This window comes from Beta vulgaris, chromosome 7, assembly GCF_026745355.1.
Source record: "Beta vulgaris subsp. vulgaris cultivar EL10 chromosome 7, EL10.2, whole genome shotgun sequence".
Classification (NCBI taxonomy): domain Eukaryota; kingdom Viridiplantae; phylum Streptophyta; class Magnoliopsida; order Caryophyllales; family Amaranthaceae; genus Beta; species Beta vulgaris.
The window spans coordinates 57,598,420-57,740,265 of record NC_079208.1 but is presented as its reverse complement, the minus strand read 5'-3'; the positions used below and the strand labels follow the sequence as shown (position 1 = coordinate 57,740,265).

The 141,846-nt window shown below is 36.6% G+C and overlaps 15 protein-coding genes, 1 long non-coding RNA gene and 1 other non-coding gene across 27 annotated transcripts in view; 11 read left to right on the top strand and 6 right to left on the bottom strand.

The window, feature by feature from the left end:
* LOC104900074 (pumilio homolog 2) overlaps positions 1–6,723 on the top strand; it is a 7,662-nt gene extending 939 nt beyond the window's left edge. The window contains exons 1-10 of one of the 2 annotated variants that reach the window (XM_019251009.3): positions 1–361; positions 990–2,455; positions 2,532–2,673; positions 2,793–2,900; positions 3,251–3,463; positions 3,564–3,674; positions 4,846–5,040; positions 5,329–5,503; positions 5,827–5,887; positions 6,198–6,723. The exon at positions 1–361 is cut by the window's left edge and continues 939 nt beyond it. In XM_019251009.3, the coding sequence (XP_019106554.2) occupies positions 1–361; positions 990–2,455; positions 2,532–2,673; positions 2,793–2,900; positions 3,251–3,463; positions 3,564–3,674; positions 4,846–5,040; positions 5,329–5,503; positions 5,827–5,858 (2,803 nt within the window). In that variant the 3' untranslated portion in view covers positions 5,859–5,887; positions 6,198–6,723. The remainder of the gene's footprint in view (positions 362–989; positions 2,456–2,531; positions 2,674–2,792; positions 2,901–3,250; positions 3,464–3,563; positions 3,675–4,845; positions 5,041–5,328; positions 5,504–5,826; positions 5,888–6,197) is intronic. The other variant, XM_010687410.4, reaches the window with a different exon arrangement.
* A 19,566-nt stretch (positions 6,724–26,289) lies between these two features.
* On the bottom strand, positions 26,290–27,884 carry LOC104900073 (hypothetical protein). Its single transcript, XM_010687409.4, has 2 exons — positions 27,372–27,884; positions 26,290–26,594 (listed from the first exon to the last, which is right to left on the bottom strand). The coding sequence occupies exons 1-2, from the start codon at positions 27,756–27,758 to the stop codon at positions 26,430–26,432; spliced, it is 552 nt and encodes a 183-aa protein (XP_010685711.2). The 5' UTR covers positions 27,759–27,884; the 3' UTR covers positions 26,290–26,429.
* A 3,607-nt stretch (positions 27,885–31,491) lies between these two features.
* On the top strand, positions 31,492–34,666 carry LOC104900072 (transcription factor BOA). Its single transcript, XM_010687408.4, has 2 exons — positions 31,492–32,542; positions 33,294–34,666. The coding sequence occupies exon 1, from the start codon at positions 31,581–31,583 to the stop codon at positions 32,493–32,495; it is 915 nt and encodes a 304-aa protein (XP_010685710.2). The 5' UTR covers positions 31,492–31,580; the 3' UTR covers positions 32,496–32,542; positions 33,294–34,666.
* Positions 34,667–38,217: 3,551 nt separating this feature from the next.
* On the bottom strand, positions 38,218–40,636 carry LOC104900071 (pentatricopeptide repeat-containing protein At5g59600). Its single transcript, XM_010687407.4, has one exon. It carries the CDS (start codon positions 40,223–40,225, stop codon positions 38,576–38,578), a length of 1,650 nt encoding a protein of 549 aa, XP_010685709.1. The 5' UTR covers positions 40,226–40,636; the 3' UTR covers positions 38,218–38,575.
* Positions 40,637–47,950: 7,314 nt separating this feature from the next.
* Positions 47,951–51,713, top strand: LOC104900070 (uncharacterized). 3 transcript variants are annotated; one of them, XM_048648665.2, is made up of 6 exons: positions 48,394–48,529; positions 49,622–49,719; positions 49,921–50,086; positions 50,828–50,860; positions 51,033–51,127; positions 51,363–51,713. In XM_048648665.2, exons 2-6 carry the CDS (start codon positions 49,708–49,710, stop codon positions 51,573–51,575), a joined length of 519 nt encoding a protein of 172 aa, XP_048504622.1. In that variant the 5' UTR covers positions 48,394–48,529; positions 49,622–49,707; the 3' UTR covers positions 51,576–51,713. The 3 variants fall into 3 exon arrangements, with proteins under 3 accessions (XP_010685706.1, XP_010685707.1, XP_048504622.1); XM_010687404.4 differs by lacking the exon at positions 49,622–49,719 and having other exon boundaries at positions 47,951–48,529; XM_010687405.4 differs by lacking the exons at positions 49,622–49,719; positions 50,828–50,860 and having other exon boundaries at positions 47,954–48,529.
* A 252-nt stretch (positions 51,714–51,965) lies between these two features.
* On the bottom strand, positions 51,966–58,495 carry LOC104900069 (protein TOC75-3, chloroplastic). Its single transcript, XM_010687403.3, has 8 exons — positions 57,670–58,495; positions 56,729–57,155; positions 55,915–56,136; positions 55,712–55,819; positions 55,231–55,422; positions 54,889–55,137; positions 52,913–53,167; positions 51,966–52,565 (listed from the first exon to the last, which is right to left on the bottom strand). The coding sequence occupies exons 1-8, from the start codon at positions 58,374–58,376 to the stop codon at positions 52,326–52,328; spliced, it is 2,400 nt and encodes a 799-aa protein (XP_010685705.1). The 5' UTR covers positions 58,377–58,495; the 3' UTR covers positions 51,966–52,325.
* Positions 58,496–65,558: 7,063 nt separating this feature from the next.
* Positions 65,559–69,604, top strand: LOC104900068 (uncharacterized). The gene is made up of 7 exons (XR_008970325.1): positions 65,559–65,888; positions 66,024–66,091; positions 67,549–67,776; positions 67,862–68,120; positions 68,666–68,845; positions 68,943–69,098; positions 69,187–69,604. It is a non-coding gene; the product is annotated as an uncharacterized LOC104900068 (transcript).
* Positions 69,605–70,082: 478 nt separating this feature from the next.
* On the top strand, positions 70,083–73,336 carry LOC104900067 (uncharacterized). Its single transcript, XM_048648226.1, has 4 exons — positions 70,083–70,138; positions 70,843–71,093; positions 71,940–72,893; positions 73,062–73,336. The coding sequence occupies exons 1-4, from the start codon at positions 70,083–70,085 to the stop codon at positions 73,100–73,102; spliced, it is 1,302 nt and encodes a 433-aa protein (XP_048504183.1). The 3' UTR covers positions 73,103–73,336.
* Positions 73,337–73,883: 547 nt separating this feature from the next.
* LOC125499519 (uncharacterized) lies at positions 73,884–77,100 on the bottom strand. 2 transcript variants are annotated; one of them, XR_007276392.2, is made up of 3 exons: positions 76,840–77,089; positions 74,327–74,807; positions 73,884–74,167 (listed from the first exon to the last, which is right to left on the bottom strand). It is a non-coding gene; the product is annotated as an uncharacterized LOC125499519 (long non-coding RNA). The 2 variants fall into 2 exon arrangements; XR_008970326.1 differs by having other exon boundaries at positions 73,884–74,807; positions 76,840–77,100.
* Positions 77,101–82,715: 5,615 nt separating this feature from the next.
* On the top strand, positions 82,716–85,485 carry LOC104900066 (L-type lectin-domain containing receptor kinase SIT2). Its single transcript, XM_010687399.3, has one exon. The coding sequence runs from the start codon at positions 83,101–83,103 to the stop codon at positions 85,114–85,116; it is 2,016 nt and encodes a 671-aa protein (XP_010685701.1). The 5' UTR covers positions 82,716–83,100; the 3' UTR covers positions 85,117–85,485.
* Positions 85,486–91,280: 5,795 nt separating this feature from the next.
* LOC104900065 (L-type lectin-domain containing receptor kinase SIT2-like) lies at positions 91,281–93,581 on the top strand. The gene has a single exon (XM_010687398.4). It carries the CDS (start codon positions 91,390–91,392, stop codon positions 93,400–93,402), a length of 2,013 nt encoding a protein of 670 aa, XP_010685700.2. The 5' UTR covers positions 91,281–91,389; the 3' UTR covers positions 93,403–93,581.
* A 2,077-nt stretch (positions 93,582–95,658) lies between these two features.
* On the top strand, positions 95,659–98,245 carry LOC104900064 (L-type lectin-domain containing receptor kinase IV.2). 2 transcript variants are annotated; one of them, XM_048648519.2, is made up of 2 exons: positions 96,232–96,391; positions 96,718–98,245. In XM_048648519.2, exons 1-2 carry the CDS (start codon positions 96,380–96,382, stop codon positions 98,047–98,049), a joined length of 1,344 nt encoding a protein of 447 aa, XP_048504476.1. In that variant the 5' UTR covers positions 96,232–96,379; the 3' UTR covers positions 98,050–98,245. The 2 variants fall into 2 exon arrangements, with proteins under 2 accessions (XP_010685698.2, XP_048504476.1); XM_010687396.4 differs by having other exon boundaries at positions 95,659–98,245.
* A 1,656-nt stretch (positions 98,246–99,901) lies between these two features.
* On the top strand, positions 99,902–102,145 carry LOC104900063 (L-type lectin-domain containing receptor kinase IV.2). Its single transcript, XM_010687395.4, has one exon. It carries the CDS (start codon positions 100,073–100,075, stop codon positions 102,029–102,031), a length of 1,959 nt encoding a protein of 652 aa, XP_010685697.2. The 5' UTR covers positions 99,902–100,072; the 3' UTR covers positions 102,032–102,145.
* A 242-nt stretch (positions 102,146–102,387) lies between these two features.
* LOC104900061 (D-xylose-proton symporter-like 3, chloroplastic) lies at positions 102,388–120,725 on the bottom strand. Of its 5 annotated transcripts, XR_007268407.2 has the most exons (15): positions 119,998–120,725; positions 119,153–119,231; positions 119,019–119,078; positions 118,865–118,931; positions 118,645–118,769; positions 118,457–118,558; positions 117,987–118,361; positions 117,232–117,279; positions 117,079–117,141; positions 116,905–116,985; positions 116,442–116,540; positions 115,737–115,874; positions 115,467–115,627; positions 115,231–115,264; positions 102,388–102,738 (listed from the first exon to the last, which is right to left on the bottom strand). XR_007268407.2 is itself a non-coding variant. In XM_048633735.2 (14 exons), exons 1-13 carry the CDS (start codon positions 120,321–120,323, stop codon positions 115,493–115,495), a joined length of 1,698 nt encoding a protein of 565 aa, XP_048489692.1. In that variant the 5' UTR covers positions 120,324–120,725; the 3' UTR covers positions 115,151–115,382; positions 115,467–115,492. The 5 variants fall into 5 exon arrangements, 4 of the variants coding, with proteins under 4 accessions (XP_048489692.1, XP_048489691.1, XP_048489693.1 ...); XM_048633735.2 differs by lacking the exon at positions 102,388–102,738 and having other exon boundaries at positions 115,151–115,382; XM_048633734.2 differs by lacking the exon at positions 102,388–102,738 and having other exon boundaries at positions 115,151–115,368.
* On the top strand, positions 107,500–110,061 carry LOC104900059 (L-type lectin-domain containing receptor kinase SIT2). Its single transcript, XM_010687392.4, has one exon. It carries the CDS (start codon positions 107,976–107,978, stop codon positions 109,971–109,973), a length of 1,998 nt encoding a protein of 665 aa, XP_010685694.2. The 5' UTR covers positions 107,500–107,975; the 3' UTR covers positions 109,974–110,061.
* LOC104900060 (L-type lectin-domain containing receptor kinase SIT2) lies at positions 111,572–114,276 on the top strand. Its single transcript, XM_010687393.4, has one exon. It carries the CDS (start codon positions 111,855–111,857, stop codon positions 113,898–113,900), a length of 2,046 nt encoding a protein of 681 aa, XP_010685695.2. The 5' UTR covers positions 111,572–111,854; the 3' UTR covers positions 113,901–114,276.
* A 1,643-nt stretch (positions 120,726–122,368) lies between the features above and the next one.
* On the bottom strand, positions 122,369–132,285 carry LOC104900058 (transcription initiation factor IIA large subunit). Of its 2 annotated transcripts, none has more exons than XM_048648050.2 (11): positions 131,815–132,285; positions 131,445–131,615; positions 129,508–129,672; positions 129,041–129,098; positions 128,869–128,924; positions 128,508–128,651; positions 125,791–125,928; positions 123,253–123,313; positions 123,000–123,163; positions 122,832–122,915; positions 122,369–122,702 (listed from the first exon to the last, which is right to left on the bottom strand). In XM_048648050.2, the coding sequence occupies exons 1-11, from the start codon at positions 131,935–131,937 to the stop codon at positions 122,679–122,681; spliced, it is 1,188 nt and encodes a 395-aa protein (XP_048504007.1). In that variant the 5' UTR covers positions 131,938–132,285; the 3' UTR covers positions 122,369–122,678. The 2 variants fall into 2 exon arrangements, with proteins under 2 accessions (XP_048504007.1, XP_010685693.2); XM_010687391.4 differs by having other exon boundaries at positions 128,526–128,651; positions 131,815–132,280.
* Positions 132,286–141,846: the final 9,561 nt, after the last annotated feature.

The following is a 141,846-nucleotide window of genomic DNA, read 5'->3' as shown; positions in this document are numbered from 1 at the left end:
GGAGCTTAGGTCTGATCCTGCGTATTTATCGTATTATTATTCGAATGTTAACTTAAATCCTAGGTTGCCCCCGCCCCTTTTGTCGAAGGAAGATTGGAGGTTTGCACAAAGATTGCAAGGTGGGAGCTCGGTGTTGGGCGGAATTGGGGATAAGAGGAAAGTGAATAAGACCGAGAATGGGCCGGCTAGGTCGCCCTATTTGATGCCCCCTGGATTTAGTTCGAAGAAAGAGGAAAGGGAGGCTGATCCGGAGAAAGTCCAGGGCTCAGCTGATTGGGGTAAGGACGGACTACCAGGATTGCCGGGTATCGGGGGTATCGGGCTTGGCGCTAAGCAGAAGAGTCTGGCGGAGATATTTCAGGTAATAATATGGTTCAGTTTATGCCTTGTGCTTGGCTCTTTTTTCTGGTTTACTGTGGCACTAACCTAATGATTGGTTTGTCTTCTATTTTCTCCTGGCAGTTGGTTTAACATTTTTGTTATTATGTATATTCGAGGAATGTTTGTATAATTACTAGATGGATTGCAGTCTTATTATTTCAAGTAAATCAACATATTTGGATCCACCTTTGTGCATGTCTTGTGAACCATAGCAGACTACCTTTTATGTGTTGGTTGAAACTGACAGTCGTTCTTGAACAAAGTTTCACTGTAAATGTATGTGACATTATTTAGTTACTTTTCTTTTCGCTAGTTCTGTGGTGCAAATTTAGGGAGTTATCTTTTGATCTATTTCCTTAAAGCTTTTATAGGTGTTAAGTTCGTAGTTTGCTTTCTAGGTGTTAAATTTGCTCAAAGTGCTAGGTGTGCAGGGGTTTTATGCTTTTCATCCCTGTTGTGTAGAAGTTTTCTGTCTGCTTCCGTAGCAACTATATCTATGGTCTTTCTGTCGTCTTTTGCTGTCATGTTTTTATTTTCTGTTTTTCTTCAAGAGTTCACTTTCTTTTTTTTACAGTTCTCTGATTCATTTTGCAAATTTATATTGACAGAATGATTTGGGACGTTCTAATCCTCCCTCAAGGCACCCCTCTCGTCCTGCTAGCCGCAATGCTTTTGATGAAAATGTTGAGACATTAGGATCAGCTGAAGCTGAGCTGGCCCTTTTGAGACGTGAAGGTTCAAATGTTCAGGGTTCTTCTGCCTCCCAGAATCTTACTTCACCTGCTTCCTATTCCTATGCTGCTGCATTGGGCTCATCCTTGTCAAGAAGCACTACACCTGATCCTCAACATATAGCTCGAGCTCCAAGTCCTTGCCCTACACCTATTGGTGAGGGCAGAGCTGGAGCATCAAAGAAGAGTGCAGCTGGTCCAAACTCATTCAACGGCATGTCATCAGGAATGAGTGACCCTTCTGATCTGGTAGCTGCTTTCTCTGGCATGAATCTCAAGACAAACGGTAATCTTGACAATGGAATTCATTTGCCATCACAGATTGAACAAGACGGTTCTGATAGTCAAAACTATATGTTCAATATGCCAAGTGGTCATGAGCATGTTAAGCAACATTCATCATATATGAATAAGTCTGATTCGAGTCATTTGCATATGCCATCTGCTACTCACCCAGCTGCTAGAGGTAATATGGGTGGCTCTGATCTGAGGAGCCCCCAGGCTGAGCGTCCAAAGCCTGGTTTTAGTTCTGGTGTCCCATATTCTAAGGGATCATCTCCATCCTATCTAAACGGAGGCGGCTTGTCTCCTCATTATACTCATATGGATGGAAATAGCTCATCATATGCAAATTATGGCTTGAGTGGGTTTTCCTTGAACTCACCTGTCCCATCTATGATGGGAAACCAACTTGGCAACTTCAATCTCCCCCCATTACTGGAGAATGTTGCTGCAGCTTCGGCTATGGGAGTCCATGGGCTTGATTCAAGAGTTATGGCTGGTGGTATGCCTTCTGGACAGAATTTGACAGCTTCTGCAGAATCTGGTCGGTTAGGAAATCCTATGTCCGGAAATGCTCTGCAGGCCTCTCTTGCAGATGCTATGTATCTTCAGTACCTTAGATCAGCTGAATATGCTGCACAGGCTGCTGCTATGAATGACCAGTCTCCTGATAAGTATTATATGGAGTTACTTCAAAAGGCATATCTTGGATCTGTAATGTCTCCTCAGAAATCACAGTTTGGGGCTCCTATGGGAAACAAATCTGGTGGTTCTAATCATGGTTACTATGGGAATCATGCATATGGGGTGGGCATGGGATATCCTGGAAGTCCACTGACCAGTCCTGTTATTCCAAATTCGCCCGGTGGAGCAGGTAGTCCTATTAGGCACAATGATTATAGTATGCGATATCCTTCTGCAATGAGAAATCTAGGGAGTGGTGCCATGGCACCTTGGCACTTGGATGGCACTTTTGGATCCTCGCTTTTGGAGGAGTTTAAGAGTAATAAGACAAAGTGCTTTGAGCTTTCAGAAATTGCTGGCCATGTTGTTGAGTTCAGGTATGTGATGTTCATATCATCTTTTGGGGGTAACCTGCCATATTAGCTTTTTTAATCGATCATCCTATATGAACAGTGCCGATCAGTATGGAAGTCGTTTCATCCAGCAAAAACTTGAAACTGCTTCAACTGAAGAGAAAAATATGGTGTTTGAAGAAATTATTCCCCAAGCTCTTTCCTTAATGACTGATGTGTTCGGAAATTATGTGATTCAGAAGGTAATAGCACTTCTTTTTACGCAGTTGCATTGTCTAGGATATTGAAGTTGATTTGCGTGTTAGTATCTTTAACTATTCATTGTTATGTCCTAATGTACAACATATGGTGCTAAACCCAGTTTTTTGAGCACGGGATGGATACTCAAAGAAGAGATCTTGCCGGCAAGCTTGATGGTCATGTGTTGACCCTTAGCCTGCAAATGTATGGATGTCGTGTTATTCAGAAGGTATTATTAACTTGCGTATCATCCCCCCCCCCCCCCCCCCCCACTTCATGTTATGGTGTGGACGCTATACGTACATATATCTCTTATTCTAACTGCTATTCCTTGATTGTTTTGAGACATAGTGTGTGGTCCTGCTACCGAACTGTCTTATATCTTTTCTATTTACTGTTTTTTTTAGTGTTACCATAAAGAATTTGTATCTTGTACAAGTCATTCTTGCTGTCTTTTTAATTGTTAATATTTTTAACTCCTCTACTAACCTTATTAAATCATTAGCTCTCAACATATTTTTCCAACCCCTCCCGGCCTCATTATGTTGCCGACTAACTTGTATCTTTTTTGGTTGACAGGCTATTGAAGTTGTTGATCTGGATCAAAAGATCAAAATGGTTCTAGAGCTTGATGGTCATATAATGCGATGCGTGCGTGATCAAAATGGGAATCATGTTATCCAGAAGTGCATTGAATGTGTCCCTGAAGAGCATATTCAGTTTATTGTTGAATCATTTTTTGATCAAGTTGTTACTCTTTCAACTCATCCTTATGGGTGCCGTGTGATTCAGGTTAACTAGCTGATTGCTATAGTGAATCACACTTAATAGATTCAGTGACTTGAAGCCTCTTTCAGTTTACTAAGTTAAATGATTTTTTATGTGCTTATAGAGAGTTCTGGAGCACTGCAAAGAGCCACTGACACAGAGCAAAGTTATGGATGAGATTCTGGGTTCAGTTAGCATGTTGGCGCAAGATCAGTATGGAAATTATGTTGTTCAGGTGTGTATCATCACATATTTTTTTTGGACTTAGATCAAGGACCTAGAATTGATGAGCACATCAAGAATTTGACTATTATTGGGTCTTTAATTTTTAGAATCAAGTTACTAATAGTGAAAAGCTCTCTTTGAAATACATTCATTATTAGCCTATTCTATGTACAAACTTGAATGTTGTAGTAGCAGTCTTGTGATGGTAGCAATCTCATGATGGTTCTTAAAATGAATTAAATATGAAGCATTCTATTCTCCACAGAAGTACATGAAAAGTTTTTGGAAACACAAGGTTTATTACGAAAAGTGAATTTTGTGTTGGAGCTTATGCAAAATTTGTGCTGGTTGCCTTCTGTGGATGGCAAAATCTTAATTTCTACCATATGTACTAGTTAAAGTTTAAACTGCCTGTCATAAACCATTTTGAAGGCCTTGCTGAAAATGAGGGTTATCATCTGTGGAAATTTTAATACCCATGTTTTATGTGTTTTTAGCTGTTTGTAATCGTTGCCGTTTGTAACATAGCCTTGCCCTTGGCCAGTGAATATATAGGACGGGATGGCTACTAGATGATATTTTATGCTAGATAAATGTTTTTTTCAGACCATCTATTATTTTTAAGGAGAAATCAAGTATGATGTTTTGAGAGATGATGGGAGAAAATGCTTACACTGGGAGATATGTACATGACATTATTTTTAAGGAATCAAGCAAAGCTGGTCAGAACTTAATACCTAAATGATGTGGCGTCCTGCCCTATTTCGATTCTTCAGTGTCCTCCTGAGGTTTGCTTCCCATGGTTGGTCTCCTTGAGCTTCAATGACCTCTTTGCAGCTTCATGTAACCTTTTTTTCCTCTGTTCTTTAAGCATAAATAGTCAGTTCCAAATATTCTAGCTCAAGTGAAATACAAAAATGTAAAGTTTTTGTCTGAATTCTGAGATACAAGTATAATTGGTCATAAGTGCCGAGGATGAGAGAAGAAGAGGGATAGTGGAGGATGAGAAAAAAGGGACAGTTTTTGGGTCTGTTATATGCTCATTGCTTGTGTTCTTGATGGTCTTTCTAATTTGCTTATCTATTCTTTATTAAAGTTTGATTAGTGAAGTATTCAACATCTAATGAATCTGCATGTGTTGAGTTGCCTGTTTCTTAATGGCTTTGCCTACTTTTGAGCAGCATGTGCTGGAACATGGAAAGCCACATGAACGGACGGCTATAATCAGGGAGTTAGCTGGGAAGATAGTTCAAATGAGCCAACAGAAGTTTGCGTCCAATGTTGTTGAAAAATGTCTGTGTTTTGGTAATGCAGAAGAACGAGAAATTCTGGTAAATGAGATGCTTGGCACTACTGATGAAAATGAGCCACTTCAGGTTTGTCAAATTAAAAAGTTATATTTCTCAAACCTTGTTTCCATGTTTTGCTCAATGCCTTCTTTTCCCATTTCATTGAGCATTGAATATACGTGAAGATGACATGAGTTTCCCTTTTAACTAAGTTGTTTTTTTTTTTTTTCTTTGATGAAGAGATTCTAGTAGTCAACATCTACTTTCCTTGCTACTTAATGGCATCTTCCTCCGTGAAGGAGGATGCTTTTACTTCTAACACAGCCTACCTATAATCATGCATATTTTTGATTTCTTATTAAAAAAATTCCCCAGGCGATGATGAAAGACCAATTTGCGAACTATGTTGTACAGAAGGTATTGGAAACCTGCAGTGATCAGCAGAGGGAGCATATCCTATCTCGAATTAAGGTTCATTTGAATGCACTCAAGAAATACACTTATGGAAAGCATATTGTTGCACGTGTAGAAAAGCTTGTTGCTGCGGGAGGTACGGATTATTCTAAAGCTCTTTGCATATTTTGATCTTGAAATTAGTCCGCTTTTGCTACACATTTCATGTCCCCTATTATCTTCTAGTCTGTGTTAATCTGTTGAGAAGTCCGTCTTTTTTGTTTTGCTGAATTCACTGAAGAAGTGACAATTCAGGTATAAATGGGACAAGTTCATGTTAGCCTTGGGTTAGATTAAAAATTATGTAAAATAGTAAAAACACAAAATAATTGGTATTTGCTTGTTTGGTTGACATCAAACATGGGAAGTCAGTGTTCCCGGCAATGGGGATTACTAAAGTTGTTTGATTGACATAATCAGAGATGCTGCTACTTCTTGGGAAGTTCGATTAAGGAATTACCTTACCTATCCTCCCTCCAAGGTAAGTAGAACTTCCTGTGGGTTTACTACTTTCTATAGTCTCCCAAACAATTTTTTATGCTTCCCATGGAAAGTTAATTTCATTGGCATCGGAACCTCCTATATGTAACCAAACGACTATTAAATACGATAAATGGATCGGAACTGGGTTTGTGTTAGGTGGGATTTTGGGTTCTTGTAATGACTTGTGGGTCAGGTGACCATGTTGGGTTAGGGATTGCTGGCTGTTGCATGTCTGCCTGTGTTTAGTTCTTTTTTTTGTTGAAATTATGTGTTTTGAGTTTAGAATCTTGCTTTCCTATCCTGTGCAGAAAGGAGAATCGCGGGGCAGTGTCCACAGCCTGCATAAGGTGGTGGGATAGGAAATCAGAGAGTATGTACAGCTGACTGAAGCTACTTACACTATGCTTCATCTTTTTCCAGCCTTTTTTTTTTTGTTTTTTCTTTTGCGTAAGATCTAGAGCCATTGCTCCACCAGTCCTTTGAGAGGAGTTGGTTAGGGAGCCCAGGAATAAAGGTTGTTGCTTTTGTACTTGGGGAAATTGTACATTTTGTAGTTTTAAGGCTATACATAGAATCGAGCGAGCTGTGCTGCAGATGTGATATATGCTTGTGCTCCTGCAAAGATTTTTAAAAAATATGAGCATACAGGGGTGTAAAAATGAATCATTAAAATGGTGAAGGGTAGGTTTTTTTTCTAGTGATCGATCCGATTCGTGACTGTACAAATGTGGCTATGTCAAGAGAGCTGTTGGTGTCCTAGGAAGCTCAAAAAATTTTCTTGTATGGTATCGATGTTCTTTCTATTTCCCAGAAGAAAAAAGTTATTATGGAGAAGTACAATCTTGTTCAGCTACACTTTTCTTTTGGTCTTAGTTTTTCCATTCATTTCTTGCAACATTTTTACTTCTTACCACTGATTACCCAAATTTATTTGTTTAATCAGTTTTGATGATTCTCTTCACCTAAACCACTTGATTGGTTACGAGCAGTGATTACTCAGTCAAAAAAGTTGGCTTTTCAAGGGGTAAAGTGATTGTCAATCACTATTATACATACTTATTTTGTTTATAAGTGTTTCTCTGAAAATTGCTGTATTTTCCACATTATTGAGGTTTTAAAAGATGTTTTCTGACAAAAGAAACATACACTAAGGCTATGTTCAGTTCACCTTATTTTTGCTTATTTCAGATCTAATCAGATCAGATCAGATCAGAAAAAATAAGTTTAGATCAGATCAGATCTGTCAGTTTTTAAACTCATTTTTACTATAAAATATCTTTCATTACATATTAGTAAAAATTATAATAATTGAATATTAATAAAGTACTCATTGAGATGAATCAAACAAGACCCCACATGACTATGTTTTTTCTTTTATATTGAGAGAAATCTAAAAGATAAGATCTTGTAATCAGATCAGTTCAGAAAAAATAAGTTCAGATCAGATCAGAAAAAATAAGTTCAGATCAGATCAGATCAGATCAGATAAGTTCAGATCAGAAAATTTCAGGTGAACTAAACATAGCCTAATATTTACCTTATATATTGGGGTTTTGACCCTATTTGACAACTAGTGATTAGTTGTTAACTGATTGTATTAGTTGATAGTTGATTGTATTTGTTGTATAAAGGTATTTGGTAAGTAATTCATAGTTGATTGCTACATAATTATGTAAATGACCAATAAGGATATGTGCATAATCTATTATTGTGGCTTTAATTATTTATTAATGCAAATTTCAACAATTTCAAGATAGATGTAATTGATCCACATATTCTGAAACTTCTAATGTTAAAAAGTTTCTCATTCTCACTTTTTCGAAAACAGTTTTTTGGGTCCATTAATTAATTGAAGTCTCTTTTTACCAAACATTTAAATTAGAGGATTGACTAGTCAAATTCTCTAATATGAGTTTCAACTTTTAATTTTATACCAAATTTCTCATATTACCAAACACGTCCTAAGTCTTTTGGATAATGATGGTTGACCTAACATGTAAATATGTAATGGTTAAATGCTTCCCAAAGCAAACAAAGAAGAGGAAACAAAATTAATGAGAATTCACGACAATAATTTTAACTTGTTAATTTCTCACCGTGAAATAATTTGTCATGATTATGGTATTGAATGAGTAAAGGAATTGATTTATACGTGTCTTTATGACATTGGTTATTGTTCATTTTTTTTTTTTGAGGAGACATTGGTTATTGTTCATTTATACAACAAAATTAAAGAAATTAATGGTATGAATTGGTATTCTTGATCATCATTATTAGTTAAAGATAAAAGAAAAAATTAATGGTGTAATATTGTTAAAATTATTATTAATAGAGGATAAACAATAAAACTCCGAATTAATGCATGTTTTGAATATTGAAAGGTGAGTGACAATTCTTGGCGCTAGCATATGGCTTTTGTAAGGGCGGAACGATCGACATGTTCTTTTTTTTACTCAGCATCTTGCCATTAGTTTTATCGCTTATTGTCACCGCTAATACCACGTTTTTTTTTTTACATTTGGTATAGATCAATATATTTGTTCATTGCTTACTCTAAATTATATTAATTAATTGTTTTCAGTGGCTTATGTAGTTATATGTTAAGTCCAAATTTTACACTTGATTTGACGCATTTTGAGAAGAGTGAAATGAACATTGAGTTTGAGAGTGATGTAGTTCAAGAAGAGCCTTTGAACAACATATTGGAGCTTGAAAACTTTGATGTATGGGCCCTTGACTTCATGGGCCCTTTCCCCTCCTCATGTGGAAACAATTATATCTTGATTGCAGTTGACTAGTGTCAAAGTGGGTGGAAGCATCACCCATACATGACTCTAAGGTAGTCATTAAGTCATTAAGTTGGTCAAGAAGGTTATTTTCCCTCGTTTTGGTGTGTCTCAAGCGGCGATTATTGATGGAGGCTCTCACATTGCAAAGAATAAAAAATGCAGTATTACTCTCTCATTTATTCTTGTCATAGTTGTTAAACTGTTGATATGTCAATCTATTTTTTCGGTCCTGACCAAAAAATCGACCAAAAAATCAAAAATTCAAAAAAAATAGAGCTATTAATTATCGACAATGGTAATTAGATACAATGCTGTTTTATAATTGCAAATAATATATTATTTTCAGCACATAATAGAATGATCTATTATTTTAGATACATATAGTCTCACAAATGTCGGATTCAAGAGAAGTGCAAAGATGTGCCTTGAACCAAAAAACAAGCCAAAGTTGAGATTTAATAATAATTATCACTTTGACTAGTGTTTTATTTTGAGTACCCAAGTACAGTGGCGGATCTTGAAATATTTGCTACAGGGGCCAGATTTTTCCATAATAATATATTAACACATATATAAAACTATAAGAACATATGAGTAATTAAATTGATATTAGTAAATCAACTAGTTATATATACTTATATTTTATATACTTCTTCCGTTTCGTTTTAAATGTAACAAAGGGATATTTTTTGTGAAATATAAAATATTTCATTGTTGCATTTAAAACAAAATGGAGGAAGTAGTATGATTTAATAATTACATAATACAATAACAAAATGATATTACTTGAATCTACAATAATTTATAAAGCAAACAAAAACACACATCTTACATGATAACAATGAATAACTTTTCAAAAATTATTAAAAAAGACGGTTTAATTTTAATATAAAAGTAGACTTAGTCACTAAATGGATTAAACTAGTAACCGAAAGAAATTAACCTAGTTACTATTGGGCTTATTCTATTTTTAATATTAGGCTTATCATTGCCTAATTTTAATTTAAAAGTAGGCGGTCTCTTATAAGACAAACTCATAACTTTTCAATTGAAAAAAAAAATAAATCAAAATTGAAATAAAAAAATCAAGATGGTGAATGAGTGGCGTGTGAATTGTGATAGCAATTCACAAGATTCATAAAAGGTAAAAAAAGTTACAGCGTGCAATACTGCAGTATATAAGTACTTTACATTTTACCGTTCCAATTCGGCAATTCAAGAAAACTACAACATAATGAATAACAAAAAATTACCAAAATTCAGAGTTTTTGCAGCTTTAACATAATTGCAGATTTTCTTTTTGGTTTTCACTTCCCAGATATCCTGTTTTGCAATGAGCAAGGGTTACTTTTAGGTTGCTTTAGCAGTTTAGCCGTGTAACTTCTGTTTTTATACTGGGCTTTTGGGCTGTAATATACAAGCTTCACATGTTTTTTTTTAAACCTAGGGAGCCAGACCCAGGCCTGCCCCTATTAAGATCCGCCATTGCCCAAGTAGTTATTCAAAGCTATATAAACTTGTCTACCAAGATGAAAACAATCAGTGGTGGAAATTTCCAGATAGTAAGACAAACATTCATCGGGTAATTCGTATTAGTGTCTCATCTAGCTGTATACCAATGAGATATTTTACCACTAGGATTAACTATTGGACGCTTGTTTTTCTATCTGTTGTTAAACTCTTAAATAAACAAAAGATAAAGTGACATAGATGAAATATTTAGAAACATTAATTATTTATACATGGGCCGAAAAGTGTGTGACTCAAAAATGTTTCTTGTTACGTAGATAAGATGTTCTTTAATCGCCATATATTCGACTCAAAAAGTGGGGATAAGTTGTGTGGATACTGGGCTAGTGGTGAATCTTTCTTGAGCGAAAATCATAACATTGAACGATAAGAAGAAATTAAAGGTCTCAAGGATTTCAGCTCAAATTATGTCTCAACTCGATTAAGGAGAACAATATAGAAGAAAAATGATTCATCTTGTACTAGCTGTACAACATCTTGTATTCTTTCCCAAGTTGTAGAAATGTATGAAACGAGGTTGCCAAAAAAATTAAATTGTTTTTTCTTAAATACTTCATTAATTTCTTAAGTAGACCTAGCAATCGGACAAATCGAATCAGATTCGTACTGGACACATTCAAAACTAATCGTTTTCGTATCATGTTATTTCCGAATCGAATTCGGATTGGACCGAACGATTTAGGATTTGGACATCGTACAAACCAGTGTACTTCCGAGATCGAATTTCGGAGTATGATATTTTATCATCATCGGATGAGTATGCTTTTCGGACCCGACGATTGCGGATCGGGGCAAACCACTCCCAATAATATTTAGAGTTCCTTTTTACCGGGGGTTTCATATGCAAATAAATTTATTATATTTGCAGTTTGTAATCACATTGAAGAAATTAATTGTCATTGCACAGATATAATATATATATATATATATATATATATATATATATATAGGGTTGGGTTCTAATGAGAACCCTCTTATGGTGAGAACCACTTAAAATGAGCAAAAACTTGTTAAAATGAACAAAAAAAAGTAACCAATGAGCAGAAACATAAACTGAGTAGAAAACATTAAGTTATCAAAAACGTAAAATAAACAAAAATGTAAAAGAAGAAAAGCGTAATATGAGCATAAAAAAGTTCAATGAGAAAAAAAGTAAAATCAGCAAAAAGTAGAATGAGCAAAAACGTTGATAAATGAACATAAAATTGTTAAATCAGCAAAACCATGAAATAAGTGAAACAAAAAATGAGCAAAAATGTTATGAAATGATCAAAATCTTCGTAAAATGAGGAAAAATGAGTGGTTATCACGGTTCTCACCATAAAGGTGGTTCTCATATGAACTTACACACACACACACACACACATATATATATATATATATATATATATATATATATATATATATATATATATATATATATATATATATATATATATATATATATATATATATATATATATATATATATATATATAGGGGTAGGATCCGCTGAAAACAACTCTTAGTCTGAAAACTGAAAACAAGGGTAACTATTACCACTTTTAGGGTAACTTTATATACTTTAGGGGTAACTTTTGCCTGTTTTAGGGTAACTTCACTATATTAAGGATAACTTTATATATTATAAGGGTAACTTTGTATATTATAAGGGTAACTTTTAGTACGTTTAGGATAACTTTAGTATATCATAATTAATTCTTATCTGTGTAGAGTAACTTTGAGTATTATAAGGGTAACTTTGAGTATTATGAGGGTAACTTTTAAGTCTTCAACAAATCTACACCAAAATCCACCAAAAATTCACAAGTCAAAAATCAAATCACCGACAACTTTTAATTTTCCCCACTTTCTTCTTCCACTTTCATCTTCTTCAGCCTTCTCTTTCTTTCTCAACTCTCAAAATAAAAAATCTGGTGAAATAATAATATCAATTGAGATAACTATAGCGAATTCAAAAGCTAAAAATTTGAAACACAAGCGAATTCTCAAACTACTAGACCAGAATTGAATACGAATCAAAAAAAAAAAGACCAGAATTTAATATCAATTGAGCTGAAAATAGCGAATTCAAGAAATTCAACCTTAAAATGCGAAAACACAAACAATTTGTCAAACAACTAAAGCAAATTTGAGCAAAAATAAGCTAAAAGTAGCAAATCACAAGTTTAAAGAATGAGTAATGTAAGAAAAGAAAAAACTAATCCAAATCATACAATTTGGACATTTGCTCTGCCACCAGATCAATCAAACCAACCACTGCATCATACACAAGAAGATGCATACAGAGAAGACTTAACGTCACCTTCATATCTTCCAGAGCATGGTTTTCACTTCAGGAAGGTGAGCAACCCTCTCGCCGGCGATTTTCTCTCTCCTATATTCTCTGAAACACGATTATCTTCTTTTCATGATTCGAAAATTAAAGGATTTTCTAACTGATGTTGTTATTGATTTGATTAATTATCGCAATTTAGGGATGAATGAAGAGAGCTCTAATGAAATGTGAACATTTGAATAATAGATTTGTTTCTAGGTTTTCTTTTAGGGAAGATGAATAGTGAGAGCAAGAAAGATTAGAAGAAATTCAGAAGAACAGAAGAAAGAGAAACAGAAGGTGAGTAAGAGTTCAGAAGAATAGAAGAGAGAGAAACAGATAGGTGAGTTGTGTGAAAGGAAATACAGCGAGATTGCGTGTGAGTGTTGATGTGCAATCGTCAATCTTATATTCAACGGCTCAGATTTTTAGTTTTCAGTTTTCAGCTTTATGGGTGTTTTCACAAGATCCTATTCCTATTCCTATATATATATATATATATATATATATATATATATAGGAATAGGATCTTGTGAAAACCACTCTTAGGCTGAAAACTGAAAACAAGATATCTGAACCATTGATTTTGATCGTACGGTGTATATCTCAATTCCCTCTCTCCCACTCTAACACTCCCTCTCACTCATCAAACTCCACCCCACTCTCTCTCCTCTAAAGATCAACCCAGATTTTGTGCCGCTTAACCCTTCCATTTTTTTTTTCTCTCTCCTTCATCAATGGCAGAAAAGATTTCCATCTCTACTTCTCTCTTTACTCCTCTGCTCTGATGCAGCCTTCAATGGTCAAAATGCCCTCCAAATGCGAGGTTTGCCCAGCCTCCTCCGCCTGTAATTCACTAGACTCCTCCCTCTAAAAACATCCTCAACTTAGAGATTTCAATGGCCATGTAATCTGTATTTTTTCCCGACCGATTCCCTTCATGGACATCAATCACGCTGAAGTGCTTGCCATCCATCGAGCCATCTCAATCTCGCTCAGCTGCGATCGTATTAAAGGATCCGAATTCATCATTGAATCAGATTCTTTGAATGCTGTTACTTGGAGCAAGGAAAGGAATGTTGGGCCGTGGAATTTGACCTTTATTCTCAACTATATCAGGAATGTTTCCTTGGGTGCAAGGAAATTCAGTATTCATCATAAAAAAAGGGACTCAAACTCTTTTGCGGATGCCTTAGCAAAGCAGGGTCTCATGAGATTGAATGAATTTATTGCATGGTGCTAATCTCTTTTTCAGTAGTTGAGAATGTAAACCAATCATAAGTTGGTGCTTATAGCCTGTAAATCATTTTGTAAACGCTCAGTTGGAGCTGTTTGTATGGCTTTGCCCACATTAATGAAATGGCTCAAATTATCGAAAAAAAAGAAGTATTGTTATTAGTTGCCAAAGTATTGTGATTAGTTGCTGTTTTAAAACTATTTGTTACCCCCCTCTCACTAACATATATTTCAAGGTAAAAAGTTACCTTAAAAGTGATAATAGTTACTCTTATAATAAATAAAGTTACCGTTGAAATATATAGAACTATCCTTAATATAATAAAGTTACCCCAAAACTGACAAAAGTTACCCTAAAAGTGTTAAAAGTTACCCTAAAGGGGTTAAAAGTTACTTTGTTTTCAGTTTTCAGCCTAAGAGTGGTTTTCAGCGGATCCTTCCCCTATATATATATATATATATATATATATATAGGAAAAATGGATTAGAATACCCCCAACTTTGGGCGGTCCGCTTTTAATACCCCCAACTTTGGATTATTTTTAAATACCCCCAACTTTGGGGGTGGTCCGCCAAAAATACTCCTTTTACCTGCTTTCACCGGAAGAACTGGTAAATTCTTGCACGTGCTTTACTTGTGATCCATTTTTGCATCGTTAATTCACAACCTTCTCATCTCTCTCCTCATCTCTTTCTTCGTTCTTCAATGGCTTCCAAAGTTCCAACACCACTACTTGGGGAATCATCATTTCTGAAGGAGAATAAAAAACACAGTTTCAACATGATAAATTTGCTACTCATTACTGCTTTGTTGAGAGCGGGAATCATCAGAAATAAAAAGGGTATCTTCAGATTCAAGTTGGGTTTTCTCTTTCTTCAATTTCTCCTCTTCATACTTCTTCAATCTTTCATCCCATTTCGCCTAAAATTCAAATGACCCAGATAAAATTAATAGAAATTTAACAAAATAAATCTCACCCAAAAAAGATTATTGAACAAAAAAGAGAAAAATGAAAGAAAAATATGAACCATGTAAAAAATTTCAGTACGATAGATGACGTAAAACCCTAAAATACCCCAGCAATGGGGCCGGTGATAATACGAATATAACCCCATCTTTGCGAAGGAAGTGTGCTATTTTTTTTTCGAGTTTTGTTTGGTTTTGCTGCGGAAATTAGCAATGGTGCGTTGCTGGCAGCGAGTGAGGTGAGGACGATGGTGGAGTTGGTGTTGCTCGGTGGTTGCGAAGTTGAAAATCTGGTGATGATGGCTGAAGGTGCACAAGGCTGCGTGGTGAACTGGTGATGGTGGAGGTGAGAAGGTGAGGTTAAAATTGGTGGGAGGAGGGTTGGGTGTGGGAAGGGTACGGTGGTAGGGGGCTACTGGGGTAAGGGTGGGGTGTGGGAAGGGTGGTAGGGGGCTGCCGGGGGTAAGGAATGGGGTGTGGGAAGGGCGGTAGTGGCCAGTGGGAAGGTGGCAGTGGGTGGTAGTGGGGGTGAGGGAAGGGTGGGAGTAGAAATTGAAAATAAAATAAAAGAGATAAAAAATAAAAAAATTACCTTGCTAACAGGTTACAAGTCATCTGGGTGTATTTTTGGTGGACCACCCCAAAGTTGGGGGTATTGAAAAATAATTCAGAGTTGGGGGTATTAAAAGCGGACCCCCCAAAGTTGGGGGTATTCTGATCCATTTTTCCATATATATATATATATATATATATATAGAAAAGTAGGCATGTAATGAATTTACAAGCTAAGTCTAGCGACTAGCAATAAAATTATGGAACTTTATCTAAGCAATAATGGGTAATATTTTTTAGAAGTTTACATTATACGGTGATAAAATTATTAAGTCTTTGATGATAATTCTTTTTGAAAAAAAGGTTCCGATTCCGGCTACTTTGAATCAAGCATAATTATTAAGTTTTTGGTGCTATATTTTTTGAACAAAAAGGTCAAATTCGGGTACTTTAAATCAGGCATTATCAAAGCCAATAATTTTGAACTGCTTTCAGGTCGGATTACGGATGGGATCGTCCGAACTTCAGTCTTTCAGGATTGTTTTGGATAGAATTCAGATCAAAATCATGAGTGCAATGCAATGTTTTGGATAGGATAGGAATAGAAGAATATTATGTATTTTTTTCTTCTTTTTTTTTCATTAGTTTTATCAATTTTGATTAGTTCTTCTTGTACTTAATTCTAAACTTTGGCTGTGATTTTAAGTAATTTTCTATGTTTGATGACTTAAACTTTAGTATTTGTAAGATTTGGAATAGCATCTTTTAATAAAATTTGTTTTTTTCGATTCAATTTGGTTTTGCTTTTGTAATTTCGGTTTGGTTTGGATTTTGGACTTGAAATATGAAAATCGAATTTATTTCGGTTTTACCCCAAAATCGAACCGAAAACGAAGCTTACACATAGACGATTCAATGAAAATACTATTGCTCTCTCTATTGATATATTAGATATATAAAATATCTTAAATGTTTTTTTGTATTACTATAAAATTAAAAAAAATATTCACACATTAAATCATCGAGGTAAAGTAAAAGATACACTTTGAATGAGTTGTTTCTTTAGTTTTGTACTCTATTGACAAGAGTTTATATGATGAATATCCATGTGTTACAATCTTGTTTCATTTTATCTATTTTAATAGTTGATATACTCAAGGTTTTACCATTAACTTTAAGGAGGAGTTATGTTCATCCTATGACTTCTTTTATTTTTATTAATTTAAGTCTTCTAATCTTATTCGAGAGCAGAATCCAATGCCTATAACTCTTCCGTGTCAATTCTCTCAAGTGTTTAATTTAACAATTCAAATTCACATTGATAAATGATCTAAGGCATTGCCCGGGTCAACAACTAGTTTCTTTCTGTAAACCAATCTATAAAAGTTAAATGAAGATAGAGATGGTATACAACTAAAAATAAATTTATTAAAATATATATACGTTTCATCCATTATCGCCAAATCTCTTTCAACCGAGTTTCCTCCAAATGACTCAATTGGTAATCCCATTGCATCTTAACAAAATCAAAATTGTATAATTAAAGAAGCATTTAATCTAGATAGATGGTTAATAAAAGTATCGACACCACATCAGTACAATTGGCATGAACATGAAACCTATTGAAAGCAACAAATTAAAATATAGAAGAATGTAGGAATTGCGATGTCGTCATGCTTCTCGCGTGTCACAATTCTTTCGCCATATCGTTCAAATAAAGAATTGGGAAAAGTTGTGTGAATATTGGGTTAATGGTAGTGTGAATATTGGGTTAATGGTAAATTTATATTTGGAGAAGACTTCTCAATGGTAGCAGAAGGAGAAATCAACGGTCTCGAGTATTATACGCGCCTTATTAGATGAGGGTAAGAAAATACTCAAAAAAAAAATGATTTATCGCTGTAAAACAACTTGTATTTCTTTTCAAATAAGCATACAGATTTAGGTTGCCAAAAAATTCAACTGCTTTTTTTTTTTTAAAGAGAAATTTCATTAATTGAAGGCCAAACGCATCTACAATAAGAAATAAAGAAAAACAGGATACAATTAAACAAGATCAGATCAATTTTGTATTCGATGAAACTACAATGAACCAGATCGAATATTGTAAGTTCCTTGTATTTGTTGTCCCAAACAACTGTTAAAAGGACCGTCTATCATTTTGACATAGTTTGGAGAAGAACATTCTTGATCTATCCATATTGACCGCGTCCGAGCTTCTAATACCTTCATGTTGATAGTTTTGAACTTCAACCAATGAGAACAATTTCTCATACATACAAATGAAAAAAACTAGACTCACAACTCCCATAAGGGAGAAGGAGACCTCCACAACGGAGAAGACTAGTCTTCCCATATCAGGGCACAAAAAACTCTCATAAAGAAGGAAAAGGGGCTTACCATAGATGAGATCATCCATGGTATGAAAGGAAAGGGGAAAAAGGAAGGCGGCTAGAGAGAAAAACTAGGTTTAGGGTTGGAGAGAAACTAGGCTATCCAACTGCTTTTTCTTAACTACTTTATTAATTGTAAACTAAAACTAATCTAGTTTAGTAATAATATGAAATAATTTAATATATTTATTTTCAGCATCAATATTTAGAAAAAACTGATAGTTATGTGTGTTTTTTCAATACAGATAATTATGTGTTTTTTTAATAGGGATAATTATGTGTTTTTTTAATAGAAATAATTATGTTTTTTTAAATAGTGATAATTATGTGTTTTTAAATAAGAAAACTAAATCTAAAGGAATAAAGTTATTAGGGTAAATTCTTAACCATATTCTTTAAGAGATGAGAGGGAAGGTAATTTGAAAAGAAGAAAGATAGAAAAGAAGAAGTTTCTAAACACTAAATTTCAATCCGTAAAATTTGTGCACTCTCTTGCTCCCTTGCACCAGGCAGGTAATTTACTATGATATAGAACATTTGTTTACTTAGTTCTAGGTACCAAGTTCACGCTTCCCATTTGAATCAGGGAAGCCTACACTTACAGCATTCTCCAAATTCTTCAAATCTCGAAACACTTTGATGTTTCCAGCCATGTGGTCAGAAGCCTGTGAATCAACAGTCCATGATGCATGATCAAAAGTTTCATTAAAATGTCCTACAATGGACACATTGGTTTTACGTGCAAAGTTGCTCAACCTAGCAGATGCTCCTTGCTCCTTGACTATAGAGATTACTCCGACACCTTTCTTTACCTAAAAAACGGGGTCTCGTGTCGACACGACACTTTACTTGGATAATTCATTTTAAACTAAAAATTTGGCTTTTTTTCTACAAAATAGCCGAGTTGGACACTTAGACACTCGTATCCGAATAGACACTCAAGCCGTGTCTGAGTAACATAGCCTTCATTACCTCCTTTACAACTGTGGAGATTAATTTGGCATCTGGTTTGCTGTTGCTACCACTTCCAGCTCCATAGAACTCTTCATCATCAAGAGGATTCTCACTCCTTGCGTTCTCTCCTTGGATTTCCACATTTCTAGCTAATTTGTTCCCTTCTTTTGCTTTCTAGAGATCATTGAACTATTGAAGAGCTCTATAAATATTGAAACATTCGGCTTTCTCAAGCCACAATGTTCACACTTCTTACTCATCTTTTCCTTCTTATAATCTCTCCTTTGGCATTCCTTTCCATCTTGCTTTCTTACTTGGAAAGCACTCAATTCTGTCATTTCATTGCTCATACCAGCCAGCAATAACTTCCTTCTGCTTCTATACTTGCTGCAACATGTGGAATGCTTTGTTATCAATAGGCAAGGGATCCATTCCCATGAAGTTACTTCTCATAGTCTGGATTTTATCCCATCAAGAAATCAATCAGCTTGTTCTCTCCACAAATCCATCAGCTTCTTGTGTATATTGCAATGAATCTCCCACATTCACATGTAGGAATGCTGTAACTGCTTGTATATCATCCCAGTAGGTTCTAAGTTTGCAATAATATTCAGCTATCTTACTCAGACGGATTGAGTGTCTACTCGGATACGGGTGTCTAAGTGTCCGACTCGGCTATTTTGTAGAAAAATGTCAAGTTTTTAATTTAAAATGAAGTATACAAGTAAAGTGTTGTGTCGGACATGACACGACACCCCGTTTTTGAGGTAACTGAAGGTCTCGGAGTAAAACTGATATTCAGAGTCACTCAACTTCTCCTGCCCAAGCTTAACAACATTTCTTTTCAACTGTCATGCACCCTCCTAAATCACCTGCTGTGCTCTTTACTTACTCAAGGCGCAAGAAGAAGGGTAATATGGGTAATAACCCTATTACTTGAAGAGGAAGATTAGAGGAATGAGCTGGACAAATCAAGAGGAAGGAAAAAGAAGAATGACCTAGTACTATAAATAGGGGTAATGATTAGATATCTGGCATTCAGAAAAGAAGTGAGAATTTAGTATTGTATTGTAATAGTAGGCGGCAGTTAGTGGTGTACTATTCAGTCACAATCAATACAATCTCCATCCTTCCCTATTTCCGGGAGTTTCTCTTTTATTACCGTTATTTAATTATCCAACTGAGTTGCCATTGTTAAGCTATAACAACTTGGTATCAGAGCCACCGTCGCCGGAGCGACCATGCCACCACGCAGGGACAACGTATGGATACTCTGGAGATAGAGATGGGGGAGCTGAGAGAGGCTCTCCAGACTGAGTCGGAGAAGTTTGAACGCTTCAGGGATAATATGGAAGAATCCAGCAAACAGATCCGAGAAGATTTTTTGAAAGTGGCAACACACATCACCGGAGAACAGACAAAACTGAGGGAGGAACTCCGGTCGATGTTCGCAACCTACAACCGAAGCTCTGAAGGTCCCCCACCAGGATTTGGGCGATTCTCTAACCTGGGAGGCGATTCCGACAACCCAGGTGGCGGTGGTGGAGGGCATTCAAACTGGAAGTATAGGAAGTTAGATCTTCCCATCTTTGACGGGCAAAACCCAGATGGTTGGATCCTCCGAGCTGAGCGATATTTTGGGTTTTACCGATTGTCGGAGGAGGAGAAGCTGGAAGCTGCGGTAGTGGCGTTTGACGGGGAGGCGCTGTCATGGTATCAATGGGAGAATAGAAGGAGACCTATAAGGCGATGGGAAGAAATGAGGTCCCTTCTGTTACGGCAGTTTCGCACCTCCAATGTCGGGTCATTACACGAGCAATGGCTAGCTTTAGAACAGACGTCAAGTGTGGCGGAGTACCGGAGGAATTTCATTGAACTAATAGCACCTTTGGAAAATGTTCCAGAACCCATAGCACTGGGCCAATTCCTGAATGGGCTTAAAAAAGAGATTCGAGCTGAAGTAAGAGTCCTTGGGCCTAGGTTCCTGGAACAGGCCATGGATTTAGCCCTTAAGGTGGAGGAAAAATCCAAATATTTCCCAAGCCACAGAGGAAATACAGGGAGTTACAAGAGTCAAGGCCCATTTCAAAATATGGTCAACCGGCCCAGCCCTAGCACCCAACTCACCCACTAGCCCAAAACCGAAACTTTAACCTCCCACCTACCCAAAAGAACCCATCTCTTCCTTCCACTTCTCACAACCCACATACCCAGACACGTACCTTTAATCGGCCACGACGGTTGACAGAGACAGAACTACAATACCGTCGGGAGAACAACCTTTGCTTCCGGTGTGACGGAAAATGGGAAGCAGGACACAGGTGCCAGAACAAAGAGTTAAGCGTGATTTTGATAGGCGATTCGGTGGAGGAAATAGCTGAAGAGAATGAGGAGGAAGAATCGGAGAAGGAAGAGGTGGAAGTTAACGCGGCGGAGGTGTCGCTGTGCTCAGTGGTGGGTCTCACGGGCCCAAAAACCATGAAATTACTGGGAAAAATTGGAGGAGACGAAGTGCAAATAATGATTGACTCGGGAGCTACACACAACTTCATCTCCCTCCTCGTGGTGGAGCGACTAAAAATTCCGGTAGAGCAGGGAGGTGCGTTCCGTGTTTCTTTAGGTACTGGAACAGTAGCAAAGGGCAAGGGGTACTGCCGGGGAGTGCGTATAGAGGTACAAGGGGTATCAATCACTGAGGATTATCTTCCTCTGGAGTTAGGTAATTCTGATGTAATCCTTGGGGTTCAATGGTTGGAAAAATTGGGGGAAATTACCACAAACTGGAAATCACTTCTTATGAAGTTCCGGCACGAAGGACGAATAGTGGAGTTACGGGGTGAGGCCGCGATGGGGAAGACCCAGATCTCGGTCAAAGCTATGGTGAGAACGCTACAAAGGGAAAAAGGGGGAATCCTGTTGGAAGCTTATCAGGTGGAAGAAGAGACGGGGGAACCAGAAAGTATGAGCCTTCCACCATTTTTACAGGAAGTGGTGGCTCGATACCGTGAAGTGTTCGCGGCAACCACAGACTTGCCCCCAAGAAGGGGTAGGGAGCATGCAATCATCTTGAAGCAAGGGAGTAACCCGGTGAGCGTCCGACCCTATCGATACCCCCAAGTCCAGAAGGACGAAATTGAGAAGTTAATCAGAGAGATGCTTGCAGCGGGTATAATTCAGCCATCTACTAGCCCGTTTTCGAGCCCGGTGCTGCTAGTAAGAAAAAAAGATGGAGGTTGGCGCTTTTGTGTGGATTACCGAGCTCTGAACCGTGAAACCGTGGCTGACAAATACCCGATTCCGGTAATTGAGGAACTATTGGATGAACTACAAGGTGCAGCTGTTTATAGCAAGCTAGACCTGAAATCAGGCTACCACCAAATCCGGGTCCGAACAGAGGATGTGCCCAAAACAGCCTTCCGAACTCATGAAGGTCATTACGAATTCCTCGTAATGCCATTTGGCCTCACAAATGCTCCGGCAACCTTCCAATCTTTGATGAATGACATCTTCCGCCCTTATCTCCGTAAGTTTGTCCTTGTGTTTTTCGATGACATTTTAATTTACAGTCAAGATGAAATCTCTCATGTGCAGCATCTATCCACGGTGTTGGGTATCCTTGCTCACCACCAATTGTATGCCAATCACAAAAAGTGCGAATTTGGTAAACGGAGGGTGGCTTATCTTGGCCACGTCATCTCGGCAGAGGGGGTGGCGGTGGACCAGGAGAAAAATTCGGGCCATGGTTGAGTGGCCGGTGCCCAAAAATATTCGAGAATTAAGGGGATTTCGGGATTGACCGGATATTACCGGAAGTTTGTAGCTGGATATGGTAAGCTTGCTGCCCCCTTGACTGAGCAGTTGCGCAAAGACAAATTCTCTTGGGGGGAGGCAGCCATGGCGGCGTTTGAGGAATTGAAGAGAGCCATGACCACTGTTCCGGTGCTGGCTCTACCGGATTTCACCAAGGAATTCTGCATTGAGGCTGATGCCTCCGGATTTGGTCTGGGTGCGGTTCTAATGCAGGAAAATCGCCCCATTGCCTTCTACAGCCACACCTTGGGCCCCCGAAGTCGCCTCAAGTCCATATACGAGAAGGAGCTCATGGCCATTGTTCTCGCGGTGCTCCGGTGGAGGCCGTACTTGTTAGGCCGGCGGTTTGTAGTACGCACCGACCAACAGAGTCTCAAACATCTCCTGGAGCAAAGGGAAGTGGGAGCCGAATATCAGCGGTGGGTGTCGAAACTAATGGGCTTTGATTTGTGATACAATATAAACCCGGGACTTCAAATAGGGTCGCGGATGCCCTGTCCCGGAGGACCCCCCTGAGGTGGAGTTGCAGGTGCTGGTAACCCATGAGGGTGTGGAATTGGGCGCGCATCCAAGGCGAGGTACAAAATGATCCTTACAATCAAAGAATTAACACAAGACTGTTTTGGAAGGGTTGAAACCCAATGTGGGATTTACAGTGGAGGAGGGGGGGCGCCTCTTCTATAAGGGTCGGATAGTGTTGCCCCCTGCTAGCCCCTTTATCCAGGATATACTGCGCGCCTATCATGATGGTCCAGTGGGTGGACATTCCGGGGAGCTTAAGACTTACTTACGGGTAGCTCAAGAATTCTATTGGCAAGGAATGAGGAAAGCCATTACTTATTATGTCAAGGCATGTGCTGTGTGCCAACAGAGCAGTCGTCGGCTCAAAGCCCAGCGGGTCTCTTACAGCCGCTTCCGATCCCAACTCAGGTATGGGATGACATTTCCATGGACTTCATAGAGGGTTTGCCGAAATCGGAGTAATGTGGATACAATTTTGGTAGTCATTGATCGAATGAACAAAATATGGCACTTTGTGGGATTAAAACACCCCTTCACTGCCGTTTCTGTTGCGGGTGCCTTTGTTAAGGAGATTGTCCGTCTTCATGGATTTCCGGCCTCAATTGTTGTCGGATCGGGACAAGTGTTTATGAGCCGGTTTTGGAAAGAGCTTTTTCGCCTCCAAGGTACCACACTTGCTAGAAGCACAGCTTACCATCCACAAACGGATGGACAAACCGAAATTGTCAATAAGGCCCTCGAGACATATCTACGGTGCTTCTCTAGTGGGCAACCCAAACAGTGGGCTCAGTGGCTGCCATGGCGGAGTTTTGGTACAACACCTCAACCCACACTTCTACTCAACTTACCCCATTCAAAGCCTTGTATGGGCGTGACCCACCTCCCCTCATTCGCACCAATCATGGCCTCACAAGTTGGGTCCCTTGAGGCCCATCTCCAAGAACGTGATGCAATATTGGATGATCTAAGAGTCCAACTGTCCCGAGCCCAGCATCGCATGAAGCACTATGCTGACATTAAGAGGCGAGAATTGCAGCTCGAAGAAGGCTCTTTGGCTTACCTTAAACTGCAGCCATACCGACAGCGCTCTTTGGCTCAGCGTCCCTTTGAGAAACTGGCTCCTCGCTTCTATGGACCCTACAAAGTCCTGCAGCGCATTGGGTCCGTGGCCTACAAGCTTGATCTTCCCCCCACTAGCAAGGTACACCCGCGTTTTCACATATCTCAACTAAAGCCTGCTATTGGGCCTATTACTATATCAACTGAGATACCCCCACAACTTACTGCTGAACTGGAGTTGGTGGCTTCTCCGGAAGGATTACTCGACATTCGAGCCATTTCCCACCCTCAAGGAGTGACTCATGAGGTGCTCATCAAGTGGACAGGCCTGCCAGAATATGAAGCAACATGGGAAGACGCTTCCATGATCATGGCTCGATTCCCAGCTTTCCATCTTGAGGACAAGATGGCTGTTTGGGGGGAGTATTGTCATGCACCCTCCTAAATCACCTGCTGTGCTCTTTACTTACTCAAGGCGCAAGAAGAAGGGTAATATGGGTAATAACCCTATTACTTGAAGAGGAAGATTAGAGGAATGAGCTGGACAAATCAAGAGGAAGGAAAAAGAAGAATGACCTAGTACTATAAATAGGGGTAATGATTAGATATCGGCATTCAGAAAAGAAGTGAGAATTTAGTATTGTATTGTAATAGTAGGCGGCAGTTAGTGGTGTACTATTCAGTCACAATCAATACAATCTCCATCCTTCCCTATTTCCGGGAGTTTCTCTTTTATTACCGTTATTTAATTATCCAACTGAGTTGCCATTGTTAAGCTATAACAACAACCGATAGAGTTGAGGAGCATTGCTCTCTTCATATCTTTCTACCAACTGATTCCATAGCGCCTTAGCAGATTCTACAAGCATTGAACTCTGAGCCAATCTAACACTCAGAGACTTAACCATATAATCATTCCTTACCCTTGACTAAATTCTTTCGACCCTACTGCAGGTTTTCACAAGATCCATCAATGAATCTTATCTTGCTCTTAGCACTCAAAGCCATTTTTAACTTGCCTACTCCAATTGAGAAATTACCTCCATTAAACAACATTGTTGTGTAATGGATCAACCTGGAGACTAAATCACACAATAAAGGCAGAAACTTTTAGAGAGAAAGGTTTTGATATATTACTGAAATCAAGGTTACAATCTCACAGCTTTCGATAGCTATGATGTATACTGTACTAAGTAGAATGTAATGCAAGGCTATTCATGAAATAACTTGCTGTAATTTCTTCAGTTATCTATCTATTACTTTTTGCTTACATACATATGGTGAGTTGGTGATTAGTAACTACATACTAACTTGTCTGGTTGCTTTGGGAACATAACTTGAATTGTATCATATTCTTTGCAGTTTCAATAATTACTGATCACACACCAATACAAATATTGAATGCTTTGTTATTTCAGGATATGGACCAGGAACTTTGTGACTACGGTTTCCCTGGTGTTCCCCGAACATCTATGCTTGAGGTGTTCTCTGTGAGTTTCACCAAGACCGCCAATGATGATAGGCGTTCTGAACTTTATGGCACGATTCATGTCACTCAAGGAAAGGAACTGGGTGATCATTTTGTATATATATGACCGCGAGCCTCAAATTTCTGAATCAAAGAAATCAAATGAGACTATAACTCTAACAGGCCCTCCCCGTGTTATTCCAGCCGTGACAGACTTCTCTATATGTCTATATCTCAAAGACAGGTATCGTCGAGACCTTAACAACAGCAGTGGGAAAGATGAAGATCTTGAGATCAGCAATGGGAAGATCTGTTGGAATTGGAATAATAGTAACATGGACTACTATTGTGACAAGCTCCTATCAATTAATGTTCCATGTCGAGATGGGTTTGCAACAGTGCATTTTGCAGTATTCAATGTTGTTGCTATACAGGCTGAAGTGCAGGTTTTGCTTGAAGGAAATAATGAGTAGGATAATATTAATTCAGAATTCTATGGAACAATATTTGCTTATTATGGGAGATCAGTTGATTACTCCAGCAGCTATCAAAAGGAATATTTTCGAACTACACTCCTTAACAAGTCTGCTGGTAACTGTGCAATTGTGAAACTACAAATATGCTTGATGCAATGTATTTGATCCCATGACCTCACGTACATAAACTAAAGTCTTAACCATTGGACTAAATTATATTTAAGGTTATTACCATAAAGTATTATATTAATAAATGAAATTCTTTCTTATCCAGGGCGTAGCCCATGCCTCATAACTAGTTTATGAATAAAATCATGTCATATGATGTGATTGTGAGTGATTATAATTGTTTGAATCATTTTGGGAGATTAATAATGCCCAAATAAAATTATCCCGCTAATCACTAAATGTTTAGTGTACAATTGACCAGAAATCAACAAGACTCAAAAATTTCCCAAAAATTGATTCTAATCATCTTCTTCTTCCTCAACCTTCTGACCAAAACCTCTAGGACCTGTTCTAGCTCTCACTTTAGTCTTCTTCCCACCCTTCTTTTTTTTGGCTTCTTCTTCTTTCTCAAACTTATCTTTCTCTCTCTTCAGCAAGAAATCTGTCACTGCAATGTATATAACCTGCTCAACAATAATCAAAACAAACATAAAAATTCAATCGTTAGATACAATTGACAAAAAATTTACAATATTAACAAATCTGCAACGTATACCCCAATTATCAAAACAAACATAGAAATTCAATCTTAACATGAAATTGACAAAAAAAATTACAAAATTAAGCAAAAAATTTATAAATTGCTCCTCAATTATCAAAACAAATATAAAAATTCAATCTTTAGATAAAATTGGCAACAAAATTTTACAATATTAAGCAAGAAATCTGTCACTGCAATGTATATAATCTGCTCCCCAATTATCAAAACAAATATAAAAATTCAATCTTTAGATAAAATTGACAAATTATTTACAATATTAAGCAAGAAATCTGTAACTGCAATGTATATAATCTGCTCCCCGATTATCAAAACAAATATAAAAATTCAATCTTTAGATAAAATTGACAAAAAAAAAAATTACAATATTAAGCAAGAAATCTGTCACTGCAATGTATATAATCTGCTCCCCAATTATCAAAACAAATATAAAAATTCAATCTTTAGAAAAAATTGACAACAAAATTTACAATATTAAGCAAGAATCTGTGTATATAATCTGCTCCCCAATTATCAGAACAAATATAAAAATTCAATCTTTAGATTAAATTTCAATATTAAGCAAACTGCAAACTGCAAACTGCAAATTGCAATGTATATAATCTGCTCCCCAATTATCAAAACCAACATAAAAATTCAATCTTTAGATAAAATTGACAAAATTAAGCAAGAAATTGATTACCCCAATAGTGAGGATAGAGAGGGCAATAAAAGCAATGAACAAAAGAGTTGAAATGACAGTGGAAACAGTTTCATCTCCAGAAGTTGCAGACACTATTTGTTGTGTAGTTTCAGTTGGAATAACAGCAGCATCTTCAGAAGAAGTAGCAGATGAAACTATCAAATTTCTGGGTTTTTTAGTAATTGGGTTTTGAAAATGGAAGGTTTTGTGTTTGGATAAGGTGACAAGTGAAATGTGTGGTTGGTATGAAGATTTGTTGCTGGAAGAAGTAGGGAAATTATGATAATTTATGAGGTTTGATTTGAAGGTGGAAAAGAAATTGTTTTTGTTGTTATGAATTGGTGTTGAGAGAGGAAATAGAGGTGATATAGTAGTGGCAGTAGCCATGATTCATTTGATACTTTTCACCTCCTTTGGCTACTCATCAAACAATCGTCTTTCTGTTTGGTTGAGGTAAGATGAGGAGGAAATTATTTTGTGACTAACTTGCCCGAACCCAAAACCGAACTTGCAACCCGACAATGAGCATATCAATTAAGAATCTTTTGGATCAAAAACATATACCAAGTACCACCTATGGCTGCTTATCGATTGAGCCGAGCCCGAACTGTGCTTTGCTTGGCTTGGCTTGTATTCGTTTAAGCTTATTCAAGCTCGAGCCGAACTTTGTTTGAGCTGGGGTTTGCCAAATGTTAAGCGAGTCGAGCTCAAAGCCTCAAACTGTTCACGAACAATCTTGACTCTTTATTACCCCCTAATTTTTACATGTTTTCTTTATTTTTCTTTTTTAATATTTGAGATTTATAGGTTTTCTTTTAGACAATGGAACTATTAACTTATTATTGTGTGATATCTAGGTTAATATGTTTTTGTATATATATGATTTTTTTTTCATTATAAAAGTATAATCGAGCTTCTTCACGAGCTTTTCAGCCGGGATTTGCCTATCTCACCTCAGCTTGTTAAAGTTTCGAGCGAGTCCGAATTCGAGTCTGGCCACCGCGAGCTGAGATTTGACCGAGTCAATCCTGAACTATTCACAAACAGGCTAGACTCATTATCACCCATAATAGCAACCAATTTAGCATTCTTAGAATGTGTTCTAATCCGAAAGTAACCCGACCCTATAGGTCCGATAATGCAACCTAAACCCAAAATGAGCAAACCCATAATAATTTGTTACCCAATATGAGTCGACCCAAAGTCAATCCGCAATCACACTAATCTGCTTTAACTTGCTTACAACCTACACCAAGTTGACTCAAACAGAATGCGATCCTACCCAAGCAAGGCCCAACCCGACAAGACAGGTTGACTCGATTAAGACCCAATAATTTTTCAACTTGAACTAACCCAACCCAGTAACCAAAGTAATCAATTTCAACCCTACTCATTTCAGCCCAAACCAATAAGTACCAACTCAAAACCAATCCTTTTGGTATTTATCCTTATAACAATTCTGCTTTACCTTCCATTCTTGTAAACGATGTTCCACTCATGAGAGGAGGGTCTCCTAATAGTTTTTCTCCTTACATTTTTTTAAAAAAAACAATAAGAAAAAATTAGCATTTTCTAAAGACAAAAAACAAAAGACGTATATCTAAATTTGTTGCTACAAGTGTCTACATTTTTTGCCCAATTTCGTTTTCGACTTAGGCAATAAGCACTTGGTATAGACTAGTCCACCTAGCAAGTGGGTTAAGGCCTTATGACTTATGAATCAAGCTCCTAATCCATCAATCCACTATAAAACCAACCTTATTGAGTGTTCTCTAGCCAATATTTTACCAATAAAAAATACTAATGTTTTAACTTCTCACCCATGTGAATCTTATGTCGGGCTTTTCTATCATAGCCCAGCCCAGTCCAGCCCAGCCCATGAGCCCACTTGTGTTGCAGCACATGCAAAAACCCTACAATCCACGTGAAAATCAGCAATTTCTACTGTTTCTAATTATCCCACGTCATTTATTTCGTCACTTCCCTAAACCAAAATTGCGGCATTCCTTCACTCACTTACGAATCCCTTCCTCCACCGTCCGATCTCTTTCTTTGTTTCTCTCTCTTCCATCCAACGATCCATCTTCTTTCACTATCCACCATGACAGCTGTACACCAATATTCTCTCTCCTTATTGGTCTGTCACTTACTAAAAGTCACACCATTATGGTCGGTGTATTGCCAAAAACACCCCTTTTTACAAAAATCCTACGTGGCATAAAAAGTGCATAAAAATTCCACGTTTCATTTATTGATTTGTTAGCCGGTAAATGCTCTACTGTTGTCCTAGAAGATTATGCGTCAGCTTAAGGCTATGTTTAGTTCACCTGAAATTTTCTGATCTGAACTTATCTGATCTGATCTGAACTTATTTTTTCTAATCTGATCTGAACTTATTTTTTCTGAACTGATCTGATTACAAGATCTTATCTTTTAGATTTCTCTCAATATATAAGAAAAAATATAGTCATGTGGGGTCTTATTTGATTCGTCTCAATGAATACTTTATTAATATTCAATTATTATAATTTTTACTAATATGTAATGAAACATATTTAATAGTAAAAATAAGTTTAAAAACTGACAAATCTGATCTGGACTTATTTTTTCTGATCTGATCTGATCTGATTATATCTGAAATAAGCAAAAATAAGGCGAACTGAACATAGCCTAAACCATGGTAAATCATTTAGGATTTTATTATTATTATGACCTCCATTAAAACCGTCCAATCTAATCATCTATTGATCACTTATTTAATTTTTAATTATTTTTGTATTATTTTTTTTGTTGCAAGAGGGTGTAGAGGAAAAAAAAAGTCATTGAACATATTTCCACTTAATCTTTTAAAGAAAAAGCTCCTATTTCATTTTGAGAGTTTTTTTTTTTTCAAAACTATCTCTAAAACTCTCTTTTACCAAACGTCTAAAGTTTTTGACTAGTTAAAACTCTAAAAATGGTCTAAAACTCTCTTTGTACTCCAAAACTCTAATTGCCAAACACCCCTCTTAATTCTATTAGTCGTTCACAAATACCTAGCTACTCCCTCTGTTTTTTTTATCATTATTCCTACTTTTCTGTGCGCATCTTCCATTATATATTAGTAAAAATTATAACGATTGAATATTAATAAAGTACTAATTGAGACGAATCAAACAAGACCCCACATGACTATGTTTTTTCTTATAAATTGAGAATATTTGAGAAGATTCTCTCTATGCATGAATAGTGTCAAGATTCCAAGTGAGAAAGGTAAAAAAAAAACAGAAGGAGTACCTCTTAACCCTTTGTCTCTATTCCTATCTACTCCCTCTGTTTTTTTTTATCTTTCTCACTTGGAATCTTGACACTATTCATGCATAGAGAGAATCTTCTCAAATGTTCTCAATTTATAAGAAAAAACATAGTCATGTAGGGTCTTGTTTGATTCGTCTCAATTAGTACTTTATTAATATTCAATCGTTATAATTTTTACTAATATATAATGAAAGATATTTAAGTTTTAAAACGTGCATTGGAAGACACGCACAGAAAAGTAGGAATGATAAAAAAAAACAGAGGGAGTATCAAATAATACTATATGCTCAAGTAACTAGTAACCTAATCTAATCTATCAGTGTTAACACGTTTTATTAGAACTAAGATCTCAAGCAACTTATTCAAAAAAATTCTTAATCCCTACTACTCAAACAATATTTACTATTTTTACCAGCGCATCTTTAATTCGACATAATAACACTTTTCGATATAGTATTTTAAATAGAGTATAATAAAGTGAATAAAGATTTTTCCAATACATAAAAATTGATAATAACAAAAAAAAAATCTATTTTTGTCAACCCAAAAAATATAATAAAAAAATACACACTTTTATGCAAAGTAATAAAAAACATATTAATCAAATAAGAGTAAAGAACATCCTTTGACCAAATAATACTAATTGTAGTACTTTTACTTTAGATATTTACAGATATTGATTTTCAATGAATTTAAGACAGTAGGATTTTAGATATAAGGCAATCATACAAATTACAAAGAGTATCAAAAATATCTAGCAAAACCGTCCACGTAGGCAACCAATTAAAGATTTAATACATGCACTTTTTTCCACCCTTTCCTTTAACTAAAGTTTTTCCAATCATCCAAACACCCCCTTATTATTTTCTCTCTCTAAAAACCAAAAAAAACACCAACCTTTCCTTCTTTCTAATGGGAGAAGTAAACGGAGACTATAACGGCAAACTTAACGGCGTAGAAGAAGACGACGAGAGAGTATACGAATGGGAATCAGGTTTACCTAACGCCGATGACATAACTCCGTTAAGTCAAGGTTTAATTCCGTTAGGACTTTTAACGGCGTTTAATATTAGGCCGGAACCCTACCGTACTTCCATTGAAGTATCACAAGCTTCCAAGGAAACAGTCTCGCTCATCCGTGGCTCGAATTACAAGTCTTACGACGACGACGAAGACGGAGAAGAAGATGAACAAAACGACGACGAATCGGAGAATAACAAGAAGCAGCGGCGAAACGAATCGCCGGAAGACGCCGACTCTGCGGCGGCGGAGGCGGCGGAAGATGGCGGCGGTGGTGGTGGTTCCGGCGGAGATAAGGCGGTGAAGAGAGCAAGATTAGTGTGGACGCCACAATTGCATAAGAGGTTTGTTGATGTAGTTGGACATTTAGGCATTAAAAACGCGGTTCCGAAAACAATTATGCAGCTGATGAATGTGGAAGGATTGACTAGAGAGAATGTAGCTAGTCATTTACAGAAATATCGGCTTTATTTGAAGCGGATGCAAGGAGGTTCGAGCTCGAATTCGTCGTCGGAAAATGGAAATGGGAATGGGAATGGAAATGGAGGGATGTCGGTGACGGTACGGGTGATGCCGGTACCGGTACCAATGATGGGGATGATGGGGAATTATAGTAGGAATGGGTTTGAATCACATAGTTATAGTCATAATCAGCCGCATACTAGTAATCATTATAATCACAATCAACACCAACAGTATAGTAATGGGAATGGGAATGGGAATGGGATGATGATGCAATCAGGGAATAGGTATGGTTCAGTTATGTCTTATCATCATCCTACTCATGTTTCTCCTGGTGATAATTGAAGATTAAAGGACAGAATTTTGGATCTTTGAGATATTTTTTCAGAAAGGTAATTAACTTTTTTTGTTTCACTTGGTTTAATTGGATTTGAGATTGTTATTCTTTGTGTTTCAGATGATCATGATTTGGTGATTGATTGATCAGTGTGTTTACTGATATGTTTTTTGTGTAATTATTTGTGTATCTTTCTGATGAATTTGTGTGTATTCTGAAAATTTTGATTTGGTGATGTTAGATTATTGGGTTGATTTGTCAGATTTGATTGGTGGATTCATTGAATTAGAGAGGTGTTTGGGTAATTGGAATTTTATGCTAGATTAGTTTCGAAATTTTGAACTTGTTTAGCTTAGTGAGATGTGTTGGAAAGGAAGAAAAAAGAGCTACCCTGAATCCTGATAAGTGCTTATGTTATAGCCTCTTTTGAAGTTCAGAGAAATTACCAACTTAAATTATTGGTTTTACCATGATTTTGGAGGTTAAACTGATGTATGTTACCCGTTCTTTCGTAGATAATTGTTAGTGCTAGATCCTGTTCGCTTCACCTGATCTTTGCTCATTGAAAATGATGTTTTAGCTATTAAACTGAGTACTGATTAAGACGAACAATGTTATGATTAAACGAGGATGGAGGTGTTTGTTTTGCTGCTGATGAAGTGGCAAGACTTTGTTTCTATATCGAATCAAATTTTCTTTTGTCGAACGTTGTGCTTGATCTTGTAGGTTATATAGCATGCTGCAAAATTTTCCATCTTATTTCCTTATCAAATTCTTTAAAATAGATTATTCTTTGTTGATTTCAGATTAAGTGGTTGAACACTTGGAAATGCACTTCAGAACATGGCAATGCTTCACACAAGCGACACGGGATCAATTGAGGGAGATGTCTGTAATGTATAAATGCCTTATGATCAAGTCTGAAGGAGTCAGGACTCCTTGTCTGGTGTATATCTTTCCGCTGTCACATTTGTGTAGAGGAAAGAATTCTAGAATGGTTCATTTAGGCTACATATACCACACGGACTCAAGAATATGTTTCTGACGTGTTCCTGAGATCGATGTACAATTGATTCAAGCATAACATTGTATCTTCCTTTTCAGCTTTCAAGCTGAAGCAACACAAGAAAGATGAACAGATTATCTAACAACTCTGCTATCCTCCTCTGCCTGTTCGGTATACATGTACATTGAGTTTATTTTCTCTCACAATTTTGTTTGCTCCCATTGCAGATAGGCCTTCTTTTTCATATATATTTTTTTATCTTCCTTTTGCTTTACTTCTCTCAAAGGGAACGAGATCAACAGTTGGGGATGCATCAAAGGAAACAATAGGGCGGTGTTTTGGGTTTTATGTTTAAATAGGAGTAGGACTAAAGAGCAAACGGTTTGTTAGCAAACAAGAGAGAGGAAATGGGGTGGAGCCTGTGCAATCGGAAAACCTAAATGCTCTCTCTTGCTCGTAACAAACAGTTTGTCATTTACCGAATTACCATTTTCGTTGGTACTTGGTAGCTTATGTGTCATGATCTTGAAATAGAAATTAGGGCAGCAGGATATTGATTTAGACTATGGTACTACACAGGTTCTCTGAAGATGTGGGTTGGATTTAAAGTTTTATATTTCCTTGTTTCTAGGGGGGAGTGGTATGATGCTCTTGTAGTTCAGGGTAGTATGAATCTAGTACTGTGTGATCGGGAGAAACGAACGTTCACAAGTTAGTTTCAGTGGTGTTTGTGGACAAAATATCAGCTGGTATAAGGTATTTGTGCAGTGAATTTGATGCTTGCACCTGATATTTGATTGAGTAGAACCTAGTTAGTAAGAAAGAAGATCTATGTTCCATGGACCATAATACTGAAATTGCAAAGGGGGAAGATGCCACTTATCTTTCTATGCACCTTTACATGAGATTCTCGTAAGCTCAACTTCTGATCATAAATTTAGGGTTTACCAAGGGACCCGGCTTTTTTTGGAAAGTGCAAGTGGTCCTTGTAGATAAACTTCAAGAATCAAGTGGCTTTGTGGTCCATTTCTTTCAAGCTTCAAGTGTTTGAATGATTCAATCACTGTTTTAGACTGTTGGTGACTGAAACCAACCCCCCGCCCCCCTCTAAAGAAATGAAAAACAAAAAGGAAGAAGAATAACGTTCCACTTCGTAGGCGTTTTCATAACGAAGGATAGTTTGTGATCGCTAATCAAACTTCAATCCTTGTGAATTTGTTATCTTTGTTTTTGCCATCTACAAGAAGTGGGAAAAAGGTTCAAGGAATCTTACTCACAAAGTTCATCGAATTTATTTTCAGTTAAGTTCAGTTGCAATCAGTTCAGTTGCAACCAGTTCGGTTGCAATCAGTTCAATTCTTAATTTATTTATTAGCATTACTATTAGTTATAATTTACTTAAGTTCAATTGCAATCAGTTTAGTTCAATTCAGTTGTTTTATGCGGAATAAAACAGTCCCTTACTTGATAGGTTTCAAACCCCTGGTGTTAACTATAGAAGGTAGATACTTACCAAGTGAACCAAACTTTATTGATATCAAGGATCATCTCTGTAATTTGTCAAAACCCAAAAGACATTGGGTGAATTGGAATCACTCAGCAGGTTGCTAATTTTGATGTAAAGTTTTTTTTTTTTTTGGTGAAATTGATGTAAAGTTTTGCTAACATTAGATCTCCCGTAAATTTGTCTTTCTAATTATTGTACGATATCATGTGAATCAAACTGTGAGTATCAAGTATCAGCTAATGTCTATCAAGTATAAGTTGTGAACATCTTACGCCTTTAGTTCTTTTCCACATAAAGATCTTTGTGCATTTTAGTTGCTCGTTTGGATAAGCTAAGATGGTTGGTTGGTTTACATATGAAACAAGTGACTAATCACCTAACTAGTTTAGGAACTAAGGGCTTGTTCTCTTCGGCATAAAACAGCTGAACTGAATTGAACCGAACTGAACTGAACTGAACTGAACTGAAATGAATAGTGATATTTGAGAGTAAAAGTATTGTCAAGAGCTGAACTGAACTGAACTGAACGGAGCTGAACTGAACTGATCTGAACTGAATTGAACTGATCTGAACTGAAAATAAGCTGGGGAAAACAGGCCTTAACATGGCAAAATATCATAATAATGAGCAAGTGGCAAGGTTATACTTTGCACAACAGACATATTTCGTTGGTTTGGTATGGGACTTGATGAACTTTCTCCGGCAATCCAGCATGTTAATCTAACTAGCTGAGGTTACATTTAACATACCAAAAGGTGGTCTCCAATAAATTTGGGATCCTATGTCGGATATTAAACATGGGCTCTATGGGAATACATAAAAAGGATCTACAATTCCATATTCTTGATAACTAAATTAATTTTTAGAATAAAAATTGAAAAAATTATTAACTTTTCAAATCTTTATTTTTAATAACGAGACACCTTAGATATTACAAAATAGTAAGATATATCAAAATAAGTTATGATATATGAAAACAAAAAGTACATAGCATAGGGGTAAAATTTTGGAACAATATATGTAGAAACTTTTTCCCATCTAATAAACTCATAGAAATAAAATATATAGGTGGGACCCCAAAAAAATGGGCTTTGAGCGATCTGCTCACTTTGCTCATGTGTATGAGATCCCTCTGCTTTAGCTGCCTAGCTGTTAGATTATCATATGGACTCTTTTGAATTCCGATACGTGAATGTTGATTAGTTTATTTTGAGTACATACAAAATATATACTTCATCCAATCTTTATTAATGACTATATAGTGTATGTCTTAGATACACATTGAAGCAATGGAAATATAAATGTATGTGAAAGACAAGGGATCATCGATATGATGTGAAAAAATAGATAGGTGAGAAAATATATTACGAAAAGTGGTTGTGTAAAAATTAATAGTAGTAGACTCTCATAGAAAGAAAAATTAGAGATCAATAAAGAACAAAAAAAATATAAACTTTCACCCTATATTTAAAATGATCCAGACTTTGAATTTATTTTAATAGTCTCAACTTTAAAGGGATCTTTTCAAACTAAGCAGAACTGTTAGTTTTCTTATATATAAATAACTATAAAATATAGACAATGAATTATTGATAAGAAAAATAAAAGTTTAGATTATTAAAAAGATATTGCCGAAAACTTAATATTACCGCTAGAGATAAGTGATTCGTAATAACCAAGTAGTACGTTCTAGTGGTTTGGTTTGTATCTCACAATCTTGAGGTTGTGGGATCAAACCCCACTAGAGGCACTTTGGGAGTGGAGATTTGCTCTTACCATTCCACCTACTCCCAAGGGACCTTGCATGCAAACCCGGACCGGGTTAACTTATGCGAAGTTCCAATCTGATTAAGACGCCTTCTTCTTACATTAGAAAAAAGGAAAAATTGACAATAGAGGTCTGAACTTTGGGCGATAATTTTTAAAAGGTTTGAACTATTGATTAACCTGTGTAGGTCTCAACTTTATTGGGTCTCAACTTTTAGCAGGCCTCGGTGACTTAAAACTGACGATTTTTTTAAAAATCTCACCTACTTCCTACTTCCTACTTCCCTCCCTCAATTAACCCTTCTGGTGTTACCCAAGTTTTACAAGTTATGACATATTAAGCCAATTTCAAGTCACTAAGGCTCGCTAAAAGTTAATACCCCTAAAGTTGAGACCTATACAGGTTAATCAATAGTTCAGACCTTTTAAAAATTATCATCCAAAGTTGAAACCTCTATCGTCAATTTTTCCTAGAAAAAAAGTAGTTCGTAATTGGGATCATTTTAAAATACAAGTGAAAGTTAGGATGAGCCATATTTGTGAAATGCCATTTGCATAAAGAAAAGTATTTGATGAGGGGTCACTATAAAACCCACGGAATCTGACCCTGTGAAGAACCTAAATCGACATCCCCATTTGCCAACTGATTGATCGAGAAGGGACCACCATATCTTATTACATCTAGTAATGTACAGCCATATCCAAATAATTTATGCCTCCAAGGCTCCAACTATTTAAATAATAAACAGCACAATTAGTACCATTAAATTGCAAAATCTGGAACAACCACAATTTACCAAATACTTGCATTTCTAATCACAAATTGGGGTGCAAAGATGAGATAAGAATTCAACTCCAAAGTAGAAATAAATTAAATTTGTAAAAGTGACATAATAGCCAAAAAAAATGACACAATTCCAAAAAGTGTTGCTTTCGTATTAAGAAATTTGCATAAGAAAAGTTTGGTCATCACACTTTACTTCACACCTCATATTATTTTTTCTTAGTGGATAAAGTGGCCTTTTGATTTGTTAAAGGGGACGGTTCTAAGTGCTGATGTAAAAGACTAAAAGTCTAAAAGCATTGTCTTTAAAATATTCTTTCTCTCTTCTAATTTGTTCTTGAATGGAATGTCTACAATAATTGTGACCTTAAATTTTCATTAATATATATATTATAAATTTATAATACTATTTCTGTTTTTAAATAAGTGTCATGTAATTAAATTGAGACTGTTCATCAATTAAGTTTGACTCTATTTTCTCGTTAAATCGTTATTATAATATAAAGAAAAACATAGTTATATGTTCTTGTTAAATTTGGATCAATGTATGCTTTCAAAATATAACTTTTTTATCTTTACTTTGTGCAATAAAATATATTAATGATCAAAAGGGAATGTTGCGTGAAAGAGTAGATGTAACACTTATTTAGGAACGAAGGTAATATATGTTATGACATAAGATCTTATATAATATATTTTTACGTAATTGTACGCATACTATATTAAAGATATTAATAAGACTACGAATACGCAACCAGAAAAAATAAAAGTAACAAAGGTAATAAAATATCTAAATAAGTAATACAAATAATTAGGTTAATCGAGTTGAGTGAGGAGGGTTGGGTTGATCCGAGTTGAAGGGGCTAGAAGCTTAACCCACGACCCACGACCCACTGCTCCAAGCCCGTTTGCGCTTGGTTGATATCGGGCCTGACCCAGATTTCGGGCTGTGCCAAATGGGCTTGGGTAAACCTGGCCCAATGGTCACCTGCTCACCTCTAAGGCTCTAATTCAATCTGCTATTTCAAGCAGCCTCTATCCAGCTACAAGCTGGAAAACTTTTCAATTTGTTCTTCTTCTTCATTAGCTTCTTCAATCTAGCAGCATTTCCCCAACTTCCTGCTCCAGCATATAAATTCGACAGCAAACTTGTCCCTGCACCCTGAGGTTCAAGTTGAGACAAGTGTTTTGCTGCAACTTCAGCTAGCTCTATGTTATCATGCTGTCTACAAGCTCCTAATAATGCTCCCCAAACGAACAAATCAGGTTCGATAGGCATTGTTTCAATCAAATCATAAGCCTCGGTTAATTTCCCTGCTCGGCCAAGAAGATCCACCATACAGGCATAATGCTCAAGTCTAGGCTTGATTTCATACTTCTCTTGCATTGATTCAAAGAGGTTTCTTCCAAGCTCCATCATCCCACCGTGACTACAAGCTGTTAGCACTGCAGTGACACTCAAGTGATCGAGCTTCTCTGCCTCCTCGGTTTCCATCCTCTTGAAAAGTTCTATAGCTTCAATACAGTAACCATGGTTAGCATAACCAAAGATCATTGAGTTCCATGTTGGAGTATTCCTTTTGCTCATCTTCTGAAACAATGCCGATGCTTGGAATATACACCCACATTTAGCATACATGTCTATTAGAGCGCTCTGCACATATATATCCTGCTCAAAGCCAACCATTAATGCAAATCCATGTATCTCCTTCCCCCATGTCACATTTGCTACATTAGCACAAGCTGATAAAAGACTGCTAATTGTATTTGTATTTGGGAAGCATCCAGAATCCAGCATTTTCCGGAATGTGACAAAAGCTTCATTGTTCCGGAAATTCTTCACAAATCCAGATATGATAGAAGTCCAAGATACCACATCCGGCTCAATCCTATTAACGCGCATCACTTGGAAAAGCTCATCCACCATTAAACTATCCCCTGCTTGTGAAAAACCTGCAATTAAAGTATTCCATGTTACAACGTTAGGCCTCAATCCCATACCTTTGACATTCTCTACTAAACTCAATGCCTCCTTCACTAACCCTATATGAACATACCCTGCTACCACAGAATTTAAAGCAACCACATCCGTTTCAATCATGTTGTCGAAAACCTTCCTCGCTTTGCCAACGAATTCACATTTCGAGTACATATCTATTAGAGCACTATTAACATACACATCCCATTCAAATGAACTTCTCAAGATCAAACAGTGTATCTCCTGTCCCCTCCGCCATTCAACTAGATGCGCGCAAGCTTTAAGAGCACTGGGAAGGACATAATTGTTGGGTTTTACACCTTCTGCAAGCATTTCCCTAAAAATCTCCAATGCTTGCCTATAAAACCCACATTTCGCATACGCCCCAATAAGAACTATCCACCGCGGATAGTTTGATTTAGGCATTTCATCAAACACTTGGCGTGCTAAGCGCAAAACCCCGCACTCGACATACATTGTTATGAGCTTGGAAGAAACATGACTCAAACGAGCTAAGCCATTGATTATCAAACGAGAATGTAATGTATTGCCCATCATCAAAGACCGATTTCGGGAACAATTTTCGACGCATTTTATGTATGCATCTGAAGATGAATGAAAAGAAAGATTTATGATGTGGGTATTTTTGTAGGATGTTAGGAATATGGTTGTGGTTGCTCTGAAACTTGAAAACATTTGAGTGGTTTATTTGATGGCGGGAAAGTAACTGATTAACTAACGGTAACATTATGTTACAAATTACAATAGTTTTTTTTCCATGTAAGCCCACATAATGAGATAATTATCAGGCAAAAATCAAAACTTTGGGAGGTGCCATTTTCAAGAGAAAAGATATGATGGTGAAATGAATTAGCTTAATTAACAGGAGTTAATTATAATGTAGGCATGTGACAAATCTCAGTGGGCTCGGCACAAGCCCACACAAGAGAAGAGTATGACCACACACAAGTCCAATGGGGTTCCATCCTAAAACCATATGGTGATAGGTGGAGTAACCCATTAGCTTATATACTAGTCATATACTTTCAATTCTTCCAATGTGGGACACATGTGGATTACACTCTCAACACTCCCCCTCACATGTGTGCCACCTTTAAACTTGCAATTGGATAGGTCATATACACCTCGTTGGCCCTACTTGGGCTTCCAACATGAGGTCAACAACAAACCCCTACTTGGGACACAATTCTGTTGGGCAACGTGCTCCAAACAGATCAAACCTTCCATCTTGCATTCAATGGGCCACATACCCTGGGCCGAGACCGTCGGCTCTGATACCATGTTAAATATGGTATCAGAGCCAGGCCCACGACTGGGACCGTTAATTACTCTGGGCCAATTGAAAAAGGGACCTCACATGTGAGGGGGAGTGTTGAAGCTATGATGTATAGCGCACACCACATGTGAGTGTCCCACATTGATTAAATAAGAGAGATGGGTTCACTTTATAATGCAAAGGGGTTACTCCCCTTATTGCCATATGGTTTTAAGGTGGAACCTCCTTTGTGTTGTGAAGTGGACTCTCTCTCCCTGTGATGGGTGCGGCCCAGGCCCATATTTAACAGCATGGTTCCCTTTTCACCTTCCAAGATTGTTTGGTTCACTATTTTTAGGCTCTAAGAAACGGAATCAATAATCTATTTACTTTCTTTATGTTTGATTGAACTCCTCGGTAATCCATTCCATTACTTGGTGGTAATGGACTCCCTTAATTTGTTACCTCTCTCTCCCCCTCAAGTAACAAAATCCTTTAGTTTGTGGTAGTAGTTACCATTCCATTTCCTTAATGGTCAACTTTCTCCGATCCGCGATCCACTGGAAAAATCTATTCATATTTCATAGCTTGAATCAAACACCCGGAAGAATTCAAAATGTTCCAAAAACAACCAAAATTGAAGGTTATAATACACGCTTTTGTACTTTCTCGTGGCCCGATATGGCTATGTCCGAAGAAGTCCAAACATGTCCCAAAAACAGCCAAAATTGAAGGTTATAATACGCACTTTCGGACTTTCCTCGGACCCGAGCTACGGACGCCACAAGTTGCCTCCTAGGGACATTGAAAATGAGTCATGTGGCTTGGAACGAATATGTGGATGCTTTTACGTTCATTTTGAGGCAATTTTGGGTTTCAGGAGACATGAACAAATGGGGTGTTCAAAGGCTTTTCGAGGCAATGCAAATTGTGCCAAGCAACCGCGCAACTTTACAAGTCACGTCGACACTCCTAGAAATTTTTCGGGAGAAAATATGACCAGACCTAAAGAAGTCAAAAAATGTCCCAAAAACATCCAAAATTGAAGGTTATAATACATGCTTTCGGACTTTCCAGAGACCGCTCTCCGAACGCTACAAGATGACTTCTGGGAGCATGAGAGGTCATTGGAAAGGAGTCATGTGGCTTGGAACAAATATGTCGATGCTTTTACGTTCATTTTGAGGCAGTACAATTTTAGATTTCACGAGAAATGAATAAATGAGGTATTTAATGGCTTTTCGAGGCAACACAAATGGTGCCAAGCATCGCGCAATGTTACAAGTCATGTCGGCCTTCCTAAGAATATTTCGGGAGAAAATATGACAAGGCTCGGAGAATTTCAAAAATGTCCCAAAAATAGCCAAAATTAAAGGTTATATAATACACGCTTTCGGACTTCCCCGGGGCTCGAGTTCCGAACGCCAAGAGATCCCTCCTAGGACATGGTAGGTCATTGAAAATGAGTAATGTGGCTTGAAAATGATATATGGATGTCTTTACGTTCATTTAGAGGCAATTTGCGTATTACGAGAAATGAACAAATGAGATGTTAGAGGCTTTTCAAGGCAATGCAAATTATTCTAAGCACCCGCGCAACGTTACAAGTCACGTGAACACTCTTAAGAAAGTTTCGGGAGAAAATATGACCAGACCCGGAGAAGTCCAAAAAAATCCCAAAAACAACCAAAATTAAAGGTTATATACACACTTTCAGATTTTCTCGGGGCCCGAGCTTCGAACCCCACGGGATGCCTCCTAGGGCCATATGAGGTCATTAGAAAGGAGTCATGTGGCTTGGAACGAATATGTGGATGCCTTTATGTTCATTTCGAGGCAATTTATGTTTCAAGAAAATTAACAAATGGGGTGTTTAAAGGCTTTTCGAGGCAACACAAATGGTGTCAAGCACCCGCGCAACATTACAAGTCATGTCGGCCTTTGTAAGAACGTTTCGGGAGAAAATATGACCAGGCTCGGAGAAGTCTAAAAATATCCCAAAAACAGCCAAAATTGAATGTTAAAATACACGCTTTCGGACTTTTCCGGGGCTCAAGCTCCGAACACCACGGGATGCCTTTTAGGGACATGGGAGGTCATTGGAAAGAGTCGTGTGGTTTGGAACGAGTATATGGATGTCTCATTTCTAGACAATTTTGGGTTTCACGAGAACTGAACAAATGGGGTGTTCAGAGACTTTTCGAGGGAAGACAAATGGTGTTAAGCACCCGAGCAACATCACAAGTCACGTTGACTTGCCTAGGAATGTTTCAGGAGAAATTATGACCTGGCACAGAAAAGTCCAAAAATGTCCCAAAAACAGCAAAAATTGAAGGTTATAATACACGCCTTCTAGACTTTCAAGAGGTCTGAGCTCCAAACGCCACGGGATGACTCCTATAGACATTGGAGGTCATTAAAAATGAGTCATGTGGCTTGGAACGAATATATGGATGTCTTTACAATCATTTCGAGACAATTTTAGGTTTCACGAGAAATAAACGAATGGGGTGTTCAAAGGCTTTTCGAGGGAACGCAAATTGTACCAAACACTCGCTGAACGATACAATCGCGTCGACACTCCTAGAAATATTTCTGGAGAAAATATGATTGGGCCCGGAGAAGGCAAAAAATGGCCCAAAATCAGCCAAAATTAAAGGTTATAATACACGCTTTTCGGATTTTCCTGTGGCTCGAGCTCCGAATGCCATGGGATGCCTCCTACGGGAATTGCACGTCATTGGAAAGGAGTCATGTGGCTTGAAACGAATATGTGGATGCCTTTATGTTCATTTCGAGGCAGTTTTAGATTTCACGAGAAATGAACAAATTGGGGTGTTTATAGGCTTTTTCGAGGCAACAAAAATGGTGTCAAGCACCCGCGCAACGTTACAACTCACGTCGGCTTTCTTAGAAACGTTTCGGAAGAAAATATGACCAGGCTCGGAGAATTCCGAAACTGTCTTAAAAACAACCAAAATTGAAGGTTATAATACACGCTTTCAGACTTTCCCGGAGCCCGAGCTCCGAACGCCACAGGAAGCCTCCTAGGGACATGGGAGGTCATTGGAAAGAAGTCATGTGGCTTGGAACGATTATGTGGATGCCTTTATGTTCATTATGAGACAATTTTGGGTTTCACGATAAATGAACAAATGGATTGTTGAGAGGCTTTTCGAAGCAACACAAATGGTGCCAAGCACCCGCGCAACGTTACAAGTCACGTCAACTTTCCTACGAATGTTTCGGGAGAAAATATGACCAGGCCCGGAGAAGTCCAAAGATGTCCCAAAATTGAAGGTTATAATACACGCTTTCAGACTTTCCCGGGCCCGAGCTTTGAACGCCACGGGATGCCTCTCAGGGCCATGGGAGGTCATTGGAAAGGATTCATGTGGCTTGGAATGAATATATGGATGCCTTTACGTTCATTTTGAGGCAATTTTATGTTTCACGAGAAATGAACAAATTGGATGTTTAAAGGCTTTTCGAGGCAACACAAATGGTGACAAGCACCCGCGCAACGTTACAAGTTATGTCGGCCTTCCGAAAAACGTTTTGGGAGAAAATATGACCAGGCTTGGAGAAGTCCAAAATTGTCCCAAAAACAGCCAAAATTGAAGGTTACAATACACGCTTTCGGACTTTCTCGGGGTCCGAGCTCCGAACGCCTCGAGATGCCTCGTAGGCACATCAGAGGTCATTGGAAAGGAGTCATTTGGCTTGTAACGAATATATGGATGTCTTTACGTTCATTCCGAGACAATTATGAGTTTCACGAGAAATGAACAAATGGGGTGTTTAGAGGCGTTTCGAGGCAACACAAGTGGTGTCAAGCACCCGCGCAATATCACAAGTCACGTTAACTTTTCTAGGAATGTTTCGGGAGAAAATATGACCAGGTCCGGAAAAGTCCAAACATGTCTCAAAAACAGCCAAAATTGAAGGTTATAATACACGCTTTCGGATTTTCTCGGGGCTCGAGCTTTAAACACCACGGGATGCCTCCCAGGGACATGGGAGATCATTGGAAATGAGTCACGTGGCGTGGAACAAATATATGGATGTCTTTACGTTCATTTCGAGACAATTTTATGTTTCACGATAAATGAACAAATAGGGGTGTTTAAAGGCTTTTCGAGGAATCACAATAGGTGCCAAGCACCCCGCGTATTGTTACAAGTCATGTCGGCCTTCCTAGGAATGTTTCGTGAGAAAATATGACCTGGCTCGGAGAAGTCCCAAAAACAGCCAAAATTGAAGGTTATAATACACGCTTTCAGACTTTTCCAAGGCTCGAGCTCTGAACGCCATGGGATGCCTCCTAGGGACATGGGAGGTCATTGAAAAGGAGTCATGTGGCTTGGAACGAATATATGGATGTCTTACGTTCATTTCGAGACAATTTTGGGTTTCACGAAAAATGAACAAATGGGGTGTTTAGAGGCTTTTCAAGGCAACACAAATGGTGCCAAGCACCCGCGCAACATCACAAGTCACGTCGACTTTCCTACGAATGTTTCGGGAGGTTATATGACCAGGCCCGGAGAAGTCCAAAAATGTACCAAAAAACAACAAAAACTGAAGATTATAAGTAGTAAAAACTAGGAAAAATTGTCAAGAATAAGTCAACCTTTGCGTTGACCGCTTTTGACAAGTCAACCTTCATTTATTCCAGTAGCAAGTAAAGCTTGTACATGAATTAACTTTTAACGAGTTTTTTACTTATGACCTGAACAACCCTACAATTTTGTTCAGTTTTAAGTTTCTCACGGAACTTTTATAAAATTCAAGCAGTGCAAATATGTTCTAGAGAACAATTTAATGAGTTCTAGAATACACACCTGTTAATACTGAACAAAATTGTAGGGGTTGTTCAGGTCATAAGTAAAAAACTTTTTAAAAGCTAATTCGTGTACAAGCTTTACTTGCTATGAATAAATGAAGGTTGACTTGTTAAAAGCGGTCAACGCAAAGGTTGACTTATTCTTGACAATTTTTCCTAAAAACTAAAGGTGACCCAATCACATTAAAATTTAGCCGAACTAATACTACCTCCGTTCTTTTTCTATTACAACAATGTGTTTGGACATAATTTTTAAGGATTTGGAACAAATGAGTAGTTTAGCATAAAAGTAACTCTTTTATTAACTAGAGTAGAAGAGAAATCATCCTTAGAAAATAAAAGCAATTTTATAAGACAAAGTCAGTAATTAATTATGGTTTTAATAAGATAAAGTAAGGGCAATATTGTCAATTAAAGTTATTTTTTATACCAAAATTAGAATTGTTGCAATAGATGTAAAACTACACAAAATAGTAATTACTGTAATATAAAAAGAACGGAGGAAGTATATTGTAACCTCGTCTCTTGTACGAATATATAGATATGTAAACTTTTGTGTATTATAGCCTATAGGAGCTTTCGTGCTTTACCATTTAATACTATCATACATAATCTATTCTAAAATAAGTAAGATGTGGATGGAGAATGTGGAATTAAAGAAAGCAAAAAGATAAAAACAAAAAAATTGTGACCTATGTGCATAAAGAGTTGGTCTTATAAGAGATCATCTAATTTTAATTTAAAATTAGACATTTTCTTTTGATAAGAGGAAGGGGACTCACTTGAGGGGGGTATATGGGAAATTACTCAAATGAGTTTGATCCCTATACCTCAGGGATAACAGATGGAAAGCGATACCACTACTCCACCACCTCAACCTAGGCAACTATTCAAGTTCAATATTAAGAAGCAAACATACCAACATTTGAGTAACAAGAGGTCACGGGTTCAAATTGTGTTGCAAGCTATGTCGATTAACAAAAGTTAAATTAGCTTGCAACACAAATTGAACCCGTGACCTCTTGTTATTATAACATGACACAATTACCATCTCAACCAACTTTTAATCATGTTTTACGTATCCACATTATTATATTTGTATCTTTTAAATGTTGAATTTTCCTTAATATATTTTAGTGAAAATGGAAAAAAATGCATATCAAGTTCGAAAACACAATACCAACCTGGGGCAACGTCCGAACGTCCGGGCCCAAATACTAGTTTGACTTTAGTAAGTTGATATAACACTTTCGTTTTTAATAAGCGCAACTGTGGCCTTTTTATAGATTTTATATGCATGTTAATGTACCCTTAATATTTTATGGTATAAGAAGTTGATATTTGAAGTATAAAATTGAAAGAAATTTGATAAGATTATACTCTAATACCATATACTCAATAAAGGCGCTTACTTTTACTTCAATTCTCCCTTCCAAACCCACTAAAATTCTCTCCAAACTTCACCAAATCTTAAATTAAGGACTCAAGAGTCGGAAAATAAAAATTTTAGAAAGCATCTAATAGCATACGCAATCGTGTCAATTCTTTAAAAAGGACACTATCAAAAAAAAAATATCTTTAGTTGGCAAAAGTACCTTGAATTTGATCTCATTTTATCATTAGATTACATGGCTAATGTCAACGGAAAAACAATAAACCCTTACTCATACCTTATTGGCTTGATGATTGTTTTTCGGTAACTTGGTCCTCTTTAAATTATCGTACTATTTTTTCTGTATATAAAGATTGCGAATTACTAGGATATTAACTAATTATTTAGAAACAATAAGTAATAGATCTTACTCCTGATCCAAAAAGACCGTGAGTTGTATTTCAAGTGATCATAATCAAATATCACGTTTCTAATCCAAAATAAATTGAGTTGACTCAATTGTAAGTTTGAACAAGACTCCATAAATCTTGTGTTACACCTAATCATCTCCAGATCCCACCAAAGGAGAGAAATATCAACAAATTAGTATCCATGAGTTACTCCCTCCGTCCCAAAATATAGTTCCCATTTCTATTTTGGGAGTCAAAATTTAAAATCTTTGACCAAATATTCTCATTAATGTGTACAAGAAAACATATCCACGTGGGGTCTTGTTGGATTCGTCTCAACATGTACATTCAATATCAATTTTTTATATTTTTTACTAATACGAAATAGAAGATATAATAGGTCAAAGATACATCTCGGAGACTGTGCAAAAAGAAATGGGAACTATATTTTGAGACGGAGGGAGTATTATTTTTTATAATGAGATCAAATTGATCCGAGTAGACAATGAACACACCTAAATTTGTGGTCAAGTTTAGTCCTTCTCTGCTGTCTCGGTGTCTCCTTGTAAACATGGACACCCCCAGAAATGTGCACCACTACTCGGGTGAAAATTTTCTTACAGAAATTTAACTAAAACCAACCTTTGTCGTATGAACATTGAACCAAAAAACATCTTTAAATGAAAAATTAATTTGACCCAAAAAAAATATGCGTCATGGATTCACTCTTCCTTCATCACAATTGAAATCAACTTCACAAATCCTAATTCTCTCTCATCATCATCATCATAAATTCCCAAGAACATACCTTTATCCCATAACTTTTCACCTTCAAACTCAATTTCTTTCACCTATTTCTGTACCTTTACTAAGATGCTGTTATGGGGGCCAAATTTTTGATCTTTTGGTGTTAAGATCTCACCCAATAATACCCAGTTGTAGAAATTTTAGGAAAAAACAGAAATTTCAGGTGAGAGCAAGTTCAAGAGAAACCCCATATGAAGTTTTGGGTGTTTCTCCATCTGCAACACCTAATGAGATCAAAAGAGCTTACCGAAAACTTGCTCTTAAATATCACCCAGATGTTAATAAACAGGTATTTTTAATTTTTATCTTGTATTTCAAATCTTTATATAGTTGGGTTTTTGCTTGATTTTGTTCTTCTTTTGTTTAATTGAATTAGGTAATACTGTGATTTGCCTGTTTTTTTAAATGTGTAATTGATGATTATTTTTTGGGATTTTTTCATGTTGAAAAGAGGATTTTTTTGAGTTGGAATGTCATGTATTCATTTGGGTGGTTGTTGTTTGGTAGAATTAGGTTTAGCTGATACATGAATTCTGACATTTTGTCCAAGTAAAATTCAATGTTAAGAATAATGCAGTACCAGTTTCTTTTTACTAGGATGTTTTAAGAGTTGGAATGAGGTATATTATATCAGTGACAGTGAGTAGTGATTACTTCACTGATAGAAAGGTTCTGCTGTTCATATTTGTGCATTGGAAGATTATTGGCCTTGCTGTAACTGTCCTCTAATAGCAACCTGTAGTAATGCTTAATGGATCTTACCTTGTTTGTCATGGAAGGGATGGTAATGAGCACTCACAAGATTAGCAACTTTTAATGGCTGTATTCAGTTAAACAGAAACATCTTAGCTTATCTTTTTTGTTCTTTTCTGCCCCATTTTTGTGTCGTTTCTTCTACATCGGCAAAGGGGACACATATGTACTTGATTTCTATTGTTATAGTTTCCCCTTTGTAATGGTATCTATATGTTTAAGATTGTAGTTGAATTACTTTAACCTTAGACATTGATGATAGGCTATGTTACTCGGACTCGATACCCATTTCAAACATGGTACGTGTGCGACTCAGTAAATTTTTTCAATATTCTCCATGATTTTGGCCCAAGTGAAGTGTCTAAGTGTCCATACCTATGTCGAATTGTCATCTGACACGGGTACTTGCATTTAAGTGAAGAATTTGAGTATCATAGCTGATGCCTGATAGGCATAAACTATGTTCCTTTGAGCTGTCATTGCAGTTTAAGATGTCAAGGTTTTCATAGGAAACCTTGAGAACCTTTTTTTTTTTCTTCCTATTTTTCCCCTTCTGTCTTTAACATGAAAATATGGCAGCCAGTGTAAAAGGGCCATGGGCGTTCAATTGCCTCTTTGATGCTTTCAGTGTACCTTATGAAGAGTCTATGTAGCTGATTGGCCCAACCCCACAATTATGAATCAAGGCTTTATAAGGTAGGATGGACGAGTAAAATGGGGGATATGGTAAGTTATTACAGAAGCATGTGTGGCTACAAGATTGCATCTTACTGTATTGGTTTTTGCATGATAGATTGTAAATCAGAGCTTTTGCGTTTTTGGACTAATGATAATGCGTGTGGTTTTTCTTTCAATCATGGCAACTTAGCTATGGAAATTCAATATTCAACCTTTTAGTGTAGCCCTGAGTTGCCTCTCTATGTACAGGCAAATGCTCAAGAGAAATTTATGAGAGTAAAGCATGCATATAACACATTGATGAACTCTGACTCTCGAAGTAGATACGATGCTGGAAATAGCAAATCGGACTTTTCGTATTCATCTTATGGAGCAAGTCGGAGCACCCAGGAAGAGGAAGAATTCTATGGATTAGGTACATATCTAATCTCCAGAGCCTGTGATTACTGTTTCATTATTTGCTATAATTAATAGGAAATAAAAAGTGCATAGTAAGGTGCTTCTTTATACCGTCATAGAAATAAGTAGTAGGCAATTTCATGTTATCAATATCAGATTTTTCTTCATCATTGTTCTGTGATTAAGAAATATTCCATTTTGAGTTTTATGTTTTTCTCTAGTTGTTGTGTTCTTATTAGAAAGAATCTTCAGAGCAGTTTGATAAACCCAACAGCTTTCCCAGCTAGGAAGCTAGGGACATTTTTGTCATTTAGAATTTCTTTATTAGTGTGGTGCCTAAATTTTTGAGAGCTCTCCTTTTGTAGTTAGAGCATATAAAAGATTTCACGAATAACAACATATTGCAAGCTGCTAAAAAGAGAGAAGATAAATGGTTTCAATTTATTGCTTTTCTGATTCCCAGTAGACTTGCCCGCCGTGTGGTAGATTTTTCTTAGCTATACACCAATACCACATTGTCCATGTTCACGCAGTATGTCTTTTATGTTTCTCGGTACAACTAGAGCTCGGTGTACCTGAATCGATTTTTTTTGCTCATCTAGCTCTAGGTGTACTGGGGAACACCTAAGAACTCGAAGCGGCTATGGTTCTATGCTGCAATATCTGTCAAGAAAAAACCACCCTGCCTTCTCTGATCTGTCATGTGTGTGTAGTGCTGTCATAGGAATATATTCTTATATTGAACTTTCTGTTGCAGGTGAATTTATGAGGGATGTCCAAATAACAGTAGGTAGATATTATTATCTTTGACTTGTGCAAGGTCAAAGGGCTAGTTATGTTCCATATCTCCTGTTAGTTATCAGGGGATATTCCTTTTTTGCTTCTTATTTCATCTGGTGATATCATTCAATTGAAGCACTCTTTATTTAGTTATCGCTGCTCAATTGGGTTGGGTGTTGCAGGTGATTTCTTTAGAGATCTACAGGAAGAATATCAAAACTGGGAAGCAAATGCGTCATCGGAGGGGACTCCGAAGAGCTTGTGGGAAGAGTTAGCGGTGAGCCTGAATTCCTTATGTTTTCTTATTGTTCATATCTGAACTCGGAAAAGTTTATGGCTAAATAACGGTGAGAAAGGGGCCTACTGGTAACTTGGTGTGGACTCCAAACCAATTTCTCTTTCTTGTTCATTGGAGAACCTTCTTCATTTAGCTTTTTCGCAACTTGAAAAATGGTGCTGCTGCTTGAGTTTAAGAAGGCAGATCTAATATGATCTACCGTTATGATACACAGGAAATTGGTGAAGAGTTCGTCGAATTCTTGGAAAAGGAACTTAACATCACAGATGAAGGTGTTGAGGCACCTACAGAAGGTTCTTTTGGAAGTTCTAGAGCACAAAGAGGAAATAGTGATGAAAATAGAACTGGTGGAAAGAGCAATATTGAAGAAAGTATTGACGATATTGAAGCTACTCTTGCTCAATTGAAGAAAGAATTGGGTTTATAACATCGAAAAACTATATGTTATCCTGTTGGAATTTTGTTGTATTTTTGTAACCAACCCAAGTTATAATATTTCAATTGGAAATACTACTATGTATTATGGCGCAGCTTCCTAGCTTATCCTACATTTTTTATTTATAAATACACTATTGTAAAATGATAGTGTGTTAGTAGTTGATTTAAACAGAGAGGTTAGGTATCTCACCGCTACATTTTTTGTAACGATTATCAAACGGACCGTAATTGGACTAATTCATTCCAATACATAAAATTGAGCAATCAAAATTTTAATATTTTATATAAGCACGTCATATTGAAGTTTTTCTTAAATAAAAGTAGATTAGTTATATTGGTACCATACTAGAATATAAGTATAGATGCTTATAAGATCCTCTTACACTAAGAAATCAAAATTCATAAATTGAATAAATGGAGCAAATTATTTTTTCTACACATTCTTAAAATTTTGGACATTGGGTCCAACATATTGAGTTCAAATCTAATCTGAAATATCTAGAACTCATAAAATTGATCCAAATTCAATCCAAACTTTTTTGAATCCAATCGAGTATGATAAGTTTGGATTGAACTATGGACTAAACTTTTGTCAGCCCGCTTACACCCCTAAGAAGACAAAGGGGCTAGTTTTCCTAAAAATCCGCCATCACTCTCAAAAATCCCTCTCCATTCTACTTAACTCTATAAAAAGCTAGATCACAAACTAACACACAATTGTGAACTGATAACACTGAGCTCAAAACCTTTCTCCAAACCGGAAGAATATTGCTCCGGTACCAGAGTTATGATCAACAGCGTACTCAGCTCGCACGAGACCTAGCTTGACACCAACTCCATAAGATGATCCCTGGCCCATTCTCCTGTAAACTTCAGTTGGATTACCCTTGACATCTTTGGAACTCCCAAGATCATTCCCATGTTCTGCAAAAGCGTAAACATGTGTGTTTTTGATAGGTATCCGCAGTTCCGTAGCAAGCTGCAGACAAACCAAAAAAGAAGAATTAGTCAATGGATCAAATGATGCGATACTGAAGGTTCACTGGCAAATTCTTCCGCATCTAAAATTTGAGACCAAAAAATTACGATCTTCACACTTGTATCTCAACAAGCTTTGCATATCTTAGTATTCTCTTCAAACACAAGTATCATTCTCATCTTCCTCTACAAGAATAAATATTGTATCAAGATGTACACCTTCTATTTGAGATTTCAACACAGACTGGTCAATGCTAAACATTTCAAGGTTTAGCGTTTCTTTAATTCTGTGGTGATTATTGCCGATAAACCTCCACATGAAGGTAGTAGCCGACTGGAAACTCTTACCTCAAGAATGTTTCTAGCTGCACCAAGTTCCCCCATGTTGTAACCCCTCACAGAATAGGGTCCTCCAATGGTGAAAGCATCATAACTTGGAAGGTCTCCGACACAGCCACCATAGTGGCCATGAAGGACAAGAATTGGGGGCGGTGGTTTACCAGCACCTTCTTCTACTTGCTTCAACTGGAGGAACTTAGTTACTGTCAGCTGATGACGGTTGAAGAATGGGAATTTACTGCCTATACCAAGGCCTTGGTCGAGCTGCAATCAGAAGACAGAAAATAACTCAAATCCTCATCAAATCGAATTCAAGTATGTGATAGGAATGTTAGTTTCAAATGTCATAAGAATGCATCAATGCAGGCTTAACAGCATGAGCAGGGTAAGATGATCATGCTGGTAAGAGATGCCAGCCACTTGACAGGATGCTAGAGAATTAACCACCTAGGCACCAATCACAGCATGCTAGAGAATTAACCACCAAGGCACCAATCAGTAAGGTCCAAACAAGGCTCCAGCCAATAAAGGGTATAAAAGAGGCAGCCAACAAACCATATGGATATTCACTGTCGCTGCACATTTTGGCAATTACTACTACAAAGATATTAATTCCATAATAAACTTCATAAAGCATTAGATGACTACTCGGTACTCACTTAGTCACTCAGGAGGAATCTAATGAGGTCTATTGCAATCCAAAGATGCAAAATTTTCCAATATTAACACTATGTCATTTGCAATCAATATATAAATTAGGCACCCAAAAAAGAAGATCAACTCCATATAAACTTAACAATCCCTCTGACCCGTAAATTCAGTAATATATCCTGGCATATATCAAACCCATGGAGCTCAAATGTGGGCATAATTTCAGATATGGTGATGAAGCACGACAATGGCATGGAAAGTGGGAGCTCTTAAGAAGCTAGGAGGATAGCAGTGAGATTTTTTTTTTTTTTTAAAGAGGACATTGGGGGTGGAAATTCAGTAAAATCTTGTTCCTATTCTTGTAAAGTTGAAACAAAAACATTATGTAAGGTAATATTATTCCATTCCTTGATCAAACCAAACAAACTAATAAGAATTTCTTTCTTGAATCTAATCCCCTTTCCACTTTTACATGATTCCATTCCCTTTTCTTCAGTGAACCAAATGGCACCTTATTACTCAGAAGTCAGATATACACATAACTTATGCAAGATTCTAATGCAACTTAACGCTATTTTGCGATATCTAATTGCTAACCATATACGGAGGGAGTACTAGTTAAACTCGATTATACCATCAATGATGTGAGATAATTCTATCGCCCTACAATACCCCCTCGGTACATAATTCTCCCCATGTTCCTCGTTTGATTTCGTAAGATTTTGTTTATACTACTATGTTAGTAACTCCCATTTTGACATCTCCAATTCAATCTAATTTAGTTAATAAAGGTCCAAGATATGCCTTATATAGTTACAACTGAAATATCCATTGACTCATTACACGTCCTCTTGAGAATTTGGGACCGATGGTGTATGTGTATATAACATTGTATAAGAACAACACAAGAGAACAGCATGTCAAAATGACATAAAATTGCATGGAAATGGCTGAAAGCACACATCTTGCGAGGAAAAATCAAAATACTAAAGGAGCCCCATTGACAACAGTCCCCTCAGGCAGGGTTAGCACTCAGAATACTCAAAGTTCACAAGTATTTCTGTTTCTATTCATTTTTTCTGAAAGGTCCTTTGTTTGGAAAAGTAAGATGTGATTTGAAGAAGTTTCTGGTGTTAGTAGAGAACATATTTAGTTAGTCGTAAATCTGAAGGTATCATTGATAAGTCATCTATGCAAAAACTTTATCTAGAAAGTTTCATCGACAGCATGAACCACAAAAAAGCATAATCATCGGGATAACACAACAAGAAAAACACTATAGCTCGGAAAGCATAAGCCTTAGGGAACCAATCAATGATGTACACACGAGTTACCTGAAACACATTTCTGTCACCAACAATAGCTCCATTTACAAACTTCGTGTTATCTCGAGTAATATTTGCCTGGGCAAATACCATTCGGTCAACACCAGTATCACTTAAAGTTGTTGGGGGTCCATCAGCACTAATTCCACCATTAGGCAACACCCTTTGACCCGCTACGGCAATATGGCTGCTTTCATCGCGTGTTGTTATCTCTTCACACACAAGCCCATAAGTAAACTTGCTCTGCCGGGTAAAATTCTAGAAAAGTAACATAATGTTGCAACAAATGAGTGAAAGAACCAAGAGAGAACTGACCAGCTAAGTCAAATTTAGGAGAATGAAATTACCAACCTCAGTGAAATTTGCTTTTACACCAGATCTATCAACCCAAATAGGAGGAACTTCTTCTAGTCCTGGGCCACCAGTAAACACAGGACTCAACTTTCTGCTATTGAAGCAACTTGCTCGAAAAGTGCGGTTGCGAAGATTATATACACCATCCACATATGGATGCACATATTCAAACTTGAAAGCAAGGTCATCCTGAAAATGAGCTAGTGATTAGAACCTCGAGAATAACACCCCTAGGAAGTGGGACAAAAGGACAAGTGGCCTAAACATCTTTCGTGAGAAAGACACTAATCTAGTGATCTGTTGACATAGGATAACAGGTAATTGCTACAAACAATCACTTGACACGTGTAACGGAGCAGCGATCCTTGGAGGAACAAGAGAAGAGGCATCCCTTAGGGTGAGAACTGTTCCAAGTCTTAAGATAAAGAGTTGGTGAAGTAATACAAGCCTTTAAGACCTAATATAGAAATTTAGATACCTGTGGATTGAGGAAGTTACTAGTGGTCACTGAGCCAAGAAATGATCTATTAAGACCTTTGATGTTTCGGTGTTCAAAGGAGACAGTTCCACCTGGCTGGATAGACGCCTGAGACATCAAGAGGTAAAAGAAAAGAAGGTGCAGTTAGAACTTAATAAAGAACCCATTAACATATGGTGGTAGGACAAGACAATGAAACTTACCAGAGTTGGACGGCCTTGACGCCCAGGAACAATACTCCACTCAGTACTCACTTCAGCTGACTTCTGATCAAGTTCTTTAAGCTTAATCTCAACAATAATTCCTCCTTCACTCTTCTCGTCAGGACGTGGATTCACTTCAATGTTTGAAAATAAACCCAGAGAGTTTATATTTCTCAAAGCTTGCTTGCCTGCTTCTATGTTAAAGACATGACCTACTCTAAGCTACAACATATAGACACCAAAACAAACTAATTTAGGCTCGTGTAGAACACTGCAATACTATGAAACACAGCTAGAGCTAGCAAATGTGACCATTTACGTAGCTGGCATCACAATAATGATCATATCATCAGAACAGATTTACGGAATAGTCAGGCATCAAAGAAGTCGTAAACATATTTTTCCACAAATGATGTGAGCTCAATCTTTAAAATGATCCTAAATTTTTATGGTGCAGTTTTGCTTATGAAGCCTAAACAACTAAAAACCCTGATGTACATTATAGTCACATTTTGGACTTGGAACACAAAAATACATGTATTATGATGTATAAACCAAATTTCTTAAGCAGCATTTTCGGCCATTGAAATTAACAACACAAGGTCAAACTGTTAAACTGCTATTATGAAACAAGTACTCCTTTCAACACATGATTAATTTAAAATCCCCCCATGAACATCACTTTTTTTTACTGGTAGGGACGAGAGGATCAGGGCCGTGGCACGATAGATAAGTAGCCATGTTTGGGAATATCAACAAATCTCAAACACTGCATATTCAAAATGATTAGCAAACACAAGCTAAATGATATTACCTGTTTAGGCAATTCCCTCCAGACAACAGGAAACTGAGTATTCCCTTCCACTACATTCCCAAGTTTATCCTGGAATTGAATCAACAACTGAGTAATATCCCCTTCCACGACCTCACAAACAACTTCCTTTGTATTCAAATTCCCAAAATTGACGACTTGAGCACATGCATACCCCTCGTCATGGTACCATTTCTGAACAGTATCTCTAATTTTCTGCAACAACCTAGCTGTCACCTTCCCTTGATCATCCAACATCTTCATGACCTCTCGGTATATCGGGGTGGGCAACAGGCACGGGCGAGACCGATCAATCCTCTTCTTATAATCATTCTCCTGGCTTATAAAAAAATCCATCTTCTCCTTATCAGTCATATCAGCATCCATCTCAACCGCCTTCGTCTGTTGCATCAACCCCACATTGATGCACCTTAAAGCCAAATATACACAAATATCAATTTCCAATTCAAATTCTCCACTATACTTCCTAGAAACAAAATCCAATCTATAATACTACCTCCGTTCCTAAATACACACAACATAGGACATTTTGCACTATTCAAATTCTAACTTTGACCACGTTTTAGAACTAATATATAAGTAAAAATGCTATCATATAATAGACCATTGAATTAATCTCGTAATGTATTATCAAAATATCAATGTTTTACAAGCTTTACTAATCGATAATCAAAGATAATAACAATAAAAGTAGTGCATTGCCAATTTGCCATAAGTATGTTACATCAGTAATTCAACATTGAGCACATCAATGATCATATGCATTCCAATTATAACCAAATACCACCACATTCAAGCAAATAACCGGAATCTAAAACACTCGAAAGTCATCGAAACCAATCAAACTAAGATAACATCAACCAAATCCAATAGCATTACTATGAAAAACAAATCAATCAACAAACAAAGAGAAAAAAAATAACCTGAATTTATCAGCAGATTGCCAAGTACTTTCAAGAAAAGAGATAGTAACTTTAAGAGAACCATCAGGATTAGTTTTGCTATCCAAATCAACCTTCTCAAACATTCCACAAGTAGCTAGGGTTTCAAGTTCTTTCTGAAGTTGAGCTTTAGTATAAATACCACCAGGTCGAAGAGAAACCATCTCAAAGAACGAATCTTCAGTACCAACAGTAGAACGACGTCGTTGATCAAAGAACAAAATATCAGAAACCTTATACTTTTTAAAACCAGAAAGCTTACTCAACTGAACCACAATATTAGCAGGAAGTCCATGAGAGTCCCATCCTTCAGAATCTTCGTCTTTCGCTATCGCTAAATTCGACCACCATGGTGAGCCACCTCCATTACTTCCTCCACCACCTCCACCACCACCGCCGCCGCCGGCGACTCCTCCGCCGCCTCCGCCGCCGAGGAGGAAGAGGAGGAGGCCGGCGGAGGAGAGAATTAGGGTTTTGGGGAGAGGATGAGAGAGGAGAGAGAAATTAGGGGTTGAATTAGGGATTGGAATGGAGAGAGGTTGAGGTTGAGGTTGAGAATGAGGGGAGGAGAGAGAAGAGAGGATTGGAGTGGATTTGGGGAGGTGGATGGAAGGAGGTTTTGGTTTATGGCGGTTGGAGGAGGAGAGAGGGGAGAAGCGGATGGCGCCAGGAGCGGAGATTGACGCCATTGGAGATAAGGAGGAGAGAGAGAGAGAGGCGAGAGAAGAAGAAGAGGAAAATAGTGAGGATTTTTGAAGGGAGGGTTTAAGGAGAAAGTGATGAAAGCGAAGTCAATGAAATGACGAATGAATCACACTGTAGAGTGGGGTTGGTTGGGGGTTGGCTTATGCTCCGGGTTAGAATATACGGTTTTTTCACCAGGTACCCCTGTACTTTAATAAAATTCATGGGGTACCCCTAACTTTAAACTAATGCACTAGGTACCCCTGATAATTTAATAAACAACAATAAATACCCTTACTCATTGACGGCGTTAAGTTGCCGTTAGTGGGTTATTACATTAATGCCCTCATTAAGGCGCTAGTAAACCCAATCCTTCGAAAAAAAACCCTCCAACTCCCATTCATCTTCCCTCTTCCTCTGTTCTTCTTCCTTCAAGTCGGTTAGCAAAAAATTTCCAAAAAAATCTGGGTTGAATTATTCTGCAAACAAATCAAAATCTTTGCACTTGGAAGTTGACGCGAAAAAGGGAATCGTGCTTGGGTAAGCTAAGGAAGTGAGTTCGCAAATTTTAGGGTATCTTTTCAAAATTCCACAAAGGTAAGATTTTGTAACTCTTTTTTTTGAAATTTTGCATTATTTAGTTGTTAAATCTACTGGGTGTGTTATTTATGTTCATCCATGCTATATTTCATAGTTTCCTGTTTAGGGTTATTTGATATCACAAGTTCTTTCAGTTTTTGGTATTTTGCTGTTTTAGCAATTTTTTTGCATGAATTCCGTATAATGTTGAATAGTGTGTTTATTTCTTCATGTATGCTGAAATTATGTAGTTTTTGGTTTAGGGTTCTCTGCATTCTCAAATTCTCTTCTATTTTGTTTGTTTGATTTCATTTTAGATGGAAGGGATGTGGTTGTTGTGTGATTATAAGGGTAAGCAGTTTGATGTTAGGGTGGAAGATGTAGACTTAACTAGTATTATTGATTTGTTCAATGAGATACATGATGAGTCTGTGAAGCAAGGTGTGTGGTTGCCTGAAAATTTTAGAGTCCATTACAAGCATCCAAGGACCAAAAAACTAGTGGAGTTGTATGATGATCCACATCTTTCAAATATGTGGGGTGGGTTTGTAGGATTGGATACTGTTGAGGTATTCATAGAGGATACACAGCAACCTCCTAGGTTTGTGATGAAATTAGTGAAGGACTTGAGGGAAGAAAAGAGAAAAGCTGAGGCTGAGAAACTAAGAAAGATTGCTGAAGAAAAGGAAAGAGAGAGGGAGGAAGAAAGAAAAAGACAGGAAGAAGATGAATTGAGGGAGTTGGAGGAGCAAATGCCCCCTGTGGCAATTGAAATTCCAGTTTATAATCCTGATGATATGAGTGTGATGGAGTATTTAAGGATTTTTTCACAAGAAGAAGTGGTGATGGGAGAGTCACAACCTGAAGCAGAGTCACAAGCACACTCCCCTGCCCCCCCTCCACCACAAACAGACTCCCCTGCCCCCCCTCCACCACACACACAATCCCCTGTCCACCCTTTCCAACCACCCCCATCTCCTCCACCATCCCCTCCCCAAGCTTCCCCTCCTCCATCCCCACCACCTGAAACACAACCACAAACACAATCACCTCCCCAAGCTTCCCCTCCTCCATCCCAACCAACTGAAAACAAACACACTCAGATCCCCAATCTTCCAAACCTGCTGCTTCAAAGAAAGTAGGTGCTGCAAAGAAAAAGGGAGCAAAGAAGGGGTTTAAAGCTGCTAAAACCACTGCTAAGAGGGTTGGTACATATGTACCAAAGACTAGGAGATCAGAGAGAGGGGTTAGGAAGCCTAGAATGCCTCCCCAACAACCTGAGCATCAACCTGAGCATAGGGAAGATGAACTGGAAGAAGAATCTGAGGATGATGAGGCTGATGATGATTATGTTTGGGAAGAAGGGAGTTCAGATGATGAGGTTATGATTTAGAATTAGAGGGTGAAGTTGAGGATGAAGAAGTGGATGTATTGCTAGAGAAAGAATGTGAGGATTACTTGGATGGGGGTCAGTTTTAGACAAGTTGTACACAAATGGTACAGTTGTGGGAGAGATGCTTTTTGGGCAGGTGAAGCTTGATCAGTGGATGATCTTTTCAAACAAAGATCACTTCCTTGGAGTGTTCAAGGACTACTGTATTCAAGAGGGGTTTGCAGTGAGGGTTGAGAAGGCTGACAACCTTAGGTTCACTGCTAGGTGTATAATAGAGGACTGTGAGTGGAGAATTCATGCATCCAAACTGATGGATGGCATTAGTTGGGCCATAAAGTCTGTAACAGGTGAGCATAAGTTGTGTGGCAGAATGGAGGAGAACCCAATGGTTACCAGTGTTTGGTTAACAAGGCATTTGGGTGATGTAATTAGTGCAAACCCTGATGTACCTGTGCACTCATTAAAAAATGTGTTTGGAAAGGTTTAGGATAAAGGTGAAGGAAAGGTTGTTATATAAGGTGAAGTGCATGACAAAGGAGCAGATGTATGGGGGCTTCTCTGAATCTATGGGCTGCTACCAGCATATGCAGAGATGATAAAGAGGACTAACACTGGTAGCTATGCTTTGGTGACTTGGACAGCCAACTCTTCAAACAGCACACCAAAGTTCAAGGCTGTTTCTTCTCATTTGCAGCTCAGTTCAAGGGGTTTCTAAGAGGGTGCAGACCTCTTATTGGGTTTGATGGGACACATTTAAGTGGGTTCTATAAAGAATATTGTTGACTGTTGTGGCTATTGATGGAAATAATGAAATATTTCCAATAGCTTATGGGATAGTGGACACAGAGAGTAAAGATAGTTGGAGCTATTTTTTCAGAAACTTGAAATTGGTTTTCCAGTCACAAGGTGTTAACAAGGATGACTGGACATTCATAAGTGACAGGATGAGGGTAACATTTCTTTCCTTCCATAATTAAATATCTAACTTATCTTTCCTTACATCCTTTTTTGTTCCAAACTAACTGATTTAATTTATTTTCTCTTCCATGTAGGGTGTTGAGGGAGCACTGTTGGAGGTGTTCCCTAAAGCTACTAGGAGGATTTGCTGTCAACACCTATATTCCAATTGCAAGAATGCTGGATTCACTGGCCCTGCTTTCCACAAATCTTTTTGGATTGCTGCTAATGCCTACAACCTTTATGTATACAACAAAGCCATGGAGAAGATAACAAAGGTTGATCCTAAAGCTACAGAATATCTGGACAAGGCAGAGGAGCAGTGGTCTAGGCATTATTTGACCCTGTTGTGTGTTGTGATCACAACACAACAAATTTTGTTGAGTCTTTCAATGCGTGCACAAAACCTTTCAGAGATCTCCCTGTCCTCACTTTGTTGGAAGGTAAGGAAATTGTTTTGTTTTCTTGTTCTACATATGCCTCTTATTAGGTGCTTATTTTGTTTTCTACATTTGCAGAAATTAGGGGTTGGTGTATGAAAAAGGTGGGGGCTAGATTTGACAGAGCTGTTGACATGGAACCCACTGACCTCACTGACTATGCCACTAAGTTGTTGGAGGTCAGGGCTGATGAAAGCAGGTTCTGCCATGTTGTGGAAGCTGGTGGAGGGGAGTTTGAGGTGCTGGATGATCATGTGCACTTCCCTATTAGGCTAGAAACTAGGACATGTGGCTGTGGCAAATGGCAGGGCACTGGTATACCCTGCAAACATGGTTTGAGGGTTATTTTTGACCAGAGGCTTAACCCACATGACTATGTCTCTGACTACTACAAGGGGGCTGCATATAAAGAGACCTATGCAAGCCACATACACCCCATGCCTGACTCCTCTCAATGGCCTGAGTTTGAACTCCCTATAATTGACCCTCCCCCATTCAAAAGATGTGCTGGAAGGCCTGCTAAACAGAGGAAGAGAGTCCAAATGACAAGAAAAAAGGGAAGAGGAGCAGCACTATTAGGTGTGGCAAGTGCAAAGAAATAGGCCACAATTCAAGGACATGCAAGGGAGGGGCTACACGAAGCAAAGGAAGGAATCTGGTGCATCAACATCCCAACCACAACAATCTGATGGGAGTACTCAGCATGGAAGGAAAAGAAAGGCTGCTGCTGGTCCATCAACTTCCAAGGGTGGAACCAAAAAACAGAAGAAAGGCAAGGATGCAGTTTGAGTAATTAGGGGACTAATCTTTAATTTGCTAACTTTTTTTTGGGTACAAATTAGCATAAAAATATTTTGTGGATGAAATATGGTAAAGTGCAAACAATATACTCATCTTTTTTTGTAAAGTTACTTAAAAGCTTAAATATTTTGTGGATGAAATATTGGGATCGTTTTTGTAAAGCTACTAATATTATTGCATATTGAATGTCATTTGTTACAAATTTGGTGCTACATTACCATTCTTCCTTCATTTGTTCATTACAAAAATAAGTAACACAAACATAAATACGCCTATTTTTATTGCTCCTTGCATCCTTTTTTGTTGTTGTTTGATTCTCTTCTTTAGTAGCTTCATTTCCTCCTTCAAGTTTACATTACTTGCCTCGTCTTCCTCTACTTGTCTCACAATGGAGTTATGGTCAATAATACCAACACACCACCTAAAAGTGTTGCAATCATCGCACTTGTAGTACAATCTTTCTGGATTCATTGAGGAATTCGAGCTCCGGATTGCAAATTTTTTCCTACATTTGCAAGTTCTATTAGGAACTCTAATGCATGAGGATTCTAAGTAACTAGAAGTGTGAGATTGTGAGCTCATGAGTATTATTTGAGTTGGATTGAAAAACTATACTTTGGATGAGGAGGGAGCAAAATACCAAGAGTAGGACTACTTTTATAGCAATCCCAGGTATTGCAACGGTCAAAAAAAGTAATCCAGTTTAAAAAAAACTAGCCGTTATCAAAATTTGAACATATTAGTAAAACCTCAGGGGTATTTCGTGAATTAAAGATTGAGGTTAACGGTCATGTAACGCCGTTCATTATTAATGGCATTCTGGTCATTGCTTGCAAACATCAGGGGTACCTAGTGCATTAGTTTAAAGTTAGGGGTACCCCATGAATTTTGTTAAAGTACAGGGGTACCTGGTGAAAAAACCGTAGAATATATTTCATTTATTGATATTATGATTTAAAAAGATAATACTAAATATTCCTTGGTCTATTGATTATGATTTTAGTATATATACTTGAAATCACGGGATCAAATATGTAATTTCTAAACAAAGTCTTATAAAAGACCGTCTCGACGAGTTTGTTTTTCCTCTAATTCTTAGCCTCGACCTTTATTTATGATTTTATGGTTGGTAATTGTGATTCTGGCTATTAGTTACTGTTTTCTGATAAATAGTTATGATATTTGGGTATTTAGTTATTATTGTTTTTTACACTGAAAACGCACAAAACTCATATTATCTATCGCAATTTCACCACCTTGAATCTCTCCAATGGCGAAAATGTTGAAGAAATTTCAACACTTCTCAAACACAACAACTGGGAAATTTTAATGGGTTCTTCAAACATCATTAAAAAGCTAAACCCATATATTATTCAATATGTTCTTTATCATAATCAGTTTTTTGATCCAATTAAACTTCTGTGTTTCTTCAACTGGTGACATTCTGAATTGGGTATTCATCAATAGTTATTTTCTTTTCTCAATTTTGGTTGTTCTTCTTTGATATAGTGATCAATGTTTGTAAGAAAAAAGGGTTTCTTGCTAATGTGTTTTTGTGTGTTAAAGATGGTGATTTTTGTCGTAGTTTGATTTGTTGCAATTCTTTGTTGTCTGACTTATCTAAGAAAAGCATGATGGGTTTGTTTTGGAGGGTTTATGATAGAATTAGTGCATTAGTTTTTTTGAGAAAGACATAATTATTTATGCGTGATATTTGAGTTATGGCCAACAAAATGCATTATAATTTGATTTTTATGATATAACAAATATACTTCAGTGCTTAACTAATATACTTCAGCGTTTAACTAATATACTCCAGCGATTAACTAATATACTCCAACGACTAACTAATATAGTTCAACGCTTAACTAATTCATCCAGAATCAATTTAAGGCTAGCATAACTAATAGGTGCAAACGCTTAACTAATTCAACGCTTAACTAACTTGAAAATAAATATGGTCAAAGTAAGTTAAACTGTATCGATTAATGTGAGGTGAAGATGGTAAAATCTTTAATTTAACGAGAATACGCTATAAAAAATGCGATGAAACATACAATTATGAATTAGGATAGTACAAAATATCATATAAGACCAAGTGATCAAAGTTAGCCTATTCGCGAACTCGGTCGGTAAAATGCTCAGGATTTGACAAGTTTTTTTGAGCCTGGTTTTCGGGCACAACCAATTTTTTCTGTTTTGGGACGAGTTTTGGGTAATCGTAAAATGGTTTTTGGTCAGATTTGGGTTGAACAAATTTCGTCATGACAGTACTTGGGTTAGCTCGAAAACAGGCTTTGGCCACAAGAACAGGCCTGCATTTCATTTTGCCCCGACAAGAGGGCAATTTTTTTGGACGACCCAACACGAATCCGACCGGCCTCCCATTTGATCACCTCTATGATGATTTATAGTAAGACAAGAGTAATTTGCTATGCTAAAGGACTAAAGGAGTCACTCACAGACAATAAAAACGACCCTTTTAAGATATAAGATGACCCTTCTATCAAATGTGACCTATTTAATTTATAGAGTAATATATTGATATCTTTTAGCTTACAAAATTATACTCCTTTCGTCCCATAATATAGTGCCTGTTTATTTTTTAGGGTAATGTTATATGTAGCCCTAAGGGCTACATATAAGCATTAAATACATTTCTTTAAATGGAAACAATTTAAGAATTTAAGACATATTTTCACATCAACTGAGGTAATAAATGCTTGATTCAATATTTTATTTCCATTTTAAACACCTTATACATAGCCCTAAGGGCTACGTATATCATTTTCCTATTTTTTATACATTCTCTAACATGGACCTTTGACTTCATCTTCAATACCTTATCGAGACGAATCTAACAACATCCCACATAAATTTGTTTTCTTGTATTAACAATTTTAAAAGTTTGACCCACCTAAAATGAAATAAGCACTATATGCAACAGAAAGAGCCTTTTAGAAAGATAATTTTACCAAGATGTTAATACTTCTATTAAATTCTGATGGAGATTTCAGATTTTTATGATTGTTACTCGGCCCGGCCTTAATGAGTAGTGCGATGTTGGCGTAATATGAAAGAAAAAAAGGAAGAAGATGGAAACATCAAACATTGCTGTATTTGCGGTAGTAGCACTAGCAAACCATGTCTCTCTACTCTCTCACCTGGATAATCACACCAGCCATTAATCATAATACTTTCTCCATTTCGTTTTAAAATATTTATTTGTTGTATTTAAAACGGAATGGAGGAAGTAATTACAAATCACAAGGGTTTTAGCGGGGAGAAGGAGAGATAGTGAGGGAAAAATAAAACCATGGACTCCGACATCGATAAGCGTGCCAAAGGTACTTTTTCAATTTTCTCATTTTCAGTTTTTTTTTTTTTTTTTTTTTTTTTTTTTTTTTTTTGCTTTTTTGTTTTTTTGCTTGATTTTGATTTTTGTATTCTCTAAATTATTGTTACGATTGTTGCGAGTGTAGATCTTCTCTCAAAGGATTACGTCTTAGATGAGAAATTTACCATTTCATCATGCAGCGAAACTGGTGTGGTATGATTTTATTTCCTGCGAGCTGTTGTTAATGTTGTTGCGTTTGATTTGTAATATGATTTCATTGATTGGCGGTGTTTTTCGATTTTGTTGATATTTATTGCAGTTTTTATGATGTTGAAATTGATCTGATGCAATTGCATTTTAAGTATTCACTAGATTCAGGTTATTTATTCAATTTCTTATGTTTTTGGATGATTTTTTTGTAGCAAAATACTGCTATTTGGTAAGAAGTTCTCAACATGTGAGTTTTAATTTTATTGAGATCCAATTATGTGGTCATTTTAAAACTTGTTCCTTATTGGATAATAGCAAGGAAGATAACTGTCTCATAAGCGTAGTGAGTTACTTAGTCTGTTGCCATTTGGTTAATAGGACGTCGAGTGGGCTTGGAATTGATAGGACGTAAAACATTTTCCTGAAAAACTATTTTCCTTTATTTCCAATTTTACATTGTTTGTTTTCGTTAATCGAATTTATTCTTGTAATTTTTTCATGATATTGGATCTCGTTTTAAGCCTAGTTCTCCTTATTTAACCGATATATAATCGTTCAGATGCATGCGAGTGAACATTAGTATGCTATGGTAGTATGCTTTGAAATGGCTACACTTTGCCATAATAATTTCGGCATTAGCAGAGGAGTTTTACTAGGAGCATGATTAGGTGCTGTGATCTGAAAGACTATTACTAGGATAGTTTGTTGTTTTTTGGATTTCTGCATGGGAGAAGTTTTTAAATGGTTAAGCACTATGTGTGAGTGTTGTGTGACTACTTAATTGTTTTGTCATGGATAGAGAGGTAGTAGTCAAACAAGATGCATATCACAGAAAAAAATTAACTTTGACGTACAGATTGTTTGTAATTGCAATTTTACTTCCATAAGGGGAGTTTGTAGCCTTTGTGATGGATGAACATAAGCAATCTTGAGTTTTTTCTTGTGTTCGTCTACTATTGAGCCTATACACCCCTATATACTCAATTTAATACTAGGTTTAATAGGGGGATCTATGACCTTGTTGAGTCTTAACTTATATTCACTCTATGTTCCCTGATGATTATTAATATAATTGCTACAACTTACCATCTTTGGTATCTTGATGGCTGAATGTTGGCTCTATTTGTAGTTTTGGCTACTGATATTTTCCTTGATCTTTATCTATCTTTATGAACCATGTGTGAAAGTAACATTCTAATTTGAAGTTCAAGTAAAAACAATACAGGGCTGCTTCTTATTAGGAGTACAGCAAACCAGGAGAACTTAGATCTTTATCATGTAGTGTCCATTATTAATAGATTCGTTAAAGATAGATTTGTTTGTAAAAGATTGAAACTACCTTCTCCATCCTAACAAGAACCGTGTGTGTAGGAAAGTCGAATGGATAATTGTTATATAGAGGTCAAACTGCTATTTATTTGGTCTCCGTAAATAATACCTGGGTAGCCTTTCTATCACAGGAGATTTTGGTGCCCAAAAAGTCTCCATTGCTGTTGAGGCTGGTTGTCTTAGTATTTTCGATGGTTTGTGGAATCTACATTTGTTCTGTCTGTCTCAAGCAATTTAGCATCGGTAATACTACCTCATTCCTAGATGTTCAAGTGAGCGACAAGCCGTGCTTAAGGCCAAATCTTGAAGATTGGGAAGCTCCTTTTTGTGCATTACCCTAAACCTGTTACTTATAGCAGGTAGTCCCTGATTCTATCTTTTTTCTTATAAGAAATGCTTCCTTTTTAGGTTTTTAATTCGACTTATTTGCTAGTTTGTTATTAGGGCAGAATGTGCATGTCATCCAGTTCGGTACTTTGCCATATTGTCTACTCAAAGATCCGGTAGTGGATGGTTTGAGACCTTGCTGAATAGTCACATGAATGTAAGCTCAAATGGGGAGATATTCTCAGTCAAAGTTAGAAGAGCTAACATTTCAACTATTGTGGAGACTCTTGACAAGCTTTACAATTTGGATTGGCTCAGCAGTGCTTCAAAGAATGAATGTACCACAGCAGTAGGCTTGAAATGGATGCTAAATCAAGTGAGTACTAGATTTCGTTTACCTCTCTTTTCTTTCAAGTTTAGAATATGCTGTTTTTAATCATTTGGCAATTCCTTCGCGAACCTGTTTTGCCTATCTACAATATCACTTTCAAATCCAAGATAGTTGTCACTTCGAAAAAGCATGTGTTCTGAGAATAAGAAATGTTGCAAGTGAATGTATGACACAAACATATACTGGTAAATTTTAGTACAAGCTGCCAATTGTTTTCCACAGTTCAGAATTGGATAGTGTGACTGTCTGACTGTTATTTTTAGAGTGGCATATCTAACTTATCAGGAACCAAATATTTCCCTTTAAGCTTAGATCTTGATGATTCTATATCGATACTATTTGTATCTAAGTTCTAGGCTTTTAGCTTAATTGTTCTACCATTTGCTGGATTCATTCAAGCATGCATCAGAGTCCCTTACTGAAAAGGACAAAAGGCAGATGTGTTTATGTTACTTTTCCTTTACTTGAGCCTCGTTTGTATTTTTTTGTTCTCTAGTCATGTAAAACTTATGGAGATGATGCGTAAGCAGGGATTGATGTGGCATCATGAAGAAATACTTGAATATTTCACCAAAAAAGGCGTTTCTGTAATTTTTCTCTTTAGAAGAAATCTTTTGCGACGAATGATATCAATACTTGCAAACACATATGACCGTGATTTTAAGCTGTTAAATGGGACACACAAATCCCATGTCCACTCACCCCATGAGGTATGCCTATATATTTCATCTGTTTCTACTTGCATTGACAGCCTTTTGTAACATTGGTAGATGGATAATTGTTGGATTGCTTGGTAACCTTTTGCAGGCTCAGGTACTGGCAAGCTATAAACCTTATGTTAATGCCACAACTTTGATCCCAGAGCTTAAGCAAGTTAAAAATATGGCAGCCAAAGCGTTGGGGTACTTCAATAGCACCCGACACATATTGCTTTACTATGAGGATGTAGTGAAAAATCGCTCTGTAAGTCGAATACTCCCAAAAGGATTTTTTGGTTCAACATTTGTCTTTGAAACTCAACACAGTAATTCTCTTTGTTTATTTCTTACAGAATTTATTAGAAGTTCAAGACTTTCTAAGGGTCCCAAGAATGAATTTAACAAGTAGACAAGTGAAGATACACAAGGGATCCTTGTCCGAACAGGTCGCAAACTGGGAAGATATTCAAAGGACTCTCAATGGGACCGAGTTTGAGGGATTCCTCCATGCTGATTATAGATTGTAGGCTTTCTGATGTCTCAGATGTATATAGCTTCTGATTCTAATCTCATTTGCCTCTTAATTTTTGCACTATTCTTAGGGAGGAAAATTTTTGGTAGCACAGATTTGGTTTCCAGATTTTATAGCTGTTTTACTACTCCGTCAAATGATTCATTCATTCTTCTCTCTCGGTAGTTCCATTCTATTGAGCATAAATTTTGGATGACATTTTATTGAACCAGATGAAGATACTTTCTCCTTCGAGTTTCTATCTTCGTTCTCTCTTTTATGTAAATGTCTTTTCCGAACGAATTTCGCCAAAAAATACTCCATATAAAACAACAGTTGCACTTGCACTACACCCAAAAGGTCTTGGGTTTAAATCTTGTGAAATGTGGTGTTTGGGGGTAGGGCTCTCGTTGATGTTGGAGTTTGATTTTTTTTTTTTTGGCATAGGATTCAACATTTATAGCTTTTGTAACTTAAGTAGTTAGTTAGTTTAATCAACATTAATTCTGTTTTACTTTAATATAATCTAGTACGTTTAAGTTTCCACGTTATTATATGTCTTACTTAAGCATGTTGCCTTGTATTTTCCTAATGGAAAGTACCGCAGTAACGCACCGACCAAAGGCTAGGACTTCCGCTGCTAATAATCAAGATTAATTTACCTAATAAAAATGCTTAGAAGTCGGGGCGTTACAATTTATTATGGGATGGAGGAAGAGGTTTATCGTGTTTAGCGGAATGGATGCAGATGCTGTGAGTATTCGTTTTTCTACCATCTTCGCCCCTGATTGCTCGTGGGAGGGAAGAACCCAATGATAAAATAGAGGGAGTCTTATATGAAACCTGTGCAACATGGAGAAGATGTGATTCAACCATTGAGTTCATGTCTTGTACTCTTCTTCTGGTCTGATCTAAGTTTAAGCTGTTAGTGAAAACTAACTCAAAAAAAGCAAAAGAAAAGAGAAGTCCTAGGCTGATGTTTAGGGAGTTAGTTGTAAAAATTTCAGGTGCATATTGATAGCCTGCCAAATGGGAAGCTAGAAGAGATTGCTTCCACATATTATGCCATATGTTTCTATGACACCCTAAACCAATGATTATTACAGCAATTCTTCCTCCCCTCCATATTTTCTTGCAGATTAAAACACTCAACTGAATGCCAGAAAAAACACAAACTTCTGGACTCTAAAACAGATTTTCTATTTACTATTCATATAATGGCTGAATTGGATGGCATGCAGCAAAACAAAGGAACACCCAGAACTATAGAACAACTTCTTCATTGTAATATTGTCTGCTATGTTATTGTTATATATAATGTTTACAATACAGGCCTAAAACTAGTAAAAGTCCCTATTATCCTTTTACATGCAATATTACTCTAATATTGTTGTTCTATATGTTGTTGTTCTATAGGTTGTTTTTGAGTTTAATTATTTTTGGAGGCATACTTTGATTTAATCTGGACTCTAAATCGATGCCTCTCTTAAATTGAAAGACAAATTTTGTGTGCAGCTGAGAGTCCAACATCATGGAATACGTCGGTGACAGGAAGAATTCATGAGGAAGATGACCATGGAAAGAAAATATCAGTTATTGCTAAAGTAAAAGAAAAGGCTAAGAAATGGCGACAAAGTTTAGCAAGAAAGAAATCTGGACATGACAGTAATAATACTAATACACCTTCATGGGGTGTTGCGTTGGAAGATTACGAAATCGTAGATGAACCTGAGAATCATGGATCTCTAGGTATTGAAATTCTAAACTTTTGATGTTTTAGATATATTCGTATGGGGGAGAATTAAGGATGCCAGATTTGTAGAAGAAATATAGAAATGTTAATCCTGTATGATTGAGTATATATGCATAGATATATTTGCTACTAGTAAATAATTAAGTGAATGAGTTATAAGTTCATTTATGGTAGTTGTGCAACAATTTTCAGTCAATCTCTAGCTTAGTAGATTTCAGGATTGAATCGGATGTCTCTGAGGTTCTTGGTTTCATGTATGTCTCTCTGCTCAAAGGTTTAAGACAATGCTAGGATAATATCTTTACATGTGTGCTCTTCATCTCATTAAGCTGATGCATCTAGGCTGCATTAGCGCATTCATCATTCGCAATCTCTGCAGTCAGTGGCTACTTGTGTCAGTAATTTCCTTACTCGAGCTTGTAATGTAGGATGATCTCTTTATTGCATGGTCTGATAACTTTAGCCTCCTTTTTAACGCTTCAAAGTTCATGAACCCCGCTCTTCAGTTAAAGGGGGATGCCATACCTCGTCCCTTCACTTATATAATAAAGATATTGGACATGGAGTGCGATTTCTCATGCATGGTGAGCATCATCTTTATTCCACGAAATTCAACGGATCAAAATTGTCCCCTTCCTGACAATTGACATAGCTTGATTAATGGTGGAAACCTTGCCTTGAAAGAGTTTCACACGAATGTAAGGGAAGATGATGTTTCTTTTGAAAAATGGCGTCAAAAATATAATTAGTAACATTTCTTTAGCATTTGTTGCAGTGTCATTTTTTTGTTTCTTTTTGTGAATATTTCAGTGATTCTATTGACAAGCTACTTTGTACCTCAGCATGTGAATCACAACTTACACCCAAAAGTTCCAAAGATCATACTCCCAGTCCCAGACGACGACAACAAAGAGCAAATTCATTTATGGGCAGCAATGTGAAATACCTTTCTGATAATCAGTTGAGAGAAAGACTTCCTACACTGAAAACAGCTGAACCTGTAATGGGTAAAAGCCACTCTGATCATCTTGCAGGACATCGTTCCTTATCAGGAGCGGACATAAACAAGAGTCCTCGAGCTGTGAGCTTGGGTAATCATTTAAGAGAAAACCATGCTAGTCCAAGCAAGTTCGCACTCGAGGCACTGATTGCTCAAAGGAATTCTTTTAAGCAGAAAGAGAAGCAATGTTTGCCTGATTTGACAACAGAAATTACGTCTACTGAAACCAGTATCAATGGAAAAGCCACAACTGAAGTTGTGATTGAGGAGAATAAAAGGGAGCTCGAGCCTCTTAATCCGAATGTTGATGAGGAGGAGGTCAAAAAACCTCATAGTCCCACCAAAACTACTGAAACTGAGAGTCTTTCTGAAAGCAGGAATGTGACAAAAGAGCAAGACCAGCAACAGTCTCCAACTACGAACACAACCATGACTGAGGCCGTGTCACAGAAGCTGGCACCAGCGTACACCACTGTTTCAGAAGCGACCTATAAGTTAACTTCCAAGCTCCCAAAATTGTCTACTACAAACCTTCCATGCACTCAACAAGAGCATAAATGGAACAAAGGTGTTTCAGTCAAAGAGTTCTTTAAAAATAAGCTAGAGCCTGGAGAAGATGAGAAGGCACTATCTCAGGTCATAACTGAGGTAATTAGTCCAAGGAGGTCTCCCAATGAAAAGGGTGTTGTAGAGAAAGTGAAAGCAGCTGTGACTATGTTGCTTCAGACCGAAGAGCCATCTTCGCCTTCATTAATGGAGAACTCTCAGATTCCAGTATCCACCAATGCTTATGAAGGTACCTTAATTTCTAGTATATTTTTCACATTGTAATCAGCAATGAGCTAATTGTTAATGAAGAAGCTAGGTATTGGTTCACATGAGAAACTAACACAAGTTTTTTTTTTTTTTTTTCTTTCCTATCTTAAATGCACATATTTGGCTCATCCTTGCTCTTACACTACAGTTGAGGAAGACCACCAGGGAAGGATATTGCAGGCTAATTAAAATTGCGCGCAATTTTTCAGCTTCTCTTCATCCTTTTGTGTGTGATGGGAAGTTGGAAAAAGGAGTTATTTCTTCAAAAGAAACACCATCTTTTTTTACTTGTTATTTCCATAATTTATAGAAGCTTACAATTTTGTTTTCCGGGGATATGTAATATATGAGATTAATGAATTGGAATATTCATTGGATGATGTGCTTGAAGGTCTATTTTATTTAATGGTTAATATTGATATGTGTTTGTTTCAGCATCTCCTCCATAGGATCATCCTGTGCTGGTGCTTGATCTGGATTTTGCCTCGTATTATAGGAAAAAGATGTTGAAGGTCTGCCATACCCACCCATGTTGATCTATTTACATTCATATTGACAAGATGAATTGCTGTAAAGACCGTGGTTTAGATCGGATTTCCCAAACTCTGTCATAATGATGTTGCCCCGAGATTTCACCTGATAATACTACTTACAGTCATCCCATAAGGGACATTCCTTTATCCTCTAATCGTACTCACTACACTTGAAACAACCGAAATTAGTAGCACTTACAAATGGTGATAGGTCATTCTTTTTAGACTTTGCGTAATTGTTTCATATCCAATTAGACGACCCAAACTTGGACTTGAAACTAGATTTTTTCATTTTTGACATACCTGAATCTAACATTAGTGTTATTTTATCATAGAACATATCTCTACCCAAATGTCTAATTCTAAGTTACCAGTGTGAGTTTCACACCCAACAAAATTCAATGTCCATGTGAGATATTGAGTTTGACACAGTAAAATTTGGTCAAAGTTCTGCCAAGGATAAAGAAATTTATCTATTGTAATACACTATACTCATTGTCTGAAAGAGTAGTAACTCTAGCCATTAGATGAGTGACAATACTCCCTATCCTTAACATGATTAATGGAAAGAGAACAAAACCACAAGCTAAACTCCCTCCCTGCATGTGCTCTTCTCCACTTGTAAGTCTTCAGGTTCCTTACCATTCCCAGCGCATTTGATGCCAATTTAGCCATCGACGACGCATTCCAATAGGTTATGTAAGTTCTATTGACTATCAACCTAGCAAGTAATATCAAACAATAATTGAACAACGAATAACAAAGTAATAAAAGACACACAACAACCTCGTCCTTCCAGCTTCAACCAGCAATAACACCTACTCCTTATTAAGTTTAACAAAATTTTCACTAGGAGGGATCCAATTGAAGGTGGACTCACATGGAGAGCTAGCTGGGCGAGAAAAGACATGTTGCGTCTATGTGCCTGCTCACCATAGTCGTGAACAAATCTGCATAAGCCTGCTGCAGTAGTGATAGAATATAAATCTATTCATGGGGCCTCAACCATCAGCTTAAGCTTTTGGTTGAGTTGGTCCTTTGACATGGTATCAAGTCCTTTGACAAGTCGCTTCAATGTTTGGCTGTAACACCCCCAAATTTCTCTCTTTTGGAAAACCCTTTTTAATATAAAACTCCTTGAGAAACTTGAGAGTATTACCGCCACGTGATAACGTTAAAGGCTTTAATACTAACTACTAACTGAACTTGAACTAATGCAGCGGAAATAACTTAACTAACTTCTCTTTATAAATATAAACTTTATTGTACAACTATGACAAAGGGAATAACAACTCCTTGACTACTTAGGATTCCTCACTAGCTCCCCCATATGAAGTATGCATCATATCAACCTGTAAAATCTGTTCACCAAAAGGGTCATCACAGGGACAAAGCCATAAAACAAAACAAAAGCGTGTCAGTAAAAATACTGAGTACATGTATATGCGGAATATTAAACACTTTATTTAATCAAACTTTTGAAATATTTAATTTCAAAAAACCTTTCTTGAATACTTGATAATACTTATATAATATAAAGTATATAACCTTGATAAAAATCCTTTTTCCTTGCCTAGGTACCTTGCCTAAAGTGTGCACACCCCCCAAGTTTAGTATTCCTTACTGAGTCTATTACGAGGGGTTACTACCTTGTCCACATGACTTATACAAAAAGTACGGTAAATAATATAATAGCTACCGTTCTTGCTAATAAATAACAAGTCGTGGCCTCTTTATAAATTGTGATCATAAAAGATCATATATCTAATAAAAATCCTTCTGAAATAATCCTCCTTTAAAAAGAATAATAATTCTTAAAACTTAGCCATATAAAGGCATAAATAAAATAACTTGCTCAAGGGTTAACCTTTGAAAAATAATAGTAGTTCAAAAACCTCCTTTTTAAATATGAATCAAAAGATCAAATTTCTTCTAAAATTTTTGAATATAAATTCAAAGATCAAACTTTATAAATATGTTATATGAAAGACATAATTCAAAGTTCATAAATAAATTTATAAACATACAAACATGTTCATATAAAACAGATGCAGTTCATAATAAAACTCATAAAAACATGTATTTCAATCCAAAATATTTTCCTAAAAACATGATACTACACTTGCAAAACAATTATTAAAGATCTACAAATACACGCACCTTGAATAATTAATAACTACTAGGGAGAAAAGAAAAGGTAGGCTAAGAGGGAGAGAGAGTTTAAACTTGAGAAAAGAGATTTATTTCTCAAATTTGGTGTGAAAAATATGATGGGTGGAGACCCCTATCTATACTAGTTGGAAAAGTAGAATCTGAATAGGATTAGGAAACTAAAAGATAGATTTAGGGAAAAAGATAAACTAATCTAGTTAGGATATAACTAATATTTACGCTTATCCAATTAAGATTAGAAAAGGATATAAATTATTCCATAATACGTAATTATAGAGGATAAAATAACTAAAAGATAGGTTAAAAGAAAAGATTACAAAAATTTGATAAACATGTAACTCACTGGCGTGAGTTATGAGTTTGCGGCAGAATTTTTTTTTTTCATTAAAATCTTTTTCTTTTTATAAACCTTTTTTTTTCTTCTTTAATTTTTACAAACCTTTTTGAAATTGTTTTTAAAATATTTTTAATTTTATTTTGAAACAACTACTTGAATGTAAAACTTAGGAAAGTTAGGCCCAAAATTCATTTGGGCTAAAATTCGTTTTAAATACCCAAAATCTTTCTTATAAAAGCCTTTCTAATAAATAATAAGCCTTTTTAGTAAATAAAATATTTTTCAAAAACTAAAACTTTTATAAAAATATAAATAATAACTTACTAAAAATACGGAGTATTACATTGACTCCCCATTTTCAGTCACTCCTGACCTGGATAAAGTAAACATTTATATTCTCACCAAACTAATACAATTTATTGTCTTCTAGGTACAAGGGTAAACAACTCAGAAGACAACAGACCTAAAGACCCACTGCCACCATACGAGAAATCCCCAACATATTGTTAGGATGAGGATTCGAACGCTAGGCAAAGTCTTAAAACCAGGGGTGGTACTCCATTGAGCTACCACCTCTCTCTCCTGGACCACTCAGTACTTGATTAAGAACTAAAACATGGGAACTAGTAAAACCAAAAGCAAAAGAAGTATAATATTGATGCAAAGCTCTCCAAAGTCCAAAGTATGTTAAAGGTAATGTAACTTCTAAAGATCAATAAATAGTTAACACAAAAAGACAAGTTATTATAAACCACTCACAAAACTAGACTATGTTAAGGAAACAGTGATCACTTTAATAGCTAAAAATGACCATTAAAATTTCTAAATTTGAAACATGAATTATAATTCAGCAACTAAAAGATAGGAAGGAGTAATAAAGATACCATTCACATCAATATAGATGATAGTACAAAGGAAAAATGCTCCAATATCATCATTAACCCTCCATCTTGGAAGCCTATCATCATTAAAAAAAATTGAGGATAATGTCTAGATGATTAATCCTGTAATTTTCATTTTCTCTATAATAAGCATATTGTATAAAAATCATCTAGACATTATCCTCAAATTCTTCTTAATAATGATAGGCTTCTAAGATTGGGAGCTTTCTTGGGTTGTTGATCACCTCCAAGCTTAATTGCACAAGGTATATATATATATATATATATATATATATATATATATATATATATATATATATATATATATATATATATTCATGTGATGGATCACTTTTAGTAGGATGGTAGGAGTAAGAGGAGTGATAAACTTCTAACAGGTATATATGTCGAACAATTTTGCGTAATAAATAGTATTCGAGTGTAAGCAAATAGCGTTTGTGCGATTTGTATCTATAAAGTAGCAAAATAAGGGGAAATAGCACAAACAGTATTTGTTATATATACAAACACGATTTATTATCTAACAAAAACATGTTAGCAGATATATCTACCTATTAAAAGTTTATATAGGAGTAACACTCATACACTCTACACTATCTCATGAGAGCTTTTAGCTCCACATACCTTGTTGGTGAGAGGATTTAACTCATTACCACAAACCTCAAATCATGCTAGCCTTTATATATTTGTTATGTTAGCTCAGCCATATGATTGTGGACACATGTTCTTCATTATCATGGATTATAATTATATCAGCTTGATTGCTTCCTTTTTCTTTGACTTGTACACATATATCATTTTTGTCCATGTTCTAGATGGTTTTGAAACTTATCCAAGCAATTTTTTTTTCTCATGGACAGTAATATAGATTATAATGAGTTTATAGGTAATTATGTAAAGAAAGTTTCGTACGTGTCAATGCAATATACAACTTACTTCCTCCGTTTCATATTACTCGCTACATTTCTTTAATTCACGGACTCTTAGGCAAATTTTTGGAGAAGAAAGATGTGGAAAGTAAAAAAAAAAGGGACTCGTGTAAGAGGAGATAGCTAGAGAGAGCTGATTGTCCAAAAAGGAAATGTAACAAGTAATGTAACGTTGGTTTTGCGGGGTGTGGATATTCAATTGTGTTGAGAGCTGATTGGCAGTGTCAGAATCTAAGCTTGTCTTAGGAACCTCAGAAGTCATCATACTATTTGTTGCTGTTCTTTTCAGTTTGATGTTTCTTTGGGTTGTGTAGCTTTTGGAATTGGGTTGTGTGGCTTTTGGAATTTGGGTTGTGGGTTTCATTGAATTTTTGCACCCAGAGTGGGCCCTAAGGAGATAGATGATTGTGGATTACTAATTTGTGCTATTCCAAAGTCCAAAAGCTTAAAACCATTGTTTCTAGGCCCAATATCTATATCTTCTTATATAAGGAATGACAATAGTACTTTTAAGAAAATTTTGTCAAAACTACCTAATAAAATCAACTTTTTGTGAAAACTACATAATAACAAAAAAAAGGTGTGGTTAAAAATTACCTAATAAAACATTTTAAGTTGTTAACCACTACTTTAAGTTATAATTTTATTATTTAGAGTTCACAATAAGCTTATATATGCATCCATATGTAAGTTAAAATTTTATTATTTCAATGAATTTTTTTACGTGATCATATTAGAATTAATGGTTTTTTCACTAGTTATCCATGTGGTATTTCAAAATTTATGGGGTACCTTACCCCTATTATTTGAAAACTGCACTAGGTACCAGTACTTTGGGGGTGATATGTACGAAATTCCCTTAATGACTAAGGGTGTCAAGTTTGCGTTAGTCATTAGGATTAATTAACTCTTCTAATCCTAATTAAATCCTTCGAAGGAGAGGTGGTACGGGTACCTCAGTAGATTGTTCAGGGTTCGAATCCTCATCCCAATAATATGTTAGGAGGAAGTATGTTTTTATCTTTCAAAGTGATCTCTTTCTCGCAGCTTTCATAAATTTCTGGTTGATCTTTGTTCTAGAAACTCAAGAGTCCGTTTTTGCCAGTACGCAATTACAGGAATTTAATATAATTCACCTTCTTCGTATTCTCAACAGAAATTTCAGGAAAATGGATATTAAAGGTGGAACTTTTTATTCTCCAATGAAATCTGAGGTGAGTAGAACTTTTTGATTTTGACAAAGATGTGAGTACTTTAATTATATTATACTCATGCTTTTCATTTTATAGAATTTAAAAATTGTTATGTTGATTTTGGTGAGTTTGAGGATTTCGTTTCGATTTCGCAAAGAAAAACATTTGGGTGGAAGTATGGAAAATGTTTGAGTAATTCTTAGGGTTGTCAACCCTCTTAAACACATTAGACTAAAATATTAATATGTATGTAATAAATGAGGAGAGGAGAGATATAAAAATAATGTTTTAATGTATTCCTAACCAATGAAAATTCAATAATAAGAGGGTTGACAACCCTTAGGGTCACTCAATCAATGTCTGTGGAAGTATTCGTCACAATCATAACTTAAGTTAGAATTGACTAGACTACCACTATTTGACGAAATTCTAGTTAGTTAAATTTAATATAAAGAGTAAGGCTTACGTTTTTCATATATGTTGTTTAACTACTTCCTTTTCTTTATATTACTCGTTACGCTTTTCAATTCACGGGGTCCTAAGTAATTTTTGGAGAAGAGAGAAGGGGAGAGTAGAGATAAAGAGAGTTTATTTTCCTAAAAGGAAAGAGTAGCAAGTAATGTAAAACTTCCCACAATAGAAAATGATGCGATTATTATGAAATGGAAGAAGTAGATAGATTTAGCTTAATAGGACTACCTCCATTTTTATCTAATATTTGCATTTTGACTTTAACACTCCTCACAAAATTTCAATTATTTGACCATCATTTGTGATTTATGGCCATTATGGGTAAGAAAATATATATATATTTTTTGATAAGGAAATTAAGTCAGCCAAGGGCTAACCCCTATAAGGCTACTAGCAAGGGGGAGCGCTCTACCCACTCGAACTAACTCTTATCCTTTACGAGTAAGAAAATATATAGTCTTATAAAATATTGTTTGAATCGTCTATATATATATATATTTAAACATTTATATTGACAACGTAAAAAGTTGAAGTGTAACCTTAAATATAAATAGCAAGAAACTGAGAGGAGTGTTTTTCAATCTCATCCTTAAGTTTTATCAACCTGCCCTAGTACCTAGAGATGTAAGTTGTAACATCATTGATTCATTGTCAACCTATCTTAAAAAACTATGAAAAGGCTTTTTTTTAAGCTAGGTAGGTACGTTGACAACGTTGTCGTATTCAAATTGTACCTTTATGAAAATGGGGAGGTTGTGTTCAATTTACTTTTGATCCAATACGTAGTAATTGCTTTATTTGCTTATCTGCTGGGAAATGAGTTTACGATGATCTTTACAAGTGTCAACGATTATTCTAGCAAAGCAAGTTTCCAAACCTCCGCGTACACGAAAGGTTGAAACTTGAAACACAATGACATATGACTATATGTCTATTTGAGTCTGTAATTTTTTTTAGGGGTAACATAAAACTTAGAGCGGATCATTTTGGTCTGGTTTGGTCCCTTTTTTGGGTGGATTTTGACAGGGGCGGCTTTTAACATATTCAACATGTTCTATGGAACAGGGCTCCTTGATTGTGAGGGCTCCAAAATAGAGAAAGTTCAAGTAGTAAAAAGAAAAAGTTTATCTACTTATTTGGATTTTTTTCTTTCATAATATGATTATGTGAAGTATGGATGAGCTATTATATTATTGAATTCTTCAAATACGAGATCGCACAGGGCCTCTATATATTTCGAGACGGGCCTGGATTTTGGACAGATGTTTTGGCCCACGGTCAGGCCCAGTTCGTCTCCGTCCGAATATTTTTTTCTTTAGGCGAGTTTTGGGCAAGTTAAAAATGACTTTTTAGTCTATTTTTTCGGACCGGCCTGAATTTGGCCCGAAAAGTCCGCTCATTTGGCCTGAAATAGCGGGGCGCAGATTTTTGACCCGGTCCAACCAATAGACAATTTTTTTAGACGCGACCCGGCCCGACTCATGATCACCTCTAATAAAACTATGTAGTTAATTTTAATGTTGGATAAGCATCTAGAGAAATGTAATACTTCTCTCTAAATTTTGTTAAACCTGGAACTAACCCTCTTCTCAGTCTATAAAGGAAAATAACACATACCATGCCGGACGCTTGGCTAGGAATGGTACGATACGCTGGCCTCGTTTAGATTTCGTGTATGGCCGACCAAACTTAAGACCAAGGTTGTGGAATGGCACGACTCACGGACCCTTGGACTGCGTTGTGTCATGACTTCGTTGCTAATTTTTCATATTGTAATTTGTGCCTTGTGTCATGCCGTGTTGTGTTTCGTAATGACCGAAAGGACTCTCTTCAATGTCGAATATGCAACAAGAGTAGTTTTAGAATAAATGAGATAAATTGTTTTGTGGGTGCAGATACTTTTTACCCTTTCTTGACTTGATCAAAGTTAGGCTCACATTATGCTAGACCTAAGTCTGAGTAGTGTTTAGCTGAAGATGAACTAAGCATTTATGTCAAAATCTATTCCGAGCTTGGACTTCACTCAAGCTCAAGTTCGATACTAGTGTGTTGGGGCTCAATTCTTTATGATCATGTCCATAGTTAGGTTGACAGAGATATTATTACGGGGTCCAAGACCATCTTATTTATTATTATAGTCGTTACATTTACTATTATAGTCGTTACATTTACTTTAGCACACAGACCAACGAAAAATGTAGGGAGCATTGAAAGTAGAACAATAAAGCATAAAATAGTTGTCTTTATGTGTTATGAAGACAAAAATAAGGGTATAAAGGTAAATAATATGTGGTACCACATACTAAAAGTAGAAATATTTGACAAATGTAGCAACTAAAAAGAGACATGTCTAAATGGTAAATTGTAGCAACTAAAAAAAGACTCACGAATACCATGAATATCTGCTGGAGGAGCAGCAATGAAGGCTATAATAAATACAGAAGTTGCAGTCAATAAGGTAGGGATCATCAAAATACCAAACCATCCAATATAAAGACGGTTTTCAGTGCTAGTTAGAGGAAGTATATGTTAATTTGGATACATATAGTTGCCAACTTGTCACATTGTTTTAAAAATCATCCCTTAAAATATCAATTTTTGTTGACTTGTTTTTTTATGATTGGTTAGGAATTAGGAATGTTGTACTACCTCCATTTTATGTTAGAGGCTTTACTTTATATAATAGGGTGTTTCATATTAGATGTCACACTTTCTTTTTTGGAAAATAATTCCTTTCTATCTCACTCCTATCGCATGGGTCTCCATTTTTCTTTCTCTCCTCTCCAAAAATTGCCTAAAAATTTGTATTGTATACTAAAGTGTAGCAACTAATATGAAACAAATATAGTAGTAATTTTGGATCATTCAATACAATTTCCTCCTTTATACACTGAGGTATTGCTTATGTAGTACGCAGACTACGCACATCCACGAGGGAGTTAAATGCAATAGACATATTTAGACAATAGTAGCAGACTAGCAGTCACTATCCTGGGTGCTTTTTGAGCCACCCATCATAAATTTTTGACAGAATGGCTAAAAAACATCTGCCAAGGTTTGAGCGCCACATGTGATATATCAGGTCTCGAGTTCGAGACTTGTCTCTGTAGCAATGTATTCATGTGGTAGTTGCTTCCACCTTACCCTCCAGACTGACCTGATTATATGGGGTATGAATTTCACTCATATAGCCCGAGGTTTACCATTCACTAAGTGGATGAGTCCTCGTCACAAAAAAACAAAAAAAGTTTCTTCATTTCACATGGGTTATTTTAATTTTTACTCATGAATCCCTTTAGTAAGTAGACGTTTCTAAATTCTTTTGATTTGTGAGTTACACTTTTTTCTGGGATATAGTACAATATGCACAAGTTGTTTATCTTTTGTGACAACTAATTGCAAATTTTACCAAACAGTGCACGTTGAGGCAAGAATTCCCACACTCTTAATTCTGAAAACCATTTTGAATTTACTAGATTTCGGCGTTCATATATAGTATGATCACCAAATTTTTTTTCACACTATAGAGTTTTCTCACAGAATACATCTGAAAGAAACAAAAGAAGTCTTTTTTTCTTCCATGTCCCTATACAAAAGCTCACATTTTCTTTGAAGTTTTGGAGAAAATCCCTTAAACTCTTTGCTTTCTTATGTTTTCCATGGCTGAAATATGCACAAACTTGCACAATTCATTGGTGCTCTTCTTTCTTCTTGTACTTACTTTTGCTCAAGATGAAAAACAGTTCACCTACAATGGCTTCAATGGAGCCAAATTTCATATTGATGGGCTTGCAGAAATACACTCTAATGGCCTTTTACAGATGACCAACTCCTCATTGCAAGGAAGTGGTCATGTTTTCTTCCTACAACCCATGAACTTCAACACGAGTCGTTCGTTTTCGACAACTTTTGCTTTTGCCATCAATACTAATGTTCCAGGTCATGGTGGCCATGGAATTGCCTTTATTATATCTTCATCAATGAACTTTGAGCATGCTGTTCCTGCTGAATATCTAGCAATCTTTAATACTACTAATAATGGCAATCAGTCTAATCATGTATTTGCAGTAGAGTTAGACACTGTTCAAAATGCTGTATTTGGAGATATTGATGGAAACCATGTTGGGATTGATGTTAATGGATTAAGGTCTATTGGGTCTGCTCCTGTGATGTACTATTCTGACGAAGAACGAAAGAACACGAGTATGCAGCTTTCTGGTGGAGAATCTATGCAGATATGGATAGACTATGATGGAGAAAAGATGGTTATGAATGTTACATTAGCTCCACTTAAACATAAGAAACCAAAAAGAAATCTATTGTCTACTCATGTGAATCTTTCTGAAGTATTACTTGATTCAATGTATGTTGGTTTCTCTTCATCTACTGGTCTTACTTCAACTGAGCATTACATATCAGGTTGGAGCTGGAGTCAAATTGGTGAAGCACCAGAGCTTGATCATTCCAAGCTTCCTCCATTTCCTAGAATTAGAACTCCTAGGAATAAGCTGAAATATATGTTTATAGCTTTGATTGTTATCTTATTCTTGTTGTTGCAAACGATTGCTGGAGTCGCGTTTACATTATGGAGGAGGAAGTATGCAGAGCTTAAGGAACCATGGGAAAGGGAATACATTTCCCATAGATATTCATACAAAGATCTCTACATAGCAACAAAGGGTTTTAAAGACTCTGAGCTTCTTGGTTTTGGAGGTTTTGGGAAAGTTTACAAAGGTGTTATACCTTCTACACAAACCCAATTTGCAGTAAAGAAGGTTGCCCATGATTCCAAGCAAGGAATGAGAGAATTTGTTTCCGAAATTGTAACAATGAGAAGCCTAAGGCATAGAAACTTGGTTCAACTCTTAGGTTATTGCCGAAGAAAGGGAGAGCTTCTTCTGGTGTATGATTACATGCCTAATGGAAGCCTTGACAAGTTTCTCTTCCAGAATAAGGAATATAATCTTTCTTGGTCTCAGAGAATCAACATTGTCAAAGGGGTGGCATCTGCCCTTCTATATCTTCATGAAGAGTGGGAACAAGTCGTTCTTCATCGTGATGTAAAGGCAAGTAATGTTCTGCTGGATGCTGACATGAATGCACGGCTTGGTGATTTCGGGCTTGCTAGGCTATATGACCATGAAACTGATCCTCGAAGTACCCACTTAGTTGGAACTGTGGGCTATCTTGCTCCAGAGCTTAATACAACAGGAAAACCTACTACTGCAACTGATGTTTATGCTTTTGGAACATTCTTACTTGAGGTAGCCTGTGGAAGGCGGCCTAACAGTCTGCAGGAGTTTTCTGCAGATCAGGACTTTGTTTTGGTTGATTGGGTATACGATTCATGGAAGAAGGGGGTGATTCTTGAGACAAGTGATCCCAATCTGGAATATTACCAAGCTGAAGAAATGGAACTTGTACTAAAATTAGCCTTGTTGTGTTTGCATCCTAAGCCAGAAGGAAGGCCTAGCATGAGACAGGCAGTTCAATTTCTTCACAAAGATGCAATTCTGCCTGATATTCCTTCTGATTATGATCATGAAAACAATAGCTTCTTTCATGGGAGTTGGGGAATGTCTATGTCATTTCCATCATCATCAACATCTGGTATCTCTCATGCCACCATATCTAGTGATAATTCAGTCAGACGTGCAGGCCGCTGAACTGATGTGTTGTGAGCACCCTTGTCGAAAGTAGAGTAATTTATTTTATACAGAACTAACTATGCTCTACAATCTTATTAGAAGTATGTTTTTCATTTCTGTGTCTTGTAGAAATCCCCATAGAGATACATATTTTTGTCTAATTAGCTCTTAGATATATCAGCTTTTGCTAGTATAATGTAAGACTTTGTATCTGAAGTAGAGTTTCTATCAGTAATAATTGATCTTATGGTGTTGATAATTCTGCTATCATTTTGTTAATATTATGTTTAGTACATATTATTCCATTATCTGACCAGTGTAATGCACTAAAGATATTTCAAATCCTGTACTCAGAATGTAAAGAATTCATACATAATCAAACTCCAGCCCTTCATAGAATTTACTGACAATACTTCCCTGCATAGTTGGCTTACTGCCCTATCTAGAAGGTAATAATGATTCTGTGATTGTATTTTGCTTGGTTTATCTTGTTTCCCTGCCTTTCAGGTCACTTTGGAGGATTTCGTGGATGATTTAGAAAAAAAGAAGGATCTTTTCTTCAACTAAAGGACCAGCCTAATGAAAATACCCATGAATTTCCAAAAAACAATAATCAGTGGAATCAAGGAGCAAAGTAGTCACTGTTAACATACTTCAATACAATGTACATGGTGTTATTAATTACAACTTGTCTCTTGTCATGTGGTCTTACCCAAACAGAACTTGTTCTCATGTGCTTGAGTATGTGTTTGGCTAGTAAAGCAGAACCTGTTTTGATGTCTTGTTTGGCTGATGAACTGCAAAGGTTTTTTTTACATCGAGAAAAGTTGTATTAATTAAACAACGAAGTACGACCTATTGCTGGTACAACCAAACAAAAACAAAGTAAAACCTAAAGGAGCTTTATTAGCTCTTACATGCCCTAAAAGACAAAAACAAGTAAAACCGGTAGAGAGTCGCATATTAAGGAGGGCGTCGCTGGTCGATGATTGTGCTGGTGGAGTCAAAATTCTGATATGACTGATGTAAGTGATAGAAGAAGCAAATGTCGTTCACGATCCAGACAACGAACAACCAATGCGAGCTTCCCATCTTACCGCATGAACAATCCCCAACGAGCTTCTGTCGTGTAGGACTCTTGGCTCATGGTATGTTGAAGAGTCACGTTGGAGAAACAGGCCATATGAAAATCTACTAGATGTAACTGGAGTGCTGCCTGCAGATTTGAATTTTTCAAAGCAAAGACCATTAAGATCATTGCCAAGCTAACAAGAGAACTAAACATTTTGAACTCTCGATCACACATCCGACTTTTGAAACCAGAAAACACGTGTCCAAACCATGGTTACCATTCATCGCCTTGACCACGCTCACACTTCTCAACCTCTTGATTCACCTGTTCTTTCATGAAAGATTCCAAAAGAACTACATATTCTACTACTACAATATTACACGACCTCCCTTATGCATCTCAAAAATATTTTTGTTTTTTTTTTTGCCATAACCAACTACGAACAACAACCTTAGCGCCGTTAGCAACTCGAAAGAAACAACTCACAACTTACCACACAGACTAAGAAAAAAATCAACATAGTGATAGCTAACATAGCTTGGGCTGGAGAGCCCAACAACCTAGGGGTTAGAGAAAGGGATGTCCGAAAACAAAAACTCGACCAACTAAGGGGGAATGGGACTCGACTGAATAACACGAACAGGGGAGGGGTAGGGGAAGCCCAACTAGCAAAAATCAAGGGTTGGAAAGGGGAAGCCCGCGCACAACCAGGGCAAGAGGAAAGGATGCCCAACAAGCGAAAAATGGGGGAGGGAAGGCCCAATCAACAAAAAAATGGGGAGTGGAGGCCCAACAAGCGAAAAACAGGGGAGCGAAGGCTACTACAACGGACAAACAGGGGGTGGGGGAGTGTATGACGACTGAACAGGGGGTGAAGGAGGTGGAGGAACGAACGAGGGGGGAGGAGGGAGGATGACGAAACCGGGAATGGGGAAGAAGACACCAACGTACAACCTCGGCGGAAGGGCGATGGAACCACCAAAATGTAACTACACCTAACTCTGTACCGGGAAAAAAACGGGGTTAGGGGGCTCGACTGGCATCGTGAGGAGCCAGAGGCGGCTCACGCGACAGTCAAGCCCCTCTGGGGATGCAATGCAATGTTGGAGACTTCAAATCTATAGTAACATAATTCCAAAATTAGTTGTCACATTGTGTCAACCACTCGTAATATAAAGATATTGCACAATTTGCAAAGGAATAGAAAAAGAGATCCATAAGATTGATAGTGTTATTCTTTCCTTTTTCTGTCAAGTATTAGAAACTATGATCACATAACATTATATTACAATCCACTAGGGGAAAAAACATAAGGGGCTGCGCAGGAAGGGCTGCGCTTTTAGTAAAAGCGCAGCCCTGCTAGTGAATGGCTGCGCTTATTTAAAAAAGCGCAGCCCTACTAAGCAGAAGGGCTGCACTTTTTTAAATAAGCGCAACCCTTCTGTAGGTAAGAAGGGCTGCGCTTTTAAAAAAGCGCAGCCCTTCTGCTTAGTAGGGCTGCGCTTTTTTAAAAAAGCGCAGCCCTTCCTGAAAAAATTTGAAATTTCGGAATAGTGGGCTTTGAAATATTGAGCGGGGATTCGTCAAATATATTATCCCTCATTCTCTCTCCTCTCTCACGTCCCTCATTATTCCTTTCCTCCTTCTCTCTCATCCTCTCTTCTCTCTCAAAGACTCCCATAAACATTTGCGACAAAAACCTTGAAATGATTTGCACTAAACATGGCGACGGAGTCCGATTGCCTATTGTGATACCTTTTCGGAAGCGGAACGGGCCAACGAGTCAAACTCACCGCTATGCCGTGACGTTTAGGCTTTTTAAGCCATCCGAGTTCGTTTAAGCCTCCAAATAGCCATTTTAAGTTTTTCCGAATTTTTTTTTCCCTTAAATTATGTATTTGGGTTTTGTTTTATGTATTTAAACATTATTAGGTTGTAGTTCTTGTATTTTCAGATCTATAATGTTCTTGTATACTTCTCTTTGTTTATATTTTTGATTAATGTTCTTGTATACTTCTCTTTGTTTTGATTAATGTTCTTGTATACTTCTCTTTGTTTATTTTGCTTAATGTTATTCTTGTATGCTTCTCTTTGTTTATTTTGATTAATGTTCTTGTATACTTCTCTTTCTATATAATTTCTTGTATTTTCATCTTTGTTTTGATTAATGTTCTTGTATACTTCTTGTATACTTATTGTATACTTCTCTTTGTATATTAGTTTTTGTTCCTTTTATTCATTTTCGTTTCATTCTTTTTATTGTTTTGGGTTTACTATTTTCGTTTCGTTTCTCTTCTCTTCTGTTTAATTTTAGAAAATGTGAGATTATGAGTAAAAAAATGACAAATTTTTTTTTTTTTTTATTTTTTTTTTTGGTAGGAAGGGCTGCGCTAGTTAGGAAAAAGCGCAACCCTTCTAGCCCAGAAGGGCTGCGCTTTTTCTTAACTAGCGCAGCCCTTCTGGGCTAGAAGGGCTGCGCTTTTTCCTAACTAGCGCAGCCCTTCTAGCTTAAGGGCTGCGCTTTTCTAGCGCAGCCCTACTTAAAAAGTGAAGGGGTGCTACTGAAAGGGCTGCAGTCAAAAAGCGCAACCCTACATGCCTTTTTTAGCGCAGCCCTTCTTCATTTTTCCACTAGTGATCTTAGCAAAGATCACCTTTTTCTAAAGAACTTGTAAAATACTTTGTTTCTTTTTAAGCGCGATACTCTGACTTTGATACTATTCACACATCTCATTTTGATTTTTTGTATAATTTTTTTACTAGTATATGAAAACAAAAATCATGATATAAACTGTTGTTGGATTTGTTTCAATAAACTTTTTTTTATAATATCAATTTTTTATAATTTTTACAAATGCATAATCAGATATATTAACGATTGAAGTTTTGCTTTGACAAGTGTAAAGCTCATATTGTTGCATTGATTTTAAAACAGAGGAAGTAACATATGTATTTTTTTTTGAAATCTTGGACGATTGGACGGTGAAAATACTAAGATGTTGTAAAAAAAGTACATACATCACGTCATATCATGTCATATGCCAAGTAAAGTGAAGCATTAAACTTTGGGTTATTTATCCAAATCAAGCAATGTTCACCCACTCATTTTCTTGTTCCTTTGTTATTTAAAGCGAAATATCTTCTACTTTACGCTTTTGCACATTATTATTATGAAGATTAGGGGGGGTAAAGGTTTATAAAATGTTGTTGAATATTGGAAAATAATGCAATAATTAGGATATGCATATCTTATATACCAATTCTTTAGCTTTTCAGGAAAATAGGACTTGTATTTTGTTTGCTTTTGTGGGGAAGATGCGATTTAGTGGAACTTTTATTAGATTATTATGTGAAAGGTAGATAAAGTGTCTATTTGTTGAAATTCTTTATGTTAGTGCGTGTTGCAGGAAATCATTGCCGACTATATTGTATTTGCATGGTGGTCTCCATGATTATTTGCGTCAACTTTTTTTTTTTTTTTTTTTGAGGGGATTATTTGCGTCAACTTGAAAGGGTCTATGTTCGTGCAATATATATTTTGTCCCATAAAAGAGGAAATAAAAGAAAATAAAATTATTTTAAATAAGTCAATATTTCCACGGTCTTTTATTTTAAGTCTATTTTTTTATTATCCTTGATTGAGTTAAGCTTGTATGTTTGTTTTGTTTTAACTTGTTTGTGACTTGTTTAGTAGGTTACTTATGCTGTGTTTTACAATGTCCCTTCTTTTAAAACAGGCGAGGGTGAGCATGGGACATTATAACACATATTACAAATAACCTACTAAACAATTTACAAACAGTAAAAACTTAATAAAAGAAAACCGACATATAAATCTAACTTAATCAGGAATAATCAAAAAGTACCCTTAAAATAAAAATATTGTGCAAAAATTGACTTATTTAAAACAATTTTTCCAAAGAAAAAAAAATACTGCAATCAATTCTGATAAATTGCACACACATGTCATTATTGCTGCTTTTTTTCATTAAATATGGTGACAGAGTAGTTTGAATCTCCTGGCGGCTGGAGTACTGCTGAACCTATGGCTAAGACATTAAGAATTCTGTTTTGTTTTGGTGTTGACCTTTATGGCTTTGTCTTATAGGTTCATTTCTATACCAACCATATGGACTTTTTCAATCAAGGCTGTTTGTCATTCATAATTTGATTTCATACTGAATTGGTTAGGCCTAACTAGAAATACTCAAACGGATAGTTTAGATCGAGTTCGGTTCAGTTTAGATGAGTTAATCTCGGTTCTAGTTGTCAAAGGACCAATTCAACCAAAAGTTTAAATTGGTGGTTGAGGTCCTAGGAATAGATTTATACTCTATCACGCCCCCTCACGCAAGAGCCCTTCTCCCTCATACCTGGCGCTAAATTGATACCATGTCAAAGGACCAACTCAACCAAAATCTTAAACTGATGGTTAAGGCCCCAGGCAATGTTGTTAAAATCGAGATTCTAGTTTGAATCGAAAACAACCTTTAGAATCGAAACGTAAAATCGAATCGTAGAATCGTAAGATTCTACAAACATGTATAATCAAGATATTGCACTCAATCTTCATTGAATATGCTAAAATTATAAGTTAAAAGACCTAAAAATTGGAAAAAATGGTTGTTTACCCACTATATTGGCAATAACTAACAATATATATCTCTTATTTTCTTTGTTAGCACGATCTAAACTTGCGAGGTTTTCGCTAGTCAACAGAATTGTATAGAATCGTCTAGAATCGCGAATCGAATCGTCTACCATATTTTGAATCGTAAAATCGTAAGATTTTAAGATTTGAATCGCGATTTTAATAACTTTGGCCCCCAGGAATAGATTTATACTTTATCACTAGTCATATTTAAGGCTATTGTTAATTTTTAGCTCGATCAGGTCAAGATTGAATCACGTTTTAAGAGTATAGTTCATGTCGAATCAAGTAATCAGGTTCGAGCCTGATACCCCAGGTCTAGCCAAATATATACTCCATATATAATTCCTTTTTTTTGGGTCATATAGTAAAAATGACATCATCTTTGAATCATACACTAACAAAATTCAAAATGATTTGTAAATGTCAAAGACAAACAAATACTATATCTTGCTGAATTTCTTAGAAAGATACCCCAAAAAAAAAGGTACAATACTATAATTCTGTTTTCCTTTTGTTTATTTCCTAGTTCTCATCCCAGAAAGTGTTTCTTGTCTCTCTGTGTTTCATGGCTAAAACTCATACACTTGTACACTACTCAATTTTTTATCTCTTTATTTCTGTATTTACATTTGCACAAGATGTAAACCAATTCATCTACAATGGTTTCCAAGGAGCCAACAATCTTCAACTCTCAGGTCTTGCAAACATCCAATCTGATGGCCTTTTACAACTAACCAACAATTCACAACAACAAAGTGGTCATGTTTTCTACCCTCAAACATTCAACTTGAATGCAAATAATTCTTTCTCCACATCTTTTATATTTGCCATGTATCCTGATGTTGAAGATCTTGGTGGGCATGGAATAGCGTTTGTTATCTCATCATCCATGAACTTTAATGATGCTGCTCCTGCTGAGTTTCTAGGACTATTCAATCTGACTAACAATGGTCTTTCATCTAATCATGTTTTCGCCGTAGAATTAGACACTATTCCAAATGCTGTATTTGGAGATATTGATGGCAATCATGTTGGTATTGATATTAATAGCTTGAATTCTGTTGCTGCTGCTTCAGCAGCATACTTTGATGATGCATTACAGACGAACACTAGCCTTGAGCTTACTAGTCGCCAAGCTATGCAAGTTTGGATAGACTATTATGGAAATTCAAGGCTAATGAATATCACGTTAGCCCCATTTGATCATCCTAAACCAGAACATTCGCTCATATCAACTCATGTTAATCTTTCATCTGTACTTGTTGAATCTATGTATATAGGTTTTTCTGCAGCTACTGGTATTACTACAAATGAGCATTACATATTAGGTTGGAGTTGGAGTCAAGTTGGGCAAGCTCCAAGTTTTAATTATTCCGATCTTCCATCACTTCCAAGAGTTCCGAATCCTCCAAGGAATAGGCTAGAACCAATTTTTATTGTACTTCTTGTTGTTTTTGTACTATTATTGTTCGTGATTGTTGGAATTGTATATGTAATAAGGAGGAAAATGTATGCAGAAGTTAAAGAATCATGGGAAGATGAATATGCTTCTCATAGATTCTCATTCAAGGATTTGTATGTAGCAACTAAAGGCTTTAAAGACTCTGAACTTCTTGGTTCTGGAGGTTTTGGGAAGGTGTATATAGGCGTGTTACCTTCTACAAACACCCAAGTCGCGGTCAAGAGAGTTTCCCATGATTCAAAGCAAGGAATGAGGGAATTTGTGGCTGAAATTGTTAGCATGAGAAGGCTAAGACACCGAAACTTGATCCAACTCTTAGGCTATTGTCGAAGAAAAGGAGAGCTTCTTTTGGTTTATGATTACATGCCTAATGGAAGCCTTGATAAGCTCATCTTTGTGAAAAAGGAAACTGATTCTGTCCTTTTTTGGTCTCAGAGAATGAACATTATTAAAGGGGTGGCTTCTGCCTTACTATACCTTCATGAAGAGTGGGAACAACTTGTCCTGCATCGAGATGTTAAAGCAAGTAATGTTCTGTTAGATGCTGATATGAATGCTAAACTAGGTGATTTTGGGCTTGCTAGACTATACGATCATGGAAGTAATCTTCGAAGTACCAACATTGTTGGAACAGTTGGATATCTTGCACCAGAACTCGGTATAACAGGCAAGCCAACTCCTGCTACCGATGTTTTTGCTTTCGGAATATTCTTACTTGAGGTGGCCTGTGGAGTGCAGCCATTTCGCGTGCTCAATGTGGCCGGAGATGATCTAGTTTTAGTTGATTGGGTATTCGAGTGCTGGAAGAAGGGCGCTATTGTTGAGACAAGCGATCCTAAGCTAGGAGGATATTATGATATTGAAGAAATGGAGCTTGTTTTAAAACTAGGCTTACATTGTTCACATCCTAAACCAGAAGCAAGGCCTAGTATGAGACAGGTTGGTCAATTTCTTCACAAGGATGCTGTTCTACCAGATGTGCCAGTTGATTACGATCTCGATAGAAGTGATTTCTATGATCAAGGTTGGGGAACATCTGGTTCACTTCCACCCTCATTTCGGGTATCAGATAACACCTTATTTTCGAATAAATCAGTCGGTCATCATGGTCGCTGAAATCTGAATGTTCTGCTGTATTCTGAATGTAATTAAGGTGGATTAGATAGATTAAGCTCATAATTAGGAAGCAAATTTTAGATCTTGTAATTTGGAAGACAAGATTAAACATCTCTTTATTTATTTCTTTGTTGTGAAATAACTTTTATCCATAATACTACATCTATATTTCTGAGTTCTGGAATCTGATTTCTGAAGAAAAGTCTCAGGTCTTTTTTCTTTTGGTTTCATTTATGAACATATATCTATCAGTTGCAAGCCTATCATAGCCTATCATTGTCTAAATTTATGTAAACTTCATCTGGGCCAACATAAGTCATAAGAGTATGCTAAATGGTGCATTTGTATTTGTCTAAATTTATGTAAAGTAGTATCATAACCACAGCAGTTTTCATGTGTTGCAACTATTATGATTTATGAGCAGCAGGTGATAGAATAGTGGTATTGGCATCATCTCCGATCTCAGAGATCCTGGAATCGAGTCTCACCCCTCGCAAGGAGGAATCCCCTATTTCCCCCTTATTGCAAGGGACTTATCTTACCTTTAAAAAAAATGTGTTGCATCTATTGCCTAAATAGCCAACAGATTACATCTTCAAGGGAACACTAGCACTTATTACTCCGAATGAATAATATGGTAGAGGTTGGATGAAAATGTATAAATTCGTGATGAAAATGCATCCTTGAAAGCTTCATATTCACTTTAAAGTAAACAGATAGTCATTTGGTACACCATTTAATATTTGCAAATAAAGTTTACAGTTTAGACACAGAAACTAAGTGATTTTTTTTTGGAGTAATTTACATCCACATAAATTTTGTTATCTAGAAACTTTTGTACATAGAGCTGAGAAACAAAAGCTCACATGTTTAAAGTGTGTATAGGATAACTTTATGGCAGGACCATAAGATAGATAGATAGAACATTATTGTAAGCCACATAAAACAATTATTACTTTGTACATAAACAGAGTTTCATTACTATTAAAATATTGAAAAGGTCATAGGCAAAGGTTTCTACTTTTTAGTGCTATTGTTGTCATCACTGACCTGTAAAAATAGGTAATATTGAAAAGCTTTTAAGTGCCCCCTTTTATATTAGAGTGTCGAGTATCAGACGATGGACATACCGATATAGGTATTCAAATGTAATGAATAATCTATTTTTACAAAAGAGCAGGGCCGGTTCTGAGGGTAGGCAAGGAGTGCCACCGCCCAGGGCTCACGATTGTGTAGGGCCCAAAAAAAGAAATTAACTATGACCAGTTAAATAAAAATTGATACACTTTCTGAATATTTAGTGAAATTTTGTGCTATTTTTGTGTAATTTTTAATAATATTATGTGCTTATTTTTTTATTGGTATCATTAACAAAATATAGATTATACTTTTAGGTACAAAGGTTTTAATTATATGACCTATAAAATATTAGGTCGATTCATATAGGGGCTTTTATTTTTAGGTTTGCCTAGGGCCCAAAAATTATCAGGAACGGCCCTGCAAAAGAGTGAAGCTAAATGGAGTGAGCAATTTGGTTAATAAACTTAGAGTGAGCCTCGCGCCAATTTACCTCTCGTGTTCACTAGTGAACTTGTTCTCCAATCTGTTTTTATCTTTTCACAAACCTGTGAATAAATGAAACGATTTCCACATTCCTAAAATTGATTTTGACACTCTTCCTTATATGTTAACATGAACTTAACAAAGTAACAATCAGTAAAAGTCAGTTATAAAAATCAGTTCAAATCAGCAAAAAGAACGGTAAAGAGCACAGTTAAAAAACACTAAAAATTAGTTTTCCCTCTGTTTTTTTATCTTTCTCACTTTTCTGTCCGCATCTCCCAATGCAAATTTTGAACTTGAATATCTTTCATTATATAATGGTAACAATTATAACGATTGAATATTAATAATGTACTAATTGAGACGAATCAAACAAGACCCCACATGACTATATTTTTTTCTTATAAATCGAAAAAAATTGAGAAGATTCTCTCTAAGCATGAATAGTGTCAAGATTCTAAGTGAGAACGATAAAAAAAACAGAAGAAGTAACAATTAGTAAAATATTATTTTCAATCAATGAAAACAATTGCAGTTCAGTCTAATTAAAATCAAGTCCAACTAGTGCACATAAATATATACTTCCTCCGTTCCATAATAAGTGAAACACTTCTCTAAAAAAGCTCTCAAATAAAAAAGAGGAGTGTTTCACTTATTATAGAACGGAGGAAGTATACAACTCAAAATGGATTACCAAGATCAAATTTGTAACTCAAAATGGAATACCAAGATCAAATTTGTAGTGGATGAATCAATTCCCTTCAAATATGCTAAAGGACATAGACTATTAAATATTTGTACATTTGGTCTTAATTCAATGATAATTGGTGACCTATCACTGTCATATTGTAGTGCTTTTGATTTTTCTCTTAATTTAATTGACCTACTCCCCTTCCAGAAAAGTAATTGCATTGACTCCCTCTTCTTTGGTTGCCCTCTTTATTTTACTACCCATGCATATAATATTTTTATAAAACAAAGACAAAAAAAAAAAAACACCTTGATTAATCAAAGCAAAATTCTCTTAATCTTTCTTCCTTTGATATCACACACAAAAAAAAACTCTCTTTTCCTACTTTCATGGCTTTCAAAATCATACTTCTTTTGATAGTACTTCATACTTTAACACACATAATCTTTGCTCAAGATTCAATTGAGTTCATCTATAATGGGTTTAAAGATTCCAACTTTCATCTTGATGGAGCTGCAACACTTCACTCTAATGGATTATTACAGTTAACTAACTATTCAAAACAGTTAACTGCTCATGCTTTTCACCCAATTCCATTAAATTTTACTTCTTCATCATCTCATTCATTTTCCACAAGTTTTGCTTTTGCTATGTACCCTGAAATTCAAGCCATAAGTGGTCATGGAATTGTGTTTGTTCTTTCTCCTACAATGAATTTTCCTAATGGTGTTGCAGGCAAGTATTTTGGACTTTTTAACTCTTCATTAGATTTTTTACCTTCAGACAATATATTTGCTGTGGAATTAGATACTATTGAGGATATTGATTTCTATGACATTGATAGTAATCATGTTGGAATTAATATCAATAGTCTGATTTCAAATGCATCAGCACCAGCAGGTTATTTTTCTGATACTGAGAATCAGAATAAGAGCGTTAGTCTTATAAGCGCGAGACCAATGCAAATATGGATTGATTATAATGGAACAACCATGTTAGTGCATGTTACAATGGCTCCTCTTAATATCCCTAAACCAAGTAGACCTTTGTTATCTTTACAGGTTAATCTTTCTGACATTGTATCAGATACCATGTATGCTGGTTTCGCTTCTTCTACTGGTTCGGTAGCTAGTAGTCATTATCTACTTGGTTGGAGCTTCGCACAGGGTGGGCGAGAGGCTCAAAATCTTGATATCTCAAATCTTCCTAGGCTTCCTCGTTATGGAAATAGAAGTCGAAAACTGAGTGTAGGTTCTATGGTCTTGGTGATAGTAATATCAGTTGTTGTGTTCATAATTGGTGTAGTTTTTTACATCATAAGAAGGAAGAAATATGAGGAAGTTGTAGAAGATTGGGAGCAAGAATATCACTTGCAAAGGTTTTCATTTAAGGATCTTTACAATGCAACAAAAGGGTTTAAAGACAAAGAGTTTTTAGGAGCTGGAGGATTTGGGAAGGTCTATAAAGGAGTGTTAAGTTCCCCAAAACTTGAAGTTGCTGTTAAAAGAGTTTCACATGGTTCAGGCCAAGGGATGAGGGAATTCATAGCAGAAATTGCTTGTATGGGGAGGTTACGACACAGAAACTTAGTACAACTCTTAGGATATTGTCGAAGGAAAGGCGAGTTGATCTTAGTCTATGATTACATGCCTAATGGTAGTCTAGACAAGTATCTTTACGACAGTGACAAACCGAATCTTTCATGGAACGCGAGATTCAAGGTCATTCGTGGTGTGGCTTCTGCGCTTGTATACCTTCACGAAGAGTGGGAGCAAGTAATTATTCATCGAGATGTCAAGGCTAGTAACATTCTACTAGATGTTGACATGAATGCAAGATTAGGTGATTTCGGACTAGCTAGATTATATGATCATGGAACTAATCCTCAAACTACCCATGTAGTTGGAACTGTTGGATACCTGGCACCAGAGCTTACTAGAAAGGGTAAAGCAACTACTAGTACTGATGTGTTCTCATTCGGGGTATTCGTTCTTGAAGTTGCTTGTGGTAAGAGTCCAATTAGCACCTTTCAAGGTAGTTCAAATGGAGAAATGTATCTGGTTGATTGGGTGAATGAATGTTTGAAGAAAGGAGTACTACTCGAGGCAAGCGATCCTAAACTAGGACGGGACTATGATGCTGATGAGATGGAGCTAGTTTTGAAGTTAGGATTGCTGTGCTGCCATCCTAAGCCTGAAGGAAGACCTAACATGAGGCAAGTGATGCAGTTTCTGAATGGTCATAGTATTTTGCCTGAAATGCTTCCTTTTGATGCTAAAGCTGCTAATACAACATTCAGCAATCAAAATTTGAGTTCATTTCCAATATCTTCTGCTGGCACCTCTGCTTATGCCTCATATAGCAGTGATTCTATATTAAAAGTCGGTCGTTAGATCTAGTGTTAGTGAATGTAATACTCTAAAATAATTGATGATTACAAGTTCTTCTTTCTTCCTTTAATGTTCATAACCATTCCCTGCATCTGCAGGGTTTTGTAATGTCTGGTTCTGATAGATGTAAAGAGATTTTCAGACAATTTTTTCAGGTTACTTTGCTTCTAGTGCTTCAAGTAGAGCAATTCTTGTATGATGTTCGTGTAGTGATCATACCTGTCATAGGGTAACCAGTGTCTGAATAATTTTTGCATGAAGAAAATGACAAAGTCTTGTGTGAGACAGTCTCGTAGTAACTTATTTTTGAGACTGAGTGACTTATTTTGAAAACATTTTAAGTGTAACTTTTAACGTTTTGCATTAAATTCGTGTGAAATTGGTTTATGTTGTCAGAACTAATCATCTTGACGGATACTTAGATCTTATGGGCCATGATTATGTGATTAATATTGTCGTTTCACTAATTAATTTTAAGTGTGGTAGGTAAGATCCGTCATAATTCTATGAAAATATCTTTAAATCCTTAAAAATTTCCATATGACCATATGTTTGAAGGGAACTTCTTGGTAAGACTAATCAAAGACACGTTTGAACTGTGCAAACAGTCAATAGTTGAAGTTTTGGTGCATTCTTTAGAAACACTCCTAACTTCTGCTCCAATTTACATTTGAAAATATTATTTTCAGCGCTTGTTTGAATATTAAAATTATCAAAAGTCATCAAATCTTTTTTGTGTTAGGTTGTCAAAAGTCATACCTTCCAACTTTGGCCTTTTTTAATTCCCTAAACAGAGGAATTGCTTAAATTATTCTAAGAAATTTAACAAACTGCTATTGTCAATCTGATTTTTTATGATTCACTTGTATAAGTTTTTTGTACACCTTCTCGACTTATGATAACTCCATCTCAGAGATGCGCAAAATAACACTCCCAATTTGATCAAGAAAACCGCGAAAATCAATATATGTAAAAAAACCAGTATATTGTGGTTTAGGTTCTCGGTAGCTCCTCTTTTTTCCTTATTCAAAGTCTACCCAGTATGCAAGGAAAAAATGTCTAACAAATACTTAATATGTTTTCTTTTAATTCCACCATTTCATTTTCCACGTTTGCTGAAACGCTTCTTTGAATGTCAATATATCTAATTGCGTAAAGTAAAAATTATAAAAATTTAATATCTAGAATCATTACATTAAAACGAAGCTAAGAAGACCCCACTTAACTATATCTATACAAATATATTAAAAGGCGTGCATAAACAAGAAACTGTACCACGTGGCTCTCCCTAGAGAGTTTTAGTTCATGTAATCCATGTCAATAATTTTTTTTAAAAATTGCATATTATAGGGTTTGATCCAAAGACCTCAAGTACATATACTAAAGTCTTAACCACTAGGCTAAGTTGTATTTAGTGTTATTATCATAAAGTATTAAATTAATAAATGAAATTTTTTCTTACCCGGGGCATAGTCCAGGCCTAATAATTAGTTTTTCCTTATATAACGATGCGAGATAACTTACCAGAGTTGAATAATGAATAGTGCCAAAAAGAAAAGGATACAATCAAAGAACGAAGGATATACTTAGAATTGTAGACACATCAAGAGATATCTAGAAATGGTAAAATTAAGAGACCAAGCTATTTCATTTTCACAAGTCTTTTTCACATGTTCTCTAGTCTACCCTAATTGAACATCCAATGAAAGGAGGACCACTGTTCCAAATTAAACATCAAATATTCCTGCAAATTTGGACATCTAAATGCTTCTTGTAGTTATCAAGTTGTAAATTTGGACATCATGTGGTAGCTAAAATCTCCCCATTGAATGTTCCAACTTAATAATCTACTTTTTTGACTGGAGAATTAAGGCATCATCATTTGACTTCTTAGTAAATAACAAGCTGCATTCTCCCCAAGTAATTATACCTTAAGAAAAAGTCAGTCATTTTTTATTAATCTTATACTAACTCACAAATAAATATTTCTTGCATACCAACAAGTATCACATCTGTTCTGTATCCAATGTCAATAGCTTACAGAAAACAGAAGTTCTTGACTGTTTTCTTACTGATCTTATCATTATCTGCTTTCTCTGAACAACGAAACCAGTTTGTTTATCATGGTTTTACAGAAGCAGATCTTCATCTCGATGGGCTTGCAGATATTCATCCTAATGGCTTACTGCAACTCACCAACACGACGAAGCTGAAAAAGGGTCATGCTTTCTATAAGTCCTTTCTACAGTTAGACACAAATGTTTCATTTTCAACTTCATTTGTGTTTGCTATATACCGCGAATTTGACATACCACATAGCGGACATGGGATCGCCTTTGTCATCTCTTCATCAATGGATTTCAGCCACGCTGTTCCAGCTGAATACTTGGGGTTGTTCAATGCTTCTTCAAATGGTAAACCTTCAAACCATGTTTTTGCAGTGGAATTAGATACAGTTCAGAATGCAGGTTTTGCAGATATTGATGCCAACCATGTTGGAATTGATGTCAATGGTCTGAATTCAGTTAGTGCAGCTTCTGCAATGTACTTTTCGGAAAAAGAAAGGAAGAATAAGAGTCTGCAGCTTACGAGTGGAAAAGTAATGCAGGTTTGGATAGATTATGATGCTGTGAAGATGCTGGTGAATGTGAAGTTGGCACCTATTCATGAACCAAAACCAAAGCATACTCTCGTGTCAGCTCGGGTTGATTTCTCGAAGATCATAATGAATCCTGTTTATTATGTCGGATTTTCTTCGTCTACTGGTCTATCAACAAATACACACTTCATATTGGGATGGAGTTGGAATCAAAGTGGCGAAGCTCAAAGCTTAGACCCTTCTAAGCTTCCTAAACTTCCCCGACTAATTTATCCAAAAAAGAAATTAAATCTCGCTGTTATAGTTCCTTTAGTTGTACTAGTGGCTTTCTTTATCAGTATTTTCCTAGGTGCTTATGTGATAGTAAGGAGAAAAAAGTATGAAGAATTGCACGAAGTCTGGGAATCAGAGTATGCTATTAATAGATTCTTATACAAGGATCTATATAAAGCAACAAAAGGGTTTAAAGAGAGCGAGCTTCTTGGTTGGGGAGGTTTCGGAAAGGTTTACAAAGGTACACTGCTTCATTCGAATAGCCAAGTTGCAGTGAAAAGAATCTCACATGATTCCAAACAAGGGTTGAGAGAATTTGTGGCTGAAATTGCAAGTATGAGTAGGCTAAGGCATAGAAACTTAGTACAGCTCCTAGGTTATTGTCGGCGAAAGGGAGAACTTATTTTGGTGTATGATTACATGCCTAATGGAAGCCTCGACAAATTCCTTTTCAATGATGAGTCACCAAACCTTTTGTGGCATCAAAGAGTCGGAGTCATCAAAGGCGTGGCGTCTGCCTTGCTATACTTGCATGAAGAGTGGGAACAAGTTGTTCTTCATCGAGATGTGAAGGCAAGTAATGTTCTTTTGGATGCTAACATGAATGCTCGTCTAGGTGACTTCGGGCTTTCAAGATTGTATGACCATGACACAGGTCCACATACCACTCGTGTGGTTGGAACAATTGGGTATATAGCACCAGAGCTAACTATCACAGGAAGACCAACTACTAGTACAGATGTTTTTGCTTTCGGAATGTTTATGCTTGAAGTGGTTTGCGGAAGGCGGCCAATATCTCCAATATCCCTTGAAGAAGAGAATTTGGTGGATTGGGTGTTCCAATGCTGGGAAAACAGAGAAATCCTTAAGACAAGTGATCCTAGGTTGGAGGGTAACTACATTGCTGAAGAAATGGAGCTAATTTTGAGGCTAGGATTGACGTGTTGCCATACTAATCCTAATGAAAGGCCTAGCATGAGGCAAATAATGCAAGTTTTGGATGATAGAAACAAAAGTTATGAAGAACTCTCAATGCCATCTCCATTGACACCTGACTTTGCATCTATAGGTTCTGTTTCTAGTACGGATTCAATCCTCATGCATGGTCGTTGAATTATACGATGCTCGTTAGCTTCGTTTGTTACAATGTCATTAGAAATACTTGTAAACAACATGTTGATGTTAATATAATGTACATGCTAGTGCATCTCTAGTTTTAGTCTTGAACATATTTCTGCTATGTTTTCTTATTTCAGCCAAGATATAAAGATTACTTATCAGCTATGTAGCACGGGTACTTCTACTAGGTCACGTACCCGTACCCGATACGTATCCAGTATGGGTACGCGTATCCATTCCTAAAATTTTGAAATCTTGTCGTTTTCTGTCCCCATACCCGAATCAGAACCCGTATCCGTCTCCGTGCAACCTAGCATATCAGTGACTTTCTGTATGAAAGAAGAATGGAAGACAAACAAAGAAGAAAATCATTTCCCAAATTTAGCTCATAGTCAGTAGAGTATGTTCCATGGAAGATCACAGATTCACAGGTGTAAATCTACCTTGTTGAATTTTGTTACATTTATTTCAGTTGTCCTTAAGGGTAGTTAAACATCATCATCAAGTTAAATGATGAATATTGAAATAAAGCATAGTACACATTTACTAATTACTATATTACAGTGCCAAAAATAAATACATACACAGGTCTTCAATATGATAGGACACCCATCTGACTTTTCTTCTCTACTGACTGGACTCCAGATCCAGAGAGACATGAAGCCTGGTCAATGAAGATCATCACTATTTATTTGATTCCACTGCAGAACCAGAAATCAAAAAATTCAAATATTTAGTGCTAAGGAAAACAAAAAAAAAAAATTCAACTATAGTACAATAATTTTTCAGAAAGTGAAGTGTAGTAATTTAAAAGATTAATTAGTAGAGCAAGGAATTTTGTGTGTGTAGCAATATTAATTGGAAAAAGAAAATAACATTTACTGGCTAATAAAGTTACTTTGCATTGCCTTGGACATACAAAATTTATAACCATGACTCCATATCGAATTTACTCCCTTCGATTTTTATTAGTTTACCCGTTTCTTTTGCACAAAGTTTTAGGAGAAACAATATTGTGAGACATAAAAGGAAAGAGAAACTATTAATTTATGTTAAAGTTGAATGTATGTGTGATGGAAAGCTATTGGTCTCATTCCAAAAATAAAAACAAAAGAAATAGGTAAACTAATAAGGGACATCCCAAAAAGGAATACGGGTAAGCTGATAAAGAACAGAGGTAGTAAATTATTACCCTTGCAGCCTGTTTGGTAGCTTTATGAAAGGTGTTAGGGGGCGTTTGGTTCACATAATGGTATGAGTTTGGAATGAGGAATGAAATCAAGGTGGTATAGGTTTGGAACGTGATGCTTAATACCATGTGTTTGGTTTTTATTTGGGAATGAAATTTTTTCTTGTATATAATACCTAGAGGTATTGGTATGAGCCAAACCCACCTCCCTCTTGGGTTTCTAAACCCCATACCTTATGGGTTTTAGGTATGGGTTTTAAATCTATTAAATAATAAAACAAACACTAGGTATGGGTTTTGCTCATTCTAAACCCATACCTAATACCAGAAGCATGTGAACCAAACGCTCCCTTAATGGTATTCTATTTGTATGCAACTTTGCGAGGAAAGTCTTATATTCATGTCCATGGTAATGAATTTCATCCCCAAGAATGTGTTTTTCTTTGTGAATTTCCATTACACTAAAAATAGTACTTTAAAAAGATATTGGATGGTAACAACCATTTATAAAGTTAATAGATGTTAGGGTTAAACAAACTGCGGAGATGAGATATTATTTCACAGATTTATCATCATTTATCAGCGTCTACCAAAAGGGTTATCAAATAACTAAATGTTACATCGACAAAGAGATATTTTAGTAACATCATAAAAATTAGAGTTTTTTGCGGGGATATACCAAGATAACAGAGCATTTTGTGGGGATATATCAGAATAACAGAGCATTTTATGGGAATATACCTCACTAATTTTTTTTTGTGCGATATACCAACTTAAATTTAAGTTTTATTAAAAGGTACCACAAACACTATTCCTGGCTAGAAAGTCAAATTTTCGGCCTTTAACTTGCTTAATTACTCTTTGTATAGTACGTGATATTCCTTTGCTTCTGTTACATTCATTTCCCTCCAACTTCCTTATTGTCACTTTGTGGCTCACTCAAGAGTTTTTACCAAGTCAAAGGGCAGAAATTTGACTTTCTTGTCGGAAATAGTGTTTTTGGTACCTTTCAAAAAAAAAAAAATTAGGTTGGTATATCCTCACAAAAAAAATTTAGTGAGGTATATCTCCACACAATGCCCTATTACCTTGGTATATCCCCGCAAAAAACTCTAAAAATTATTCCTTTAAGTAAAATCATTTTCTTGAACTATTAAGAGAAAATACCATACAGGTTAACATTTCATGGCAAGCCATATTGAATAAGAGTTAAGACGTAAACGTCATGATTCCCATTGATGGCTCCTTTCTTCATGAATCCAAAGAAAATACCTTGCCGCTGTTTGCCGAGATCATTTGGGTACTTGGTTGAAAGGTTGTCAGGCTGCTGGTTTCTCTCAGGATGCTAGCGAGGCCGAAGCCCCGCGCCACCTTATGGGGCTCCAATGGATAAAACAAAATGAATGGATAAATTGCATCTTTTCCATGGATTGTTTGCGGCTAATCAAGAAGGTCAAAGAGAGACGAAAGTTTAATACTCACATGTCTAATATAATTGATCATTACAGGGGAGAGCACTCATGGTACACCCGGATGTACAGGTATTTTTGTAATAAATTACAACTTCAGGGGCACGTTTGTAATTCCGCGTACTCTCTCTCCTCTTCCTCTTCCGCGTGCTTTCACTGCCATTTTTCCGGCAATGCTGCTCATTTCCAACGGGATGTGTGACGACGGCGGTGATCCGTTCAAATCTTCGTCATTTTTGTCGTCGTTGTTGTTTCAAGACTCATTTCTCTCAATTCTTTCTCTCTCTCTTTCTCGCTCTTCTTTCTCGCCGGAAACATAGAAATCAAAACTTCCACGATCTGAAATTCGCGAGATGGTGATGATGAGGCGACTGAAATTCCACGATCTAAAAGTCGACAGATTTGAAATTCGCGAAACAAAAAGAAACAAGTTGAAATTCGTCGATTTGTTCAATTTCTCATTATTCATTTGTGTTGTTCTTGTTGTTTTGCTCATTGTTGTTCATTTGTTCAATTGATCTGTTGTTGTTGTTATGTTGTTGTTGTTTCAATAGTTCTCTCTCTCCTTCTTCCTTCCAAACACAACAATGGAAATCTAAAATTCGCGAAAAAAAAAAATTCCATATCTGAAATTGAGGAAGAAGATGATAAGCAAATGACAAAGTTTGCTCGTTTGGGTAAAAGTGTGCTCATTTTCTTAAATGAGTAGAAATGCTTGCTCATTTGTTCATTTTACTCATTTGCTCATTTTATTCATTTGCTCATTTTGCTCATTTTGCTCATTTGCTGAAAATAGCCTTGGGTGTACCATGCCCAGGTCTACTACAAAGATTCTCATTACAGGGTATTGCTCCAAGAGGTTACAGGCGCTAGGCTCGTCTATGAAGGAAGAGGGACTGACCAACTTGCGGACTACATTGCAAGGAAAGCAAAAGGGAGAACAGATGGTTTCAATAACATTTGTATTTTGTCGGACCCTTCCTCGGATTGTATGAAACTTTATGTTATGGAAAAACAACAATGTAGGGGAACTTCTGTTAATCTGAGTGATCCGATGCGTAGATCACAACTAATTGTACCAGATACTATTGTTACTACGTAATGTTGTAATCTATGTTCCTCTTTCTACCAAAAAAAAAAAACGTCATGATTTGGCTGATGCCTTGTGCACAAGATAAGGCAGTGATTTCCCCTTTGTGATATAGCATCTTGTTATAGTCACTATTGGATATCACCGACACCTCTCTACCATGAACCTATGTTACTCGGACACGAATTGAGTGTCTATTCGGATACGGGTGTCCAAGTGTCCGACTCGGCTATTTTGTAGAAAAAGTAAGGTTTTTAGTTAAAGATGAAGTATCCAGGTAAAGTGTCGTGTATCCAAGTAAAGTATCGTGTCGGACACAACACGACACCCCTTTTTTGAGGTAAATGAAGGTGTCGGAGTAACACTGCGGCATGAACATCCTCACCAAAGTTGTGGCCTGTAGAATTGTAGAAAGCTGAAAAAGTTTACTAACAGCCTACTACGACCGTGCCACCCCCTTTAGCAAGTTAGATTTTCTGAATAGCAGAGTTGTCGTACTCCCTCCTGATATCGGTTTTAGACTTTTAGTATAGCTTGTTAACGAACTGATGCTTTGTCACCCAGTATGTAAAGATAATGAGCAGATGATCATGTTTTATTATATGCTAATTAATTCCTAGAGATATCATGGTTTTACCATTCTCGCAATCTTTTTTCTTTCCTGCATTACAAAGCTTTCTAATCCGTATAACATATATGGCCATGGAATCTGTTACTGCTACAAGATCACAGCATGGTTCACAGTTTTACGATGCAGATACTATCGGTTTTGTAGTTTTAAAAACCTTTACGACACAAACGATAAGATGCAGCCTTGTTTTTGGCACCATGGATCACAGTTTTCATTCGCTTTCTTATGCTAACATTCCAAGAAGAAAGCTAATGCCATCTTATCATGTGGAAGTTAAGCATAGAGGAAAGATGAAATTGTTGCATCAATCGTGGGGACAATGTGAGAAGACAGTGATTCAAATGGATAGAGTTTGAAGAAGAGCCAGCTCTGAAACAAGCGGCGAAATAAAGTGAGGAATTGAGGGTTGGGGCTAAAAGGTTTGCCATGAGCTACACCCCTTCAAACAGAAGCAAAGGCCAAAGAAGCAAAAGGTGTAAATCAAGACTGATAGTGGAAGACTGCATCAATGATTGTAAATTATTTAGTCTATCTTTAGAAAAGTCCCTAGGATTAAAGTAACTTTGGCTCATCAGATCTCATGTATATCAGCCAGGACCACTAGGCCACTTTTATGTACAGTTTGTAGTGACTTTGATGGTGGGGACTGGTAATCCACCCTTACCAAAAAAACAAAAAAGAAAACGGGGAACGCTCTAGAGGTGACAAACAAGCCATTTGGGCCTGGTTTTGTCATATTTGGATCTATTGTCAAGCAACCTATACATTACTCGATATTAGTATCTCAAATTTTGGGTCAAACAACATTTGGGTGTGGTTTGGGTTGAGGTCGAGCAATCTGGATTAATGTTATTGAATACGTGTCAATTTTTTGAAACAATACATGTCAACTTTTAAATTAACGAGGATACGTGTCAATTCTGACATGTTTGATAGAGCAATAATATTTTATGACATAAGTATCATCTTGTGTTCTATTGCCAATACTGACATGTCTAATAGAACAATTATATTTTATGACGTAGGTATCATCTTTTGTGCTACTGCCATTATTGACATGTTAGAGTACTTTTGAAATTTCTTGGCCTAAGTACTAATGTCCATATCAGAGTTTCGTGCTCACACTCACGTAATCATGTTAAGCCTTTCAAGTTTTGTATATGGGAGGTATACATTATGTCAAAAGACAATGCTCCTCCCTTCTCAACAAAAAGTTAAAGTGTTAGGCTATTTGGAAAATTGTTCTCCGCCGGACATGTGAGGAGGGGTACTTTGGTAAAATTCACTGGCATGGGGCGTAGAACAATTCCTCTTCTCTGTTTGGTGGAGAACAAGTTCGCTATTTAGCCTTTTCATCTCGAAGTTTTTGACAATAGTGCTGGTATGGCAGTATCAGGCCGGTATCTTTCAGTTTCTGTCACTTTTTTTATTAAGAGTGTGCCGGATTCTTGTGTGTAAGTTTTGTGTTCCTTCTTAGGTTGCCTCTTAGCTACATTAAGCATTGTTTGCTCCATCTTGCTGAGTTTGATATCATAAACCATCTGGCTTCTTTCTCTTTCATGGCTTTTAATATCATACTACTAAACTTTGTAGCAATTTTGTTATGGACCTTGCCATTCACAGTCTTTGCTCAAGACACAAAGAAATTCATTTATAATGGCTTCCAAGAAGCCAATCTTCATCTTGATGGGGCTGCAACAATCCACCCAAATGGATTGCTGCAGCTGACCAACTTCTCAAAACAGCTAAAAGCTCATGTTTTTCATCCAGACCCGCTTGAGTTTTCTTCTTCATCATCGCTCTCATTTTCCACCACTTGGGTGTTTGCCATTAACCCAGAGATACAAACCTTTAGTGGTCAGGGAATTGCATTTGTTCTCTCTGCTTCCCTGGACTTCCATCATAGTCTTCCAGGCTATGACTTCGGTCTCTTTAATCGTTCCTCTATTGGTAACTTTTCAAACCATATTTTTGCTGTGGAACTAGATACCGCACAAGACGTTGATTTCAGAGATATCAATAGCAACCATGTTGGAATTGATGTCAATAGCCTGATATCAGATGCTTCTGCTTCGGCAGCCTATTATTCTGATGCTGAAAGTCAGAACAAGAGCCTCAACCTTTTGAGTGCGAAACCGATGCAGATTTGGATTGATTATCATGAGACCAGCATTTTGATCCAGGTAACAATGGCTCCCCTTGGACTCCCTAAGCCAAGTAGGCCTCTGTTAACTTCACATATCAACCTTTCTGAAGTTGTCTTAAGCAAGACTTATGTTGGTTTCTCCTCATCTACTGGTTCACTGGCTAGTAGTCACTATCTACTCGGATGGAGCTTCACCCAAGGTGGGCAAGAAGCTGAAAGCCTTGATTTATCAAAGCTTCCTCCACTTCCCCATATCAGAAACCGAGGGAAAAAACTGAGTGTGGGTTCCGTAATCATGCTGGTTATTCTATCAGTCATGGTCATAACAAGTGCTTCGTCATATTACGTCAAAAGAAGGAAGAAGTATGAGGAAGTCTTTGAAGATTGGGAACAAGAATACCTCCTACAGAGGTTTTCATATAAAGATCTTTATAACGCTACCAAAGGATTCAAAGAGAAGGAGCTTTTGGGAGCAGGAGGGTTTGGGAAGGTTTATAGAGGGATATTACCTTCCTCGGAACTTGAAGTCGCTGTTAAAAGAGTCTCACATCGCTCAGGCCAAGGAGTGAGAGAATTCGTAGCAGAAATTGCTTCTTTGGGGAAGTTAAGACACCGAAATTTGGTACAACTCCTTGGGTATTGCCGAAGGAAACAAGAGCTACTCCTAGTCTACGATTACATGCCTAACCTCAGTCTTGACAAGTATCTTTATGATGATGGAATTATGCCAAATTTTTCATGGCATACAAGATTCAGAATCATTCACGGTGTGGCTTCTGCGCTTTTATACCTTCATGAAGAGTGGGAGCAAGTAGTAGTTCATCGTGATGTTAAGGCCAGTAACGTTTTACTAGATGCTGACATGAATGCAAGGCTTGGTGACTTTGGACTAGCAAGATTATATGACCACGGTACCAATCCTCAGACTACCCATGTGGTTGGAACAGTCGGATACCTTGCACCTGAGCTTACAAGAAAGGGAAAGGCAACCACTGCCACTGATGTGTTCTCATTCGGGATGCTTACCCTTGAAATTGCTTGTGGGAGGAGCCCAATTAGCCTTCAATCAGGTTCAAATGTAGAAACATATTTAGTCGATTGGGTAGATGAATGCTGGAGAAAAGAGGTGATTATCGAGGCAAGCTATCTAAGATTTGAAAGGAATTGTGTTGCGGAAGAACTGGAGCTAGTTTTAAAGCTAGGCATGCTTTGTTGTCATCCTAAGCCAGAAGCAAGACCTAGCATCAGGCAGGCGGTGCACATTTTGAATGGAGATAGTGTTTTGCCTGAGATGCTTCCTTTCGATGCTAAAGCCACTCACGGAGATCAAACTTTGTTTCCTGTATCTTCTCAAGCAACTTCTGCTTATTGTGCACACAGTAGTGATTCCATACTAGAAGTCGGTCGTTAAAAACTTAAACTAGTTTATGCCTTCAAAACATGGCTGTAACCTTACCATTATTGTTAAGCAAATATGAGACTTCAAGCTTATTACAAGTGTCTCTAAGCAAAGTATTATCAGTATGCGCCGTCTGAAATACCAAAACTAAACCAGCATAACCCTGGCAGAAAAACAATCTATCATGTTTCTAACACCACGGTATTCAATAACAATGTGTAAAGCCTCAATTTTACTCCCCATGCCAGTCAATATGCTTTCACAGAATCAGTATATAAATGTGACTGGAAAAATTAATTCAATTAACACCACCTTCTTCAATAACACGGTCTACCAATGTTTCCTCGTGGAACCTCCATAAGATGCATGCAACGTCCAATATGAGATTAGATCCAACCTCTTTTCCTAGATACGAGTGTACACATAATAGAAAATGGGATACAAGTATACGATGTTTGGGGTGCAGCCGTGCAGGAGATGTATCGAAGTGAGTAGGATGTGTATTAGTGTCCAATACAAGTCGAGTGCAGGACACACCATCTATATGAAGTGTCCGTGCAACCTAACATGATAGTATGATACCAATAGAGAGACGACTAATGCAGAAGCAAAAGTCATTGTATTTGGTTTGAATCATAGCCATAAGGTCTGCGTCTGACAATGTGGTGGTTGACAGTTCCTGCATTGCTAACTTACTGTATTAGTAGGCCGAAGGACAAGACCACGTCATACCATAACTCTCTTACACTCTCTTCCTCCGAATTTGTACTCTCATCCCAGTTAACAACCTCTTTCACTCTCTTCCTGTCACCTATATCCTCCCACATATTAACTGAATAGAATAATGAATAATGAGGAAAGAGAGTAGGGGGTGAGATATATTCTCATCCTAATTTGGCTTTTGTTGATGTAAGGTTATCAAGTAAAATTGTAAAAATATCGATGATATTCATGAATTTCTAACACCATAGAGGTACCTTATAAATTTTTGAAACCCCACAAACCTGATAAAAAATCCTAATAATTTTGTGTAAAATTTATTACGAGACCAAATGCCTATTAAAGTAGAACTAGTTTTTTGACCCGCATAATGTGCAGATTTTATATTAACTTTTTTCTATTTTTGTAATGTTCCGAAAGAGGGAAAAGAACGTAAAGGGAGGAGAATCATAATACATAAAAATTGTTTAGTTGTAAGAAAAAGTAGTAATAATAATAGGAGGCAAAAGGGAGAGATAAACATGTGTATTGGGAGGGTTGTAAGTTTTAAATACTACTCCTAGTATAGGAGGTCATAGGAGATGTTTAAGAGTCAAAAATGGTTGTTTTACTTTCATGATCATGAACAGGACTTCCACAACCTCCCTTTTTACTCATTAAACAATCAAAGCCTTGCAATTATAGTGGGACTAGTAAAAAGTTGAAGATGACTTCTTTTACCTAGACTGACTAATCTTGAATTTCCTTGTCATCCTTGTCAGTTGTCACTAGAGATCATGACTTGACATTAAGGTGGCCATCATCGTATGGAAAAATCAACTCACTACTTATCTTAATAATGTAGGTCATCATCAGGTTCGAGTCGAGTTAGAGATTATCAGCCTATATGAAATTTTCGAGTCGAGTTAGAGATTATCAGCAATAGCAACAATTCCAAAGACCCTCCTCCTAAGTCCCCACAGTCCACAGATGACAGACCACAGTCTGTAAGATATCCCTTTCATATACATAGCATATAACATATTACTGTTATAAACTAGTAGACGCTTGAAACCTGATTCCCTAGACTTGGGACCTTCACTCCAATATACAGCAATAATTTACTGGTGTTTCTTTCATCCCCACACCACGCAATACGCATTATGTGCAAACAGTTTTAATCTTTTGCCTATTATGGCTATAGCTCCTCGAAATCTTCCTCACTTTACAATCATACAGCAAATGAGCCTTACGTTTGCTTTGATCTTTGTGGTACATGCCCTTGCTCAAGAGCAAACACACTTCATCTACAATGGTTTCCAAGGATCCAACAACACTCTCCTTTTAGATGGACTCTCAAATATCCACCAAAATGGCCTCCTTCAAATGACAAACTACACAATCCCTAGTACTTCTCATGCTTTCTACCCACACCCCATCATGTTCAAACGAGATCATGTATCTTTCTCCACAGCTTTTGTTTTCGCTATGTATCCTCAGTTACCAAATCAATCCGGCCATGGAATCGTCTTCACTATTGCCCCATCGACAAATTTTCAACATACGCTCCCAGCCAAGTACCTAGGACTCTTTAATGATTCCACCAATGGTCTTTCGTCTAATCGTATATTTGGTATAGAGTTAGACACCGTCCAAAATGCTGAGTTTGGAGATATTGATTCCAACCATGTTGGAATTGATGCTAATGGCCTCATATCTGCTGATGCTGCTTCAGCAGCATACTATTCTGAGGCAGAAGGGGTCAATAAAAGCCTGCTGCTAAATAGTGGAAAAGCAATGCAAATTTGGATAGACTATGATGAGGAAGAAATGTTAGTTAATGTCACATTAGTTCCACTTGGTCATCCAAAGCCTAACAAGTGTCTCTTGTCTAAGCACATCAATCTTTCTACAATACTTTATGATTCTATGTACGTTGGTTTCTCTTCATCTACTGGCCTGGTATCCAATAGTCATTACATACTAGGATGGAGCTGGAATCAGAAAGGGAAAGCGCAAGATCTAGACCTTTCCAAGCTTCCATCACTTCCCAGAATTAAACATGAAAAGCGAAGCATAAAACATCTTATTTTTGTTGTTCTGCTTATATTAGTTTTACTGTCGTTATCCATGATTGTTGGAGCTTCCTGGTTTTTATGGAGGAAGAAATATAAAGAATTGCATGAACCTTGGGAAATGGAATACAATGCACATAGATTCACGTACAAGGATCTTTATGTGGCAACAAAGGGTTTTAAAAAGTTGGAGCTTATTGGAGTTGGCGGTTTTGGGGAGGTATACAAGGGTGTATTGCCTTCTACAAGTATCCCAGTCGCGGTCAAACGAGTCTCCCATGATTCGCAACAAGGGATGAAAGAATTTGTGGCGGAAATCTCTACCCTGGGAAGGTTTAAGCATAGAAACTTGGTGCAGCTCCTAGGCTATTGTAGAAGAAAGGGAGAGCTTCTTCTGGTCTATGAGTATATGCCTAATGGGAGCCTTGACAAGTTCCTCTTCAGCAAGGAACAAAAGTCAACTTTACATTGGTCTTCAAGAATCAAGATCATCAAGGGAGTGGCTTCTGCCCTACTATATCTTCATGAGGAGGGGGAACAAATTGTCCTTCACCGTGATGTGAAGGCAAGTAATGTCCTATTAGATGCCGACATGAATGCGAGATTGGGTGATTTTGGCCTCGCCAGACTTTACGGTCACAGCAATGATCCTCGAACCACCCATGTGGTGGGGACAAGGGGATATATCGCACCAGAGGTCAGCAGAACAAGGACACCTACACCTAGCACTGACGTTTTTTCTTTTGGGATGTTCTTACTCGAGGTGGGTTGTGGAAGGAGGCCAATTGGCGAGCAGTCTGATGATGATGCAGAGGATCTTTTTCTCAGTGACTGGGTGTATGATTGTTGGAAGAGGGGAGAGATTCTCAAGGTCAGTGATCCTAGAATGGAGGGGGGCTATCTGGAAAAGGAAATGGAGCTCATTTTGAAGTTAGGCCTTCTCTGTTTGCATCCTAAGCCAGAAGAAAGGCCTACAATGAGGCAAGTAGTTCTGTATCTTGATGGGACTGCAACTTTGCCTAATATCCCATCTGAATATGATACAGTAAGCGGCAGTTTCTTCGGCGAGGGTTGGGGAACATCGGGTTCATATCCATCGCCATCTAGAACAGTTTCGTTTAGTGTCATGTCCAGCACAAATTCAGTCATCCAATACGGTCGTTGATAGCAGAAAATAGCTCACATATTAGGTTTAATCTACCTTGTGGATGAACTGATGCCTTTTAACAATATATGTTGGGTCATGCCTTATAATATGCTAAATCCTTCAGATAATGGTTATCCCGGTTTACATCATGGTTCGAAAATACACTTTTAGTCACTGTCACGGTTGCGATTTCGTGGGAACGGAACAGATTCATTCAACGCGGGTCACATCACGGTTTCACTCACAAATTTGGTATTATTTTTTAGGTGTTTTTTATGATTATATGCTGATATCATATTATGATAGTATAATAATGGATTGTAGATTTGTTATATCTCCTAGTTTATCATAACAGTTATTTGCATTATATACTATAAAAATAACTTAAATAGCATTTGTTTTCCCTCCTAAAACCACCATAGATCTTGTGATTGTTGTTTCGTTGCCTCTTCTTCTCTCTATCTCTATCTTTATATGTTTATTTATGTCATTATTGGAGAGAGGTGTAGGGAGCAGTCGGAATCTCAGAAGAAGAAAAAATCTGAAAAGTAGCGTCTTGATACGGGAAATGTAGGCGAAAATTGCCTTGTCATGGTTGGTTCGGCCTACATTTCGGCTTATTAAATCCACCGGTTTGAAATGGTCAAACTCCGTTCTCCAAAGTTGAGAACCATTCCAATACGGGAGAACCGAATTGATTCAGCCCTCATTTTCAAGCTATGGTCTACATTATTCTAGTTGTCCTAATTTCAGCAGCAATATACAGAATCCTAGTTGTTTCTCATCAGTTAACCATCTGCAAGCATAAAGTGGAACCTTTCGAGTACCTGAGAACATGTCTAGTAGAATCAATCACTTGCTCTAAGGGCTGTACAGGAAGGAAGCTGTTTAATTTTGGAAAACAAGTTTTTCATTAACCCTGTCCATCATTCAAATTAAGTTGTTGCAGGCTGTTAGCCTGTGGTTAACCCAAAAACCTTAAAATCTTACCTTTCTGAATCCGTCAGCAGCTTCTCCTACACTGCGATGGTCGTGTTGCGAGTTGCGACTCCTATTATTATTGCAACTGGTGACAAACTGATATCTATAACCTATTTTCTCATCAGCTAGTCTTCGGTGAGACCGTCTCTCCCTAACTTAAGCTTATTGTAATATATTAAAAGTTAACCACAACATAAGTAAAATATGACCCTCGCAGAATAAATATATTTTTTAAAAAAATCCCCTAGCACCACAAGAAGGTATTGCAGGACCGTCTTATACAAGACTTTGCCTTCAATCTTTTGCATCTCTCGTGAAATTGGGGAAAGAAGATCAAGAATTTCCTCGACATAGTGAAGAAACTTACAACTGAGTAGAGTTGTATAGTACCTGGGCTGACTCTGCAAAATTAAAATCTGACTTCAGCTGTTCATCATTTGCCAATTGGAAGCTGTCCCCAATGTGCAAAATTAAGAAAACAAAATTGCGCGCCCATCGTCTTGCACTGCCACAAAATGACTAGTAAAATTGAAATTGTTTACAACCTTATTTATTAACATTGTAATAGATATAAGTCTGTATATACATGAAAGGAACAAATACATTTCTCATCATGTAGTGAACCATTCTCATTCTGATAATTTAGCCTCGATTTCTTCCAAGCTTAAGCCTTTTGTCTCTGGGACGAGCGTCAACACAAATACGAGGGATAGCAAAGCAATAGCTCCAAACAGGAGGAAAAGGTTATCAGCTCCAAGCAACTCCTGCAAAAAACGAACATAAGTCAGCAGAGCGTTGCGGAAATACCAAAGGAACAACCTGTAATTCAAGACAAGAAATATGTCCTGGAGAAAAGATGATATTAACTTTTACCTTTAACGGTGAGAAAGCAAAGGTCACAAGAGCATTTGAACCAAAGTTTGTTAAAACAGCGAGACTGATTCCTCGTCCTCTCGTGCGAAGAGGGAATATCTCTGACACCATTAGCCAACTGATTGGTCCAAATGATATCTGAGAAACCAGTTTAAGACATAAACTAACGTCAGTGGCATACCATATTATCTCAGGTAAAGACAATTAGACTCTTATTTGTTATTTATCAAGACTAGCCTTTTAGATGATTTGTTTGAATAGCAATCATGGAGGACAAGGGAGGGATGACGAGGAGTGAGCTTGCATTTTTTCTTCCATATCTTTCCAAAACAAAGATGTCCAAAATCTTTCCTTCTCTTATCCTATGTTATATCCAAACAACGGAAAATTCTTCTATCTAAACACACTCTTAATGATGCCATCACTTCTAGTTTAAAAATGACTTATGTCATGATTTAAACATAAAAGTAATGCAGAAGGATAGTAATGCACATTTTACTCAATTATTTCAACATGACCTCTAATCACATGTGTTATATTTACGAACGGGTGGCTGTACATTATTTTCTCCCTTTAAAGAGATTGGATACAATGTTTTACTTCTCTATTTAAAGATATAAGTTAGTAACATAACAGAGCATTTACAGGATCGGAGAAAATGGATTATGAGCTTCTCAGGAGGATAAATGTGATTTAAGAAATTACTTGATAGCTACCGACGTATAGAAGCAAGGCAGCTACAGCAACAAACGGGAGGCCTCCAAGAAATTTGTAGTAAGCAGCTAGGAGGAATAAAGCCACCGTCTGTACAACAGCACAAACAAGGAAGCATTCACATACCAAATCACTGAAACCCATTCTCTTCAACTTGAAAAAATAAAAGTACAGTGATATTTACTGAACATTAGTTCTAATCAGTATAATTTAATTTTTTTAAACAGCAAGAATCAATTTAATCAGTTTTATCGCTAAAATATGTAATTGTAAATGAGAAAAACACTAGAATCAACAAATGACTTTTAGTGGTAAAACTCAAATTTAATCAACTTTAGTCAACTGAACTCAGTTTCTATCAGTGATTATCAGTTATCCGCACGAAGAACATAGGCCCTTGAAGAGAAAAGAATAACATCTAATTATATTGAAAAGTATGGTTTTGTATACATACGATCCCACTAACACCACCAATTAGTAATGGTTTCCTTCCAAGATCATCAACTTTAAGAACAGCAACTCCGGTCATAACAAACTGCAAGACAGGAATGAGAAACATGAATGCCATATACAATTCCACTTTATATTAATGGCAGATTGTTGTTGCTTGCCAGATTAATAAGTATACCTTAAATAGGCCAATTAGCACAGAAACTCGAGTGGCATCAGATGCAGCAGAAAACCCAGCACTCTAATTATAATCAAGGAATCATAACACATAAGCATCCATATTATGAAGAAACTTCATCAGTGAAAATGAAGTTCGACAAGTTTGACTTACCTGTAGGATTTGACCAGCATAATACAAAACACTAGGCTGCCCAGTTATCTGAAAAGAGTTATAAAGGAGTCAACATAAACGTGGCTTCATTCTTTTCACCTGAAATGCTAATTTGCACATTTAGAACATCTGAACTTATTATAACTATTTTTAGTGGTAAATTGAAGATGGTAGCCCTTTAATAAACTTATCTGAATGACAACTGAATGATTCGAACTTGTCTACTGAAAGTCTGAAACTTATACTTACGGGAATTTGGTCAGTTACTAACTATCTGATACGTCCCTTCCTGACTTATATTCATTTCTAAGTTAAAAAGAAGCTGTAGATTAATTATCTTTTCAGCAACTTCACATACGTTATCGCCACCTCTTGACCGGTTACAATGGATTTTTTTTTTTTTTTGCCCAAAAATGACACCATAATGTTTACTTTAGTTGTTAAAGTTATAGTGATGGTTTTGGCCCTAAAAAAATCCACCAGAATTCTGTAATAGGTTGCAGTAGTAAATGTGAAGTGTTTAAAAATGTAGTATTTGACTATTTTACTTCTTTGAAAAGGCTATAAGTCACAAAGTGACCTATCGAACATGTAGTAAATGACAGATCTTTCCTATTTTTAAGGTGAAAAGGAAAAAACAAAGCCTTAAAAGAGGCTTATAGCCGTTCCAGAAAAAAGTTGTAACAATTCTAACTTATTTTTATGAAGAATACTAACATTTTCAATAAATGCATAAGCATGAATTCAAAAATCACCTGCTGAAAAAGCACAAGACCTCCACCAATAATAAAAGCTTTCAGATTTGGCCCTTGGAACACCTCTAAAAAGCTTGCTTCTGATTCCCGATCATAAGCAGATTTCATTGAAACTAGTGTGTCATCAATTTGCTTTTCAGAAACTTTATCACCAGCAGGTCTGCCTCGGAGTTTGCTCAGAGCAGTAACAGCCTTTTCCTTATACTCCTGCAGAGATCCTTTACCTTGAACAGCCCTAAGAAGCAACCAGCGAGGAGAAGGAGGGAGACTGAACATCCCAAGACCCATAACTGCAGCAACTGGAACACTCAACCCAAACATGTAACGCCATCCTCCTACTGCCTCGATTTCAAAGCTACCAACAAAGAAACCCAACTGAAGAAATGCAAATGGGCCACAGATTACATAACAGATTTGAAAAAGAAAAGGGAAGGAAATTCAGAAGTGAAGTCTCAGTTGAAGTCAGATACCAAAATGCCAAGAACTATGAAGAGTTCTTTCAACGAAATTAAAGTCCCACGAATCTGAGAAGGGCAAGTTTCTGCAATGTAAAGAGGGGCTGCATGCATGGCCTACAAGAGATCAACTTCAGCATACAATTAATCAATTGCAAGTTATTTCACTCGTTATTAAAACCAAAAGACAATACGACACTCACCCAGCCAATACCAAGGCCATAAATAAGCCTCCCAATCAAAAGAACTTCAAGGCCAGGAGCAAATGCAGTAGTGAGGCCGCCAATCGCATAAAGAGTTGCAGCAATTAGAAGTTCTCGCCTCCTTCCTTCAAATTTAGGAGGTAGCAATTTTTAATGTGGTAATCCCAGATATGTCCAAATTAGATGACAAGTAAATCAACTTAAAGCACTAAAGATATACCAAGGAAGTCAGCTATCGGAAAGACCATGATAGAACCAAAAAGAGCTCCATAAAGTGAGCCGCTCACCTACATTGCATTAAGATATATATGGGGAAAAAATGGAATAATTTCAACTATATACCAAAACAAGCCATAATTAATACAGAAGCTTACCACTAAACCCTGTTGAACTGCCGAAAGATTGAACCATGTTGTACCACTAAGCTCAGGAGACTGCATTTACCATATATTACACTTCTCATGTCAATAATTCTTATATGTGTAAATCATCAAGAGCAAAAGCACACCTGTAGTGATATCGTAGCTCCAGAAGTAGCACCAATATCATACCCAAACAGCAAACCGCCTAGTGCAGGGAATAAAAACCTGAAATTTTTGAGAAAAATAGTTTACCAATTTGATCAAAAAAATTCACTCCTTATCTCCGGAATTAGTTGTCACATTGTTATTACCCCTCATAATTAAGGTTATGACAGAATTTTATGAGAAAAAAAACCTTTACAATCATTTCGTCAAACTCTAGAATCTCCTCATCACTTGATATACCCTATAAGTGATGCCATATTGGAAGATTTAATATGGATGTCATCTAGCTTAATTGGTAAATGGTAAAGTCTTGTGGGGATGGTACTCGAGACCTGGGATCGAATACCATCTACATCACTATGCTCATTTACACCAAAAACAGAATTTGGAAGATTGAATTATTAACCATTCTATATCAGACAATTATTTCCAAACTTCTCAAGATAGTACTGCTCAAATTCACACTGTAGCCTTATTAGGAATAACATTTTGAAATTTATAGCAAAATCTATAACAAGTGGGTTTCACCCTAATACCCAATCCAGTAATTAAAAATGCTAATGTATGGATTATAAATTAAATAATTACCAATTTGGGGCCAATATTAAGCAGATTGACAAACCCTTATTTTAAAATTTAACACAATTACTAGTCAATTGACCAAAATACAGTCAATATTAAACCCTATATAATTTCATAGTATGACAAAGTAAACATTTACATAATCATACTCAATCAAACTACATTATACATTAAACCCACCAAAAATCAAATATTTAATTAAACTCACACCCAGAACTAAAAAAAATATATATACATTACTTACGGCAAAATTACAGAAGACCAAGCAAAGACCTCTTCTTCAACAGTAGTTTGGTCAACTGGGTAATCCTCTTTCTGGGCATTAACTTTATGATGCAATAAAGAAGTTTCAAGACTATAAATTGAAGAATTTCCCATCATAATATTTCTTCTTTTTCCACTCAAATTCTTTCTGGGAAACATATTATTTGTTGAGGATGATGCAAAAATATTAGGCTTAATGTGGGACCAAGAGGAGAGAGAAAATGATCTCTTAATTTGATGATTTTTGAGGTGTGATGATATTGATGGATGATAAATTACCCAAGAACTGGTAATTGATGATGCCATTTTTTTTGCTTTGTTTCTTTTTTTGTTCTATTTTGGGAGGTTGAGATTTGGGAGTAACAACAAATGTCAAATTATCAAAGACTAATTAATTAGTATGCATTGGATTGAAAAGAGAAGAAAATTCGACATATAGTTTGTTGTACTTGTACTGTGAAATGTGTGTGTAAATATCAGCAGTAGCAGACAACGTGAAACGCATGACAGATGCGAGAGTAGTTCTTTATTCTATAGTAGAGGGAAATTTTAATTTGCACGAACGAACTAAACTTATTGAAGTTTGCAAGAAATTGTGCCAGGTGTTTGTTGGATAAGCTTAAATCTTGTATAATATTCAGATCTTTATGAGATCTAGGCGAAAAATATGGTCGAATTTTTTTAAGTTTTGCCCTTGTTGGAGAAGTGGAATAACTAAACAATGTTGGAATATCTAGTTATATGCCATTTGGCAATGAACTACGAATCTGTTCTGTACTTCTCTAGTTCTCTTCACCTTATCTTATTTTAATTCCTTATTAGTAAGTTCAGAGAAGGTATTAAGGGTCGGTTCTCCCTAACTTATTTTCAGTTCAATTCGATTCGGTTCAGCTTAATTCTAAACAATACTTTTACTCTCATATTATTGCCAAAATGCTGACCTTTGTAGTAGTAGTACCTATGTGAGGGATCAAAATTTTTAGAAAATAGTATTCATATTTTATTTTAATTATTTACTTTCATGACATTCCTAACCAATACATTTTATGCTCCTCTCATTCTTTTGTGCATGCACATCAATGCACATTTATTTGAGTTTTCTAAATTCATTATATTTAGTATTGAGCTATTTATTGCATAAAAAAATACTCCTTCCCTCTCATAATATAATTTCGATTTCTATTTTGGGAGTCAAACTTTTAAAAAATTTGACTAGATCTTGTCATCAATATATATATATATTAAAAAAAAAAAGCATACTCATGTAAAGTCTTTGTTAAATTCGCTTCAACATCTACATTCAAAATATCAACTTTTTATATTTCTTACTAATACAAAATAGAAGATATTGTAGGTCAAAGGTGCGTCTTGAAAATTGTGCAAAAAGAACACATGAACTATATTTATATTTTGAAACGGAGAAAGTAGCTTTTTTAAGGAATGAAAACTCGTTAAACTTTATATCCTCTTATTTAGGACAATCTAGATTTTCTCCCGTTTCTAGCAAATCAGGCTAATCATGAATATAACACAGATGATTTCAAATCTTTAATCAAAAACTTGTGAACCAACAAGAAAACCGGATAAAGAAACATTGCACTCACACAAATAATCATGCGAAAAGCCTCAAAAAACTGTAACTGATGAACAAATTGCAATTGATGTCCAAACTTTTGAACCTTTAAAACATCATGATAGATCCTTAATTATAGGACGAATACCACTCTTTCTTGAACAAACCTTATCATCCTTGTTATCTTTGCCTCACCACCTGACATTCTTTAACAAAATGCAGAACGATGCAATATTTCAAGGGTTCAACACAGATTACAGATCTACAAGTAGATTAAGGAAGCATGCTCCGCCATCTCTTCAAATCAATTTAATTCATTCCAATAGTAGTAATCCGAATATTTTCGAAACCCCTCATGATAACGTCCAGGTTCCTATTCCGTTGTTGACTCCGCTCATCGAAGCACCACCACCTCTGCTCGCAGAGTCGATGAAAGACAGAGAGAACAACCACAACAATGAAGAGATGAAGAAACCGACCGTGGCCTCAACTGACCTCTTCAGCTTGTTCAAATCAAATTGCGTTGTTGTAGAACGCAAACAATGAAGATTTTCCATGATTTATACATTATATAGGGCTTAGAAACTAGATTAGACAATACATATTAAGATCATATATTAGGTACTGTCCATACTGGAAAACCAGGATCACTGTAAGCAGCAATATGCTAAACCAGATAATATAATTGCATTGCATTGCATTGCATCATAGTATGACGCAGAACATAAATTTTAACCTAATCTACACAATCATATGCTAGAAAAAAGACACAGAGAGCTGGGAAAAATGCAATCTCCAGTAGACGATCCAAATGTCCAAAGTGTACAGAACTAATGGAATCACATTCCATTTAAGAAATGACAATAGTCACTTAGCCATCCACATTAAAGGCCAAAGGGCTCTTGCTTTATATACAACTGGCCAACCACATTAATCCGTTCTCTAACAGCATATATTGATTCCATCTGTAAACCTCAACGATCTAGCTAAATTGAACTAGAACAAGAAAAGAGATGCCGAATGGCTAAGCAGGATAACTTCCTTGTAAGAGCCACTAAACTTCTCCATAAGGCTTCCTCGTCTCAAAATTAGAAGTCAAATTCTCCTGAAGCCTGCCAGGAAAACACCACAGGTATGAAAAATGAAGAGACATTCCAATGCACATGATTTTCACGGTTAAATTGGTAGCAAAATAGTGTTTTTTTAAAAATGACGGGGAATTGAATGCAAATTGAACTGACCTTATTGAACAAAATGTCCTTGTTGTTTATGTGCATTATGCCATCCTTAAGCGTGCACTTCCACCGGCTCTTGGTACGTGTCACCTGAAACACGCACTCATAGATGTGTCATTTGAAATCTATGAGGACCCTTGGGCGCAAGTTGGTGTCTCGGAAGCATTAACATACCTTATCAAACTGAGCCAGAACCAAATGTTGTGTGTTGAGCTCTTCTCCTTGGTCGATGTCGTCTAGATCATCATCATCATTTTCGTTCAAAGGTGGTTCGTCATCACCATTTTCATCTCCCAGATCATTTTGAATAGGGGGAGCAGGAGTACCAGCTTGCAGGTCTAATAAAAAAGTAGCAAATATGAGAGGGAGACTCTTACACCAGGCTAAATTAGCACTGACAAGGTATAGCAGAAGTTTAAAACCATACCATTAGGAGCTGGAGTGTTCACCACATTGTAGTCTTCATTAACGGGTTGATAATTGTATATCTTCAAGGTAAAACACAAAAAAATATGAGAATTATGTAGCAAATAACCTAGCATTCGATACCTATCACCTTTCACAGCGTTATCCACCTCAAGGTAACAACAACCAAAAAACAATATCTTATGAATGTACCATTTCACAAAGGTAAAGTCTTGAGGCAAACAAAAAAGAAAAAATCTAACTTCTTTCAAGATCTAGTATTATTCAGATTTCAGAATCATGGAGAGAACAACAATGAAGAACGTACAAGATATAGTTTTTGATCTCACGCAATGTGTAATGTTACTGAGGTCAAGGAGTAAGAAAGAAATAAGAGGTGAAAAACTTATTACATAACCGAAATTTGCAATACATGGGAAGTAAAACATTATTACAGAAACACTAGTAACAATGGAGGGATTTTATAGGTATAACATATCATGATTTTTGTTTTACTCTTCTTTTTTCTTTGTAGTTTGTAATGTACTCCCTCCGTTTCCTAAAGATCTTCCCTCTTTCCGTTTAAGTGCGTTTCCAAAAGATCTTCCATCTTTTACTTTATTCCTTATTTGGATTTTTTTTCCCTTTTTACCCTCTCATGTCTCTATCATATGGTCCACCATTACATTATTAATTCAATTTTACTCTCTTTCTCTTTCTTACTTTAACCCCTTTTTATTTGTTTATTTATCTTAACCCCTTTCTCTCTCCTACTTTACCCACCCCACACCCCGCACAATGGATCCTCCTTGGTATATGAAAGAACAATAACAAGGAAGATCTTTAGGAAACGGAGGTTAGTACTTATCAATATTATTTCATTTTATCACTTCACCCATTGGCTGAAACAGCAAAGCCTTAGTCCCAAAATGATTTGGGGTCAGCTAACATGAATCGTTATAAGAAATCGTTTCCCGTGATAGAAGAAACAACAAAAGTAAAAAAAATAAGAGTTTAATAAAGAAAAATGAGAGGGTGAAAGTGAGAAGAGTGCGACGAAAGATAACTTAAGGAACCAAAAAAATCTGACTGAGGTGTAATTTAAGGAAGTTCTATAAAAGAAGTAAAGAGAAAAACAAATGTGAAGAAAAGCAAATGGAAAGATTTAAGAAAAACCTAAATGAAGAATTAATGAAATGCTTTAAGGAAAAAAGCTTGTGAAACACATAAAGTAAAAGGAATCAAAAGACTAAAAACAAAATCAAGTTGTGTCATCGGCATAATTCTCTCCCTCCACTTCACCCATTGCTTAGTGATAAAAATACTTTATAAAAATCTAGAGATCTAGACTTTAAAGATTGATTGCTCCATTTTATATTATTTTGAATGGTAAGAAAAATATGTCAAAAATATTGTGAATTATGAAGTGACGACATATCAGCAACATGTCATTGCCAAAGTGAAGGCCCCACGTGGCAGAGTTTCGTGAGAGGCAGCACCTCTCAATTATAAAGTATAGATGAAATTGCCTTAAAGACGAAATTAAGTATGAAGATTGAAACTAGAACCAAGTATTACTTCCAAGCACAATAACATATATCAGGTCAATTTCATAATTAACACGTAACATTAAGTTCCAAGCCATGAAAAGGAAAATTCCTCAAAGTGACATTGTTTTTGTCATTTTAAAAGACCTAACCTGACTCTAAACTGGATTGCACCTCTTGATGATGGGACTCCACCAAAAATTAAGTTTCAGGGCATTTTAAGGTCTTGACTAAGCAAAGGCAAAAAGACTAGCTTGGGTAGAGTGACAAATACTATTAGCAGTTTAGCACTAAGACAAACGGAAGAATATGATGTTACTACAATATTAACGGAACAAAAGACACTTTCAGCTATGGTAACAGCATTATTCGAGGAACTGAAAAGAGACACACATTTCGGGTTTACATAAATCACATCCCTTTCAAATTGGTTCACTACATTTAAGGGATACAAAATAATTAGCTCTTACCATGAGGTCAGCAAAAATCCAAGTATTGAATAGATTTGGAATTTTGAAATATGAACAGGTTAGGCTCAATTATTGAAATCATAAATTTTCTGTTTGGAATATGCCTCAACTCAGCGCAAACTAATAGTCTCTACATACACACACAAAAATAAAGAAACATGCATACATACACAATACTTATCATTCCAATTCTAGAGATTCAATTACATGGCCCATATTCTCATTTACTTGAAAGCAATAGTTGCCGATTCATTGAGCTCCCCATCAATATCATCATAAAAGTCAGTGGTAAGGGAGGAGGCCCATCCCTGTTATTACCCTTATTGGTAGAATAAGCTGTTCTGCATGAGCTTGGTCAAGAAATAAATCTTGAACAAACTTCTAATGAAGAGATAAATCTACAAAAAAGCACACAATCCCTATCTGCAAGCAGCGGAAAGAAAAAGGTGCAGAAAGCTAATGAACACATTGGCCCAGAAAACATAAATTACTGCTATAAAGACAGAGGGATCTACATGCACAGAATTCGAAGGAAAATCTCACATTGGGTGTGGAGAGCATGTCTTCATAAGGATCAGGAATTGGTCCATCTAGTTGGGGAATTCTAGAAGAGGATCCTTTCTGCAGTGCTGATGTGACTTTCAAAACGCCACTTCTTCCAAGAGACTTGCTTTGTATAATCTGATACAAGATCAAAAGAACAGTTACTCCACAAAAAACTTTCAATGACAATGCTCAAAGATATCAGCCTCTTCATAAACGTTAGATTTTCTAGATGAAGAGAACTATATAGAAGGTGAAAACTGTCTAAGCAAAAAAGTAAGTCCCTAAAAGCCAAGCAGATAGAGTATTTCTTCATGACCACCGCCATAGAACCCCTCTCGAAAGCAAAATAAACGGAAAGCACACACAAGTGAATTTTATTTTATGACGATATTCACAATCTACTAAGTCAATAAGAGCACAAAACTATGAGCAAACACAGCAAATTCAGTGACACAGCACCTGGTGATAGTCATATAAATAATAAAGCTTGCAAAATACTTTGTTCAAACATGGAAAACGTAAGTAAAATTAGAAGTACAAAAAATTTAGAGAAGTTGCCTAGAATAAACTCAAGGAACTGAATGCACATAGTGCATGGCTGCCCTTACATGTATCAATCACCAGACAACAGAATTGATAGGTAGGGGGTAAGAGCGAGGTGGGGGTGCATCAGTTCAGGTAAAATACTAAAGACCGTAGGAGCAATATCTCCTATTGAGAATTATAAACAGCTTTCTTATGACCATCATATATTATATATTATTCCTCAAACTCCTAGTGACAGTTGGAAGATGGTTAGCATACATGATCTTTTTAGAGCTACTGCCTTTATGCAAGCTCTAAAAAGCATCTACACCACCAAAATTTATCATAGAATATCTAACATCCAAAATTCTAACCTCTAGTCCTCACAGTCTCACAGCAAGCCTCCATTCTGAGGCTATCAATATAGCAACTCTAAAATTATAAGCACTCTAAACAACTAAAAGCAAACCAGTAGTAGTGGAAGTAGATATAAAATCTCCAGTATTCTCCTTATGATTCTAGGTGTAATCAGGAGACAGCATAGTCATATTCCTAATGAGGACCAAACTAAATAGCCAAACAACCTCACTACTTTTGTCCCTTCATAACCACCATACACATGTGCTTGACTATTCACAAGAATTGGTATAGATGATGACGACCATAATAATGTTACAATACCCAATTTGTCTCCTAAGCAATATTGCCATCCCAAAGAATAAGTCAGCCATTTGCCAGAACAATTAAGCATCATGCTACAGCATTTGTGCCTGTGAAACGTCAATCCCTTTCCACTAAGAAGTAAAAACTCCACTGTCATTCTTGTTACAAAAAGGATGCAGCTGAGCTACCAGCGGACTACCTCTGTGGCTCTGTGTACATCAGTCTTTGATTACTGCTTGGCGAGTCCCACACCGCAGCAGTAAGCAAGTAAAAGCCCATATATTTCATTTCATTCCCACACAAAATGATGGATCATGTCAACTCGATAGTTATTGTTCCTATCACCAGAACAAGGATTAGGAAGGAGCCGTGTCCACTAGTCTTACCAGAATATCCCATACTAGTACCTAAGCCATTTCATGCTGTCATAGTTATGGATAGGATGGTTTCCAAGTCAGATCATCAAAGCTATCCATGTTCAAGATCATTGCTCCCAGGCAACAAATAGTTGAATATATATTACAATCTGATGAAAAATTGATGAATCTTTGATTTGAACTTTTATGTTCTAAGAAAAAAAAAATTGAGGATCCTGAAAGACCAACAACCCATTCTAGCATGAATATGGACGTCTGCTACAGTAACATCGCAGATTCTTAATTTAGACCTTCCCATATGTGTTCACCTCTAGACCAGCTTATGGCAATTTCAACATTCTCATTAGGTACTTTCTCGATAAAATCTTTGACAACAGATATATCAGTAACAATATCCTATGAGTATTCATCCTCTATGAGACTCTGAGTATCCAAGGGTCCAATCTACAAAATTTACTGAAGCGGATGCAGAGTTAAATCTCAATGCAAATCCATATACAGCCACCAAACTTGTCCAGCCAAAGGAAGTTGTACAATAATTAAGGATCTAGGGATGACTACCATCCTTTGCAAAACACTCTTGTCTTTATCTTCAACCATATCCTGGATAGAGCTCATAAACTCAGCCAGTCTCATCAGTTAATGGTATCTTAGTTAAATGTACAATCCATGGTCTGGAATTTAAAATGCAACTCAAAACCACAATTCACAATCCCAAAGCAAACAAAATTCACCAAAATGGTTCTTCGCAATTGAATAAAGACAAGAAGTTCAAAACATGAAACCATGCTCCATACCCTAATACCTCATCTTGAGGCTTCATAAAGAATATATTAATGTAAGAAAATGGGGGGGGGGGGGACAACAAGAGCAGCATATATTGCTTATATAGCTCCTGCCAACAGAGTTTAATCTAAGGCCTTAGATCGTCAGGTCACCATGGAGAATAAGCAAGGCATTTATGCAGGTAGAGAATGAAACTGAGGTAAGAGAAGTTTTTCTCTCTCGAGCACAAATGCCTGAAAAGAACTAATCAATGAGCAAGTACATTTGTCAAAAAGAGAAGGCTAACACTGAAACACAATGGTGCATGCAAGGCCAGTAAAATAGTAAAGGAAGTACCACCATTTACAAAGGTTAGTTACTTACAAGAGGATAACACCTTACCTCCAGTTCAAAAACATCACCTGCGGCATCTCCAGCCCCATCTTGCTGAGGTATATATCCACCTCCCTGATATTGTGGCGGAAATTCATCACGTTTTCTTTTCCCAGTAGGCCCGGTAAAGAAATCCTGGATATGTCTCCAAAAATTAGACTAACAATAACAGAAGTGCCACAACCTAAACGCGAACACTCAATGAGACAGTCTGAAAATAAATTTTATGCGTGTCGATCATCATTAATTGTTCATTACAATATTATGATATGAGAAACTCAATCATCAAGTTTATGCATCCTAAAGTACGCAAAGAAAAGAATTATTATCCTTGCCAAAGAGTAAGATTCACCTGGGTTGCAGGTTGTGAGGATCCTCGGTCTACCTCTTCCCGGCCTTCCACATAAGCTACATAATAAAACCAATGTTAATATTTATCAGGAAACAGGGACAAAGTATGTGGAAGGGAAACAGAACACAAGAGGGAGGCAAGTTTCACAATACAGGCTTCAGTTCTCACTCACCCACATTAACATCCACACCAAGTGGAGGCCTCTGATTCATCCAGGGTGAAGGCGGTTGCTGCAAAACGGTTAAAATTTAGCATCGATATTAAACCACCTAACTAGGGAAACAGACAATAAACCAAAAGAAATAGATACTTTAAACTGAACAGAATGACGCTCATATTAAGATAAGTCCTGTTTTTTCCCTTTTCTTATTTGTGTCAAAGTGCAGCCTTCAACGTCATAAATAAAGCAGCCAAAATCAATTTACTGCCCCCATCCCAGATGCATCAGATAATTAGCAGGCGTAGATTTACCTCTAGATTATGAGATAAAGATCTAAAGCCAACCTCGAAGGAAAAAAAAATATTTCTTCTGTCATAGGTAAATCTACCAGATGACAAGGAAAACATTATAAAGAAGGGAGGGGAGGCAGATCTAGAGCCACTTAACCAAAAGGGGGGCCAAACAAGGATTGCAAATACCATGTATGGGCTAGGCCTTCCAACTCCAGGCTTTATGTCATTAGGGACACCAACACCTTCATTTGAAGTTGGAGTAGGATAATCTGAAGGTCCAGTAGGAATATTGTACATCGAACTATCTGCTGTTCCAGGCAAAGGAGTCTGAATTGGAGTCTGCAGCGGTGTCTACAACAGCAGAGAAAATTCATCAAAGTAAATCCTAGAGGAAAAAATTATGATAACAGTATGAACCGTGCCCATTTCTGATTCAGAAAAATATAAACAGAACTTGTGTAGTATGTCACAGAATTCCAAAAACGATAAAAAGATCTCCCTGTAAATAACAAACATGGACCCCATACATATTTACCCAGTTTGATCAGTAAACAAAGCAGACTGACTTTGAACTGTATCAAACTTCAAAAATAATCTGGTCCATATAGTTATATACTACTTGAAAACTTGTGCACAAAAATCATATTCCAACGTTTATCCTACCATAGACCTACAACTCTTCCCATAATTCTGTTTGGCTGGATAGTCAATATATATGTTCCAGAATTCCTTTTTATTTCAAAGATACTAGTCATTACTGTACTCCATGTACAATATTTAGGTAAGGAAAGAAATAGAAGTATAAGGAAGATTCATTCTTCCGCATCAAGGCTCCGTTTGGTAGGGTGTAAAATATTTTCCTTGAAAATGAGTTTTCCTTTTTTCTCTCATTTTCCGTTGTTTGGTTTGGTAAGGGGTGTAAAACAAGTTTTCCATCAAGAAAGCTCTAGGTAAAAATCGTTATCCTTTAAAAAAGAAAGGAAAACACATTTTCCTCCTCTTCCTTAGCAACCTTTTACTCTCCTCTTATCCATCCTCTCCCTTCCCCTTCCATTTTTCTCTTTTCCATAACTTTTTTTACATTGAACCAAAAAGGAAATCTGAATTTTCCATTGTAAAATGTTTTACATGAAAAATCATATTACATTGAAAATGTTTTACATCCAACCAAACAAAGCCTAAGTGGCACCGTTTAGGTCTTTAACATCAAGGAGCGGTCAATAAAAATAAGAAATCTTCCCCAACAATAACATTTCTTTGTTGGATAAATAAACAAAAAGACATACTAAAATGGTATGCTTGTCATAATCCCCTGCATGTGTTTTCCACCGCCTTATTAATTTCAAAGTCACTTTAATAAGAGCCTCGAGTGAACATAATTGGTAATATATGTGCATTATTAAAACGTTTCTCAGTAGATTGATAAATCGTACCTCCATACAACTTTTATAGAAAACTAAGGTGATCTCCTTGTACAAAGCATTAATTATTCAAGAGCATCTCGGTCCATTTCTACAAAAGATAATTATTCATTCAGTTTAGTAGTGGTCTATTGATGTTTCCTTTGGTTAGTCATCTTTCATGAGTGACGATTGTCAATTCCCTACTAATTACTTGTTTCTCTCCGTAACGTCCTACTTCATGAGGGAAATACATTAAGAAATAGACAAGTGTGAAGGATTCAAATAATGAGTAATACATTGCAATTATAAAAGGTGAGAATAACTAAACGAATGACGATTATAAAAGTCAAGTTTCAGAGAGAATAGGTGAAATTTTTACACTTCATGGTGAGTCCTCTTCAGCTACATTTCACTTGTTGCAAACAATTGAAACATATAAGAACTAATCTGAACATAGTTTCTTTTAACTGAAATGAGCCAAAATAAGTTTGAGCACAAAACTACCTAAATAATTCGTAGGAAGACGAAATGTGTAGGAGTATTCAAATAGCACAATCCTATTACCATTGACAGCACAAAGTACACTCCGAACGAACGGCTTAAGCAACGCATTCAAGAACAAATTTAATTCAAACAAAATTCATAGTACAACTCAAAATTTTCAGTCTCAATTTCTTAACCATCTCCAGCTCACACCAAAACATTGCGCAAATTACTCACCGGAGGAAAAAGCATCTCAGCAGTAGGAGTTTCATACTCTTCAGTTCCTTCATAAGGCACATTCAAATCATGAACAGGCGTTATCGCAGCCCCGGGCACCGGCTTCGGCACAGTCGGCCTTTCACTCGGTTGCAATACCGCTCCAGCTTGCATCATTTTCAGCTCCCATAGCTGTAAAACAAAACACCACGCAACAAAACACATCAATCTAGTCTCAAAAAAAAATCCACAAATCACAAAACCCTAGAATCACTCAGATCAGAACATTCCACCACCAATCCACCACAATTATCAACCGGAAAACCCTAATTAATCAATCGAACAACGCGAATTAAAAATTCTTCCGATTCAACACATTATAAACACATACTCCTTGTAATTCTTGCAACACTTTCTCGCCGGGACCACCATCAACTACAAACTCTTCTCGAACTTTCTCGATTACATCTTCAATCACATGGATGTAAACCGCGCTAGTAGTAGAAGTCGTCATTTGTTATCAAAGCCAAAATAAAAAAACAAAACACAATATTCGAGATTCTCCTGATTTCTCCGCCCGAGTTAATCGAATCGGAACGCTTCGAGTCGAGACTCGGCCGAGTGAATTCCACCAGCAACTCACTGGAGTTCGCAACAATGGAGTTTTTAACCTAGATGTCGTCGGAGGAGAGAGAAAAGAGGAAGAAGCGGCGGAAGAGGAGAGAGAAATGGTGAGAGTGGTGGTGGAAGGAAGCGGAACAGAAAGGGGAGATTAAAGAGTGGAATATAAATAGGTTTGCATCCGTTTATAATGGTCTGGGTCCACGTGTCAAAATCTGCATTGTGTTTTGGTTGCTTTGGAAAGATGCCTTCTATTTATCGAGAAAGAGAAATTTGAGAATTTGAGATTTTTAAGTGGACATAAGTTGCTGGGATGAAATGTTAGGGACAGCTGTTGGTACTACTAGTGTTTTTGTGAAGTTTACCTGAACGGGTAAAGTGTCAAATCGACTGTTACACTTTTGATAGTGTGCAAGTTTTCTGAGATGTTAGAAAGGGAGCTAATTGGTTCTAATATTGGTATAAACTATGAGTAAATTACATTTAATACTGTTGTGAGAAATAGAGAGAGAAGTTATGCAAATATATCAGAGAGTATTGTATTGCATTGATGTGTAAAACTGATTTCTTACACTGGTATATATAGGCAAAGTTTCTACTGTGCACAATTGCAAAATTTTCAACACGGGAGAAAATTACCTGACATGCATTAAATGCACGCAGGAAAAATGGACTTCGCACATATGTGAACAGTGGACTTCACACATGTAAACAGTGGAATTGTTCATTCCACTGTTTCTCAACACTCCCCCTTGAATGTCCACTTATAAGTCATAATAGACGTTGTCTCATTAAGAATCTTTGTTAGGAAAAATCCCGTGGGAAAAATCCATAACTAGGGAAAGAGTACAACTATTATGTATCCTTATATGCTTAAAATCAACTGCCTCATTAAAAACCTTGTCAGGAAAAACCCAGTGGGATAAAAACCTGATCGAAGGGAAAAAGAGTGCAGCGCATATATACTCCCCCTGAATCTAGCATATATCATGAAGATGACGCATTCCAATTTTTCGGACTAATTCTTCAAATTTCTTCGCCGGAAGGGATTTGGTGAATAAATCTGCAAGATTCTCACATGATTGGATTTGTCGAATGTTGATCGTCCCTTCCTTTTGGAGGTCATGAGTGAAGAAGAGCTTTGGTGATAAATGTTTAGTTCTGTCTCCTTTGATGTACCCTTCGCTTACTTGGGTGATGCATGCAGTATTGTCTTCGTAGATGATAGTTGGATTGTTGTTATTGTTTCCATCCCGCATTCTTCTTGGATATTCTTGATCATTGACCTTAGCCATACACATTCCCTTCCAGCTTCATAAAGAGCAATTAATTCCGCATGATTTGATGATGTGGCCGTCAAAGTCTGCTTTGTAGATTTCCAAGATATTGCAGTACCTCCATAAGTGAATACATATCCGGATTGAGACTTAGCCTTTTGTGGGTCTGAGAGGTAGCCAGCATCTGCATATCCAATGAGTGACGCATTGGGTCTTGACTGATAGAATAATCCGAGATCTTGTGTTCCTCGAAGATAACGTAATAAGTGTCTGACTCCATTCCAATGTCTCTTGGTTGGTGCATTGCTGTATCTAGCTAACAAGTTTACTGAAAAAGCTATGTCAGGTCGAGTATTGTTAGCCAAGTACATTAAAGCCCAATTGCACTTAGATATGGTACTTCAGGACCAAGAATCTCCTCGTTCTCTTCTCGTGGTCTGAATGGATCATCTTTCTCATTCAGGGAACGCACTACCATTGGAGAACTTATTGGGTGGGCTTTGTCCATGAAAAAACGTTTCAGGATTTTTTCTGTATAGTTTGATTGATGGACAAAAACCTCATTTCTTAGATGTTCCATTTGTAGGCCAAGGCAAAATTTTGTCTTCCCGAGATCTTTCATCTCAAATTCTTTCATCAAGTACTTTGCAGTGCTTCAAGTTCTCTAGGAGTTCCGATAATGTTCAAATCATCGACATATACAGCAATGATCGCGAATCCTGATTTAGATCGCTTAATGAAAACACAGGGACTGATTTGATTATTTTTGAATCCTTCTTTCAATAGGTATTCACTAAGACGATTATACCACATTCTTCCAGATTGTTTTAACCCATAGAGTGATTTTCTCAATTTTATTGAGAACATCTCTTTGGGCATGCAATTTTCTGGTAGTTTTAGTCCTTCAGGAACTTTCATATAAATATCTGTGTCAAGTGAGCCATACAAATATGCGGTCACTACATCCATCAATCTCATTTGCAATCCTTTCGAAACTGATAAACTTACCAGAAATCTTAGTGTAGTTGCATCGACTACTGGAGAATATGTCTCATCATAATCAATCCCTGGCATTTGCGAGAAGCCTTGGGCTACTAATCTTGCCTTATATCTAGTAACCTCATTTTTCTCATTTCGTTTTCTCACGAATACCCATTTGTACCCAACTGGTTTTACACCTTTTGGTATTTGGGTTATTTGACCGAATACTTCACGTTTTTCAAGTGATCTCAATTCTGCTTGAATTGCCTCTTTCCATTTTGGCCAATCTTTTCTACGGCGACATTCATCAACTGTATTTGGCTCTACATCATTTTCATCGTATGTCATTTCAACCGCTATCGAGTAAGCAAAAATTTCATTCAAGACAACATCTTTTCGATTCCATTGTCTCTTTGTAGAAACATAATTAATTGAAGTTTCATTGTTGTCTACGCTTTCATGTTCCTTTTCTTCTGGAACACGTTTCTCTTCATTTTTGTTTTCATCATGCTCTGTTGGGAGATTTATATTAATTTCGTTCGTTGTCTCCCCTTGCCTTTTCATTTTTCTCGGTTTTAAATCTTTAGAACCGGGTGGTCTGCCACGTTTTCGACGTGCTATTGACTCATTTTCAATTGCCTTATTGTCATTAGGAATTTCAATCCGTTCCGGAGCATTCGCAGCAGGTACATGTGACTTTGTCACTTTCTTAGAATCTGTGAATGCATCTGGCAATTGGTTTGCAATACTTTGCAGATGAACAATTTTCTTGACTTCTTGTTCACATGAATTTGTTCTCGGGTCCAGAAACGACATTTGCGATGCGTTCCATGTAATTTCCGATTTTATATTTTGTGGGTCCACTTTCTCTCCCCCTAAGGATGGGAATACCGACTCATTAAAATGACAGTCGGCAAATCGAGCCGTAAATAGATCACCAGTTGTTGGCTCTAAATATTTGATAATTGATGGAGATTCAAATCCAACATATATTCCCATCCTTCTTTGTGGACCCATTTTAGTACGTTGGGGAGGAGCAATAGGTACATGTACAGCGCACCCAAAAATTCTCAAATGTGAGATATTCGGTTCTCGACCAGATACTAATTGTAATGGTGAGAATTTGTGATAGGCTGTCGGCCTTAATCTTATCAATGTTGCCGCATGTAATATAGCATGACCCCAAGTAGTAGATGGCAATTTTGACCTCATTATTAATGGTCTTGCAATTAATTGTAGTCTTTTGATTAATGATTCAGCAAGACCATTTTGTGTATGTACATGAGGTACAGGGTGCTCAACAATAATCCCAATAGACATGCAATAGTCATTAAATGTTTGGGATGTAAATTCCCCAGCATTGTCTAATCTTATTTTCTTTATTGTATGATCTGGGAATTGAGTTCTTAATCGAATTATTTGAGCCAAAAGTTTTGCAAATGCAACATTTCTGCTTGACAGAAGGCTCACATGTGACCATCGAGTAGAGGCATCAATTAATACCATGAAATAACGAAATGGTCCACATGCAGGATGAATAGGCCCACAAATATCTCCTTGAATTCTTTCTAAAAATTGGAGATTCAGTGGCAATCTTATTTATAGATGGTCTGATTATCAATTTGCCAAGTGAGCATGCAGAGCATGTTAATTCATTTGACCGAGGAATTTTGACATTCTTTATAGAGTGTCCATTTGAGTTTTCAATGATTCTATGCATCATTCCTGTGCCAGGATGGCCTAATCGGTCATGCCATAGAGTAAATGATTTTCTATTATCTAACTTCTGGTTAGATATCATATTAATTTCAATCGGACGTATATCTATGCGATATAGTCCCGAGGAAATTGCTGGCAATTTTTCATAGATGTATTTCTTGCCGTTTTTCTCTGCCGTTAGGCATATGAATTCCTCTTTGTTCACTGTCATTGTTTCCAAATGGTAACCATTCTGACGTACATCTTTGAAACTTATGAGGTTCCTTCGAGATTTACTCGAATATAATGCGTCATTAATTATCAATTTTGTCCCATTTGGAAATATAATGCAAGCTTTTCCAGAGCCTTCAATTAGCTTGGCTGTCCCAGAAATTGTACTAACATTTGCTTGGAATATTGTAAGTTTTGAAAAATACTCTTTATTTTTCAATATGGTGTGTGTTGTCCCACTGTCCAGGAGACATTGTTCTTTAGTTCCAACTTCTGATGAATTCATATCTTCATAAATAATAAATACGATGATTAGTATAAGAAAAATACGTATTTTTATTAATAATAAGGAACAAATACATGAAAGTGGATATTGAAGCAGTTGAAATAAACTAAGCACATTAATCGATTGTGATCTAAACAAACTTATTTTCAACTTCAGCATCATCCATAAAAAAATCTGAAACATCAAGGCTGGGCATGGATGTAGTGGCTTCATTAACAAAGTTTGCTTCAGCATTTTTTCCTTTGTTTTTTTATTGAAGCTTGATATAGATCTACCAAATGTTTGGCAGTACGACATGTGCGGCCCCAGTGCCCAGTCATGCCACATCTATGGCAAGTATCATTTCCTTTATAGGACGTCTGCCTCTGATTTCCAGATGATTGTCCCCAATTTTTATCAGAATGTTTAAAATTATTATTTCTTGGGGAAAATCGGCCTCTTCCACGTCCACGCCCTCGGCCACGGTAATTACCACGTCCTCTCCCACGACCGTTGTAATTACCCGTCCACCACTATGTATAGCATTTGCTTCTGGTGGATTAGAGCTTTCTATGCATTTATCTCATGAGTGGCTGAAGACCCCGTAGGTCTAAGATTATGATTTTTCAGCAAAAGATCATTATTTTGTTCAGCCACAAGTAGTACTGAGATTAGCTCAGAGTACTTTTTGAAAGCTCTGAACCTGTATTGTTCTGCCAATATGATATTAGAGGCGTGGAAAGTGGAGAGCGTTTTGTTTATCATTTGCTCTTCTGTGATGGGATGATCACAATATCTTAACAATGATACAATTCTAAACAATGTTGAATTGTAATCACTGACCGTTTTAAAATCCTGGAACCTCAGATTGGTCCAGTCATAATGTGCCTTTGGGAGAAGCACATTTTTGTGATGCCCATATCTTTCATTTAGGCTATCCCATAGTTCTTTTGGATCATCCACAAGTAGATATTCACTTTTTAAACTTTCATGTAAATGATGTCTTAGGAGGACTAAGGCTTTTGCCTTTTCTTGTACAGTCGCAATTTTAACTGATGCGGCTGTTGTAGTTGCATCCCCTTGTTGGGTTGTCACATCTTTAATTGTATGTTCCAGTCCTTGGGCCTTTAAATTCATTTGGGCGTCCACCGTCCATTCTAAAAACTTTTGCCCAGATAGATCTAGTATGTTAAATTGTCTTTTCACTAGATCTCCCATTCTTTTGACTACAAATAGGTAAATATTTGAAATTAGTAATGATGATAAATCACATATATATATTATCTCCCCCTGATTTATATCATTATTATTATAGATAAATAATACAAACAAAAAAAACTAAAAATAGCGTACAAAAATAATGAAGCTAAGCAAAAAAAAAAAGAAAATACCAAAAATAAAATACAACAAGTGAATAAACAAAAAAAACTTCCTAAAATGCACTTAAAGACAAAAAAAATTGATATTCATGTGCATTTTTCGCCATTCTTCCGGGGGAAATTTTTTTTTTGTCTCCTATTTATGTATTAGGAGATATATCATTAATGCCATGAGGAGGAAAAAGAAACCGGCTATAAGAAATAAGTAGAGTTTTATTTTCCTAAAATCCTCTTCAAAAGAGGAAGATGAGGGTGGAGGACGGTTGTCGTCGGCGTTAAACATGGTGGCCGGAAGGTTGAGGAAGAAGAAAAAAATTTGTGGGTTTAGAGAGAAAAAAATCGGAAGAAGATAAGGGATATGTGGTGAAAATGGGGATGGTAATCCGCTTTTATAGAGGGTTATCCCTAACTGTGCAGTTCATATACAGTTAAAAAATATACAAGCAATAAAATTCTAATATTGACAAATATATATTAGAGCATGCTAGTAAATTGGTAATATAATATATGTAACTATAAATGCAAAAAAAAGTAGAAGATTAGAGACAATAATATATAATAATGTTCTGAATGCTTGTTCCCTGCATACATACGACATTATTGCACATATAAGACATAATAATGCTATCACTTCACTAGGCCGTCCATATAGGTGGCAATAAAAAAAATTAACCTGTCCATATAGGCGGTTTAAGAGCAGATAAAATAAAATAACGTAAATAAAATGTCCTTGCCCTCCATGAAGGTGGCGTTAAAATTATTTGTTTTCTGCGTTAGTAGTATGGTGACGTTTACTACTAGTTTCTTCCTGTTCATCTCTATCTCTTTTATTACTGGGCGGAGGTTGATTTTCAGCTGGTTGTATAGGAGGGTTATTATTGGTGTTGGGAACAGGGGTTTGTGGGTTTTCTCTGGTATGAGTATTTGTACCGTTGTTACGGTTACTGGGTCGGGGCTGTATTACAGTTCCCCTCGCTGGGTTGGTAGTGAATGGCACATTGTTTCGCTCTATCCAAAAATAAATACCCGAGACAGAGACATTGTGTAAAACAATGTTAATCCCGTTACTTTGTTGGTCCATGTTCGGGTAGTAAAAGGGTTGGGCTTGGAGAAAAACAAATTTAAACTTAAAAAAATAAAATGGATGTAAAATTTTTAAAGATACCTTAAAAAAAAAATTCCGGTAGAACACTCGTGCTGATAACGTGTTGTGAGAAATAGAGAGAGAAGTTACGCAAATATATCAGAGAGTATTGTATTGCATTGATGTGTAAAACTGATTTCTTACACTGGTATATATAGGCAAAGTTTCTACTGTGCACAATTGCAAAATTTTCAACACGGGAGAAAATTATCTGACATGCATTAAAAGCACGCAGGAAAAATGGACTTCGCACATATGTGAACAGTGGACTTCACACATGTAAACAGTGGAATTGTTCATTCCACTGTTTCTCAACAAATACTACCTTTTTCGACAAAATTATTGTTGGAAAATCGGGATATGTTATGTCACTCTATTGGCATATTATCGTGTTTCAATAGATACATATACTAATATATTAAGAGGTGTTCCTAGACAAGGAATATTACCGCATGACGCTCTTTCTACGTTCATTTTACTCCATGTAATGGACATGGAACAACAACAAAAATTAGAGTTGTGCCTTTAATAGTTTTTGACTAGTTTCTACGACCCACGGCTCATAAGGCCCATGAAGACACAATTGGAGTCCGGGACGATTAGGAGGGCCCAAACTCTTTCAATTACATCTCTCAAGGTAATTGTGCTTTTAATAGTTTTTTACTAGTTTCTACGACCCACTGCTCATAAGGCCCATGAAGACACAATTGGAGTCTGAGACGATTAGGAGGGCTCAAACTCTTTCAATTTGTGCCTTTAATAGTTTTTGACTAGTTTCTACGACCCATTGCTCGTAAGGCCCATAAAGACACAATTGGAGTCTGAGTCCGATATCCCGAGCTCTTTTATTTCTCCTTGTACGACAAGTGGGGAATTACCTTCCAATTCAAATTCACCAGCAACCAGAATTTTACACAACTGCTCCCAGTTCTTTATTAGAATGATATGGCGAAAAAGAAGCTTTTAATCCACATAACTTCTAAATGCACGATCAATATAGCTAAAAACCTCTTTCAGTAGAGCACTTTCTTGCCCATGTATAATCAATACTTTGAGGCATTTCATTTTCGTTGCACTATCTCTTGCTTTATAAAGATTTTCAACCGCAGCCGAAAGAGCAGATCGTCCAACCATAAGCCCGGTTCTAAATCTCCCATCGACATGTAATTAGACGAAAAACCCATGCTAAGTACCCCTGGAATCTTCGTCCCACTGTCGGAGAACCCCCACCATTGGTTGTTGTAATCTTGGTATGCGAACTTGTATAGGCTTGATCGGTTTACTTGGGTGTGCAAAACAAGGGCGGGGGCAAATTGGTAGTCAATGTGCACGATCTCACGTTCGGCTTATCTTTTGGGTAATAAAGGCACACCTCTACATTTGTCTTCCGTTTGGCATTTGCTTCTTATCCCACGAACAAATGTCGAGTAGACACCACGATTTTCGGAATTAATGTCCAAACTAATAGCCTCATCCATCATTGTCTGAGAGTTCACTTTAGTACGATAAATTCAGTTTACTATATATCAACATCATATCTAATTTGAACTTCAAATAAATTACCTCAAATAAGTTCAGTTTAGCAAATATATGTTCACTTTAGTAAAAATCAATAAACTATATACAGAGAAAACATTAGAGGATTGATAAGAATATGTTCAATCAGTGAATCAAAAATTCAGATTGATTAAAATAAATTCGATTCATTAAAATTAGGTGAGGTGAATAAATTCTTTTCTTGTCACCATTTTATAAGAATATATCTAGACACATAAATAATATGAGTTGAGGTGTATGCATGTGTAATCACACATTCACCTTATAGAAATTAGTTTAAGGTCCATTGAGTTCTAATAAGTTCCAGTACAATAAGTTATAATCGGGTCTAAACAAGCCCGATGAGTTTCAATAAGTTCCAATTAGACCTAATAAGTTCAAAAAAGTTGATAACAAATAGATCAATGTTAAATGTATAATAATTGGTTGATTATTATTTGAAAAATAATTTGTTAACAATTAGCAAAATCAAATGGTAATTAGTGGTTGATTGTTATAAGAAAAGTTCAATGTTATCTATATATTTATATAAAGTTGGGTACATAAATCCTATGTTTCACCCTCACAATTAATTCGCCAATTGTCAAATTATCATGCCTTCTCACAATCCATATGCCACGTGTAAACTGGAGGAAAATCTATTGCTTATTTGTCGCTTGCATATTATTTCAAAGCGTGTCATAATATTTAACATGGTTGCTAAACGCAGCCTCACTTTACTAACGCAGCTTTAAAAAAACCCAAAAAACCCTTATTATCATATTCTTTCTAAAAAAATCCTTTTTCTCTCTAAAAATATTCTCTCCTTCTCTCTAACTGTTAGATATAAAAACTTCATCGAAGATCTACAAATTTTAATTTGATATTCAATGGACCATAATTTTGACCCAATCGAATTTCAATCTGATGTAAGTTGTGAATTTTTTTTCGTAATTATGATGCAGGTTGTGAATTTTTTTTCGCAGATTCAAGTTGTAAATTTTTTTTTCGTAATGTCTGTTTCCTGTAGACTACACGAAACAAATGATTCCGTTTCGTGTAGATTATACGAAACAATTGATTCTGTTTCGTGTGGACTACACGAAACAGCTGATTCTGTTTCGTGCAATCTGCACGAAACAATTGGATCCGTTTCGTGCACCTTGCACGAAATACCAGTATTCCCTTCGAAATTCTGAATGAAAGTTGGACGAAATTCAAAAAACTTATTCGCTTGATATTGAACCCGAAATGTGTATAAGATCTAGTCATTTATCAATTTTCCAACATT

What these genes read in the sequence shown, in the direction of transcription:
- LOC104900073 (XM_010687409.4), bottom strand. Translation starts at nt 27,758, where the DNA reads ATGGCTACTGCCACTACTATATCACCTCTATTTCCTCTCTCAACACCA. An exon ending in TCTCTATCCTCACTATTGGG is followed by an intron (nt 26,595 to 27,371) that starts GTAATCAATTTC and finishes ATTGTTGAGCAG; the next exon opens with GTTATATACATTGCAGTGAC.
- LOC104900072 (XM_010687408.4), top strand. Translation starts at nt 31,581, where the DNA reads ATGGGAGAAGTAAACGGAGACTATAACGGCAAACTTAACGGCGTAGAA.
- LOC104900071 (XM_010687407.4), bottom strand. Translation starts at nt 40,225, where the DNA reads ATGTTTTCAAGTTTCAGAGCAACCACAACCATATTCCTAACATCCTAC.
- LOC104900070 (XM_010687404.4), top strand. Translation starts at nt 48,143, where the DNA reads ATGCGTCATGGATTCACTCTTCCTTCATCACAATTGAAATCAACTTCA. An exon ending in GGAAGAATTCTATGGATTAG is followed by an intron (nt 50,087 to 50,827) that starts GTACATATCTAA and finishes TTTCTGTTGCAG; the next exon opens with GTGAATTTATGAGGGATGTC. An exon ending in GGATGTCCAAATAACAGTAG is followed by an intron (nt 50,861 to 51,032) that starts GTAGATATTATT and finishes TGGGTGTTGCAG; the next exon opens with GTGATTTCTTTAGAGATCTA.
- LOC104900069 (XM_010687403.3), bottom strand. Translation starts at nt 58,376, where the DNA reads ATGGCGTCAATCTCCGCTCCTGGCGCCATCCGCTTCTCCCCTCTCTCC. An exon ending in GGAGGGAATTGCCTAAACAG is followed by an intron (nt 56,137 to 56,728) that starts GTAATATCATTT and finishes TATATGTTGTAG; the next exon opens with CTTAGAGTAGGTCATGTCTT. An exon ending in GTCAAGGCCGTCCAACTCTG is followed by an intron (nt 55,820 to 55,914) that starts GTAAGTTTCATT and finishes TTGATGTCTCAG; the next exon opens with GCGTCTATCCAGCCAGGTGG.
- LOC104900067 (XM_048648226.1), top strand. Translation starts at nt 70,083, where the DNA reads ATGGATGCAGATGCTGTGAGTATTCGTTTTTCTACCATCTTCGCCCCT. An exon ending in ATCTTCGCCCCTGATTGCTC is followed by an intron (nt 70,139 to 70,842) that starts GTGGGAGGGAAG and finishes TTAAATTGAAAG; the next exon opens with ACAAATTTTGTGTGCAGCTG. An exon ending in ATCCACCAATGCTTATGAAG is followed by an intron (nt 72,894 to 73,061) that starts GTACCTTAATTT and finishes CTTACACTACAG; the next exon opens with TTGAGGAAGACCACCAGGGA.
- LOC104900066 (XM_010687399.3), top strand. Translation starts at nt 83,101, where the DNA reads ATGTTTTCCATGGCTGAAATATGCACAAACTTGCACAATTCATTGGTG.
- LOC104900065 (XM_010687398.4), top strand. Translation starts at nt 91,390, where the DNA reads ATGGCTAAAACTCATACACTTGTACACTACTCAATTTTTTATCTCTTT.
- LOC104900064 (XM_010687396.4), top strand. Translation starts at nt 96,046, where the DNA reads ATGGCTTTCAAAATCATACTTCTTTTGATAGTACTTCATACTTTAACA.
- LOC104900063 (XM_010687395.4), top strand. Translation starts at nt 100,073, where the DNA reads ATGTCAATAGCTTACAGAAAACAGAAGTTCTTGACTGTTTTCTTACTG.
- LOC104900059 (XM_010687392.4), top strand. Translation starts at nt 107,976, where the DNA reads ATGGCTTTTAATATCATACTACTAAACTTTGTAGCAATTTTGTTATGG.
- LOC104900060 (XM_010687393.4), top strand. Translation starts at nt 111,855, where the DNA reads ATGGCTATAGCTCCTCGAAATCTTCCTCACTTTACAATCATACAGCAA.
- LOC104900061 (XM_048633735.2), bottom strand. Translation starts at nt 120,323, where the DNA reads ATGGCATCATCAATTACCAGTTCTTGGGTAATTTATCATCCATCAATA. An exon ending in TCCGATAGCTGACTTCCTTG is followed by an intron (nt 118,770 to 118,864) that starts GTATATCTTTAG and finishes CTAAATTTGAAG; the next exon opens with GAAGGAGGCGAGAACTTCTA. An exon ending in TTGGTGGTGTTAGTGGGATC is followed by an intron (nt 116,541 to 116,904) that starts GTATGTATACAA and finishes GCTGTTGTACAG; the next exon opens with ACGGTGGCTTTATTCCTCCT.
- LOC104900058 (XM_048648050.2), bottom strand. Translation starts at nt 131,937, where the DNA reads ATGACGACTTCTACTACTAGCGCGGTTTACATCCATGTGATTGAAGAT. An exon ending in CTGAGATGCTTTTTCCTCCG is followed by an intron (nt 129,673 to 131,444) that starts GTGAGTAATTTG and finishes CTGCTGTTGTAG; the next exon opens with ACACCGCTGCAGACTCCAAT. An exon ending in GAACACTCCAGCTCCTAATG is followed by an intron (nt 123,164 to 123,252) that starts GTATGGTTTTAA and finishes CTTTTTTATTAG; the next exon opens with ACCTGCAAGCTGGTACTCCT.